The 118,212-nt window shown below is 55.4% G+C and overlaps 4 protein-coding genes across 14 annotated transcripts; 1 reads left to right on the forward strand and 3 right to left on the reverse strand.

The window, feature by feature from the left end:
- Positions 1–3,554: 3,554 nt before the first annotated feature.
- SPTBN5 (spectrin beta, non-erythrocytic 5) lies at positions 3,555–48,853 on the forward strand. Its single transcript, XM_078079145.1, has 68 exons — positions 3,555–3,665; positions 3,930–4,097; positions 6,761–6,877; positions 8,966–9,123; positions 9,739–9,967; positions 10,800–11,437; positions 12,696–12,834; positions 12,957–13,189; positions 13,430–13,583; positions 13,676–13,876; positions 13,956–14,162; positions 14,590–14,790; positions 15,346–15,498; positions 17,767–17,897; positions 18,121–18,360; positions 18,666–18,965; positions 19,951–20,191; positions 20,346–20,485; positions 20,667–20,766; positions 21,502–21,672; positions 22,188–22,343; positions 22,785–22,999; positions 23,402–23,579; positions 23,801–24,001; positions 24,222–24,338; positions 25,332–25,489; positions 25,885–26,020; positions 26,259–26,404; positions 27,163–27,277; positions 27,384–27,494; positions 27,710–27,889; positions 28,723–28,929; positions 29,110–29,259; positions 29,412–29,516; positions 29,916–30,083; positions 30,586–30,735; positions 30,857–31,048; positions 31,268–31,363; positions 32,826–32,941; positions 33,026–33,140; positions 33,922–34,035; positions 34,198–34,319; positions 34,575–34,737; positions 34,943–35,131; positions 35,387–35,464; positions 36,098–36,270; positions 37,930–38,020; positions 38,167–38,313; positions 38,919–39,056; positions 39,136–39,392; positions 39,576–39,762; positions 39,983–40,195; positions 40,670–40,866; positions 40,990–41,188; positions 41,474–41,668; positions 42,546–42,701; positions 42,930–43,147; positions 43,315–43,504; positions 43,723–43,899; positions 44,073–44,177; positions 44,524–44,757; positions 45,634–45,720; positions 45,811–45,902; positions 46,053–46,138; positions 46,979–47,026; positions 47,276–47,369; positions 47,591–47,742; positions 48,361–48,853. The coding sequence occupies exons 1-68, from the start codon at positions 3,555–3,557 to the stop codon at positions 48,426–48,428; spliced, it is 11,214 nt and encodes a 3,737-aa protein (XP_077935271.1). The 3' UTR covers positions 48,429–48,853.
- PLA2G4B (phospholipase A2 group IVB) lies at positions 46,952–59,466 on the reverse strand. 4 transcript variants are annotated; one of them, XM_036084657.2, is made up of 20 exons: positions 59,332–59,466; positions 56,816–56,888; positions 56,381–56,517; positions 56,125–56,256; positions 55,726–55,766; positions 55,491–55,533; positions 55,183–55,237; positions 54,713–54,843; positions 54,371–54,454; positions 54,057–54,094; positions 53,097–53,232; positions 52,376–52,512; positions 51,933–52,155; positions 51,689–51,806; positions 51,261–51,398; positions 50,962–51,066; positions 50,625–50,804; positions 50,107–50,273; positions 49,425–49,611; positions 46,952–49,349 (listed from the first exon to the last, which is right to left on the reverse strand). In XM_036084657.2, exons 1-20 carry the CDS (start codon positions 59,392–59,394, stop codon positions 49,135–49,137), a joined length of 2,403 nt encoding a protein of 800 aa, XP_035940550.2. In that variant the 5' UTR covers positions 59,395–59,466; the 3' UTR covers positions 46,952–49,134. The 4 variants fall into 4 exon arrangements, 3 of the variants coding, with proteins under 3 accessions (XP_035940550.2, XP_035940551.2, XP_077935619.1); XM_036084658.2 differs by lacking the exon at positions 59,332–59,466 and adding an exon at positions 58,360–58,509; XM_078079493.1 differs by lacking the exon at positions 49,425–49,611 and having other exon boundaries at positions 49,194–49,384.
- Positions 59,398–66,093, reverse strand: JMJD7 (jumonji domain containing 7). Of its 3 annotated transcripts, XM_078079494.1 has the most exons (9): positions 65,987–66,070; positions 64,679–65,358; positions 62,010–62,163; positions 61,682–61,935; positions 61,256–61,312; positions 60,663–60,758; positions 60,393–60,469; positions 60,005–60,164; positions 59,398–59,909 (listed from the first exon to the last, which is right to left on the reverse strand). In XM_078079494.1, the coding sequence occupies exons 2-9, from the start codon at positions 64,725–64,727 to the stop codon at positions 59,821–59,823; spliced, it is 936 nt and encodes a 311-aa protein (XP_077935620.1). In that variant the 5' UTR covers positions 64,728–65,358; positions 65,987–66,070; the 3' UTR covers positions 59,398–59,820. The 3 variants fall into 3 exon arrangements, with proteins under 3 accessions (XP_077935620.1, XP_035940552.1, XP_035940554.1); XM_036084659.2 differs by lacking the exon at positions 64,679–65,358 and having other exon boundaries at positions 65,987–66,093; XM_036084661.2 differs by lacking the exons at positions 61,256–61,312; positions 64,679–65,358 and having other exon boundaries at positions 65,987–66,093.
- A 126-nt stretch (positions 66,094–66,219) lies between these two features.
- MAPKBP1 (mitogen-activated protein kinase binding protein 1) lies at positions 66,220–117,616 on the reverse strand. 6 transcript variants are annotated; one of them, XM_078079511.1, is made up of 33 exons: positions 116,731–117,479; positions 94,257–94,343; positions 93,607–93,702; positions 93,393–93,484; positions 82,944–83,006; positions 82,677–82,734; positions 81,778–81,948; positions 81,242–81,379; positions 80,783–80,965; positions 80,538–80,555; positions 80,051–80,211; positions 79,053–79,242; positions 78,321–78,467; positions 77,919–78,094; positions 77,044–77,135; positions 76,643–76,768; positions 76,205–76,275; positions 75,939–76,060; positions 75,578–75,653; positions 75,354–75,465; positions 75,113–75,176; positions 74,728–74,862; positions 74,383–74,519; positions 74,121–74,176; positions 72,541–72,777; positions 71,943–72,109; positions 71,554–71,699; positions 71,253–71,450; positions 70,999–71,083; positions 70,424–70,707; positions 69,612–70,208; positions 69,099–69,184; positions 66,220–68,643 (listed from the first exon to the last, which is right to left on the reverse strand). In XM_078079511.1, exons 7-33 carry the CDS (start codon positions 81,937–81,939, stop codon positions 68,416–68,418), a joined length of 4,194 nt encoding a protein of 1,397 aa, XP_077935637.1. In that variant the 5' UTR covers positions 81,940–81,948; positions 82,677–82,734; positions 82,944–83,006; positions 93,393–93,484; positions 93,607–93,702; positions 94,257–94,343; positions 116,731–117,479; the 3' UTR covers positions 66,220–68,415. The 6 variants fall into 6 exon arrangements, with proteins under 6 accessions (XP_077935637.1, XP_035940479.1, XP_035940481.1 ...); XM_036084586.2 differs by lacking the exons at positions 93,607–93,702; positions 94,257–94,343 and adding an exon at positions 117,499–117,616 and having other exon boundaries at positions 116,731–116,953; XM_036084588.2 differs by lacking the exon at positions 93,607–93,702.
- Between the last annotated feature and the right edge of the window lie 596 nt (positions 117,617–118,212).

The following is a 118,212-nucleotide window of genomic DNA, read 5'->3' on the forward strand; positions in this document are numbered from 1 at the left end:
AAGCAGGGATCCAACGGAAATGAGGCAGAGGAGTTAGGGGGGAGGGTGTGCCCCTCTGTACGCCACCCCTGTGACCCCCAACTCTCCCTATGTCCTCTAGGCTGGGAGACTCCCAAAGTGGGGCTTCTTGAGCTGGAAAGCAGCTCCATCAGCTGGGGGCAGAAGCCGGGTCTGGGAGCAGGCCCCAGCTGAGGATGACTGGAGACCAGGACGGAACCATGGAAGGAGACCCTTCCATGGACGCTGGGAAGGGCATCGCTGAGCACCCTCAAAGGAGTTGGGTGCCTGCTGCCTCGTCCTGTCCAGCTCGGAGGCAAGCCCCTGTGCCTGAAGGTGCAGGAGTGCTAGGGTGGGCGCCCCCTGGCCGGCTGGCATTGCTCCTGCCTCTTGTCACACAGCCCTATGGCGGACATCTGGGTTTTTCCCACTGTCACTCATCTACCCTTGTGGTGATCCAGACCCGAAATTTCCTTTGCAGAGCACTCCCTACTTCCCCACCCTCCATCTGAGCCACAAGGTTTGGGTGGGATAGACACCTCTCCGGGGTGGGTCATGATTGGCTTCAGCCAATGAGAGTATTTCATCCCCCTGGTCACAAAAATTGGTTCAGGAATGGACATGTGGCTCAGTTCAAGCCTATGAGAGCCAAGCCCCTCAGACTTTTCTTCCAACTCTTGAGAGAAATGTTCTCTCTTCTCTGAACCATGCAGTGTAGAGCAGTGAGCCCATTGGTACAATATGAATGGTATTGAGAGGAGTGTCCAGAGCTACTGGGGGCAGAGGAGTGAGGTTAGGCTGGCAGCAACCACCCTCTGGAGCATGAAGGTGAAGGAAGCATCGAGAAAGGCAGAGGGAGTCCAGGCCTATGGTGCCATTGTTTGAAACTGCTGGATCAAACCTCACCTAAAGTCCTCCTCCTGCCAAACATTTCAGTCCTCTGGGCCAATACATTCCTTTTATGTTGTTTAAATCTGTTTGACTTGAGATCTTAGTTACTCACCACATAAATAATCCAAAACTAGGTACTGACTAACAAGGGATTCTCCTTTCAGCAGGGGCTGCAATCAGTGGCAGCAAGAGGAGCCAGGCCTTGCTGCGTGTGCAATGGCTTTAGCTGCATCTGCTAAGGAGAGCTAAGGAGAAAGAAAAGCAGGCTCAGATGGTTAAGCAGCTGCCTTCGGCTCAGGTCATGATCTCAGGGTCCTGGGATCAAGCCCCACATCGGGGTCCTGGCTCAGTGGGGAGCCTGCTTCTCCCTCTCCCTCTGCTTCTCCCCTGCTAATGCTCTTGCTCTCTCTCTGTATCTCTGTGTCTCAAATGAAGACATAAAATCTTTTTTTTTAATGAATAAATAAAATCTTAAAAGAAAAAAAAAAAAACAGTTCCCCAGCCCCACTCAACAACCTAATACAACAACCTCTGCTGAGGTCTGTGTGCAAAGCATCATGCAGCTCCAGCCTGTCCATTGGTGGTCACATCATACAAGATGCCCTGGGCCAAGGCTCTTAATAGGAGGAGAAACAAGCTGAGAGAGAGGGGCTAGGTGGCAGGGAACCTGCTAGAAGGAGCAGGATTTTTAACTGGGGCTGATAGGATAGGAAAATGTGGACAATGAGGAACAGAAGGGACATTCTAAGCTGAAAGAACAGCTGAAGCCCCGATGCAGGCAGAAAAGCTCTGGTCCATTGGAGGCAATGGGGTCTTCATAGGCACGAGCAGAGCTGTGCTCTGGGGGGTAAACTGGGGGGCTGTGCCTAGACTGATGTGCAGGCAAGATGTCGAGTCAGGGAACGGTGATGGGGCCGTGCGGGGGCAGTGCAAGTAGACAGGGTGGGATGGTAGACCGTGGGGTTCTGAGGAGCACGGAGCAGCTGCCCCTGAGGACTGGCTCCATCTGGGGCTGTGAGTGAGGAAGAAGCCCGGGCTCACTCCAACACCGGGAAGCCAGCCAGTGGCGGGAGGGACCTCACAGGGAGAGGGCAACAGGGGATGAAGCTCCTCTCAGATGCAGGGGAGCTGCCCCCAGCCCGAGAGCACCATGCCCCTCACTCCCAGCCACAGGCCCGGGGTTCCAGAGTGCTTTGTCCTGCGCAGCTCTGGAGGGCAGGCTGTGGCTGCGCTCCTCTCTCACCAGCCTTGGCTGCCAGGGACACCTGCCCGAGAAGTGCCGCATCTCCTCTCAGAGTCTCTGGGGCTGCTGGATGAAACCACAGACACCCACCCCGGACCAGTGACTATGACCCCGAGGTTAGCCAGAACATTTTGTGAAGCCACCCGAATTAGAACTCTCTCTGGCATGCAGTTCAAGATTGCTCAGGGAGGGAGAGAGAGTTGCCTGCGGGCTCCCTCCACAGCCCCTGCCCTGAGCCCTGAGACCCAGACAGCTCTGTGGAAGCATGGGTGCTGGGGGCCTCACCATGAAGCCCCCAAAAGTGAACACTGTGTCCCTGGCTTTGGAGGAGACTCTGTCATTCCCACGGCCTTTGCAGCTCCTAGTTACCCTCTCCCAGGGAAAGCCCCCTTCAGAAAGTGGCCCCTGGGCATGAGGGAGCACCCACCATTCAGCCCTGGGCCAAGTCAGGGCCTGGAAAGCTGAGCCTGGGGTCCAAGGACTCCCCTCCATCTATGGTGGCATTCCCCTGGACAGGATGAGAGGGCTGGCATGCTCCCTCCCATCTCCACCCCTGTGGGTGCTCACAAAGAGGCCCTGCAGCAGTGCCAAAGGGCAGTCCCAGACTGGGAAGTGGGGGCAGAAGCTTCTGAGCAGGGGCTCTGCCATGTGGGTACCTGGACTGCAGCACCCCAATGGCACTCCCACCCAGCTCGGGGAGCTCCCACGGGCCTCTGTGCCTTGACAGCCAGGACCCCCACCTGACACTGGGAGCATGGGAGGTGGGGGAAGGATGAAGGAGGAGATCCTGGGGCCATAGGCTAGAACATTCCTGAGCCACCCCCTCCCTGTCTGGACCACGCCCTTCGGCAGGTGGGAGGACAATGCCCGCTGTGTGCCGTCACCCCTGCCCCGTGGCTCAAGAGGAGGGCCGTGGTGTGGCCCCGGCTCCAGCCTTGGCCTCTCCTGTGGTTCTCTCCCTCCCCACGCAGCCCCTACTATCTGCCATTTCCATCCGTCCAGTAGGGTCTCCTTCCCGGCACAGACATCGCTGAGGTGAGTCCTGTTTTCCTCCCACCTGCCCTTTTCATCCTAAGAAGCAGCAGCTAGTCGCCCGTGGTCTGAGGAATCTGGAAAGTGGGGTGGGGCAAAGGGCTCGGAGGCATTTAAGTGTAGGGCACCAGCCGGGAGCCCCAGAACCTTACCTGGCTAGGCCCTAAGCCACAAGCGCCCCCTCCAAATGTGGGGACCATTCACACTCCTTCCCCAATCTCCATGCCCCTCAACATCTCCAGCTTAGAGAAATACCCAGTGGCCCCTCATCCCTGCAGGCCTGCTGGCTGGTCGGCCCCACGGTCCCCAGCAGCTCCTTGGGGCCACAGGGCACCTGCAGCAGGAGGCCAGCCCCAGAGCCCCAGGGCAGCTCCCCGAGTCCTGTCCCACCATGGACTCTGCGTACGAGACGAGCCACATTCGCAAGCTGCAGGTACAGCACATGAGGATGCAGGAGAAGACTTTCACCAACTGGATCAACAACGTCTTCCAGCATGGCCGGGTGAGTGTAGTGGGGCGTGCCCCGCAGCCTGCCTCTACTGGCCCCCTCGCTCCCTGGCCAGTGGACTCTGGGGGCCAGCTGTGAGGTCATCTGGCTGAGACTTTTCACAGACCCCAGAGCCCAGCTGAAGCTGTTTCTGTTGACCCTAAAGCCCCACTGAGGGCCGTGCTCCTTCCTTAAGGAAGCTGCTCTGGCCTGCCCCTCCCCGGTGCTGGGAGACAGGAGAGGGGGGCTGACCCTGTGCCCTTTCCCCACCCCTCCCAGGTGGGCATCAAGCTCCAGAACCTGTACACGGAGCTGGCTGATGGCAGCCACCTACTTCGGCTGCTGGAGCTCATCTCGGGGGAGGCCCTGCCACCCCCCAGCCGGGGTCGCCTGCGGGCGCACTTCCTGGAGAACAGCAGCCACGCTCTGGCTTTCCTCAGGGCCAAGGTGGGTGCTGGGGAGACGGCTTCTGGACAAGGAGCTGGGGCAGGGGCGGCGGGCATCGGCTGGGCTCCTAGATCATCTTTCCTGGGCTGGCCGGGGCAGAGCAGAGGCTCTGGAGCCCGAATCCAGGCATAGCTGCTGGGATACAGAGGTCCAGAAGCTCAAGCCCTTCCTTGTGCAGCGCTCCCAGCTTAGAGGGCCCCGGACCGGCCCGGCCGGAGCAGGGACATCCGTGTGGTGGGACTGAAGTGCACTGCTGCCCGCCATGAGAGAACTGTGGGATTCTAAGCCGAAAGATTCCCTGTACTCTGAACTCTCTCCTTCCCTAACTAAGGAAATAACTTACCAGGCAAGACCCACGGTCAGTGGGCCAGCCGAGCCCAGATGCGGGGCTGTGGGGGGCAGGCTGAGAGGAGGACACCGGAGAAGAGCCCCGGACACTGAGCCAGGTGGTGGAGGGAAGAGGTGCAGGTCTGCTTTGGAGCAGCTGGACCCGTTAGCTGGCAGGGGCTGAGCAAGCAGGATGGAGCCACGGTCTCCCGAAAGAAAGAGACTGGCCAAAGAAATAGCCATTAAAAGGAGGCAAAAGCTCCAGGGCCATGGAAGGACCCTCATGGCCAGCGTCAAGGGGCCTAGGCAGGGGTCGTTTATACTGGGAGCCAGGACTGGGGAAGCCCGCAGGTCCGGAAGCCACAAGGAAGCTGTTCCTGGAGCCTGCAGGTCACTGAGCTGGAACTGGCTGGGCTGAACTTGGGTGTGTGTGCCTGTCACTTACGTCCTGGGTTGGAGGTCACAGCCCCCCGGGAGCCTGGCTTGCCTGAGTTAGAAGCCAAAGCTAGGCATGGGGCCACTGCAGTCCCCAAGCCCAGGGCGGAGCAGAAAGCTCACAGCCACAGAATGCCAGGCCCTTTTTTGGTCCCGGGGACAATAGCCTGTGAGCCAGCCACCACCCCTCCAGGTACTTGGGAAGAGTGGGCGCCCCGTGGCCCTTGTCAGAGGCTCTGCAGATCCCCGCGAGCCCAGCATGTCACTGATACATAGTCTATGAAGGTGACAGCCTTGTCTCCACTCTACATACTGTTGCCCCAACACAGGGTTACCGAGCAGCAGAATGTGGGATGCACTCATTTCTGAGACCGTGTCATTTGCTGGGCACTCCATGCCAGACTCTGGGGACCACAGGCAGCAAGCCCAGACCTGGCTGCCAGGGGCCTGCAGTTTCAGGGAAGACAGTGGATTTGAACCCAGATCAGTGTGTGCTGGTAAATGTTTAACACCCCACTCTCAGCGCAGGGGGCATAAAAGCCCTCCTTTGTAGCATTTGCTCATTTCCCTGGGATTGCGGCCTCCACCACAGCTAACTGCAAGCTACCAGTGTGATATCACTAAGCACAAAGCGGGAAGATCAGCCTTCACAAGCTGGTATGAGCAGACTCCAAGGCCCCCACAGGCCAGCTAGCTGCTCCAGCTCAGGTGTGCCAGGAGGAGAAGTCTGAGCATGGGGCGGGCCCCACTGCAATACCCAGGGATGCAGCCCTGCCCACCAGGCTGGTGGTTGGCTGAAGCTGGCTTCCCGCCGGTCTTATGGAAAGTCGCCCCTCTTCTTTCTCCATTCAGTGCATACTTATCCATTACCCACTATATGCCAGCCTCTCTACTAGGGAGGCATCAGAGAACAAAACCAAGATCCCCACCCAAGCAGGGTAAGGGGGTCGAGCATGTGTGTTTGCGCAGGAGGAATAGTCCCTGGGCTTCTATTTCAAATAAGGTGGCTATTGAAAACACCATTGAAAAAGTGGTATTTGAGTAAAGACTTAGAAGAAGAGAGGGAAGTAGCCATGTGGCTATTGGGGACGGTATTTTCAGACAGTACAAAGGCCCCAAGGCCTGTGCCTAGAATCCCAAGGAACAGCCAGAATCCCACAGGCCTTGGAGCGCTGTGATCCAGGAGAGGAAGACGGGGCCAGAGGGTGAAGGGGCCCAGGTCCCGTGCGGCTTTGATGTTTATTCTGTTCCTTTCTCCCCTCATTCATTCCTCCTCCCTGTCCATGTAGGCAAGATCTAGGGCAGCGGGTGTTCAACTTGAGTGCACAGGAAAACCACCTGAGGTCTTTGTCCAAATGCAAGTCCTGGGCCCTGGCCCAGGAGAGTCTGATTGGGTAAAAAGGCAGCTTGGGAATCTGCCTTTTTACCAGGAGATGGACCACTGATGAAGAGCGCTGAGACTGAAGTGGGAGCCAAGGACCCAAGCCCTCCCTGAAGATCCCCACATGCCCTGAGAGGTGGAGGCAGACAGTTTCTGTTGTCTCTTGAGCTCATATATTGACTATGATGACCCCTCATTTCCAACCCCCATGGCTGAACCACTGATCTTGGCCTCTGTTTACCTGTAGCCCACATACAGGGAGATCCCCCACCCCAGTGGTCCAGCCCAGTTCACCAGGCTTGGGTTTTGCCCAGGAGGACTTGAGTCCAAAGCTGCAACCATTTAGAAAGTCTTCACCTGCCTGGCATTGTGCCCTGCCTGTTCCTCCCTTGGGGACCTCCTGGGACAGGATGGATTCCAGGACCCTCCCATCTGGCAGCAGGCCCCCTGGATTTTGGGTACTCTGAGTCGTCTCTGGTACACGGGCTTCATGGTTGAGCCCCACCAATTGTGCCCACAGGTGCCAATACCCCTCATTGGGCCAGAGAACATCGTGGACGGAGACCAGACACTCATCCTGGGACTCATCTGGGTCATCATTCTGCGTTTCCAGATTTCCCACATCTCACTGGACAGGGTATGTCCCAGCCCCCAACCACCCAGCCCAGCCCAGCCCAGCCCAGCCCTGGCCTCACCCCCGGCCCCTGGAGACAGAGCAGCTCCACCTGACTATTTAGGAACCCCACAACAGACCCTGGCATCCACACAATGAATACCCACTCTTCAACCACGGGCAAAGAATTGAGAATGTCAGAGAGATTGTAATATGCTAAAATGACAACTAGATTCACGGATTTCAGTCCTGATCTGGGACAAGCCATTCACAAGTGAGGGGTTCAGGTGACTGCCCAGTGCCTGCCTTTCACCCCGATTGGTTGTTCCCTACGTGGCACTGAAACCCTCTAACTTCTATTATACCTCTAATGTGCTATTGGGAGAAATTAGACATGTGGAGGGAGTCCCAGCCCCAGAATTTTCCAAATCCCCAGTATCCTCAACACCGAAGAGATGGTCCTCCATCCTCCTCTTGTTCTACCTCGTTTTCCCACAACTGAATGGGAAAGAGTAAAAACATAAAGTCCTTATATTTATCAATTTTCATAGTTTTATGGTTTCCAAAACCTCACCTAAAACTCAATTCCAAAAGGTTATAAAAGCCAACCTAGAGAAAGAGACCCTAATGAAAAGAAGCCATAGATCTGGCTCAAATCCAGGAGGACCCTTGAAACCCATCATGTGACTGTGAGCCCCAGGACAGCAGGAGCGTTGCCTGGATATGTCCCCAGAGTCTCGCACCTATGCGATGAATGAAGAGATGGGTGAATTTCTAACTGGCCTCAAGCCCTTCCGTGTGGCTACACTCCCTTCCTCGGTCCCCTAAGCCAGTTCCAGGTGCCCTGGCTGCCCTTTCCCTTGGGAGCAGCAGGTGAGTCATCCCCTGACTGGTCACCCTGCGCCCTGACCGGCTCAGGCTCTGCTCCCTGCCAAACAGACGTAACCAGAGTAGGCTGCCCCCACTCCCTCCCATGCTCACCCTCAGACTCTCTCCTGGGTCCTGTCTGCCAGCCAAGCCCAACTGCTTAGGGCATGAGCTCTGGGCCTCGAGGCTTCCCCCCTGCACTGCTGCCCACCCAAGCTCCCGGGCCCAAAGGGCGAAGGAGGAGAGGCAGCCTGCTCTGCTCTGACATTTTGAGTTTATAACCAGGAATTAGTGGAGGGGTGGAGCAAATGAGAGGAAGCACAAGTTGGGGAGGAAGGAGGAGAGGGGCCTTTGGGGGGTGAGGGTGAGGGAGGGAGTGGGTGGAAGGAGAGTCCCAGTGAGGGCAGGACAGGGACCGGGAATGGAGGCTGGGGGAGGGGAGTAGAAGAGGGGGAAAGAGAAGCACTGAGGGAAAGAGAGATAGCAGGGCAGGTTGCAGGCAGGTGGAATCAAGAGTACCGGAATAAAGGAAACTGTCAGGAAGAGAAACATTGAGGGAGGGAGGGGATTGAATCCAAACAAAGATGTCCTTGCCCGGCCTGACGAAGCAGCACAGGCTCTGCCCTCAGCCGCCCTGTGAGGCACCCAGGCGGCAGACAGGGGGCTCACCCGTCAGAGGCGGGCTGTCAGCCACTCCCCGGCAGGCAAGCCCTGCCCTGTTGGGGGAGGGATGCTGGGCAGCCTCCTCATGGCCCCTCTGCACCTCCTTGTGTCAGCCCTAGAATGGAAATAGTAATGGTGCCCCGCTCCTGGGGCCGCGAGAGGCTGGAGGGCCACGGCCCTGTGCCCGGCTGGCAGACAGCCCCCCGGGGACCAGGAGCCCGTCTAACAAATCCCAGCCTCAATTCCTCATTCCTCAATGTCCCGCCCATGAGAAGGGCTGGAGAAACGGGAGCTCCCGCTGTTGTGGTCACCAGCTGTGACTCAAAGCCGGCTGCTCACATGCGACAGCTTTCAGGCGTCCCACTTCTTTGGAAGGACGATCTTTCTCCCTCAGCCCCAGTCCCTGCCCACCACAAATGAAATCAGTCAAATCAGGTGCTCTGAAGAGAGAGCGATCTGCATCTGCCTCCAGGTCAGGGGAGAAGGATCACAACCCAGCCCAGCCTGCCTCTCCCACGGCCTGCGGGTCCTGCTGCCTTCCCAGCCGTCCCTTCATGGTGACCCGCTGTCCCACCCTGCCAGGAGGAGTTTGGGGCCAGCGCAGCCCTGCTGTCTGCCAAGGAAGCTCTGCTGGTCTGGTGCCAACGGAAAACAGCCGGCTACCCCAATGTCAACATCACCGACTTCTCCCGCAGCTGGAGTGACGGGCTCGGCTTCGGTGCCCTCATCCATGCACACAGGTGCGCCAGACGGAGAGCGGACCCGGTGCCCTCCCAGCCCCTCAGCCTCCCTCCTGTGGGGCTCCACCACCCAGCCGAACACCGAGAATGGGCTTGGGTCCTGAACCCGCCCATCTCCCACATCCCTCTGGCCCCTGCACCTGGGGCTCGGAAGTAGAGCAGGCTGATAGCCGAGGCCCTCCCCCCTTCCCTAGGAAATCCCATGGAATTGGCCCGAGGCCCTCCCCCTTCCCTAGGAAATCCCATGGAATTGGCCCGAGGCCCTCCCCCTTCCCTAGGAAATCCCGTGGAATTGGCCCACGTTTGCCTTGACCCCTGCCTTTCTCCACTTTCTGTGTCCCTGACTCTATTCTCTCTCTCTATCCTCTTCCTGGCAAGTACCCACCCCTTTGGAGTTTCTCCCCCTACCCAGAAGCCTGGCCCCCCGAAGGAAATTAACCCTCCCCTCTCTATCGGAGCCCCATTCCTTCATTAGTGGCTCAGATTACCGACAGGGGAAACTAATGTGTGGTAAGGTGTGAACTGCCAACGGGAGCTGGTTGGCCTTTTTACCAAGGCCTTGAGACCCAAGCAGCAAGCGGCTCTGGTGAAGAGCTGGGCTTGCTCTCTGTCCAGGCCAGACCTGCTTGACTACTGCTCCCTGCATCCCGAGCACCCACTGCACAACCTTGACCTGGCTTTCCGCGTGGCTGAGCAGGAGCTGGGCATTGCTCAGCTGCTGGACCCCGAGGACGTGGCGGCCCCCCAGCCTGACGAGCGCTCCATCATGACCTATATCTCCCTCTACTACCATCACTTCTCCCGCCTGCACCAGGAGCAGACGGTCCAGAGGAGACTTGCTAAGGTTGGTGACAAAGCGAAGGTGGCATCGAGGAGAGGTGGTGGGAGCATGGGCTCCGGAGTCAGACACACCTGGGTTTGAAGCCTGCCTCTGCCACTTCCCAGCTGTGCGGCCTTGACCATGTCCCCTAACTTTTCTGTGCTTCCTCTGTCAAATGGAGCCGATAATGCCTGGGGTAGCAGAAGGCTACCATGAGTTTTTGGGAATGTTGGGCTCAGTGCCTAGCTCGGGGCCTGGCACACAGGAAGAGCCAAGTGAGCTCCATCCCCTCTAGTCCCTCCCCCTCCCCCCTGCTCTTAGGCTGTTGAGCTCCTAATGGGACTGAAAGGCTCAGAGAGCCGGACTTTGTAAGGAGAGGCACAGAAGCAGCTCTGCTGGGCTCAGTCCCTGTTTTGGGGAGGCTCTCTTCCTCTCTGGGCACACTGGCAGATGCGGAGGCCTGGGAAGCTGTTCTTAGGGTTGGCGTCTCAGCTGGGCATGGGGGAGACGATCAAGGCCAAGGGCTCTGAGCTGCTTTAGGGATGTGGGGGCCTCAGGGAAGGGAAAGACAGCTCAGAAAAATAGTACCCCCTAGACGTGAGACCAAATGGGGTAAAATAAGATGGAGGAAGGCAGGATGGGTGCCCCACATTCCTGGGTCTAAGTGTGCAATGCAGGCCAACCCGCTTCTCTGGGGGCTGGGAGGACCCCCACTTTAGTGCAACCTCAGCTGGGGGGAAGGAGCTACCACCCACCCAGGGAACCCTGGCAGTCACTCAGCAGCCAAAAGGGGAGTGCCTCCATTCCAGGGCCTGCTCCGGGGTGCTGCCCCGTTCCCTTCCCTTGCCGCCTCCAGATCCTGAGTCAGCTGCAGGAGACAGAGGAGCTGCGGACCCAGTACGAGCAGCTGGTGGCCGACCTGCTGTGCTGGATCGCGGAGAAGCAGGTGCAGCTGGAGGCGCGGGATTTCCCAGACTCCCTGGCCGCCACGCGCCAGCTGCTGGTGGCCTTTGCCTGCTTCCGCACCCAGGAGAAGCCGCTGCGGCTGCAGCAGCGAGGGGCCACAGAGGCCCTGCTCTTCCGGCTGCAGACTGCGCTTCGGGCCCAGAACCGCAAGCCCTTTCTGCCTCCCGAGGGCCTGGGCCCTGCAGAGCTGTCCCAGCGCTGGGCAGGCCTGGAGCGGGCAGAGGCCTCCCGGAGCCAGGCCCTGCTGCAGAGGATCCTACAGCTAGAGCGGCTGGAAGCCCTGGTCCGGCGCTTCCAGTGCAAGGCAGCCCTCAGGGAGAGCTTTCTGACAGACACAGAGTGCATGCTGGGCCAGGTCGCAGCCGCAGCCCCGCCAGCCAGCCTGGCCACAGTGGAGGCGGCTGCCCAGAAGCTGGGCATGCTGGAGGCCAGCATCCTGCCCCAAGAGGGGCGCTTCCAGGCCCTGGCCGAGATCGCAGACATCCTCCAGCAGGAGCAGCACCATGGCTGGGCAGATGTGGCCTGCAGGTGAGCCCGGGGCACGGAAACCAGCCTCAAAACAGGCTAAGGCCCCCCTATCATACCCTTATCTTTCCGTGTGCCCATTCCTGGCCATAGAGGTGTGATCTATAGGTTCAGGGATCCCTTGAAAAGATCTAACTCCCCCTGATACCTGAACTTCCAGCATCCGTAATTGACCCCTTTTGGTAAAGCACGGCCCTTTCTAGATACCTCTTACTAATTCATTCACTAAACAAACATTTATGGAGTGTCTATTATATCCCAAGCACTCTGCTGGGTGCTGGGGATTTAGTAGTGAAGAGGACGAACAATAATCCCTCCCCTCACAGAGCTTACACATAACGAAGGAAAACAAAGTACATATAATGGTATGTGAGATCGTGATAAAAAATAGTAATAAAGTATAGGGGATTACTAAGTGCCAAGATGGGGGAGGGAGTTAGATTGGGTGGTCAGAGGAGGTTCACTTTTGAGCAAAGACCAGAAAGGAGTTGAGGGGCCAGCCGTACAGATATGGGGACAGACTCTCCCAGGGACAGGGAGTGGCTAGTGCAGTGCCCCAAGGTGGGCACATGCCTGGCATGTGTGGAAAATAGCACGGAGGCCAGTGTTAACCGAGGGAACCAGCAGTAGCTGAGGTCAGGGGAGGACAGGGGCAAAGGGTGGAGGCAGGCAGCATGCTGGGATCTGTAGGGCACAGTAAAGACAAGATTGACTCAGAGGCAGATGGGGAATGAGTTGTGGGAGAGCTCGAGCAGAGGGGTGGCACAATCTAACTCCTCTTCTCCAATGATCACTCTGGAGGCCACGTCGGGGACAGACAGAAGGGGCAGAAGCAGAGAGACCACGTATGAGGCTATGCAATAATCTAGGCCAGAGAGAAGTAATGGAGGTGAAGACAAATGGTGGGATTCTGGATATATTTTGAATCCAAGAGGATTTACAGACAGATCAGATGCGGGGTGTGAGAAAGTGAGTTCTCCAGATTTTAGCGCAGGCACCTAGAAGGTTGGAGTTGCTATCTATCATCTGAGATGGGGACTGGAAAAAAGGCTTGGGGGCCCTGTAGACCTGAACCTTCCAGGCCCTCCTTCTGCCTTCTCTGTGTCGAAGAAGCAAGAACACGATGCCCCAACCACCCCAGGCTGGGATGCTCCAAGTCCCCAGCCACCAGGCTCAGGCTCCTCCCTGACCACCAAGGCCCCCACTGGCTTAGACCCCACCGCAGCCCAGTAAAGACCACCCCTATTCTCATGTCCTCTAGGCAACTGGAGATCACTGGGCGCTGGGAGCGACTCCTTGAGCGTCTCCAAGGGCAGAAGCAGCGGATGGCAGACCTGCAGGCTGGGCTGAGCTTGCTGCAGGAGGTAGAGAGTGCCTCCAGCCAGCTCAAGGAGCTCCAGGTGGGCCCCGCACCAGCAGACAGCGCCCCCCCCAGGCCAGCACAGCAGGTGCACCAGCACGGGTACTTGGGGCCCCAGCGCTCTGGGGCTGCAGCGATCACTTGTCCCCCCCCCCCGGCCAGGTGCTGGCCAGCTCCACAGCCTGGGGGCAGCAGTTGGCAGAGACAGTGCAGCTGCTGCAGAAGCAGGACCTGCTGGAGGCCCAGGTCTCGGCCCACGGAGCCCATGTGCGCCACCTTGCCCTCCAGACCGTGGAGCTGGACTTGTCCCCGGGCACTAGTGTGGAGGTGCTGCAGGCCAAGGCCCAGGCGCTGGCCCAGCTCCACTGGAGCCTGGTGTCCCTCGTCAGGGCGCGGTAAGAGCTCAGCCCCCTCTTCTACCTTCTCCAGGATTTTCGTGTAACCCAGTGTACCTCCTGCCCAGGTTAAAAATACTGCTGACTTGGCAACTTCCTCCACGTTGACCCTCACCCCCCAGTCTTCTGGGCCCCCTGTTGAGTCATCCAGATCAAGAAAACTCCTGTCTCAGGGGAAGTGTCTGAGCCTGGTGGGGAGGCCGCCCCCCAATCCCTTCGGGGCCCCTTGCCGTCCCTCAGGCGGGCCTTGCTGGAGCAGAGACTGCAGGAGGCAGAGTTCCTGCACAACTGTGCGGAGGAGGAAGCCTGGCTGAGGGAGCGGCGGCAGCTGGTGCAGGAGGAGGCCGTGGGCCGGGACCTCAGCCAGATCAGAGCGGGCCTGCGGAAACACAAGGTACCTGCCGCCCGCTGCCCTGCCAGTCCCCACCTTGCTGCCACCCTTTCTTCCCTTCCCTTCGCCCAGCTCCCGACTCTGCACCCCGCCAGGCCCTGGAAGCCGAGCTGCGCCACCACCAGGCCGTGTGCGCTGATCTCGTGCGGAGGGGATGCGACCTGGGTGCCCGCGGGCCCCCCACGCGGCCGGATCCCCGCGAGAGGGCCGAGGCGCTGCAGGGCGCGTGGCAGCGGCTCCGGGCCCGGGCGGCCCGACGGGGGGCGCGGCTGCAGGCGGCTCTGCTCGTCCAGCAGGTAGCGGCGCGGCGGGGCGGCGGGCGGCCGGGCAGGCGCGCGGGGTCGCCCGGTGCTCAGCCTGCCCTCCTCCCCGCAGTACCTGGCCGACGCGGCGGACGCGGCCTCGTGGCTGCGAGAGCAGCGGTCGGCGCTGGCGAGCGCTCCGTGCGGCCGGGACCCGGAGGCCGCCGAGGCCCTGCTGCTGCGCCACGGGCGGCTGGAGCGCGCGCTGCACGCGTTCGGGGCCGAGCTGCGGCAGCTGGACGAGCAGGCGCGGGCGGCCGCAGCCCAGGTGTCGCTCACGGTGCGTGCGGCCCGGCAGGGCCCCAGAACTACGGGCCTCCCGCTCCCAGTGCACGCGTGGTCTCAGCGCTGCCCCTGTGTCCCGTGACCGCTCGGAAGGTGGAGGTGGGAGGGCTTTTGTGGCCGCTGACCTGGGAATCCTGGCTTTCCGCTGGGCTGGGGGAGGGGGCACCCATCCTCAGCAACATCCCGCCTCCCGCCCAGCCCAGTGCGGGGCATCCTGTCTGCCCACGCCTATGGAGGTCATCCAGTATAGTCTGGCTTTGCTCGTTTCGCCCGCCAGTTTCCAGGCATTCACCAGGCATTCCTTCTGGAATGCCCTCTTCTCTTTTACCAGCCCAGGGACAACCGCTGGCCCCGCCCTGCCCAGCCTTCTGTGCTTAGGGGAGCCCGCAGTGGACATGCTGCCCTCTGTCCTGTCACTACAGGTGGTGTCCGCCCTGAGCTCTCCAAAGGAAGGCCTGAGGCACCTGGGGACCTGGAGTGAGGTCTCCTGCCACTCCGCCCCCCCGGGCACCCAGAAGATGGCCCTCTCGGCTGAGCCTGACGCTAACTTTGACCCTAACACCATACTGCAGACACAGGACTGCCTGAGCCAGGACTATGAGGGCCTGCGGGCCTTGGCAAAGGTACCACTCTTGTTCAAGAAGACGGTCAGGGAGCACCGGCTCTGTACAGGACCCTGAGCTGTGAGCCCAGGGACTGAGCACTTACTGGACGTGCACGCCGGCCGCAAGGAGTTTACGTCATGGCAGGGAGGATGGCTGTGGGTGTGCTGGGAGCCCAGGTCAGGCTGGGAGCTGGGGAGGGCATCTCTGAGGAAAGGACACTTTGGCTGAGACTGGAACAAGGAGGGGCTAAGAGCAGGTAAAGCCGGGCGGGGCGGGGGGGCAGGGGAGACGGGGAGACCATGCCCTAGGCAGGACCTATGCCAAGGCAGGAAGGAGGCCCTGGAGGAGTAAAGGCCAGAGTGCCTGGAGCCCCGAAGTGAAGCTGGGAGGGGTAGGCTGCAGGGGGAGAGCCTGGAGGGCTAGGCAGAGCCAGTTCCCACAGAAGTATGGCTGCACCTGAGAGCCAAGGGCCAGATCAAAAGAGCACATTCTGCCCGGAGGGGTGACGGGACCGCTCTGAGGGCCTATGGGGAAGCTGACCTCACCCCCACCCCTGGGCCGGCCTCTCCTCAGCACCACAGGGAACGGCTGGAGGGGGCAGTAGCCCTGTGTGGCTTCCATGGCTTCTGTGGGGAGCTGCGGTCCTGGCTGGAGAACCAGACAGCCCTGCTCCGAACGCTGCAGCCCCAGGCCCACAACTTGGAGGTCACACAGCTCACATATGAGGTACCGCCCCCGTGGGGCCGAGGTGGGGGTCTCAGCTGCTCGGCCCCGCTGCCCCTCCTTCTCCCCCATCCTTCTCCCTCCCTGCCTCTCCGGTATTTGCGCCCGTGCCTGACCTGGCCATGTTCACTCTAGTCCTGTCTGGGAAGGAGGAGCAGGGCGTCTGGCCTTGAATTTTTTTTTTTATTGAGGTATAACTGATATATGACGTGATATCAGTTTCAGGTATGCAACATGAGGATAGGATATTTGTATGTATTGTGAAACGATCACCACAGTAAGTCTAGTTAACATCAACATATAACATATTATTAACATAATGACCCAATACACGTGTACGTTTTACAATAAGTCTAGTTAACATCCATCACCACACATAGTTACAGAATTTTTTTCTTGGGATGAGAACTGGGGGGCTCTTTCAACTTTCAAATATGCAACACAGTATGATTAACTGTAGTTCCCATGCTATATATTCCATCCCCATGACTTATTTATTTTATAGCTAGGAGTTGGTGCTTTTTGACCCCCATTACCCATTGCACCCACCCCCAATTCCCTACTCTGACAGCTACCAATCTGTCCTCTGTATCTTGTTTTGTTTTGTGTTTTTAAGTCCCCCATTGAAGTAAGATCATACAGTGTTTATCCCTATCTGACTTATTTCACGTAGCGTAATGCCCTCATGGTCCATCCCGTTGTCCCAAATGGCAAGATTTCATTCTTTTTTATAGTATGAAAGAAATATTTAATTCTCTTGGATATGGTAGGTATATATACCACATTTTCTTTTTCCATCCATCAGTGGACATTTGGGTTGCTTCCATATCTTGGTTATTGTCAATAATGCTGCTAAAAACATGGGTGTGCAGATTATCTTTTCAAGTTAGTGTTTTCATTTTCTTTGGCTAAACACCTAGAAGTGGAATTGCTGGACCACGTGGTAGTTTTATTTTGCATTTTTTGAGGAACGTCCGTATTCTTTTCCATAGTTGCTGCACCACTTGACATTCCCACCAACGGTGCACAATGGTTGCCTTTTCTCCAAGTTCTCGCCAACACTTTTTTCTAGTCTTTTTGAGAACAGCCATTCTAATAGGTGTGAGGTGATCTCTGGTTGTGGTTTCCATTTGCATCTTCCTGAAGATTAGTGATGTTGAACACCTTTGAATGTGTCTGTTGGTCATCTGTATGTCTTCTTTGGAAAAATGTGTATTCAGGTCCTCTGCCTATTTTTCAATCAGATTATTTGCTTTTGGTGTTGAGCATTTTGAATCTATTGTTGTTTCTGGTATAAGGTAGGGGTCCAGTTCCATATTTTGCATGTGGCTGTCCAGTTTTCCCAGCACTGTTGAAGAGACTGTCCTTTCCTCATTGTATATCCTTGGCTCCTTTGTCATAAATTAATTGACCGTATGTACATGGTTTATTTCTGGGCTCTCTATTCTGTCCCACTGATCTATGTCTGTTTTTATGCCAAGACCACACTGTTTTGATTACTATAAGTAATTACTATAGCTCATTATAGTAAACTATATAGTTTGAAATCAGGGAGTGTGATGCCTCTGACTTTGTTCTCAAGACTGCCATTCCTGTTCAGAGTCTTTTGTGTTTCCATACAAATTTTAGGATTGTTCTATTTCTGTGAAAAATGCTATTGGAATTCTGATGGGATTATATTGAATTTGTAGGCTGCTTTGAGTAGTTTGGACATTTTAATAATATTAATTCTTCCAATCCATGAGCATGCTATATCTTCCCATTTATTTATGGGTTTTTTCCCAGTTTCTTTCATCAGTGTCTTATAGTTTTCAGTGTATAGGTTTTTCATCTCTTTTGTTAAATTTATTCCTAGGTATTTTATTCTTTTTAATGCAATTGTAAATGAGATTTTTTTTTAATTTCTCTTTCTGATAGTTCATTATTAGTGTACAGAAATGCAAAATATTCCCATAGATTGATTTTGTGCCCTGCAACTTTGCTGAATTCATTTATTTGTTGTAACAATTTGTTGGTGGGGTCTTTAGGGTTTCTGTATATAATACCCTGTCATCTGCAAATAGTGACAGTTTTACTTCTTTCTAATTTGGATACCTGGCTTTGAACTTTTAAAGGATCCTCCCAGCCCTTTAAGGACAGAGATCCCAGTCCTTCGAGAGGGATCCAACTCAAACACCTATGCAGCAGAGCGTGTCTGAGGTCATTTGTAGTCTTGAGGGCAGTATGGGAAGAGAAGAAGCTCCCTCAAGGCCTGGGTCTTCCTTTCCTCAGAACTTCCTCACTGCTCTGGCTGTGGGAAGGGGCTGGTGGGCTGAGGTCAGCAGCAATGCGGAGCAGCTGAAGCAGAGATATCCTGAAGATACCCCCAAAATCCAGCAACAGCAGGAGGAACTGAGCCAGAGGTAAGAATGAGGGAGTGCAGGATGGGCTGAATGCAGTTCCCAGGCCTGCATGCCTGCTTACCCACCTCCGCAGATGCCAAGAGCAAACACTGGGCATGTCAGAGACAGGAGAGGGTGTGGGGACGGCCAGCCTGGTAGCAGCTATTTTGTGAGGCCCTGGCCAAGGCCCTAGGATGGATGGGGATGTCCCTGTGCTGGAGACATCCCTGCTCCCTCCGCTCAGGTGGGGGCAGCTGGAAGCCCTGAAGAAAGAGAAGGAAACGCAGCTGGTACGCATCACAGGTGTGTGCAGTTTTCTGCACGAGTGTGGATCCACACAGGTCCAACTGCAAGACCTGATACTCCAGCTGGAAACCCTAGAGCTGGGGCAGTCAGAGGACAGCCACCACGCCCTGCAACTGGCCCAGCAGAAGATGCTAACGCTGGAGAGCAGCGTCCAGTACCTGCAAAGGGCGGCCATGAAGTACAGCCTGGGTTTGGCACGGTGATGGGGCCCTGGGAGGCAGGGGAGGACTGAGCAGGGTTGTGGAATGAGGTTGGGCCAGAAGTTGGAGGATGGGCAGGATGTGCTGTCTGAAGGGCAGGGGCGCAGGTGGGGGAAGAGCATGAGGAAATGCTCCGAGGAAAGGGCGAGCCACACAGGCTTGCTGCCCCTAGGGGAGGGGGAGATGGGAGTGCGGAATCGCCACCCCTTCCCCTGGGGAATCCAAGCCTGGACCCCAGGCCCCGGGGCAGCGCACTGACGAGGCGGTGGACCCCATCTCCCAGAGCGGAGGAGTCGGACCCCACAGAGAGCCGGTCCCTGCAAGAACAGGTGGAGCCGCTGCAGGGGCTGCTGGAGCGGGGACAGCAGCATGTGGCCCGACAGGCCAGGGCCCAGGCCGAAGCGCGGGCGCGGCGGAGCTTCCTGCGGGAGAGTCAGCATCTGCTGCTGTGGGCGGAAGGTGTCTGGGCTCAGCTGCGCAGCGAGGCGAAGGCAGCGGATGTGGCCTCGGATGTGGCCTCGGCCCAGCGGCTGCTGATGGAGCACAGAGACCTGCTGGAGGAGATCCAGCTGCAGCAGGAGAGGTCAGGATGGGAGGGCAGACAGGGCGGGCTTCGGGCTGGCTAAGGCCTGTGGGGACAGGCCACCAGAGAGGGAGAGGCAGGAAGCAGAGTGTCACCCAGGATAGTAGCCCAGGCTAGTGTCCAGCAGGTTTTAAGGAGGGGGATGTAACCAAGAACTGGTCAGGCATCCTGCATACTTCAGGGAGGGGGGGTTGGGATGCAGGGCAGAATCTGAGCTTCCTGGAAGGTTCTGTCCAGTGCAGGCTTGGCCATATTCCATCCAGGTGAGCCTGATGGATTGCTTTCAGTCAGGGCAGCCTAGCCTCCCAAGGCATTCCAGATAATGCAGACCCCACAGGCTCCTGGAGTCAGATGGCTCCTCCTCAGGATGGCTGGACCTCTCATCCTGCAGGGATGACGGCACAGGTCTGTCAGGCAGGCAGGGTCACCACGCGCAGTCCACAGGCTGTGCCCACGTAGGGGAGCCCGAAGGTAACCAAGTGGGCACTCAATCCATCCCATCCTCTGCTTCCGGACTCTCCTAATGATTCAGGGCTGCCTCACCTCAGAGGAAGTGGAGCCTTTTCTAACCCACACAAAGGTGTCACCTGTCCCCAAGCTGTGTGCCCGTGTGCTCAACTGGCTGAGAGGCACCCTTTCTAATGCTCATGAGCATGCGGTGGCACGGATGCGGTTTGAGGGACCCTTCTCCTTGCCTGGGCATAGCCAGTAGAATGGTGGCCTGGAACAAGGGTGTGACAGGACAGGGAGCAGGGCCGCTACTGAGACCTAAGGAGTGTGCTAGGCCCGGTACGTTCTGCACATCACCGGTGCGCCCGGGCGCAGCTGCTCCAGGGGACAGGTGAACCACTGGGGCTACCATCCTCAGACTCCCCCGCCAGTTCCCCCTCTATCGGAGCTCTGAAATGAATGATCAAGGGAGAGGGGCAGAAGGGGGAGGAGGGGAGCCGACGGGGTTTGACCTTCTGCCTGTCATCCTGGACAGGCTGCAGCAGCTGGAGGCCCAGGGCCAGGCCATCTCCGCCTTGGACTCCCCAGACTCCCAAGAGGTGGCCCGTGCCCTGAGGCTCCTGAGCCAGCGAGGCGGGGGCCTGCAGGCTGCCTGGGAGCGGCAACAGCAGCGGCTGCAGCAGGGACTGGAGCTGCAGAGATTTGGCAGAGACGTAGATGGTTTTGCTGCCACCTGTGCCAGCCACGAGGCCTTCCTGCAGCAGGACAAGCTTGGGGTAGGCGCCAGGGATACGGGGCTGCAGGGCTTCCCCATCACTGGGGGGAGCTTTGAAGTCGGGGGGGGGGGCCTGGTGGCCCTGGGGCCAGCGGTGGACAAGATGGTGCTGACCCCATCGTCCCAAGCATGACCCCGGGTCTCTGCACCCCCAGGACGATGTAGGGGAGGCCCAGAGCCTGCTGCAGCAGCACCAGGAGTTTGGGTGGCTCCTGGGTGTCCTTGGCCGTCGAGCAGAGGCTCTGCGGGCACGTGGCGAGAAGCTGGCCCCGAGCCAACACCCTGCTGCGCACAAGTGAGTCAAGGCCCGTGTGCACAGCACCTGCCACCTTTCTTTCCCGGCCTGCAAGGCCTGCGGCCTGGAGGCTGGGAGGGGGTGTGGGGGGCAGGGCGCAGCGGGGCACACCCTGGGCTGCGGTGGGCCTTGGGTGGAGTGGAGCCCCCCCCAGCCCTCCCCCTCTCCATCTGGCCTCCAGGGTCCGAGAGCGGCTGCAGAGCATCCAGGTACAGTGGACCAGGGTCCAGGAGAGGAGTGAGCAGAGGAGGAGGCAGCTGCTGGCTTCCCTCCGGCTCCAGGTGAGGCCGGCCCCGGTGCCCGAGGTCCCCCCCAGAGGAGTGCCTAGGAGGCCGCGGCTGCGCTAACCCTTGTGCGCCGTGCAGAGCCTTCTACAGTTTGCAAAGCACTTTCCCACGTGTTCTGTCACTGACCCTCATGGCCCCTCTTGTGAGACCCGCATTATGGCTCTGATTTTTCCAGATGAGGAGAACAGGCTGAGGCCACACTGTTCGGAGGCGGCACTGGACCCAAAGTCCTGATAAACCCCCTTGCCCTCCCTCGTCTGCCGACTCCCCTTGCCCATCATTTCTGGCCACAGTCTAGGCCCATGCGTGCGCCACGGGCACCCGCTGCAGACCTCGGCTCTGTCACATATTTTTTCAGCCCCCACAGGGGCTCAGAGCTGGGTCAGTCTACAGGCCTCCTGCAGCATAAGCCTATTAGGAGAGAAATGGCCGTACATGATCTGAGGTGGGCTGAGTAGTGGGAACTGCCCGAGTGCTCTTGTTCTCTGGGCCCAGGGCACCATGGGGCCCAGGCCATCCCTCCCCGGGCCGCCTCCTACCGTGAGGGGAAACCTTTCCCTCCCCGTCTCAGCTTCCCTGCCCCCACTTGCGAGCAGTAACCCAGGCCCCACCTGGCACGCTGGGTCCTGCGCTTTCCCGTGGAGGTCCGTGAGACCCCTCTCTCTAGAGGTTCATGCAACAGCCCTCACCCCTGGTCATGAGACCCATTCTCTCCTGGTTCTTGGGCAGAAATGGAAGCAGGATGTGGCGGAGCTGGTGCTGTGGATAGAGGAGAAGGGGCTGAGGGCAGCGGATGAGCCTTCCCGAGAGCCCAGCAACATCCTGCAGCAACTCAAGCGGCACGAAGCAGCTGAGCGCGAGCTGCTGGCCACCTACGGGCACGTGGAGGGCCTGCGGCAGGTGGGGGCGCCGGACAGGGGTGCAGGGCCTTTTCCTCTTCAAATACCGAGCCCAGATGGATGGCCTGTTTCCATGGAGCAAATTCACCGAAGGAAGGCTCATTCTCAGTTACTGCGGAATTAGGATCCCCCAGATTCCTCCCCCACTCAGCTGGGTACCCCTCTGTCTTGGTGCCCAAACCAGCCCAGAACGCCTCCATCGTCTCTCCCCCCCACGCCACCCCAGCTCTCCGGGCAGCTCCGGTGCTGCCACCTCCACCTGAACCAAGACTTCCCTACCGATCCGACACGCGCTCACCCTGCTCGACTGGGAGCATCGGCGGAAAGCCCGCCCGCCTCTGCCCACAGATTTGGGGCTGCGGGAAATGCCTGAGCCCTTGCAGCCTGGAGAATGCAACCTGTAGCCAACTACCCGCCCCTGCCCCCGCCGCCTCTGCCACCTGGGTCCCGCCTGCCGTGGCCCCTCATGGTACCAGCAACTCAACAAAATTCCCTCGGCCTCTGTGTCCGCTCCAGGTGGGGAGACAGCTGTTGAGCGACAGGCCCCGAGCCCGGGAAGACGTGCAGGCCAGCCTCCAGTGCCTGAGTAGCACGTGGGAAGAGCTGAAGCACAAGCTGGCCGAGCAGGGGGACCGGCTCCGGCAGGCTAGACAGCTTCTGGGGCTGCTGCAGGTCTGCCGAAGAGGGGCAGGGCGCAGGAGGGAGACTGAGGCTGCGCTGGGCCAGGCTGGGGGTGGGGGGAACGAGCAGGACAGGAAGGGGTGGGGAGGAGTCTGGGGTATTCTGCTAACTCTGGAGTAGCCCTGGGAAGTCCTGCAGTCTTTAGAGGCCTCTAGCTTCTGGCAGGGGGAGCCCGGTTTTGCCAGTTAGTCCCCTGCGTGCCCAGGGTGTAGTCAGCACAACCGGAATCCCTGTGGAGGAAGAAGCATGAGGGGACGGGAGTGTTCATGAGGCTCCGGGTGCGGGGGCAGGGGGGAGGTGGACGACGGGGGGTCCGGGGTCCCGAGCAGGTCCTCGGTGAATCTGGTAAGCTGCAGGCGGTGTGGTCTCGGAGTCCAAGGACTTGCGAGCCTATGCCACAGAGCCCAGCGCAGAGCCCTGCACTCTCCCCAGGCTGCCGAGGAGAAGATGGAGCAGCTGGACGGGGCCCTGCAGAGCGCAGAAGCCGGGCAGGACCTGGGCTCGAGCCGGGGCCTCCAGAGGTGGCATGGCCAACTGGGAAGCGAGAGCCAGGCCCTGGCCGGCAAGATGGCTGTCCTTGTGTCCCAGGCCCGCCAGGGGCTCACTTCCCAGACCATCGTGGAGAAGACCCAAAAGTGCCTACAGAGGTACCCACCGGCTTGCTCCATCTTCACCCCACTCTGTGCCACCCCCCACCATGTGAACATGAGGACGGTTTCACCCCGTGAGCCCAGCAGTGGCATCTACAGGACTTGAGGTTGTCCAAATCTCCTTCCCTTACAAGGAGGGTCATTCCTGCGTTAGGAAGGCCAGAGACCCCAACTTGGCATCCTCAGTACCCCACAGTCTGAAGTCAAGCAGGTCATCTGGGCGAAGGGTTGGGCCCTGGGCCCTCTCCAGCTGCCTCCCTGTTGTCAGATGAGGCTTTCGCCCATCCTCTGCTTTGTTCCTCGTGGGTCCCTGGCTGGGTTGTGGAAAGCCCTGAGGGCCTTGTCTGCCCCCCTCCACCGCCATTCCCACCATCCGCCATCTCTTCTGCCTCCCCCCAGGTTCGAGTGCCTGCAGGGACATCTGGCCGCCCGGCGCCTACAGCTGCAGGCCTCAGTGGAGCTGTATCAGTTCTACCAAGTGAGCAACCTGGAGCTCACTTGGGTGGCTGAGCACATGCCCAGTGCCGGCTCCGCCCCATGCGCCAGCGGTGCCCAGAGCCTTCGCCGCAAGCACGAGGTAGCGGCCCCCTTTTCCTTCCAGGATCCTTGACCTCCCATTCCTAGACCTTAGAATATCACCAGTCAGGGTGTCCCGATTTCCAAGTCTCTGCCCCCAGTTATTCCCTGCCCAGGAGTTTTGCCCCAGTGGAGCCCGGAGCCACATCCACGGCTCTGTTCCAGGCCCCCTGTGACTAAGGGAACCCGGAGGTGACGGCCTGTCATCCTGTTCTATGGCAGGAGCTCCGGGCAGAGGTGAAAGCCCACCAGGGACAGGTGCAGCAGGTTCTGGGCTCCGGACGGAGCCTTGCAGCCTCGGGGCACCCCCAAGCACCCCGCATCCTGGAGCAGTGCCAGAAGCTGGAGGGCCGCTGGGCAGAGCTGGAGCGGACGTGTGAGGCGCAGGCCCGGTGGCTGCAGCAGGCTGTCGCTCTCCAGCAGGTAGGAGTGGGGAGCACCCGGGACACGCTGTGAGTCTACGGGAGCTGGCCTCTCAGGGGGCGCGTCAGTTGTGAGAACCCTGGCCCGGGAGCTGGCTAGTCCCCAGTAGGCACAGAATCCTCTGCGCTCGGGCTGTTGGAGAGCCTAGCATGATGTCCCCGAGGGGTGGTGGAAGGTCCCATCTGACATCATCAGGGTGAGGTGGCCTCATTCCTGGCAGTGTTTGCTGGCTGCGTCGGAGCTGGAGGACTGGGTGAAGGAGAAGCAGGCCCTGGTGAGCAGTCAGGACTGTGGTGAAGACGAGGCAGCCACCATCAGGCTCATTGGGAAGCACCAGGTACCATGTCCTGGGCAGCCTCCACACGGTCTGCACCGGGGTGATGATGAGCCACGGAGAGGGCTGTCACGCTCGCAGAGGGCACATCCTCCTTCCCAGAGGCACAGAGCCCTGCTGTTTCTCCCTGAAGATATGGCCAGCTCCTTTCCTGCCAGCCCACCAAGTCCGGCAAGGCCCCCTGCCCATCCCCAGTGCTCCCCTTCTTCAGAGACAGCCCTTTGAAGAATTCCTGCCCCCCTTCTTGGACCAGTTTACACTGACCAGTTTACACCTCTGCAGCCTTGGGATTTCTCTGCTTTCTTCCTCTCTTGCCCCAGCACCTTCTCCCCTCTTGGGGTCACCTGTTCTAACCCTCCCCACATCTTCCACAGGGTTCTTCCTCCCACACTTTGAATGTCACCCTTTGAGTTAACCAAATGCCCTCCTGAAACCTACCTCCCCCCACAAGCATCCCCCTGGTTAAAGGGAGGGAGGCCTGGAGCACCCTCCTCCTTCCTGGACTCGGACTCTCAGGACCCCACAGCCCTGGACCCCACAGCAGCCCTGGTTCCGGCTGGCACTGAAGCGTCCTCTTGCCTGGGCATGGGTTTCTCAGCCGTTCCTACAGGGCGTGCCTAGAGCCATGCCCTTGTGGCACTTCGGTGTCCCAGACATCCTGGGCAGCTCACTTGGCCCCGGCTGTCGCGGTCTACTGTATTGTTGGGATCTAGTGCAGTGCCTCCCGTGCCCTCCCCCCTTGGCCTCACTTACACTCCCTTACTAAATAATGAGCCCTCTGAGGGCACCCCTATGTCCTCACTTTTATGGAACAGTAAGAACTCCATCAGTATCGGGGAGGTGGGAGATGGGTGCATGGCTGGAGAGATGGGTTGGGGATGAATGGTGGGTAGATGAGTGGATGGATGGGTCTGAGGATCTGTGGCTGAATGGATGGGTGGGTAGATGAAGGAGCCACCCAGTGTGCGCCCGGCCTGGGTGCATGTGTTCTGGCAGCTCCTACAGCAGGAACTGCCTCTCTATCGGGGCTCCCTGGAGAAGCTTGACCAGAGGGCGCAAAAGCTCGCTGGCCCCGGGGCCGCTGAGCCGCTGGCCGTGATCCGGGAGAGGCTCCGGGAGCAGCTGCAAGCACTGCGGGAGTGGGCAGCCACACGGTAAGGGCCACTGCACCCACTCTGGGTACGGGGGGCCTAGCCACGGTTGACTGTGCCCATACTATGACCCTGAGTTGGAAGGAAACCATGGCCCCAGGCCCACAGAGATGTGTCAGAGGAGTCCTTGCTGGGTGTCACTCACCTCCTTCCATCAAGTCCGCAACCAGGCCCGCTGGGCAGGAGCTCAGCCCCCTGCCCCCAGCTCCCAGCTCTCGTTTCTTCCCTGCATATGCACCCGCTGCCCTGCACTGGCCCTCTCGGCTTTACTTCTCCCCGAATCCAGAGCCACAGGCTTGCACAGAGACCACGAATAAGCTCCTTCAGGTTCCCCCCTTCCGCTGGGCCAGCTGTCCCCAGGGGAGCGTGCAGGTGGGAACCACGGGCTGTCCCCCCAGGGGCCGGGAGCTGGAGGGGACTCTTCAGCTGCATGAGTTCATGGGGGAGGCTGAGGAGCTGCAGAGCTGGCTGGCTAGCCAGAAGCTGGAGGCCGGGCCAGCGGAGAGCCTCGGAGAAGACCATGCGCACATCCTGGTGAGAAGGGCTGGGGCTGGGCGGACACCCTCCGGTGCAAGGCTGGGGGCAGCGGGCTGGCCTGCAGGGCTGTGGAGAAGGGGGCCATGGGAGTCAGGAGCGCTGGCCGAGGACAGGCCTTCTGAGGAGGTGTGCAGGCACGTGGCTGTCCCACCTGTCATTGCCCAGACGGTCAGGAGGCGCCTGCAGCCTCACCAGCGGGGGGCCGCTCCGTCACCCACTCCCCTCTTCTCCTCAGCACCTCCGCACCAAGTTCGCAAGGTTCCAGCACCACGTGGAGCTGGGCGGCCGGTGGGTGGCAGCCTGCCTGCCACTGGTAGAGAGCCTGCTGGAGCTCGGGCACAGGGCCGCCCCCGATGCCCGGCAGAGGCAACAGGACCTGCAGTGAGTGCCCAGTGGGCTAGGCTGGGGGTGCAGGTTTGGGGGAGCGAGCGGTGCAGACAGCTCCTGGGGTGTTAAGAGAGGGTAGGCTGCTCTGAGGGCCACGCTGGCTCTGCCTGCCCGCGAGGATTCTAGAGAGGGCGCGGGTCCCAGGGAGGCTGAGCCAGGCCCTGGTGACCGCGGCCTGGAAGGGAGGCAGAGCTGGGTTTGCAGGTCAGGGAGTCCTGCCCGGACCCCCGGGGACACTTTTCCAAACCCCTGGCTCCCAGGACTTGGGGAAGGAACTGCCTAGCTGCCACCTGGCTGGCGTGGGTCCCTCCCGGCCCCAACCCCAGCCTGCGGGCTCTGAGGCCAGGTCTGACTTGTCCATGACCCCTGGCATGGAGCCTGGCCTGGTGGAAGCCCTAGAAGCTCCGTGAGAGTTGGCTGAGTACATGAGGAATGGAGAAAAGATGTGACTTCTGCCCTTGAACATTCATAATCTGATTGACAATTGAGACGAATACACAAGATGGAAGATGGACCACAAAGCATAGAAATCAGGGTCTGAGCATGATAGCGGCGAAGGACTGAATTCATGGTGAAGCTGGAAAGGCTCCAGGCAGGCCCTGAGGCAGGAAAGGGGGTTCAGAAGGGGAGCTTTGGGCCAGTCCTGGATGCAGCCCAGAGAGGGGGAGGGCTGACAAGACTAGCCAAGGGTGGAATGGGCTGCAGGGCCAATGGCTCACCTCCCATTGGTCTTCCACATTCCCCGGGGACAGGGCTGCCTGGTCGGAGCTGTGGGAGCTGACCCAGGCCCAAGGCCACCTGCTCCAAGACGCCGAGGTCACCCTCAGAGTACACAGAGATCTGTTGGAAGCCCTCATGCAGGTCCAGGTACGAGCCCAAGGGGAGGAAGGGGGTTCTTTCTAGAAGTGGATCCACCCCAGGCTCAGTGCCCGACCCTCTATTTCTGACGGCCTTGGCCATCTCCTCTCCTCAGGAGAAAGCCACAGGCCTCCCCAGTGAGGTGGCCCCAGACCTGCGTGGGCTGGAGGCCCAGCTGAGGAGACACGAGGAGCTGGAGCATGAGCTCGTGGGCACTGGGCGGCAGGTGAGCCGGTCTGGCTGCCTCTCCCACCCGGGCCCCTACAGGCCCCCTCAGGCCTGTCCATCTCTTCCTCTGGGTTTCCCATCCTCCCGCAGGGCCTCCAGCTGGGCCTACTGTGCGTGGCAGGGCATGGCTCGAGGGGGTTCTGTGGGATGGGCAGGCCCTTCAGCCTCTAGGAGGACGTGACCCTTCCCTCCCTATACTCCACCTGCCCCCAGCTGCAGGAACTGCTAGAGGCCGCGAGCGCAGTACAGAAGCTGGGGCCGGGGCCCCAGGCCCACGCCGTGCGGCAGAGGCAGCAGACTCTGGTGCGGGCCTGGGAGGCCCTGAAGCTATGCTCTGCGCGGCGCAGGACCCAGCTGGAGCGGGCGTGCCTCCTGGCCCGTTTCCACCGAGCGGTGGGGGCTCCTTCCTCTCGGGCGGTGTGCGTGTGCGTGCGCGTGCGCGTGCGTGTGCGCGTTACCATGTGTGTGGTGTACTACTGAGGCCCTCCTGCTCTGGAGGGAAACCCAGTGCGGACATGAGTTAGAAGACTGTGGGTACGTCTGGCTGGCTGTCTGGCTGTCTGTCTGGCCGGTCCGAGCACTGAGCACGGGGCCTTGAGCTGAGGGATCCTCCTCGGCTACTTTCTAGTAGCATGAGCGCGAGCAAGGCACGGAGCCTTAGTTGCCGCCCTCTGTTTGTGAGTACCTCCTTCATACACACTGTGCTACTGACCTTGCTCACCTCTGTAATGAGGTGTTTGGACAAGGATCCGAGGCCCCTCCAGCTCGAACACTGTGAACACAAATCAGAAGACAGTTTGTAAGTATTAAAGTAGAAATCCCGAGGACAAGGTGAGCAGTGAGGTGTCATGGTGTCCGGGAAGCCTTCGTGAGGCAAACAAGGCCTTGGCCCTTGAAGAGCAGGTGAGCTGGGAAGACTTGGAAGGGAGGAGAAGGAGCTTCTAAGCAGGACGGGCACCAAAAGCAAAGGGTGAGGAGTCTCTGTGAGGGTGATGAGGAGGTGGCAAATGTGGACATTTCGTGGACCTGGAAGGATTAGGTTGGATGACTTCAGAGGAACCCGGTGACAAAAGGCCCTGTGAGCCTCAGCGGAGGCTCTGACCTGGGACAGCTACTCGGCTGTGCGAGTGGACGTGGGCAGGCTGTAGTCTGGCCTCAGAACCCCGTTCTCTGCCGCCCAGCCCAGCCCTCACCCAGCTCTCTCCCTCCGTCTCCTGGGGACCCAGGTGCAGGACTACACCTCCTGGGTGGCTGCCGTGTGGCAGGAGCTGCAGGAAGAGGAGAACTCCCAGGAGCCCGGCAGTGGCCTTCTAACGCTGCTCAGCGCCCACCGGCAGCTTCGGGCAGAGCTGGAGGCCCGGGAGGAGCTGCACCAGAGGGCCTCCCAGCTGGGCCAGCAGGCGCTTCTGGCTGTAGGGACACCCAGCAAGGAGGTGGGCCCCCTTGTCCGGTGCCCCCCCCCCAGCCTGCCCTGACCTCGTCTGAGCCCGATCACCCCACGCCCTGCCCCGCTGTGCCCTGCTGGCCTCTCGTCAGGGGCTTCCCTCAGGATCGGCTTCCATCTTGTCCGTGCGGCTCTCCCCAGTGCGGGCTCCCCACATGCCCGTCCCCAGGTCCAGGAAGGCCTGCGAGCCCTGCAGGATGAGCGGGAGCAGGTGTTCCAGGCCTGGAAGCAGAAGGAAGAGAAGCTGCAGGCCATGCACCGGGAGCAGCTCTTCCTCAGAAAGTGTGGCCACCTGGACCAGATCCTCACAGCCCAGGAGGCAGGTCCCCCTCGCCCCACAACTCATGCTTCCCGTGCTCCCCCTTCTTTATCCCTGATGGGAGGCCCACATGGCTGCAAATGGGGGTGGGGAGGCCCAGCTGTCTGGACAGTCCCTGATGGCCTCTTTGACTTCTCCGTGGGCTGATCCAGGTCTCCCTGAAAACCAGTGCCCTGGGGAACTCAGTGGAAGAGGTAGAGCACTTGATCCGCAAACACAAGATTTTCCAGAAAGTTCTGACTGCCCAAGATGAGAAGGTAAGAGGCTCAGAGAGAACTGGGCATGCTCAGAAATCGGGGGTGGGGGGGAGAGGGCGGAGTCTAGAAACTTTGGAGAGTTTTGAATGGGGGACATAGAGTGCTTGGTGACCCACAGGTAATGTTGATGTACAGGGACAGCCTATGGGAATAGGGGTGCCTGGTTGGGGCTGACTGAGCAGAGGGAGATGTATGGTTCAAGAAGAGAGCCACACTGTGGGGATACCAGAGCCATTTGGCTCCACATGACATGGTCACAGGGGAGCTGTGAGTTTGGTTCTGGCTTGCTGGGAGGACCAGCCAGCCCTGGGCCATGGCGGGCTGAGGGAAGGGCTTCCCGTTGGGCCAGCCTCCCAGTGTGGGAGAACAGTAGACTGAGCCCCCAACCCTCCCCCGCAGGAGGCAGCTCTGTGTGAGCAGGCGAAGACACTTGGGGGCCCCAACGTGCAGGATCGGCTCCACACAGTGCTAGAGCATCGGGCTCGAGTGAAGGAGCTGGCAGAGAGCCGGGGACAAGCCTTGCATGCCTCTCTGCTGATGACTGGCTTCACCAGGGCCGTGACCCAGGTCAGAGGGCCACCCCCAACCCTGTGCCTTCCTCTTGGGCAACATTTTATAGTGCACAGATGACCTTCACCTTCACAGGCTCCTTCAGGCCTCACCACATCCCTGTGATGAGGACACTGAAGTCTGGAAGGTTCAATGGCTTTCCCAGAGGCCTTGCTGGGACCCAGAACATTTGATTCAAAGACACTGTGAGCAGAGACCTTGTTGCTTCCTGAGCCTGTGAAGGCTAGGCCAGAGAGAGGCAGGGAGGCAGAGGGAGGGAGCCAAGTATCTGGGCCTGGGAGCAGGCCAGCCTCCCCTCCAGAGGCCCTGCCCAGCCCTTCCCTGGGGCCGGGGGCCGGCTGGGCTAGAAGCACTGGATTGCATCTGCCCGGCACTGCCTCGCCCAGCCCTGGGGGCCAGCAGTCCACTCCCTGGGCGCAGCTGACAGTGAGCGTGTGGGACATCTCTGTGGACTGAAGCAGCACCGGCATCATGGGATTCATGTCCCCACCCCCACCAGGCCCAGGACTGGATCGAGGAGCGAGTCCAGCAGCTGAAAGAGCCAATCCCTCCTGTGGACCTGAAAGATAAGTTGAGGCTCTTGGGAAAACACCAGGCCTTCGAGGCTGAGGTCCAGGCCCACGAGAAGTTCATAACCTCTGTCACCAAGGTAAAGCCAGGCCCTCGGCCCCAGTCCTACCCCAAAGTGTGGGCTCTCAGGTGGCCAAGGGGAAAGGTCTCAGGCAGGGCGTGGGGCGACAGGCAAGATCTCCGGGTGTCCGGTCTCCCAGGACGGCGAGGCTCTCCTGGCCCAGAGCCACCCTCGGGCAGGAGAGGTCTCCCGGAGGCTGCAGGTGCTGCAGGAACACTGGCGGAAGCTGAGGCAGGCGGTGGCTCTCCGGGGCCAGGGCCTGGAGGACAGATGGAACTTCCTGGAGTTTCTGCAGAGAGCTGACTTCGCAGAGGCCTGGATCCAGGAGAGGGTGAGAGGCAGCCGGGCGGGGGCAGAGCTGGGGTGGGCCTGCCGGGCTGAGAGATGGGGGCAAGGACGGGCCTGCAGCTCCCCAGCTCCCTGACAGGCGGGAGCCCCCGCAGGAAGTTCCCAAAGCCGCCCCCTGCCCCAGCACCACTCCGGGGGCTGGGTGCCCTGGTGCTGGGCCTCAGAGCACTGCCCCCAGACCCTCACCCCTCGGCCTCCGCAGGAGGCGCTGGTGAACCTGGGCGACCTGGGCCAGGACCTTGAGCACTGTGTGCAGCTCCGCAGGCGGCTCCGCAAGCTCCCCGGAGTCTGGGCCCGGGTAAGGGGGCCCTGTGGGGGAGAGGTCAGTCACCGTGTCCCCACGGGGGACATACCACTCGAGTAGTGACCCAGCATGGGTCAGGGGAGGGCTCCAGCCACAGCTCCATGCTTACTATCTGCATGTGCTCAGGCAGGCCCCCTCATCTCGCCAAGCCGTAGTTTCTCCATCTTTAAAATGGGGATAACGCCTGCCTCTTAGGTAAGGGAGCAAGGACATGAGGTGGTGGCTACACGAGTCTATACCTGTGATAAAACTGCAGAGAACTGTACGCCCCACACACAGATGCACGCATGCAGAAACAGACACACTCCGAATAAAGCCTGTAGTCGGGTTCGTAGTTATAATGTCCATTTCCTGGTTTCCACTTTGTGCCCCAGTTATAGAAGATTTTACCTCAGGGAGACCTGGGGGGAGGGTACGTGGGGCTTCTCCATACTACTTTTGCAATTTCCTGTGTATCTGTAATTATTTCAAAATTTTAAAAAAGAATGCACGTCTGCCTGGCTGGAGTGGATAATCCAGCGGTAAACTGCAACTACCCATAAGCCCCGTTCAGCCTCTCGGCTCCTCCTCACCACACGCACCCCCCAAATCTCTTTCTCTTATGTGCTCTAGACGAAAGAAATAGGACAAATGTAGTCATAGCCAGGTGTTAGAGACCAAACACGCTCCCGTCCCCCCTCCGGCGTCAGCACGTACGGTTTGTACGAGGCCGCGGTGCTCGCCCCCAGCTCCCCCTTGCTAGTGGAGTTCACAGCCTCGGTGCCAGGCGCTGCGGTAGGAGGAGCGCCAGAGAGGCTCACGGAGCGGGGCTCGGATCCCAGCCCGGCCACGCATCAGCCATGGTGGCCTCTGACTCTGCTCTGGCGTCTGTACGAGGAGAGAAACCCCCTTCCCTGCCCAGCTCGTACGAGACCCTTCCTCGGAAGCACTTTGGGAATTTTAAGCGGCTCCACCAGTACAAGCTGCTCTTGCTGGGGGCAGGACCCCTGCGCTCCCTCCCACTGCCGGGGACCCCCGCCCCATGGACCCGTAAGCCCCTCTCACTAAGCAGCCCCAGCCCAGGACTCGTAGGGGTGCAGACACTCCGACACCAGGAGACCCAAGCTAACCATTTCATTCCACCATTTGCTTTGCTTTTATCAATTCTTATTCTCAATTCTTACTCTTGCTTTCTTACCAACTGCTTTCCTGAGCAATTTAACTTTAAAGCTTCTGTTAATCATCGCCTGCCGGGTTCTGACCGAGGAACGTGTTTCCTAGGCTCAGACACGCGGGGGCTGCAGGCCGCTAGGGCATCTAGCTCACTGCGCCCAGCCGGGGGTGCGGCTGCCTCTGTTCCCCCAACGCCCTGCCCCTCACCTCTCTTGGGCCCGGGCAGACCCCCCACGTGCTGTGACTGCTCGGGGTGGGTGATGCCGCTGCCCTCACTGTCCCCCCCCGCTCCCCCCCCCTGCAGGACACAGTGAATGACACCCACATCAGGGGCGTCAATGACTTGTCCCTGAAGCTCGAGAACCTGGACCCTGAGCAAGTCAGGACCATCCACCAGCGGCGACAGCAGCTGAATAGCAGGCCAGTCCCAGAGTGGAAGGCAGTGGGGCCAGGAGAGGGGGCTGGAGGGCCACCTCCGACTCAGCCTTACACCTTCCTTGGCAGATGGGAGAGCTTCCATGGCAACCTACTCTGGTACCAGCTGCAGCTGGAAGGGGCCCTGGAGATACATACGTTGTCCCGAGATCTGGATGACCTCGCGGGGCGGATAAGGGAGAAGGTAAGCAGCAAGACCTAGCAGCCAGGCGGTGCGCTCACCCAGAGTTTCCTGTGTGTCCCGCCCCGGCCCCCCTCGCCTCTTCAGCTGGCGTCCTGGCGGTAGATGCTGCTGGGGTCCTTCAGGGCTGGGGAGAGGGGTCTGCCAGGGGCTCTCGGGATATCAACTCTGGGCCCCAGAAGACCCCATTACAGGCTTGGTGGCTGGCCCACCTGGCTTCTAGAAACACTGCGGGTCAAGAGGCCAGAGCACAGGTCCCCCTCACACTCTTCCCTCTGACGTCCCTGAGCAAGCCCAGAGCGTGCAGGAGCGTCTCCCCGGAGCGCGTCAGCAACCACAGAGAAACATGGGCTACACGCTGGCGGAGGGGGGCAGTGAAGAAGTTGTCTGCCCCCCCAGGAAGTCCCGTGCGACACAGATGGTGCTCTGTTCTGGGCGTGCAAGGGGCTCTTGCCTCACTCTTCTTACTCCTCTGCTCCCCGCCTGAGCCAGCCAGGCCTGGCTGTCTGTCCATGCTCAGTTTCCCCCCAAAGGAATGAGAGACCGATGAGACACGGTGTGTGGAGGCAGCACAGAGATGACTGGGTCGGAGGGAAATCCATCCCCTGGTCTCTCCTGGGAATCGTCCTCCTTCACTGAAGGAAGGGGCCTGGGGCCAGCGGAGGGCGTGGGGAAGGGGGTCAGGTGGGGTACTTGCTTCTCACACAGAAACCCCGTGGCCGGTGACCCCTCAGTGAGGGGGCAGTGGGGCCGAAGGCAAAGCCAGTAACGTATTCCTTCCCAGGCCGCCCTGGTCCAGGCCCCGGACTATGGGAAAGATCTGGAGAGCGTGCAGAGGCTGATCTGGAAACACAAGGAGTTGGAGCAAGAAATGGGCCTCCTCCAGGCCCGGGTGGAGGTGTGTCCTCCTCTGTGGGACGCGGCTCAGGCACACAGGGCAGGAGGGCTTTGAGACCCCGGGAGCCGGTAGACTGCGGTCAGCAGTACACCCGGAGACTGGGGGCCTCCTGCAGCCAGGGCTCCCCTGACTACAGCCCCTGAGCCTGGCTTTCCCCCACAGTCCCTAGAGCAGGCGGTGGGCCGCGTCTGCCAGAGAAGCCCTAGGACAGCCCACAGCCTCAGCCGCAAGCAGCGGGAGGTGATGGACAGTTGGTGGCAGCTCTGGAGGGGGGCCCAGAAGCGGTACGAACCCCTGGGCCTCTTTCCTCACAGACTTAGTCCCCGTAGCTTCTCTGTCTCTCCCCTTCCCCTAGACCCTCGTCTCCCCTGAGAGCCTTTATCCGTCCTTCAAATAACCATTGGCATTGTCCCCCTATGAATTCCCAGCCCATGGGCCCTTCTCTGGCTAAGGGGATTCGGGGATGGAGAGCACTGGTGTGGGTGTGAGGGAAAGAGGGGCTCAGAGGCCCCAGGGCTAGCTGATGAACCTGTGGGCAGGGGGGAGTCACTGGATGCCTTACACGAAGCTCAGAAACTGCAGGCCAAGCTGCGGCACTTGGCGGTCTGGGCCCGGGGGCTGCGGGTGGAGATGGAGGGCCGAAGCACCCCGCGCAGCCCGGCCGAGGCCCAGCACAGGCTGGAGGAGCACCAGGAGCTCAAGGTGAGGGCCGGGACCCTGGGACCTCACCTCGTCTCTGCCCTGTCCCGACCGGTGATCCCACCTTTCTCTTGGGTCCTTTCTCCCTCACCTGCCTCTGCCTTTCTCCTCTTGCATCCCACCCACTCCGCTGTGCTCCCGCCTCGCGCCTCCTCTCTCGCACGGAGGGAGCCCCAGACTCGGGGATCTGAGGCCAGTCTTGCGACAGGCCGAGCTGGACTCCCGGACAGACAGCATCGGCCTGGCCCGAAGCACTGGGCAGCGACTGCTTGCCGCCGGCCGCCCATCTACCCCCGACCTCCGCCAGGCCCTGGCTGATTTAGACCGGGAGCTGAGCAGCCTGGAGGGGGCTTGGCAGGAGCACCAGCTCCAGCTGCAGCAGGCCTTGGAGCTCCAGGTAGGCAGCCTCCATCCTGCCCCCACCTAACCCCACCGTCCCCTGGTTGGAGCCAAGCCCAGAGAGGCCGCTATTCCGGGGGTTTGCCCACCGCCCGGCGCTCAGCTCACCCGCAGCAAGCCTGCCGGCTGTGCGATCGTTCTTTTGCGCCAGGGTCTTGGTCCCTGATTTCTCCTCGGGGCACCAACAGGGTCACTCCACCTCCAGCAACAGGACCCTCTGCTCACTTCCTTTTGCCTTTTCCTTTCTTGACAGCTGGTTCTGAGTTCTATGGAGCAGATGGAAAGCTGGCTCTGCAGCCAGGAGGCCTGCCCCGCTAGCGGGGGTCCGGGGGTAGGTGCCGACACGGGTTTTACCAAAGCAGCGACCAGTGCTGCCTGAGCTCCCCAGGCCAAGGGGGGGGCCCCCCCACCCTCTACCACATGAGTCATCGAAGTCTTCACCCGTCCATGTTTGCAGTCCTTGTGCACCGGGGGCTCGGCCCCACAGGGAATGTCCTGGGAGCTTAGAGGGTAAGCGCAGGCCCTTTGACCCACTCTTGCCTCCTTCCCACAACTTCTCACCTCTGCCCTCTTCACTTCCCTCCACTGAGGTTTGTTCTTCCAGCCACTGTCTGAACCCCTGTGGCAGGCAAGCCTGACTCAGGGGAGACCTCAGAAAACTCGGGGGCTAGCTTGTCCTGTGCTGACACGGTCTTACCGGAGTGCAGAGGAGGGGGTCTTCCTGTTAGGTGTAAAAGCTCCAACTGCCCTGAAGAATCTGACACTGACCCTTATCCCCAGTACCTTCCCTGGCTGAGGATCACTACCCTAAAGCCAAACGCAGCCTTGAGAAATCAAGGGGACAGGTTTGGGCAGAGCACTCACCATGTGGGTGAGCGTTGGGTGACGTGGCCGTCGGTGAGCAGGCAGCTTGGGACGGGAGGGGCAGCCCTGTGGACAGGAGCGGCTTCCCTGCTCCTGCCAGGACTCTTTGGCCACCGTGGAGACCCTCCTGCAGAAGCACAAGGTGCTGGAGCGGGGCCTGGAGGCTCAGGCTGAAAAGATCAGTGCGCTGGAGGCCGCGGCCCGCAGCCTGCACCGGGGTGGGCACCCCGAGGCCCAGGGTGCCCTGAGTCGGTGCCAGGCCATGCTCCTGAGGTATGTCTGGCTCTGGGCCATGGGCGGGAGGGCCAAGTTCACCAGCCTTTTCCAGGGGCTGAGGTGAATGCCAAGGCCCCAGCACTCCTGCCCAGCCCAGCATGTGGCCACCCGGGGAGATAAAAGGGAGTTTTACCAAGAAGCGTGTCCCGGGAAACTGAAGGAGGGGCGACCTCATGGAAGCACAGTGGCTAAGTGTCCTTGGCCTCCAGGGCCACGGTGTCCTGAGTTCCTGTGCTGCCCCCTCATGGTGGGACTAAGGGGAAATGCCTCACAGAGTCTCGGGTCTATGGGGGCGGGGGATGGGTAACAATGCCTGCCTCTTAGGGTAGTGGGGAGGATTGAGAAGGTACCCTGATGTCTCAGCATGGTGCCCGCCACTCAGGCAGGTTGGCACATTTCTCACGCTCGTTTAAATGAACCTGGCACGGCTTACGAGACGCCAGGCTCTGCGTTTTTTCCTCATAAAAGCCCATCTGGTTCAGCCACCTCATCCAGCTTCTCAGACTTTTAGAGCAAGGCAGAGTTGGCCAAAAGCCGGATCTCAGACTGGCGGGTGTCTCTGTCTTTCCCAGAGAGCCCACTGGGGTCCGCAGTGCTTGTCAGTCCGCGTGCAGACACTCCGGCAAGGGTAGGGCTGGGCCGTTCACTCCTACTCCTTGCACGTGGGACCCCACGTGGCTACCAGGAGGTCTTTGATTGACAGATGACAGATGTTGGTTTGCTGGTCTCTGTCAGCACCCTCCTCTCGTGACCCCCAATCACCTTAGGTGGTTTCTGGCAGGCCTGACTGCCCCCCGGGACAGTGCCACCCTGACCCCTCCCTTTGGGCTTCCGGCATCCTCTGCGGGGGGAGGGGTACACATTTCATCAAGCCTCGCACCATCTCCAGCCCCCACACCCTTTGGTAGCCCCAGCGGAGGGAGACAAGAGTTTCCACTCAACACCGGCGTGGAGACTATACGGATGCGGGCAGAGTTAGACATCTGTTCCTATTTATTTTTTAGATCACGTGCCTAATTACTCCTTCTGTGTCTACGGCAATGAATATGATACATTGGTACAGAGAGCGGTACACGCATATATAAATCAGTAGACACACACACAAATACATAACATTTGGGTGGGGACCCGCTCAAAGTTCTTCCTAATAGCAGTGCAGGATCCAGACGGTGGTTTGGACACTGTACTAGTTGGCTAGGGCGGCCCCGACCAAACCCCACAGACGGGCGGCTTCAACGCCGGAGACGTATGTCCTCTCCATGCTGGAGGCCGGAAGTCCTCCATCCAGACATTGGCCGGGTGGTCTGTCCTGAGGCCCCTCTCCTTGGCTTGCAGACAGCCATCCTCCTCTCGCTTCACAGGGTTGTCCCTGTGTGTGTGACACCTGACGTAGCGGGTTAGGGGGCGCCCTGAGGAGCTCATTTTAACTTAATTCTTTAAAACCCTGTCTTCAAATACGGTCACACTGTGACATACTGGGAATGAGGACTTAGTGAAGAGGGGGAGTAGAGGGTCTCTCCATTTCAAAGGGAACCCCAGATTCCAGGCATCCTGGTCCAGGAGAAGGGCCATGGGGAGGGCATGCGCACACAGCCCTGGAGCAGCTCCAGGTCCGGGGAGGGGACCTGAGGGCCCATGACACCCTCCTTCTGGCAGGAAAGAGGCCCTGGTAGAGCGAGCCGGCACCCGTCGCCGCCAGCTGGAGGAGCTCCGGCAGCTGCAGACTTTCCTGCAGGATTCCTCTGAGGTTCCCCTTGGGTTGGGGGGTGGGTAGTGGTTGTGGTGGGGAAGGAGCTGCTCCGGGGAGAGGCCCCCCTTCCTTGGGGCAGCCCAGAGGTTTGGGGGAAGGGGAGAGCCCAAGGCAGCAGAGCCTGGTCCTCCGCGTATGTGCAGGTGGCCACGTGGCTGAGGGAGAAGAAGTCGGTGGCTCTGGAAGAGGGCTGGAGGGACCCCGCTGTGCTGCAGGCCCACTTGTGGAAGCAGCAGAGTCTCCAGGCCGAGCTAGACGCAAGTGTCCACCACCAACAAAGGCTGCAGATGGTGAGGCCCTGAGGGCCGTGGGAAGGGCCTGCAGGCCAGAGAGCAGGGGGAGAGCCCGCAGAGCCCTGGCGAGGGCTCTCATCCAGAGTCACAGATGGCCGACATTCATCGAGTGCTTTCTGTAGACAGGCATCATGCTGAGCACCCAAGGGTAGCGACAAACAGTAGCTTTCCTACAGCACCCTCTCCAAAACATAGGGCCTTTTCAAGAATCCTAAAGATCATGTTTTGACGGGATAGTTTTTAAAGCCGTCTAGGAGAGACATTAGGGGACGGCGAAGGCCACAGTGAGCGGTCCTGTGGGTAAAGGAGCCAAAGTGTAGCATCTTTTAAATTTACCCTCTCCCACCTACGAAGGGCAGGTCCTGGCCCCAGGCTGGCTCCGTCTAGTATAAAGTGTCCTGCTAAAAATGTTTGATGTTTTATCTCATTTAAACAAAATAACCATTGTTCTCTCCATTCTATGGATAAGGAAAATGAGCTCTGAGAGGTTCAAGAATTTGCCCCGGGACACACAGCGAGCACACAGGCTGGGGGTGGAGCCAGCACAGGCCCCCTGGCACCAGCAGTCCTAAGTCCCTGCGGTGTGCCCCGTGTGGCTGTAGGAGGGCCAGAGGCTGCTGCAGGAGGGCCACCCGGCCTCAGAGAGCGTCCGGGAGCGGCTGCGGGAGCTGGGAGAGCTCTGGGACGAGCTGTGGGCCAAGAACCGGAGGGAGGCAGCTGCTCTGCGAGAGGCTTGCAAGGTGGGCTCTGTGCGCCACGGAGCAGCTGGAGGGGGCGCTGGGCCTCTCCCCCTTGTGCCCACCTCCCATTCTGCCCCAGGCCCTGCATCTCCGGCAGAGCGTGGAGGAACTAGAGAGCTGGCTGGAGCCTGTGGAGGTCGAGCTGAGCGCCCCCATCGGGGACCCGGACCAGTCTGGGCTGGACGGGCTCCTGGGGGCACTGGGGGAGCTGGAGGCCGCCGTGGACGGGCAGGCCAGGCGGGCATGGTGGCTGCTGGACCAGGCCCGGGTCCTTACAGGGGAAGGCCGCTGCCTCGCCCAAGACGTGGAAGACCAGGCCCAGCAGCTGCTTCGGAGGTAGAGCTGCCCCTGTGCATCCCGCCCGCCCCCTTCCTCCCTGCCCTCCAGCTTGTCTCCTCCGGGCTGTCCCCTACCCCCACGGTGGGGGGCACTGAGTGGGCGAGCGCTGGGTCACCGTCTGGCCCCAACACTGATGGCCGTGGTCCCTGCCTGCCCCGTCCCCACCCTCCACCGTTGCAGGTTTGAGAGCCTGCAGGAGCCCCTGCAGGAGCGCAGAGCTGCCCTGGAGGCCCGGAACCTGCTCTTGCAGTTCTTCAGGGATGTTGACGAAGAGATGGCGTGGGTGCAGGAGAAGCTGCCTCTGGCTACCGCCCAGGACTGCGGGCAGAGCCTGAGCACCGTGCGACACCTGCAAGAGAAGCACCAGGTGTGGGCTCGCCCCTGCACCCCGAACCTCAGATCGAGCACAAGCCTCAGTCAGCCAGTGGTGCTGGGAGCTCTGCGCCTCTGGGGGGCTTGGGGGGCACCCTGGGTTCTTCGTTGCCCATAAGGACAGGGAACTCTTTGGGGGCAAATCCGTGGGATCCTGTAAGGCTTCCTGCACGACACTGGGGTCCCCTGAGGAAAGTCTTCCTCCGACTCCGCAGAACCTGGAGAGTGAGCTGAGTAGCCACGAGGCTCTGACCCAGGCCGTGGTGGCCGCGGGACGCAAGCTGGCGCAGGCCGGGCCCTTGGCAGCTGGTGCCGTGGCCGCCCGGGTGCAGCAGCTGGAGAGCGCCGTGGGCTGCCTGCGGGCAGAGGCCGCGCGGAGGCGGCTGCAGCTACAGCAGGCTCAGGAGGCCCAGCAGTTCCTGACGGAGGTGAGGGGCTGAGGCGGAGCGCGGAGGGGCAGGGGCTGGGCGCGAGGAAACCCAGAGTGTGAGCGGGGCCTAGGCTCTCTGTGCGTCTCCTGTTCCCTCCAGTAAGTGGCCTTCTGCCCCCCCCCCCCGCCCCCCGCCCTGAGCTCTTCCTTCTGCATGGCACCCAGAGCGCGGGCCCCTCCCTGGGTTCGGTGTTATTTTGTTGTGTTGTTTCTTCTAAACTGGTGGTTCTCCGTCATTGCTTTTCATCAGAATGACCTGGAACCTTTAAGAAATGCAGATACTCCCATTCCATTCCAGACCAGATCAGAATCTTTAGGGGTGAGGGCCAGGCACAGGGAGCGTCAGAACTCTCGGCGCTTCCAGGGTGCAGCCAGGGTGCGAATCGCGGCTCCAAACCTCGAGGCCGTGCACTCCAGGCTGGGAGCCCTAGAGGCCCTCACCCAGGGAGGACTCTCCTCTCTGCCACCCCAGCTCCTGGAGGCAGAGTCCTGGCTGGAAGAACGGGGCTGTGCCCTGGACGTCAAGGATGTGGGCCAGAGTGCCGAGGCCACGCGCGCCTCTCTGCGGCGGCTGGAGGCCACCAGGAGAGACCTAGAGGCGTTCAGCACGCGAATTGAGAGGCTGCAGCAGACGGCGGCCCTCCTGGAGAGCAGGCAGAACCCGGAAAGGTGGGTGGGAGCCAGGCGCACGCAGGGAGGCGCAGGGAGGGCTCTCCCTTCCGAGGCACGCGAGGCCGCTCCGGCCTAGAGAAGAAGGGCTTCAGCGGGGTGTCCTCCTTGCCACGGCACCAGGGCGCTGGGCCGGATGCGGGCGCTGAGGGAGGCCCATTCAGGGCTGCTGCAGAGGGCAGAAGGCAGGGGGCAAGGCCTGCGGGAACAGCTGCAGTGCCACCAGTTGGAACGGGAGGCCCTGCTCCTCGAAACCTGGCTGGCCAGCAGGGTGGCCACGGCTGAGTCCCAGGACCTCGGGCGGGACCTGGAGGCCGTCAAGGTGAGTCTCTCCCGAGCGAACCTGTGGCAGAGTGGATGGAGGCTGACCCAGGGCAAGGGAGGTGTGTGCCTTTGGGCAAGAGGGAGGCGAGGGCGTGAGCTGAAGGGAAGAAGGTGGGCTCTGGGCGGATCCCCATGGTCCTAGAGCCAGAGCCGGGCGACGTCCGCTCCCGCCTCATCCAGTATGGATGAGGGGACTGTCAGATGCTGCCAGGCCCTTCGCGAGCTGCAAGAGCTGCTGGACACCACCTCCGGAGTGACCCTCCCTGGCCCTCTATCCCCGCAGGTGCTGGAAGAGAAGTTTGATGCTTTCAGAAAGGAAGTTCAGAGCCTGGGGCAGGCCAAGGTGCAGGCCCTGAGGGAGCTGGCGGCCTCCCTGGAACGGACGGCCCCCAGGTGCTCCCCCCAGATTCAGGCGCAGAGGAGTCGCATCGAGGCCGCTTGGGAGAGGCTGGACGGGGCAATAAAAGCTCGCAGCCAGGTAAGTGCGCCCAGGCCAGGCCAGGGGCAGCCACGGGGCAGGAGCACCCGTGCCTTCTGCCTGGGTCAGGGACGAGCAGGCCCACCAGGGTGAGCGTGCGAGTGAGTATGAGCACGGGTGGGTATGCGTGTGCGGACGGAGGTGGCTGCCTCTGCTTCCCAGCACTAAGCAGATGGGGACTCTCGAAATCTTGCACCTCTACCCCACCCCAGCCCTCTCCACCAGTTTGCTTTCCTGCCGGCAGTTCACACCTGGGAGAAACAGAAGGCAGGTCTGGCCAGCTTCCAAACCCCTCGAAACCTCCCCTAAATACAGGCCTCAGGTTTGAAGATACACACTGTGTTGATCTCTCCTCAACCACGCGTACTTAACTGGCTCCTTCACTGCGCCCCCTCCCTCTTCAAAGCTCCATGCCCTGCGTGGGTGGGCTCCATGTTGCTCCCCGACCTGTGTTCTCAGCCGTAGCTGCTGGTTTCTATAAAAGCAGGCTGCTCCCCAAGCCCCCAACAGCCTGGGCAGCCTCCTGAGCTGGCCCTCCCGTCCTAGCCAGTCTTTCCAGAAACCAAACTCCTCCCTCACGTGGACCCATCCCCCGCTGCCTCAGAGCCTCCATTTCTGCCTTTCTCGTGATTTGTACACCAAAGGCCCTCTTGTCACAGAAGGCCCTCTGAGGCCTTACCCCCTCATCAGTAACATCACACACTCATTGAGCACCTGCCACATCTAGGACATTCTCTGTACCTGGTGGTCATGAACGAGTCACTGAGCCCCGTGGTCTTCGTTATTTAAAAGGAGGTGGTCCACGAGGCCATGTCTCCAGGGAGAAAGGACCCTAAGAATGAGCTCAGCCCAGAGCAGGCCCTCCCCCCTCTCCCAGAGCCTGGCCACAGCCCGGGAGGTCCGTGGCTTTGAGCAGACAGTGGCCGAGCTCCAGGGCTGGATGCAGGAGAAGGCCACCCTGATGGTGAGAGACATCTGTGACCACAGCTCGTCCTCAGTGCAGACCTTGCAGCAACAGCACAGGTGCCTGGAGGTGAGGGTGCCCCCCAGTCTCCCTGCAGGTCGGGGGTAGGGCTCCCCAGAGGGGAGAAGGGAAGGCCCTCCTAGCCTGGGAGTGCTTGCCCAGGTTGCGGAACAGAGTGGAGTTGGCTTGGGAAATTCTGGGAAACAGGAGCCCCCCAGAGAGGACCGGGTGCTCCCGGAATGAGGGGCGTGCATCAGGTTGTGGGGCGTGAGGCCTGATCGGGTATTCTGGTGGCAGCGGGACCTGGCAGCTGTGGAGAAGGAGGTGGCCCGGGTGCGGATGGAGGCCTGCCGACTGGGCCAGCTACACCCCGTGGCCCGGGAGGGCCTGTGCCAGCAGCTGGCCAGGGTGGAGGAGGCCTGGGCCACCCTGGATGAGAAGGCCCGGGAGCGGGGCCGGCAGCTGGAGCACGCGGCCCGGGGCCAGGCCTTCCTCGGCCGCTGTCGGGAACTGCTGTAGGTGGCATCCCGCCCTGGTATTGGCTCAGCTCTGCCCCCGCGGGGTGGGGAGGTCACCGCAGCTCTTCGGGGAGCCGGACTCCCCTTCCCCGGGCACACCTCATGCCCTGCCTCCCGAGGCCGCTCTCCCAGCCCTGACGGCAGCTTCATCTCCCTACCCCCAGAGCATGGGCTCAGGAGAAGCAAGCTCTGGTTTCTTCTGGGGAGCTGGCCGGGGACATGGTGGGGGCCGAGCGGCTCCTGGTGCAGCACGCGGAGCTGGGGCAAGAAATCAGGGAGCACTGCCTTCGAGCACAGGACGTACGGCAGGAAGGGCAGCAGTTGGTAGACAGCGGCCACTTCATGTCCCCGGAGGTACGAGCACAAAGGGGATGGAGCCCAGCTTCCCAAGGCCTTGGAGCCCCTAGCAGAAAGCGAACCCCTCAGGAGAAGGCCCGCAAGGAGCAGAGAGAAGCAGAGAAGGGAGGGGGAGGGTCTGGGCCTTGCCCGGACCCCTCCGCTGGGCACTCCAGCCCCGTCCTGCCTCGGTGCTTCTGCTCGAGCGTCTGACGCATAGCACCCCTTCCCACCAGGTGACAGGGTGTCTGCAGGAGCTAGAAGGGCGGCTGCAGGCACTCACAGAGGCCTGCGCCCTACGCCAGGAGCGCTGCGAGGAGAACTGGGGCCTGCAGCAGCTGCGGCAGGAGCTGGACCGGGCCGAGGCCTGGCTGGCCTCCCGGGAGGCTCTACTCCTCGACCCCAGCTGTGGGGTGAGCCCAGCCCCCCCCACCACGAGCCAGCCACACTGACTGGCAGCCGCAGCCAAGGGCGGGCCCTGCGGTCCCTGGGCTCCCTGACCCGCTAAATCGGGTTGTGGACCCGGGAGCGGGGGGGCTCTCGGCACCCCTTGGAGCTGGGCCTCACCCCCCTGGCTTTTCCCCAGCACACTGCGTCCGATGTGGAGGTGCTGCTCTGCAGACACCAGGACTTCGAGAAGTTGCTGGCAGCCCAGGAAGAGAAGTTTGCCCGACTGCAGAGGAAGGCAGGGGTGAGGGGAGGCTGGGCGAGGGTGTGCCAGCAGCAGGGGGCCTGAGGGCTGGGGTGGGAGCAGTCTGAGCGTGCAGCCGCCGCAGGGCACTGAGCCCACAGCCGACCCGTCAGGAAAACCCTGTTCTTTGCCTGGCCAGCGGCAGGGCCCCGGCACCCTCCCCGCATCCAGGTAGGCTGGAGCCCCACTGTGGACTGGGATGACGGGGAAGTCTCTTAAGCAAGCTGAAGCGGGAAGAGATGAAGACCCATGAGAAGACAGGGATGCTCTCAAGGGGGAAGGCATTTGGGGAGGAGAGGCTGGGGCATGGAGCCCTGACCTGGCTCACCTTACTCCCCTCTCCAAGGTGGAACAGAAGCTGCCGCGGCAGGGGCCAGGGCTGAACCCCAGGAGTGCTGGCCATGCGCTCATCGCCCTCCAGCAGAGGCCCCTTGGAAGCTGGGGGCCCGGAGTACAGCTGGCTGAGACAAGGGACCCGCAGCCAGGTGTCCCCGTCAGGCCGCACATACCCCCTGCCACCATTGTCTCTCTGGAGCCTGCAGCCCGGCAGCAGGAGCCCAGTGGGGCCGGGGCCGCGGGGGTGAGGCCCAGACCCTGGACCCAGCACTGAGCCCCGGGGGGTGGGCACTGGGCAGAGGAGCCGAGAGTCCTCAGGAATGAAGTGGTCAGAGAGGGGTGGATTCCTAGCCCACCTTTCAGAGGGGGCCTGTCCTCTGTTGCTGGATGTTTCCTGGGCCCCATCTTGCCCCTTCAGGATGCAAAGGGTGCCCCCACCGCGGAGGGGTTTTTGGAGCTCCGGCAGCAGCTCCCGCCTGCAGGGAGGCAGGGAGGCATGAGGAGGCTCCTTCTCCAGGCTGCTCTCCCCCACAGAACCAGAGGGCTCAGAGGGGTCGTCAGGGCCTGGCATCCTGACGTGATGGTGGATAACCCCCTCCCCCCCATTCTTAAGACCATTTCATTCTTTTTTCTTTATTATTTAAGTAATCTCTACACCCAGCGTGGGGCTCAAACTCAACCCCGAGGTCGGGGGTGTCCCTCACCCTACCGACTGAGCCAGCCCGGCGCCCCAGGACAGTTTCATTCTTAAGCTGCCTCACAGCTGCTGCCCCCAGCCGCGCTCGAGCGGAAGCACCGAGGCAGGGCGGGGCCGGGGTGCCCAGCGGAGGGGTCCTGGCAAGGCCCAGGCCCTCCCCCGCCCTTCTCTGCCTCTCCCTCTGCTCCTTGCCGGCCTTCTCCTGAGGGGTTCGCTTTCTGCTAGGGGCTCAAGGCCTTGGGAAGCTGCGCTCCATCCCATCTCTTCCTCCTCTTGCTGGTTTCCCGGCACATCCTTCCCTGGCTCCCTCTTCCCCGTGGACTTGGCCTGGGAGCCTCTGGAGACACACGGGCGATTGCGAGGATGGGCTGCAGCCTCCCCTCCACGCCCAGCTGGTGCAGCCTCCCTGCCTTCTCTCCACAGCCCTGCTCGAGCCCCTGGGATGGCTGCCACGGGACCCTGGGGAGCAGCTCCCTGAGCCTCCCCTGGGACAAGAGGAGGGCAGCAGAGGTACTGGGCAGTGGAATGTGGGGGAGGCAGAGGACAGGCCCACGGGGAAGAGCGGACATGGCACTGGTGACCCCTGTCATCTCTTCTCAGGATATGGCCCCAGCGGCCACCCTTGACCTCGGAGGAGCGCAGTGTGAGAGGCCGGGGAAGCAGCATGGCAGGAAACATGCTTTCTCCTTAAGGTGAGGGCCAGGTGGGCAGGGAGACAATGGCCCCAGAACATGACCTGACCCAGCCGGCATGGCCTCCCAAGAGCAGCAGGGGGCTGGAGGCACAGGGGCCCACGGGTGTGGGAAGCCAAGAGTTTTGACCGCCGGCTCTGTGGGTGGCAGGCTGAGCGGCGGGGTGGAGACCCTGCGTGCAGCACCTTCGGAAGGGCAGGCTGAGAGCTGGCAGCGAGCCCTGAGCAGCGCGACCGGTAAGCACCAGGGCCACCTGGGGAGGTGTACTGAGTCCCTGGCCCCCAACTGTTGTTTCACGCATCCTCAGAAGTGCCACATCTAGTACCTCTCTAGCCTGAGAGGTAAGTGGGACTTAGTGTCTTCTCAGTTTAAGGCCCAGAAAGGGTAACCCACTTGCCAAAGATCACAGCGCTAATTAGTACCAGAGGGAGGGCCGGGCTTGCCCCCCTGGCTGCCCCCTGGCCCTGTTCTGCCCCCTTTGGAATCTGCCTGACTTCCCTGCACGCTCCTAGGCTTTGTTCTGTGACCCTGGGACCTTCTCTAACCTTCCACTCCTCAAAAAGCTCTGAATGCACTGCCCTTGGGGTATCTTGTGGACAGTGGCCAAACCCAGTTATATCAGGAAGGATGCCTGGAGAGCACCCCTGCCCCAGAAGTCTGTCGTCAGTGTGGTCAGATAGGCTCTACCCAGAGACAGTGATATTCAGGTCATGTCCTCAGGCTGCTGCGAGCCCCGGGTGGGAGTCCCTTCCTGTTCCTCCCAGTCTCTCGGGGTTCCTGGCTCCCTTCCTCACACTGTCTCTCGTCCCCTGGGAGCTGAGTCTGTCCAGAATCCCAAGGGGATCTTGAGTGTCTTCAGGATCTTCTCCAGACTAAGCCTCTCAGCCCGTCTGCATTCAGCCTTCTAGGAGGCAGGGGTGTGCTGGGGGACCTGCCCGCGTGCTGGGCCCGCACTGTGCACCACGTGGGCAAGGCTTGGTGCGCACCACGGCCTCCTGGAGCGGGCACATCAGTCTGTTTGGGCCGCTTTTAACAAAACTATCCCAGACTGTGTCGGTAACATTTATTTCTTACAGTTCTAGAGACTGGGGAGTCCATCAAGGCGCCACCAGATTGGGGGTCTGGTAAGAGTCTTCTGGGTTGTGAGTGGTGCCCTCTCACTGTGTCCTCACTTGGTGGAAGGGGCCAGGTTGTTCTCTGGGGTTTTTGTAAGGGCTCCACCCTCATCACCTAATCACCTCCCAGTGCCGTCCCCTTGGTATTAGGATTTCCACAGAGGGATTTGGGGGTAGACAGGAACATGCAGGGAGGCTGCCGGCTGCAGAGGGCCTACCACCGGGGCCAGCGCTGACCACTGTTCTTTTGCTCTGCAGCCCACAGTCTGAGCCTGGAGCTCCCAGCCAGACCCATGGGCTTCCCAGCTGCACACGCTGCTGAGAGAGTGCCCAGCACCGCCGGCCCGCTCAGGTAGGGCCCGTGGCTCTGTGGGCAGGTGGGAGTCCTGAGCCCCGTAACTGGCACAGCTGCTGCCCTCTCAAGCCCGAGATCTGGAGACTCAGCCCTAAGCTGCTAGGGTATGGACTAACCCCCGTATTTGAGACCCTCAGCAACAGAAAATCCTAGCACTCACCCCATCGGGTACAAAGCTCTGCTCAGAGTCCAGGCCCTGAGGTTCCCTCTCCCCACAGATTCCACGGCTGTCCCCCGACTTCCTCACTGAGGGAGACGCCCGTGAGTGCCGACGGCCAGCCACAACCCTTGGGGTTCCTACAGGCTGCGGGCCCTGCCCCGGCACCTGCCCACGGCTCCCACTGCCTTTCCTGCCCCAGCCAGGCCCCAGGTAAGGACGGCCCGGGCGCCCACACAGCGATCACTCCTCGGCCTCCTCTTCCAGTCCAAGACAGAAGACGGGGCCGGCCTGCCCTCGGTCGCCTCTCCTGCTCTCCCCTGCCCCGACGGGAAAGGGGAGCCTTACTGTCCTAGAGCAGGCCAGCAGTCAGGCTGTCACCCGCCCACACCGACTCTCGCAGAGACAGACACCCCGGGTCAGGCCCGAGGAGCACCCGGGAGGGCGGCCATGGCTGTGGTCTCTGGCAGCTATGCAAGCCCGCTCCCGCAGGGCCCATGGGCTCCATTTGAGAATTCAGATAACATGGTGCTGAATGAATAGGCCTTGTCCTGGATGGTGGCTTCTAAGGCTCCCAGGGCCCCCATTTTTTCCGCTGTGACACTAGCCCATGCCCAGGGCAGGGCCCAAGCATCAGGGGGCCAGAGCAGAGGGGGAGTTCTGAGCAACAGAGAACCCATTCTCTCCCATCCACCCTCCACACACTACGGTCCGTCCTGCAGCTGCCTGTCAGCTCTCGGTATCTACATCCCCCAGCAAGTTAGAAGGAGGTGGAATGTTCTAAGGGAGGCCAGGCCCTAAGTTCACTCTGCCTCCCTGTTCCCCCAACAGGTCTGGACCCTGAAGCAAACCCTGAGGTGGCAGCAAACCTCAGGGCTACAAACAAGGACAACCTCTAGGGGACCAGCACGGGACTCTGCTACCAGGACCAAAGTCTGGAATGGACGGTTCCTTGTTAAGAGGCAGCCCTCACCAAGATCACAGCTTGCTGTAGTAGGCCATGCGCGCTTGTCCCCATGGCTGCTCTGATCGCAGGTGTGGCCACCCCTACTGTGGGATAGGAAGCGTGGGGGGGACAGGGGTGCTGGCTGTCACCGCCTGTGAGTCTGTACCCTGCACAGGGCGAGGGCTCCAGCAGGGTAGACGGGACCTGCTCGCTAGCTCTGCAGGGGGCCTGGGGAGGGCTTCTTCAACCCAGTCCTTGCTCTGTGTAACCGGGAGCCCGGCATGACCTGTCCTTTCTTGGCAGCAAGGACAGATCATCTGGTCCCACCTCACATTTATATGAGCCTCTGTGATACATAAACCGCTCTATTTCACTCGGTACAGTTACTCCAGGTAGCAACGGGGAAGGGCACATGGCAAATACTGCTCTGGGCTCAAGCCCTTGTCCCCCAGGCCTACCTCGGCGACCCCAGAGCCCCCTGAATGTTCTCCTTGCTTTTAAGATGCTCAAGGTCCCCGCACGTGGATGTGGCGAGGGTGCTGGGGGCTGCGGGGCCCTCCAGGCCCCAGGGGCTCCGGAACACGTGGGGAGGAAACTCGCCCTGTTCGGCTGGAGCTTCTGGGGGTGAGTGTGGCGGGCGGCAGGGGAGCCCCACGCCCTCACTGGGGCCGGTGCCGCCCGCGCCTCCGCTGCACGGCGCCCCGCAGCGCCTCCAGCAGCCGCTCCCGGTTGTTGCAGATGTTGTAATGGGTCAGGCGGAGCAGCTTGTCCGCGTCCTCCGGGCTGTAGGTCAGCTTCGAGTAGTGGTAGGGCGAGTCGGAGGAAGACAGGTTCACCTCCCCGGCCGCCTTCTCCTCAGGGGGGCGCGGGATGCCTGGGGGAGAGTGTGGAGCTGAGGCTGGGGGTCCCCTGTGGAGAGGCATGGAGCGGGGAGGACAAGGGCGCTCACCAGGGGCCGAGTACTCGCGGAAGGAGCCATCCACCAGAGGGAAGTGCAGCACAGCCGGGGCGTCGGGGCAGGCTGGGTCCAGAAACAAGTGGCACTCGCGAGGCTGGCGCTGCTCCTCAGGGCTGGGGGAGATGGGCGGGAAAGGGATGCCCTGCGCCTGGCACAGCTGGCCCAGGAGCTGCAGCGGCTGCGTGGCAGGGGGAGGGCGGCTGAGACACGGGGGACTCAGTGCCCAGATGCCAAATCCGACCCAGGCAGCCCCACAGGGCCAGGCCAGACGTGGGAAAGTGCTCGAACCCTGACAGCCTCTCTGCTGCAGCTCCTTTGAGCTCTGCAGCGAGGGGCTGCTAACAACTCCCAGGTTCTGTAGGAAACTTCACTGGAACAACACAAAAACTCACAGCACAGGGTTCCAGAGGTCTAGGACCAAATGGGGGTGGCAGGGACCCCAAATATAAAATATACTTAAAAACATCTCTCTGTCACTGTAACTTCCCCTGGTGGTAAAGTCACAGGATCCACAATTCATAGGATGCCATTCCCATGGTGTCCCTGTCTCAGCCTCTCAGGGAAGCTGGACCAGACCCTGGACTCTAAGGTAGATGTCCCTGGAGGCAAGAGCCAGGATGTCAGGCCAGGCCTGGGGTCACCACTGCCTCTCTAGCCTGCCCCCCCAGCCCACCTGAAAGGCTTCTCCGAGGTTGTAATCCAGCGACAGGATGAGGTCCACATCCCGTGTAGGCCGCAGGAGGGGCGGGAAGCTGGTGTTGATAAGGTAGCCAACATCCAGCAGACAAAGGTGGGGCTCTGCAGGGGTCAGCTGGTTGGGGAGCCCATCCAGTTTGGTGGCTGGAAAGGTCAGGGGGATGGGGTGAAAAAGCAGCTATCATTGGTGCCGAGGCCTCCAGACCCCTCTAGCCTAATGCTAGCTCCTTCTAGTGGTAGAAGCCAACCCTGCCCTCTGCTCCCTGACCTCTCCTGCCAAAGTAGCCCTGCCACCTCCCAAGACCCCACAGATGGGCGCTGATCCACACTATAAGGAGAGGAAAAAGGGCTGCCGGTCTAGGCAGCCCAGTGAACTAAGCTCAAAGGAGCTTGGGGCCTGGGGGTTGGAGGGTGTGGGTGTCTGGACCAGGGACCCAGGGCTCAGGTGGCCACGGGCAGACCTTGGAGAACTGGGACCAGGGAGAGAAAAGATACCTTTCCAGGTGGAAAAGTAAGGATGATGGAAATAGTCCTTGTGGAAATGGAGGCCTCGCAGGAAATTGTGGGTGGCCTGGGCCAGTGGGCGCCATGTCAGAAGGTCAGTGAAAAACTCAGCAATCCTGCCGGCCCCTGTGGGAGTCTCTTCTATCTTCAGAAGAGGGACCTGCTCCTTGTCTGCAGTCAAGAAAGGAGAAAGTGGAGCATCTTTTAGGAAAGGGGGACCCCTGAACTTTTACCCTAGCTTCTGTGGACTCCCAAAGGCCACCGCACCATCCCCCAGGGTCCCTAGTGGCTGTCTCTCCAGCTCCTTCCAAGGAGCCCAGGAACCTACCCAGGTTGGCCCGATCCTGTGCCCAGCGGTCCCAGAACTGGCTGGGCTCTGAGGCCCAGTATAAGCTGTCCTGGAGGTTGGCTGCATACAGGTTGCTCCAGATACCTGAGAAGGGGACATGAGCGGAACAGAGGTGACCAGAGGGGGAGAGTTTCCCACCCCATCACAACCTGACCCTTCCCCACAGCCCATCCTAGACCAGGAAACGTCCCCGTGACTGAGCAGAGAGGTGGAGTTCCCCAGGCCCATTCTCCCCACTACCCCTGCTTCCATAACCTTCCAGCCCCCCCACCCCTCACCTTCAAGGAAGCAGATTCGGGACTCAGGAAGCCGCTTGGTCAGGCGCCCCATGAAGAACTCGGAGCCAAAGAGCTCAGAGGGGATGAAGGCGCCATACTTGGGAAAGCCAACCTCATAGGGGGAGAACTCGCACCACTCTGTGAGGAGACGACACAGCTTCATGGTGGGATTCAGACCCCCAGCACCCTCAAACACCACAGGCATCACATCAGGGCAGCCTGGCGACCTGGAGGCTTAGGCTGGGTGCAGGCACCCTGAGCGTGGACCTAACCCCCTCCCGAAGCCTGAGTGGGAGGATGACAGTCTCTGGAAAGCATGGGACCTGGCCCCGAAGGGGTGGGTGTAACACCCATCTCCTACACACAGGCCCAGCTCTCCCTCACCCTGCCAGCACGAGAGCGCAGCTCTCAGCTCCAGGGCTACTCACCTCCAAATTCAAAGGTGGTCAGGTTCTTTTCCTTGGTGTTAAGGGCACAGTAGATGGGCAGAGGGTTCTGGCCATGACTCAGGGCCTCCCGCTGGGCTGAGAGTGTGTGGTCATGGGGCTGGTGGGCGGAGAGGATTTGAACCTAAAGCTGTGGCTTTCTGGTGCCTGAGGCTTTGCCAGACCCCTGCTGCCCAGGGCGGCTCCCCACCTTCAGACCATGCCCTGGCCACACCGCTCCCCGCACCTCATCGTGCAGCAGTGCCTCGCTGATGAGGGCCCACAGGTCGGTGAAGCAGGTCGGGTGGCCCTGGCGGGCACGCTCAGCCAGCTCCTGCCAGAACCGCTGGAGCTGGCTGGGGGCCAGCACGCCCAACTTGCTCTTGGTCACCTGTGTCTTCAGTGTCGCGGTGGGCCCTGCCAGGTCCTTCTGAGACCATTCTGGGTCCTCGTAGAGGTTGGCCAAAGCCCTGGGAAAAGCCGAAGCCCAGGGGGTCACTGTATACCGTGGGCTCTCTATCCTAGGACAACAGTCTAGCAGGCACCTTCCAGTGGTCCCATTGAGCGGGTTTCCCGCTGGCACATCCTTTCTCCCAGCTCTCCCAACTGGGTCAGAGGCACCCAGGGGGTCTACAAGAGCCTTACCACTGCCACCCCCAGACTCCTGCGCTCAACCTGCAGCCAGCTCACCAGGTGGAGCCCGAGGCCCCTGTGATGTAGGAGATGCAATCCAAGAGACCCAGCTCCCTCAGTCCAGCCAGCTGCCCGTAGAGGGAAACCATCGCCCGGATCCCACCGCCGGTGGCCATAACAGCTACCACGGGGATCTGGAAGACAGAAGAGCCAGGCCAGTCAAGAGCTGATCAGGGCTCTTGGAACCAGTGCCCGCTGAGGAGGATCTAATCAGAAGTAGCCTCTCAAGGGTTGGGCTTGTCTGGTTTTAAGAACTCTAGGAAAAATGGCCAAGTACAAGGCCTCATCTCCTCACCCCTAGCCCGAGGAGTCTCATAATCACTTTCTGGAAGCCCCACGGCCACCTCAAAAGTCTCCCACACAGCCACCCCTTTCCCTCTTGGAAAGAGATGCCCCAGGCCGGCGGGCAGCCCTCAGCCTGCACATCTCACTGATCAGAGTCAGATTGGACCCAAGTCCCAAAACCTGGACCAGGCCAAGAATCAAGAAACAAGGAGAAGGAAAGCTAGCCCGGGGCGGCCGGGGGGGCAGTTACAAGCTCCAGGTGCCTCGTGCAGTGCTCTGCATCTGATGGCATCGGGCGCCCGAAAACATCACGTGAGAGGGGAGCAGAGCAGGGCCAGGCAGATAGGAGGTGGCCGCGCTCTGCTCTGGTGAAGAAACAGTCATTCAGCTCTGGGCCCGAGCAAGCCTATGCCATGCAGCCCGGCCCACAGACCTCGTCCTCCTGCAGGTCATCCTCCAGCTGCAGGGCCTGCTTCAGGGCTCTGGCCACCACCTGTTTCCTCCTGCTCAGGAAGGCCTGCTCCTCCGCACAGGGGCCACAGCCCAGCCGCACCGCCAGCTCCCTCGGTCTGGGGGGGAGAAGCAAGGGACCATGAGGCAGCTCCCGGCCTCATCACAGAGAAGGAAGCTGGGTCTGGCTCCCCTGAGAAACCCACTGCCAACTCTCCAGAGTCTCCCCACCCCTCACCCCTGCCCGGACTGAAGCGTCAGGCGTGGATGTGAGGGGGAGGAGGTGAACCTGGACCCTTGCGGGAACACAGGGAATACAACAAAGTGGATTCACAGGACCAGAAATGCTGGTGCCTTAAAAGGCCCCTTTGGGGGCGCCTGGGTGGCTCAGTTGTTAAGCGTCTGCCTTCGGCTCAGGTCATGATCCCAGGGTCCTGGGATCGAGCCCCACATCAGGCTCCCTGCTCGGCGGGAGGCCTGCTTCTCCCTCTCTCACTCCCCCTGCTTGTGTTCCCTCTCTCGCTATGTCTCTGTCAAATAAATAAAATCTTTAAAAATAAATAAATAAATAAATAGGCCCCTCTGGGGTCCCAGGTTGCACATAGGCCCCTGGGTGGGTCCCACCACCACAGATCTACTTCCCCACTCTGAGCTTTGCTCCCTCCCCCACCCAAAAATAACTCCAGAAGAGACAAGAAACAGTGCTCCCACCTCTTCGTGGTGAGAAGTTAGTTTCGCAGACATGTGAAGAAGGGCCAGGGTGGGTAACTCCTCTTGTCTCAGGGAGATTACCTAAGGTGCACCCACAATGGCTGCCACCCAAAAGGATCGAGATTCCTCTCCTCTGGTAGTTCCCTTGCCCTCTCTCTGCCTTAATCTCAAGCTCAGGTGGCAACCTGCTTCCTCCCCCGCCACCCCCCCTTCTCCCAGGCCCAGCTCTCACCCTTCTTCTTTTCTCAGCTCCACCCTCATCAGGGGTTCCTGGAAACCATGAACACCAGTCACAAAAGTCAGCCACCATGTTCCTCTCATGCCGGCCCAAGCCACACCCTGTGATGTCCCCCGTGCTCCCTTGGGCCTCTGGCCATCTCCACAGGGGCAAGGCCTGAGGCTCGAAGGCAGGGCTGCTCAGAAGACCCCCTCTCCCCAGAGCCTGGCCCAAAGACTGCAGCTCCTACCAAAGCAGGCCAGTCCTGCAAGGCCTAGGGCCCAGCCCGGCCCATGCTTCTGGCATTCTTCCTCTGGGTGATCAAGTACCTGGGACGTAGGGAAGACAAGCCTCACCACTTGGCCAGAGGGCAAGGCCCTTAGGGGCACCTTCAGTTGCTCTTGAGGGGCATCCTGCAGGGAGGATGAAAGAAGACCTCAGAAGACCCTCCGGCAAGGACCTCGCCCATTGCCCCGGGGAGTGACAAAGCGGCAGGAAGAGGGCTAGGAGGCCAACGTGGACCCCATCCTCTTCCCAGGATGCCTGATTCTGCCAGAGTGATGGGGCGAGGGGCTCAGCATGAGCAGAGGGACCAGCTAGGAGGAAGTGGGGAGGGAAGGAGGGAGAAAGACCCTGCAGGCCCCGCCTCATATGACGGAGCAGCACACTACCTGCAGAAGAATACCCAGTTCCTGCTCCCAGCAGGCCGGGCAATGGAAGCAGAAGGGGTCAGCACCCACGGAGGCCTCATGTTGACCCTCACAGGACCCAGGAACCACAAGCTGAACTTTGCCCTCTGACTCTGGAAACAGGAACCAGAGCAGAGAGGCTGCGAATAAGGTCTTGGCCCACAGAGGCCCAAGGCGGTCTCGCATAAGGGGCCTGAGGGGTACTTCCCTCCCACCGCGAGGGAAGACTGGCAAAGGCCCAGGCTGGGAGATGGAGCCCTGACCACAGCCACTCTGAGGACTAAGGGGACACGCTCAAGTCCTGGGGAGCCCCAGCATGGATTTGCCCCTAACCTCGACTGCTGCCTAGGAGAGCTGAGGGCAGCTAATAGAAGGTCCCATCCAGGGTCCCTATTGAAAGGGGAAGACCAGGGCGGAGGGCTAGGGGCTATCCCAGTAGGTTGGGGACTTACGCTTCTGGTCCCCTGCCTCCTCCAGTCGAACATGCAAGCAGGAGAGCTCCCGGGCCTGAGTCATTAAGAAAGCCCCTCAGACTCGCACCCCTCCCCTGTTAGAGGCCCCCACCCTCCCAGTACCCTGGTTTTGGTCCTCAGCACTTTACTACATTGGCCCTGAGTCACCAAATATTTGCTTGAGGTTGTATCCTCTTGAAGAACTGAAATCCCAGGGCCCCCCAACTCAGTTCTACCCCTGAATCCCCAACAGGGGCCCACGCTTCAGGCCCAGGAAAAAGGGCATGAGGGAGGGGTTCTGGACTCACCACCAGGATGCCATTGCTGACAAGCTGCTCAGCACAGTCTGTCCTGAAAAAGCCACCAGTGACCCTCATCGCAAGTCCAGCTTTCCAGGCTCTCACCCCTCAAGGAGGGAAGGCCACCCCCCACCCCAATCACTGGGTGTCTCCCAGGGGAGGGTGTCAGCTCTGGGTGTGCTGGGCTCTGTCCTTCCCCGAGAAACACTCCCACCCAGGAATCACCCCATCGCCCCTGACTCACAATCTCTGCAGCCGAAATTCAACTTCTAGCCGCTCCTCACCCTGGAGAAATAAAGCAGCAAGTTAGAACAGGTGAGGAGTGGGTGTGTGGATTTCAACGCAGACGCCAGCAGGGGCTCCTGGGGCCCCAAAGGTGGGGAGAGCCAATGTCCATCTCCAGGTTTCTCTGTCCACCTTCTCTGGGTGGCTCCTAGAAAGCTGTTCTTGGCTTAAGGGCCAAGAAAGAGGGTCGGGGATGGGACTGTTCCTCAGTGACAGCAGCTCCTGGCTGCCTGTGGCCTCTGCAATGCTGGGGAAGCCTGGACCAGCCACTAGAGAAGAGGGCCATGTGCCCAGCTCCCCTCCAAAGCACCTCCCCTCCCGGAGCTAAGGCCCACCGCTACCCTGGGCACAGCCTTGCCTGAGGGTTCAGTGAGAAGCTCTCTCGGCGGAAGTCCCCAGCCTGCAAAGTCCCCAAGTCAAATAGCACTGACAACATGGAGTCATCGCTAGTCAGAAGATCCTGGTCAAAGACTTGCAGCTGCAAGACATTCTGGAACGGAAGGGAGTGAGGAGTTGCGGGAAGGAGGAGTGGAGTAGGAAGGTAAGTGGGGCCAGGGCACGGAACAAGGGCTGGCAGGGACGGTGGGCAGGGCAGGGGCTGACACCTGGCCCACCTTGAGCTGGCTGTGGATTCGGAAGCGAAAGCTCTGATTCCAGACGGGGTTTCTGCTGTTCTTGACCGTGCGTGTCTGGAGCCTGTGGCTAGAGGCTGTGGGCAGCCACAGCCTCACATAGCAGTCAGAGGGGGTCACTGCGGGAAGGAGGAACCGGAGCCTGCTGATGGCCAACAGCCCGACCCAGCCCAGCTGCCCAGAGTCCATGACTTTCCATCCCAGGCAGCCCTGGGAGGCCTAGAGACCCATGGAATGGGGCTAGGTCAGGAGGCAGGAGGAGAAGCTGGGGCGCTACCTGACATTCCCCCCAGCACCTCCTCTTGGCACCCTCTCTAGGACCCCCTGCACGCCCAGCCCTAGAGTCTCTTCCCACTGACCCTGTCCCACTCTGAGCCCAGCTACAACGCCACTGTCCTCCCTGGGCCCAGCACTCACCTAGGTCCTTCGAGGGCAGGCCATGGGCCTGCAGGACACGAATGGTGAGCAGGCAGGTCCCAGGAACCTTTGCCTGCAGAGGACGGAGAGGACAGGCTTGCTGCAGGCTGCTGAGCCCAAAGGAGACAAGGCAAGCCCAAAGAGGCCAGGGTGACCCATCCAGGACTAATCCTGAACCAAAGGGACCGGCCCTGCCCCGCACCCCATCAGAGTCCTGAATGGGAAGGCGGCTACGGGAGCTCCGGACGATGCCTGCCAACACTTACCCAGCACTCCAGGCCGGCGTTGGTCCAAGGGCTTTATATGTACGTTAATTTCTTTAATCACACAACCACCCTATGTGTAGGGACTACTTATTATAACCCATCCCACAAGGAAACAGAAGCAGAGAAAGGCTAGTCACTTGCCGGAGGTCCAGGGCCAGGACTGGACCAGGCTGGCTCTCAATCCCACGCTTATCTGCTTCCAGTTCCGACTAGAGGGTCTTTCAGTCTTTCCACCCCACATCCCCAGCTAACCCTTGCTAAGCAGCCTGGAGGCTGGCCTTGGGTGGCAGGAGGCCTGGGGGCATATACGGCTACAGAGAGAGGGGAAGGAAGCACGGTAAGGGGTAAAAGCACGGTAAGACCCAGCCTGGGCTTGGGCCCCTTGGTGGGGCTGCTCCCCTGGTTAGGCAGCTTAAATGGAGGCCTGATCCAGTTAAGCAAACCCTCTATTTGGAGAAGCAGGAGTGGAGAGTACAGACTTGGTTTTCAGACAGCCTCCCCACCCCTGGCCAGGAATCATTTCTGGAAATGGGCCCTCTGCCTGAGTAGGAACAGCAGTTAGCAGCTCACACCACCCACAGGTTTTCAAGTCCTCCAGGTGCTACAAGGTCGGGCTAAAGAGGGTCCCCAGGTGGGTCCATCCAAACCCACGAACATGGATCTGGGGATATAAACCATGACAAATGTGCCAGAGAAGCCTGTACCAACTATTCCTTTTGGCCTTCAGCCCTGCCTCAGAAGGGTCCTGATGGCTGGAGTCCAGGGGCAGGGCTGGGGAAATTCATCTGGCGGTGTCCGCCCTGGGGCCCCCGCACTCCAAGCAATTGAGTCGGGACCACTGGAGCAGCTACTTCCTGGGAGCCTGAGTTCTCAGGGCCCGATCCATGGGGCCCATCTCCAGGGCAGGACACCCTGGTCTGATGCGGGCAAACTCCCCTCTCTACACCTGGAGGCACCCACGGCTCCCCTTGAGAAACAGCAATAACTGGGGGCGGGGGGGCACCTGGGTGACTCAGTTGGTTAAGCATCCAACTCTTGATGTCGGCTCAGGTGAGATCCAGCCGCGGGGCCCCACATGTCAGGCCCCACGTGTCAGGCTCCGTGCTCAGTGGGGAGTCGGCTTGAGATTCTCTCCTTCTGTTGCCCCTCCCCCCGCCCCACAAGCATACTCTCTCTCAAAGCAACAAGTCTTTATAAAATAAAAAAAGAAATAGCATTAACCAGGCCCCAGGAGGACCAAGCGTCAGAGTGGGGGCCCAGCTCCCTAGCAGGTCTTACCAGAGCCATGAGGCTGTCCGTCCTCAGGAGCCACAGATGGCAGGCAGTGGATGCAGGACCGAGGACTGTTGGCTATTTAACCCAGAGCCGGTGATGTACCACCAGCTGGCCCCAAGCTCCTCCCTGGTCCCTCCCAACCGCCTCCACTCCACCCAAGCCTCACACCCACTCCAGGACAAGCTACCTGCCGAGGAAACGAGGAACCTTAAACCTATATGGAGACTCAGACACCCCTGGGACGGGGGCTTACCACCCATGAAGACCCATTCCCTCCAGCCATCACCATCAGCACCTACCCCACCCAGCCCTGCTCTCATGCCTGGACCTAGAAGGGCCACTGACATCTAGAAAGCAGGGAGTGGGCCCAGGGCAGCAGCAAGTGGAAGAGCCTCGTCCCCTGTCACAGGGTCTTTCACAACCTCCGGTGCCAGTAGGACAGGAATGCCCAGTCCTGACTGAAGCGCTTGGCCAATCTGAGGGGAGTGCCCCAGGCCCGTCACAACCTGGCAGGGGTGTGGTTCGTTCCACGAAACAGCCCTCCCAAGCGGTGTGCGCGGCTGCCTCCACCCTCGGAGCCGGGTGGCCGGAATGATGAGGCCTCGGGGTGGCATTTGGGGAACGGGGCTCCTCCAGCTCTGGGTGGGTGCAGGGAGGGAGGGAGTCTGAGTGCAGAGACCCCTGTGGAGGTGGGCGGCAGGGTTTTCTGTCCCCTCCTACCTGTCCTTGTTGCAGGAGAAGCAGGGGTGACCCTGGGGGCCCAGACCCCACCAGCTGCCCGGGAGCTGGAGGACAGCCCACAAGGCCGGAGCAAAGCTCGCCACAGCTTTACAGGCCGAGTCGGTGCGGTCGGCTTGCCCTGGGAGAGGCTGCGACGGCTGTCACAGATAGAGGGGTCTTGGCAGCAGAGAGCTCCTCGGGCTCAGGTCTGGACCCAGCCCTCAGCCACAATCAGAGTAACCCTGAAATGTTTACCTGAACCTTCCAGCCCTCACCAGACCACAGAAGGCAACTTCGAGAGGGAGTCTCAGCACACATGAATCACAGTCATCTTTTATTGCGCATTTCCCTCCGTGCCAGCCCTTCTGGTCCTTAAGGCTCTCTGTCCGGGGCTAACAACACGCCGTGGGGTAGGAAACACCAGCTTCTCTGGTTTCCAGGCAGGACACCAGCGCTCCAAGGTGCTAAGCTGTCCAAGGCCACGGTGGCAGTGAGAGGCGGCGCCGCACCCGAAGCCCCACGCCTCCTCCGGACAGGCTGCTGCCTCGCCTGTGTGGAAACTCCCTGGGAGCCCACACCCAGACCTGTCTGGCACCTCCTGGGCCTCCAGATCACCTCCCCAAATTCTCCAACGCTGATCCCAAGCCGAGCTGGGCCGGCAGCCAGTACACTCTGGAAGTGACCTGGCCAGGGAGGGCACGACCTTTCCCACCAGGTGTCGTGGCAATGTTCACCAGGGCTCCATCAGTCGAGGCCCGAGGCCTTAGTAAGGGAGTCAAGCAGCTGGAAGTAACTGTACTTAAGGTCATACTCCATGTCATACCAGTAGTTCACTGTGGGGAAAATGGAGACCTGAGCATGAAGGTCCCCCTCCTAACCTACTGCCTCCCCAACCCATCCCCCAGCTGCCCTGTGGGCAGCTCCTCACCAGCAATGCAGCCATGGGACTGCTGGACATGGTGGAACCACAGGGCTGGCAGGTAGAGCATCTCACCGGCCTGCACAGTGCAGCAAAGGGCCCGGGCCTGACTGTAACTGGGGTACCGGGCCAGATCTGGAGCCAGTGGGTCCAGTGGGATCCAGGGTACCTGGGGACACAATGGATGCCAGGGAGCAGGCCCAAAGCCCCCAGGCCCTCCAGCTCTGTGCCTTCCAGAGGGAAACACCACAAGACCTGCCCTGTTCAGCACTGGGAGGATCCAGACTTAGGGATCTTTCAGAGCCAGGTGCCATCTCCCCAACTCTACTGTGCCTGCTCCTCAGAGACCAGGTTCTGACCCTTCCCTCTCCCCAGGGCCCAGAAACAAGGCAGACACCTTCTCCGTGGCCTCTTCATCCACCATCTCAAAGGAGCCCTCTTCAGTTAGCTGGTAGGTTGCTGGTGTGTACAGCTCTGAAACCAGAGAAAGGTGTGGGGACACTCAAATGGCCCACGGCTTCTCAGTTCCTCCCACTTGTTCCCTGAGTGCAATGGAAACACTGCGTCCACACCTCAGGCCTGGTGCACCAGGCCGCCCAGGGCCCTCGCTGCCCTCCCTCTACCTTGGGCCACCTGCTCTCCAGCCCCTGCAGGCTGAGTCCCATACCATAGGGGATGAAGGGCCGGTCGCTGGGTGGGTGTAGCAGGAAGCGTTTCTCCCCTGAGACCACACAGTAGAGGTTCTCATAGTGGTCCTTATGTACTGCCAATACAAAGAAGGCCTAGGGTTATGAGGGGCAGGGCACAGGAGGGGACAAATGATCACATTCAGGACCCTGCACCCAAGACTGATGTGACAGACGGCATAACAGAAGAGCACAAAGCAGGCCCAAGGGGATGCTGAGGAGCTGGGCAAGCATTTGGCATTTCAGATCTCTGCTCACCAGGGACTTGGTGCTCACCTGGGCTCATGTCTACCTAGAGGGGAATTCAAGCAAACAGGATTCTCCTGAGTTCACCCCTGACCTAGCTGGCCTTTGGAGAGCTTTCTAGAGACCCAGAAGACACAGTGCCCTCCACCCCCAGTGCCATGGGACCTTCCCCAACCTGAGCTATCGGGAGGCCCTCTGTCGTGTCCAAACCCAAGAACCCCAGAAGAAATCTTAGAGAATAGTCAGTCTAACTTCCATCCAGACCCAACCTTCCACTCTTGGCCTCCTCTTCCCTCCTCCCCCACCTCTGTATTCCTTTGACACCTACAAGATGTCACTGCAGACGCCTCCCCCAGCCAGAAGTTCACAGCATCAGGCATCTTTCCTGTAGGTCAGAGGTAAGAGAGCAAGTCGGGGGGGGCCATCCTCAAATGCCAGGCTGGGAATAACCACCATAGAGTGATGCTGGACCAAAGCCTAGGGGGGACCAGAGGCTCACAGGGAGCAAACAGGGAGAAAGGGCAAAAGAGGGTGAGCTCCAGAAGGGGCCTCCTCCCCTGGGGGAGAAAGGAGGATAGCAATGTTCAGTAGTTCAATTCAAAGTCATGGCCTGGAGACTTGAAGGTTTAGTGCATAGCTCCTAACCCTGAGGGGCCAAGAGTATGGGCCAAGTCATCAACAAAGGGAGAAGCAGCAAGCAGAGCTGACTCCTTCCTTCCCATTTCTTCCCTGCCCGGCCGATACCTTCACTCACCCAGTGCCTCGGAGGCCCAGGGCACATGGGACTCTAGATCAGGCAGCAGCTGGGGCAGCTCGGTGGGCAGGCTGGAGCACTGCTTCTGCACGTAGAGGACTCCTGGGTGCTGGGCCTGGCCCTCTAGCACATCCAGCACGAAGCTCAGGGGCAGGCGGCGCTCAGCAGGCATCACAAAGCGGTTCCCTCGTACAGCATCCGCATAACCATCTGGTGTCACGGCCACGCTCACCTCTGTGGAGCCCACTGTGGCTCTGGAGGAAAGGACTTTCAGCCCATACCCAGGTACCACAAAGTACCACCCAACACCCCCCAGGGGAGCCCCCACCTGAGATAGGGGAGGGACCACTTCCGCAGAGCTGGCCAGTGCTGCAGGGCGTTACGGATGATGCAGGGCCTATTGGGGCAGACCCAGTCTCGGTAGAAGTGGAGTGGAGTGGGGGGCTCGTCCAGGTAGGGCACAGCAAGAGGCACACAGAGCTCTGAGAGAAAGAGGGGGTGGGGGGACTGAAGCCAACAGCACCCAGTTGTGCCCCAGTGCCTATAGAAGAGATGCCCTCCTTGGTCAGGACATACCGTTACCACTGGTAATGCCCACTGATGACCAAGGGACCCTGGACAACCAGGAATTGAAGAATGAGGGAAATTTAAGGGACAAAGAGTGGAGCACCCACAAACACACCAAGCTGGGCCATAAGAGTCCACAGAGCCAGGGGATGCTGCTCAGCCCCAAACCCAAACCCTCCCTGAGACCATGTCCGGCCCTGTACAGTGAACCCTCAGCTTTCCCACTCTGCAGTGCCCAACCTCCCGGCAGCCATTAGGGAAGACAGCCATTTGGGAAGGCAGCCATTTAGGCAGGGCAGGGAACTCCAGAATGAGTAGAGCTGAGGCCCCAAGGCCACAGGCTGGTGTGGGCGAGTCAAGACTCTGGAAAGCACCCTCCAACAGTGATACTCACTGAGCACCTAGAATGTACTCAGTACTTGATTTGGCCCATGTGGAGGTATCAAGTGATGATCCTACTGTCATCTCAAGAAGATTACAGCCTAACTGGGCAGACAGGCTGCCACACAAAACCCTAAGAGGAAAAGTAAGGGCTGAACTATGTTTTTGATCTTACTGAAGAGCATCACCACCCCCAGACACCCAGCGCTACCACGTGCATTTATGCAGGTTGTGCGGTATGCCGCCTGCGCAGATGTCTACAGTGGCCCTGTGTCACCTCTCACAAATCTACTCTTTTTGGCTCTTCCTTCTCCTTCACTCAGGTCACCTACTGATGGTCCCAAAATTCTATTGATTCTACCTCCTCGGTCTCTCAAACCACCCCCTCCTTTCCTCTGCTAGTATCTACATTCAGACTACCTCCTCAGGTCTTCAAATGTCACTTCAATGAGGCTTCCTTCCCTGGTGATGCGTTTAAATTGGAACCTGTCCACAACAACCCTACACCCCTTCCCTTTTTTTTCCTTCTCTCTCCCTTTCGTTCATCACCACGTAACACACTATGTATCTCATTTAGCAAAACTGTTCATTGGTCTCTCTTGCTAGAATAGAATGTAAGCTCCATAAGGGCAGGGACGCAAGCCTTGTTCACTGGTGTATCCCCAGGGCCTAGAATGGTCCCTAACACACAGCAGGTGCTCAGAAATGGTTGAAAAGTCTCCAACATCTCCTGGCTGGCTGGTTGCTGCAGTCAACTAACTGGTTTCCTTGGCTTAATTCCATTCCTTCTCAAAGCATCCCTCACCCTGGCCCCAATCATCTTCCTAAAATACAATCTCATCTTGTCATACCCCTAGTTAAAAAAAAAAAAATCCTTTGATGGTTTATAAATTATAGTCCACCCTGGCATGCATTCAAGTCAATACATGATCAGGCCCAACCTACTTTTCCAGTCTGGTTTCCTCCTGTCTGGTGCCGGCCCCTTACCACACTCTCAGGTAGAGCCAAACTTTATTCCTGCTGCTCACTCAGACTGGAATGCCTCTCTCCCGGCTTCTAGAAAGGGTACACAGGGCTTGGCTTTTTAGTTTCATCCGTGAGATCTAGCCTGAATGTCTTGGCCCCAGTCAGCAACCACTGCACTAATTTTCATCTCTGAGGTCATGCCCTATCTCTCATGTCAGTCTCCACACCAGTCACCTTTGCTTTGCAGTTGGAAAGTAATGTCTTTAGATCAAAAATTGGAACTGAGTGGGAAGACCCTGGCGGGCCCAAGAAAACCGAAAAGGAAAGACCTGGCCCATGTGCTTGCTTCGCTGTCCAGAGAGGTACAGTGGAACCTGCCAAGCAGACAAGGGAGCAAGGGGGTGGAACCTGGCAAAGGGCCTTCCCAGTCAGGCCAGCCCACCAACGCAGTGACGTTGGGAAGGTGATTTGGGGGGCTCTGTAAATCTCCCTACTGTTCTCACTGGGATGCTTAAAATATGTGGACACTACCATTTGTTTTTCACCTTTTGCATTTTCTGCAATTATTTCAGTTTTACTACCTCCAGTTAAAAGACTTCCTGTAGAGAACGGCTATTGCTCCCTCCTGAGGCTTCAATGTGAGAGAATTTCAGAAGGAATCCAGACAATTCCTCTGGCCTGACAATTCTTCTGCTAAAAATTTAAGCAACAAAAATACTCGCACGTGTGCAGAAAGACTGCTCCAGGCACGCTGGCCTTTTCATTGTTCCGTGAACACACCAGGCACACTCCCACCTCAGGGCATCGGCCCCAGTGCCCTCTACCTGCAAGGCTCTTCTCTCAGATGTCTGAGTGGCTCACTCCCTTCCCCTCCTTCTTCAAGCCTGTGCTCAAATGCTGCTTTATCAAGGCAGCCTACCTACCCTATCTTACTTAAACTTGGAACCTGCCCTCCCACTCCATACCTGGCCTGAGACCTCTTATTCTGCTTTACTTTCTTTCCCACAACATCTATCTTCTAATCCATTTCTTCTACTGTATAATGAACTCATTTAGTGTGTCCAGGATTAATTGTCTTCTCACCTGGAAGGTAAGGTCCATGAAGGCAGACATTTGTTTTATTCAGTGACATATCCTAAACACACTGATTAGAGCCGCACACATTGAGGTGCTTAATATTGAGGTGCTCAAAATATTCACTGCAGCATTAGCAAAACGAAAGACTACAAATGACCTAAATGCCTATCAATAGTAGGCTGATTCAGTAAATTACCACACTAGTACACAGGAGTGAAAAAGACTGAGGAAGAGGGATATGGGGCGATCTTCAGGATACATAGTGCAGAAAAGTGTGTTTAGCAGCCTACCACTTGTATACAGAAGGAGCTATATAGGCACGCGTGTGTATGTGTTATGTGTGTAGATATAAATTGAGTATTTCTGGAAGGATGCAAACTGGAGCCTAGAATGGGAGGAATGCTTACTTCACATTATAAATCCGTTTTTGTTTTTTTAAGCCACTGCACGTGTTGCTAATTAATGGTAAAACAGAAATGGGAGGGAGGGAATCAAAGAGAGAGAAAACTAAAAAACCAAGCAGGGGAGGAGCGCCTGGGTGGCTCAGTCGTTGGGCGTCTGCCTTCGGCTCAGGTCGTGATCCCAGGGTCCTAGGATCGAGCCCCGCATCAGGCTCCCTGCTCCGTGGGAAGCCTGCTTCTCCCTCTCCCGCTCCCCCTGCTTGTGTTCTCTCTCTCGCTGTGTCTCTGTCAAATAAATGAATGAAATCTTTAAAAAAAAAAAAAAAACAAAAACAAAACAAGCAGGGGAAGAGCCAGGAATTAAAACAAGCAGGGGAAGAGCCAGGAATTACTTCTACAGCTGCCTACAATTCTCCCAAAGCTCTGCACCAGCTCAGGGAAGTCTGTTCCTGAATAAAGCGTTCCAAGCAAAGGATTCAGAAAGGGAGCATCCGACCATCTTAAGACTTAGCGACAGGAAAGGCTGGGAAGGGCAACAGACTGCCCCATTATTCAGGACGGGCTGACTGTGGGAAACACACCACGGGGAAGACCGGCCCGGGCCCTGGGAGTAAAGCGAAGAGTCACCCCAGAAAGCCACGAGGACACGGGAGCAGAGGAGCAGGGGACCCAGCACGGAGGTGGGGCAGAAGAGTGATCGGAGAGGGGCCAGCAACGAATCAGGTGCACGAGCTTCTGCGCTCCTTGGGGACACGAACTAGAGGGAACCGTGGTGTCTGTCGGCGGCCCAGGAGGGTCAGGGCGCACCCGACTCGGGGCGCCGGTTCCCCGCACGCCCAAGGTCCCGCCCCCGTCCTGAGGCTGCCCGGCGGTCGACGCGAGGCCGCCGCAGGCTCCGCGCGAACCCACTCACCCCTTGCGGCGGCCGGGAATTCTCGTAACTCCCTCCGCACGGCGTCCATAGCCGCCTCCGCCATGACGCCGCCGCCGCTGCGAGACCACGCGTCCGCCCTTGAAGACTCCGCCCCGAGACCCCGCCCCCGCCGGGCCCCGCCCCCGCCCCCGGCGCGCCGGGATTCGGCTAACCCGACCACCGGTGAGAAGCCGCGCCTTCTCCCGCCGGCCCCACTCGCTGGCATCCTAGAGTTAACAAATGATTGTATTTATTGACGAGTTCATACATCAATACAAACGGACGAGTTAAAAACAGCCCCTGCCCCGTGAGACCTGGGGAAGAGGGAAGCGCCACGGCCTGGACAAAGTATAAAAGTTATAAATAAGGGGGGGGGTCAAAACTGGGTCAGGGCAAATCTGGTCGGGGGTCGGCAATTGCCGGTGGCCTCAGACATGCAGAAGGGGACGGGCGCCGGCCGACCACAAGACCCCCTCTCCCACCCCACGCTCGGCTGGGGATAGGGAAAGGGCGGCCACCTTCTTACAAACCTTAGCGGGAGTGCAGCTCCCTCCTCTGAGGGGCTGGCTGGCTGAGGATCGAGAGGAACCCAGGCCAGAGGGCCAGGCCTGAGCCTGTTTGGTCTGGGCTGTGGCTAGTGTCCCGGGACGGGGAATGGAGTAGACTTCTAACCCTCACAAAGGGCAGCTGCAGCCCTGCCGGGGTCCACCCTCGGCTGCAGTTCTTTGCAGTTTGGCCATGCAGGTGGTGGTAGTACAGAAGAGTGGGGGTGAAATAGGCTTCATCTGTTCTGGTGTATTCCAGCTGATGCAAACAAGAGCTGAGCACTCTACGCAAACCAATTTCTAAGTTTCTGCCTATAGAACCAGTAGGACCCCATGGCCTGTCCGTGGGACAATTGGTTTTTCTGACCTGAATCTTCAGGAAAGCTACCCTGACTTACCTGAGGCAGAGGGAAGCAGTAGGGCCCAGAGACACATGTTCTTCACCCCAACTCAACAACTGCTTCACTACTTGGTCCTACTCTACCTGCCCCGTGCCCTATATCCTTCCCCTCACTCCTAACAGCTGTCCTTCTAATTCTAATCTATCCCCTCCCCTCTACCACTTACCTGTCCCACCTACCACCTTTCCAGTGTGTCTCTTGGCCCCTTCTGCAGTCCCACGTGCCTCCCCCTCCCCTCAACTCCCAGCATCCAGAGCATCCTGGGTGCCCAGCACTGCCTTTGAGGAGGTTCCTTCTACCCAAACCAGAAACCTACGTGCCATCTCGTATTGGCTAGGTTGTGGACACCAAGAATCCAGAATTCGGGTTAGTGTGTTCCAGTCCTTTTCGTGCCCCTTGATAGTTCCACATGAGCCAGGGTGGCAAAGCAGGAGTAGCACATGAAGGGAAACCAGGCACACATCAGCCAGCCAAGTACTCTAGCAATGAACACTCAACTGTGTGTGTGTGTGTGTGTGTGTGTGTGTGTGTGTGTGTGTACTTCATCTGTGGCCAAGGTCCTTAGAAGGTGGGCTGGCGCCCTGTAAACCATGAGGGAAGTTCTAACACCAGCATCACTCAGGATGCAAGGAGAAGGTGGCCTCTGGGTCTAGCAGCCTGCTGGGGATCAAGGTTGGGAAGACAGGGAAGACCAAGGGGCTGGGAAAAGGAGGCCAGGGCTTTATGTTTGCCCAGCAGAGGGCTTTACTGTCCTGCAGCAACATCCCACAGCTGTCTCCACAAGTTCTGGCCAGGAGAGAAAGGGGGCACCGGGAGAGAGATAATGCTAGGGCTCTCTTGGAGAGGGGATGGGAGTGGAATGTGGGGGGCTCGGGCCTTGATACCAACTCAAGCCTCCTGATGGCTGGGAACGCCCTGGAGGGCTAGAGGGCTTTGCCTTTGGGAACTGCCAGGAATTGGGGAAAACAGATAACCCCTGCTCTGGCAGCCAGGGGAGTGCAGCTGGTGTGGGAGGGGAAGTGGAGGTAGAGGTGAAGCTCCGCTGTTGGCTGAAGGGCACTGATACCACATGGCCTCTCACTTCCACCCCACCGAATACCCTGTGTGTGCTCCACCCCAGGGAGCTGATCCCTGCAGTAATTTCAAATGGCTTCTAAGAAGAGAGGGCCAGCCCTTCCCAATTTCCCCCAGATGGGGCAGGCTGCCCTCCTGCTCCTACAGCACCAAGATGACAAGGATCCAAGACCTACCCTGCATGAGCCACTGAAGGGGCTGTGGAGGCAGGAGCTCCAAGAAAGTGAGGCAACAGTCAGGGAAATAAATTAATAAATACAGGGGCCCCATGAGGAAGCTGGAAAAGGTGCTTCCCCTCTGAGCACTGACCCCTGCTAGCCACTCCAAGCATCCCCACAGGTTTTGGAGAGTGGAGCAGGGGCTACAGTTTGGAATAGGGGGAGCATTCACTTGGGACAGGATTCCGGAACTAGAGTCTTCGTTCCATGCGCCGCTCCACCGCCCGAAGCAGCAGCTCTGAGTATTGCTCTAGCAGGGCCTGTGTTTGCTCAGCCCCCACGGCCCCAGGGCTCCCGCCCGGGCTGCACAGCACTGCCCCAGCCAGGGCCTCGAGCTCCTGCCGCACTGAAGAGAAGGTGTTTCTGAGGAGCTGGGCGATGCGACTCTGCTCCGCTGAGGGCGTCTTGCAGCCAGCCACCTGCAGCGAGAGCCGGGAAGTGAGTCGGAGGAAGAGTGGAGGAACCTCCTGTCAGTGGATCTGCGAAGGGGAGGGACCCCACCTGGGTCTAGCCTGCCCCCAGAGAAGGCCCTCCTGGACCGTCCCCATGTCTAGGGTGGCCAAATAGTTTTTGAATATGACAAGGGCTACTATTAATAATTACACTGGGACAACAGGCATAAACTGGGATGGTCCTAGGACAAACCAGGTCCTAGGCAAACTAGGACATATGGTCGCTCCACCCCTACCCCTCCAGTCTGAGGAAGTCTCCAGAGATGACCAGTAGGTGCTCGGTTCAAGAGGCCTGGCCTCTAACTCCCTCACCTACTCTGCCCCAGATGTTCTTGCTTGCTCCACCCACCCGTCAGTGGAAGAGCCTTATGGCTGTTCTGGATACTCAGCCGTCTCCCCCACGGTGGGTGCCCAACACGTACCAAGTGGTAGAGCCGCACAGCCTGGCGCACACTGCCCTGGAGCTCTGCCACAAGCTGTTCGCACTCCTCCAGGCTCACTGCTGGTTCTGGGAGGGACACATACAACTCAGGAAGGCCCAGCAAAGCTGCCCTTTCAGGCCTCCCCACCCAGGGGCCCCTGAGAGCAGGAGAGGCCTACCCGCAGGGTCACACCCCCTTTGCTTGCCCTCTCCTTGCCTTCTTCCTTCCCAACACCACCCCCAACACCACACAGAAAACAAGGTCCTGAGGGGAGGGCCAGCTCCAGCCCAAGAAGCCAGAGGCAGTGAGGGGGTAAGTGGGTCACAAGGAGATTGTGAAGATTGGCAGGAGTGTCTCACCATCAGGGGTGTGACTTATGGACCAAGACGGGAACAGACAGGACGAAAACGCCAGAGGCTGGATGCACAGAAATGGGATGGAGCCAGAGTGCAGACAACAGACACAGGAGAAAGAGGATGGGGCAGGAGATGAGAGCTGGGGAGCTGTGCACACCTGAGTCCTGGCTCAGGGCTGCCCCTGGCCTGATGCATTCCATGGGGCTGGGAGTCTTCTCGGGGGACAGGGGCTGCAAGTTCTCAGGGCCTCGGAGGAGGCTGCTGACCGGCAGTTGCTGGGCACAGGGGCTGCTGGGCCCAGGCTGAGCCTGGCACTCTGTCCTAGGCTTGGGAGGGGCACCCTCCCCCAAACAGGCCCGCCTCTCAGATGTACTGTGAGCCTTTCCTAGGCCCACTGGGGAGCCAGGCTGTTCTGCCTCACCAGGGGCCCTGCCCTTGGTAACAGGTGAGAATGTGGCCAGGGTAGGACGATCGGGCAGTGGCTTTGGGATGTCCAGGACCAGGTGAGCCCGGCTGGGCAGGGCTAGCTTGCTGAGCGGTGAGACCCGAATGGGAGCAGGAGCCTGAGGTTCGGCCGCCAGGCCCAAATTCTCCCCAACAGAGATGCTGCGGGAAATCTTGGCCATGGAACTGGTGGTGGGGTTCTGGTAGGACTGAGGCCGAGACAGACGGCGATCAGCGTGTGGCAGGGAGCGCAGGCCCTCCTGGGCCTCCATCTCCCGTAAGAGCAATGGGCCTGGTGGAGGGGCCTCATCTGCCGAGAAGACAGAGAGACACAGGTCAGGTGGTGAGGAAGGCTTCCCAGGCACTAGCTCCCTAGAAGTTGCGGTGCCCTGCCCATACCCACTAAGGGACACCCAGTGGCAAGCACTGTGACACGTCAGGGCTAAATCAGGCCCTCCTTCCTCTAGCATGCGCATGCCCTCCATACTCCCCGCACCCTGGAGTTGAGCCCACCAGGCTCCTCACCCTGCGGCACCAGACTCTGCACAGACTGGGCTTTCTGGAGTCCACCTAAGGTGCTGGCTGCAGCCACTCTCTTGGGAGCCCAGCTGCTGTCAGGGTTGAGACGGCGTCGTGGCAAAAGCACAGGGACTGCCTGCTGGAGGCCAGCATTGCCAGGGGAGCGCTCTGCCTCCGGGGGTGCTCCTGGAGGACTGGCACCACTGCCTCTCGGCTGCTCACCCGAAGCCGGCCGCGTCTGGACTGGTCTCGATGTCAGCGCCAGGCTTGAGGAAGATGGAGACAGTTCCCTACAGGGAGGAAATGTGGAAGAAGGCCCAGAGAAGGCTTAGGAGTCCTCCCTGCCAAGACGGGGAGAAGCTCTCACAGAACCAGAAGCTCTGGGCGAGAAGGGCAGGCACAAAGCCAGCAGGCCGGTTGTCCCAAAACTTGGGAGTGCAGAACGCTGTTCGGCATGGGAAGACGGCAACCTTGGAGAGAGGAGGATGGCCTGCCGCCTCAAGGGCCCTTTGGGGAGCGCTGGGAAGTCAAGTGAGCCACAGCTCCTTGTAGGAGAGTGAGAGCTGCTGTGGGGGAGGTACCTGAGCGGGGGGGTCTGCACTTGCAACAGGAATCGTGAAGAGATGCTCTGAGACTCTGTCCTCTCTGGTACCCGGACTGGGCCCCCTACCAAGGTGACAGAAATCATGAATCGAAGCCAGCCCTCGCCCCAGATTCTGCCCCCCCTCCGAAGGTAACCCCAGGGCATGGCCTGCCCTTGGACCCTCCCTCTCAGCCAGGCAAGGAGGGAAGAAGGGCAGACTACAGTGACCACATACTGGCCCTCTCACCACACCTGGAGCAGCCCCATTGGCCAGAGTCTCAAAGTGCTGTTTTAGAAACTGCTCCTGGTCTGGGGTATGGGGACTGCCTTCCTGCAGCCCATAGGCACCAGTGCCTCCCTCTTCTTCCTCCTCTTCCTCATCACCCTCGGCTGGCTCTTCAAGGTCTGAGGAAATGCCATCCACACTCAGGGGCTCCGTGCTCTCAGAGTCTGGATGTGGGGAGGGGAGAGAAGCATCATGCTGCACCCACCCATCGCCAGAGCCTCCACTCCCACCTCAGTCCACTGACCTCCCTCAAAGCCGCAGCCTCACCTTCGTTGGGGTGCTCAGGGCTGGAAAGGCGGCTGCTACTATAATCCACAGAGCACGCACTGTCAGGACTGTGCTTCTCGGAGCCCCTGCTGCCTGGATACACTCTTCCCAGGGCCCCTCGGGCTGGAGCCTGCACCTGGAACTCACTTCCAGGAAGGCCAGCAGGGGAAAGAAGAGGCAGTTAGTAGGGGTGAGCAGCCCTACCACGACACCTGGCTTCCTTCTCCCCGACCTGTGAGTGGGACTGGGGATGAAGCAGGGACAAAGTGGCGGGCAAGCCCTGAGGAATCTGGGCCAGCCCTCCCCTAACTAAAGAACACTCAGGGAAGGGAAGCCTGGGAAAGGAAGACTGCATGGCCCCTGAGGTCTGGTGAGGGAAGGACCCTTGCCTGGTATCCAGGATGGGGCTGTCACTCGGCTCCGGGTAGACAATACCATCTTCGATGGGTGCAGGCTCCAGATCTTGGGCAAAGACCCCTTCCTCTTGGGACAACAATCGAATAATGTGGGGACAGGAACAGGGTTGGGAAGCCTGAGGCCGAGGGGGCTTTTCGTTCTGGGAACACACAAAGGGGCGTTACTGAGGTTGTTGATGTGAGAGAGGGTCTGGGAAAAGAGGTGGAGGTAGGCAAGGATCTGGTGTGCATCAGTTCTGGGGGAAGCTGAATATTCCAACTCTGAGGAGAACTCCAGTTAAGGTTCTTGAGTTTCTGGAATAATGATATTCTGTCACACTCCGGGCTGCCAATCTCCAGCCACCACTTAATACCATGAGCCCTTTAAGAAACCTGGCCCAGGACAAAGGGTACCACCCCAATCAGCAGACCATACAGCTTAGCCCAGCTTGAACCTTTGCAATCCAGGTTACCCATGTGCCACAGGGGCAGAGCAAGCACAGCTGGCCAAGTCCTCAGGCCCCAGCTGTCGGCACACGGCTGGCTACGGCTGCTTGGAGATCTCTAGGTTGCTGGGAGAAAGCTGGCTCACCTGGCTAGCATGTGAGGTCTCAGGGGCCTGCTGACCATGCTTCCCAGGGCAAGATGGGGTCATGGCCAGCAAGTCTTGGCTAGCACCTCGAGGGCCTGGGACCAGTGTCTCTAGCTGCCGCAGGTCCAGCATGGAGCGGACACTCAGCTCCACACCTGGCTGGGCCCAGCGGCCCCTTCTTCTGGGTCCTTGGTTGGCTGCAGGGGCTGGGGCCAGGAACTCCACCGTCTCCTGTGCCTGGTGTGAGGCAGGGGTTGGGGAGGGGGTCACAACCACTACACAACAGTATTAGCAAACACTCACATAGCACTTACTGTGTGCCATCCACTTTACATACAGGTGTTCACTCACTCAATCCCCACAACAACCTTATGAAGTAGGCATTATTATTATCCCCATTTTTACATATGGGAAAACTGAAGCACAGTGGGCTTAAGTAACTTACCTAGCCCCACGGACAGTAAGTGGCCTGCCTGCAGGTTACAACTCAAGTAGTCTGGCTCCTGAGTTCACGCTCTTAGCTTCACTCTACATCTTGTCTTAGACCTTCTAGTCTCAGCCTTCTAGTCTCAGCCTGGGCACCTTGGAGCTGGTGATCTCTAAAAAGTCCCTTACTCTGAGGTTAGCCCCAAGTCCATTCAGAGCACCAAGGACAAATAGTCCAGCCTTGAGCCCCTGGGCTGGTCAGAAGGCACGAGAGGCACCACACCACCATCATTCCATGGAGCTGCCACTGACAATGAAGGTAATGCCACTTCAAGTCTTGATGTGGCACGAGCGAGGGCGGGGCTGCTGTCGGGCTTGCTCAGAAAGCCTTGACCCTGCTTCTGGCTGCCCTGAAGTAGCCGCCCAGTTACCGGTCCTCTCACGGCCCCGTCCCTCTAAATAACTGCTCTGGAAGTTCTGACCTTACCTCCTAACCCGGAGTCTTTAGAACTACAGTTTCTCCAGATGCCTACTCTTTGAACCTTTGATGTTCTTGAACTTCAGTTCTTTTTTTTTTCTTAAATTTTATTTGTTATTGTTTATTTATTTGAGAGAGAGCTTGCACACAGGCACATGGACACAAGGGGGGTGCAGTGGGGGAGGGAGAGGGACAAGCGAACTCTCCTCTGAGCATGGAGCCCTAAGTGGGGCCCAACGCCGGGGCCCTCAGGGCTCGATCCCACGACACTGGGATCATGACCTAAGCTGAAACCAAGAGTCGGACACTTAACCGACTGAGCCACCCAGGCACACCTTGAACTTCAGCTCTGTTTGGCTCAGACACCCCTTGTCTACTCCCCACCTCAACCTGTTCTTTGTTCACACTTACCCCCAGGCCCCCAGGCAGCTGAACTAGTGGAGCGCTTCTTCTAGTGGTGACTAGACCTTGCAGGCCACCCCACCTGGCCTGCAGGAGGGAGACCCCTGGGCTTCATCATCCCTAACCTGGGACCAGCCAAGCTGTTCAAACTCTCCCACAAGGCCCTGCCTTGGACACAAGGGGTGCAGCACGTGGGCAGGCCCAGAGAGCCCTGCTTCCACCTTCCTCCACTCCTTGTAACCTCGGAAGGCCATTTTTAATGATGGTGACTCACCCGACTCATCTCCCAGTGGGACAGGCTTCGGGGCAGGCCTGGGCCGGGCACTGAGGCTAGACAAGAGACAGGCAGTCAGAGACAGTGTCTCCTGCCCACCCACCCAGCTCCCTGACCCCGCACCAGCCCATACCCTTGTGTGGCCATAGAGATGCTCTGGCTTCCTCGGCTCACCCTGTTCTCACCCCCTGTCCCAGAAAGGGCATATCTAGCCACTGTGCCAACTGGTGCCTGTCTGGCCCTGCTCCAGACTTCCACACACCTGGCTCCTTCTTGGTACCCTTGGCAAGGATGGGCAGAGCTGGAAGTTCTTCCTCTTCAGTGCCCTCATCTTCTCCCTCCTTGTCACTGTCTGATGACAGAGCTGGTCCAGGAGACAGCATCGATGGGGCCTCGTGCCTGAGTCCAAGACAAGGAAGGTCATGGGAAGAGGAGATTCAATGCAGGAAGAGGCCAAACTTCATGGGTCTTCAGGTAAGAAACAGGTGTTGGGGGATCCAGGAGGTATAGGTGAATGGCAGGTGCAGAGCAAAAAGGAGGAGCACTGAGACAGCGAGCAGTCTGGATGCCCACCTACCGCTAGCCCGTATCCAGACTCTTTTCTCACCGGTTGGGTCCTGCAGCCCTCTGGGGAGAAGACGATCCTTGCTGCTTGCCCCCTCGCTGACGCTGGCGCAGCTCAGCCAGACGCTGCCTCATGCTGATAGTCATCTCAGAGCTCAGGCGCCATACAAATATACAGCTGGGTACAGCCACAGAGTTGGGTGAGGGAGAGGTAACGTAGGACTCTGGGGTGGAACCCCACTAGTTCCCCTTCTCCATGGGCTGGCAAGAAGACCAGAGCCACCCTCTAGTGACACGTCAGGCCCTAGAAATACCCCTGCTTAGCCCTATTTCCCAGAGATATCACTGATGTGAAGAGAGAGGAGGGGGCAGGGTGTGTGTGTCACAGAGGAAAAATCTGTGTCTCAGGGAAGCTGGCTTCTGCTCACCTGTCCCCTGACACTGAGATGAGATGTTTGCAGTCATTACTAAACTTCATGCCAGTGACAATCTCTGCGAGGAAGAAAGAATACAACCTATGAACCACCCTGAAGTCCCAACCAAGCTTCTGTCCCAACAGTGGAGGTGGATGTTGGTCGGAAGGGAGGGGCAGGCAGCTCTGCTAGGTCCCAAGAAACTAAAGGAAGAAAGAGCAAAGTTCCAGCAGTAGAGTACTGGGGCAACACTCACCTGAGTGGCCAAACATGGTGGCCACGCACTCGCCTGAGGAGAAGTCAAAAATGGAGAGGTTCTTGTCAGAACAGCTGGTGGCTATGTAGATCCCTGAGGGGTCTGTCTGCACCTGAGGAGTGGACACATAGCTGGCAGAGGACAAGGGAAGCACCAGTCCCTTTCCACCTAGTACCCCAGTGCTCCCTTTCTCTGGCCCAGGGCCCATCCTCCTGGGCCCTTACCTTAATCAGAGTGCCATCCTCACCCTGTGACCCTTTAAACAGCTTCTTCTGCTTCCCACTGCTGATGTTAAAGATCCTGTGAAGAAACATGCTCTTGTTCACGTGAGGAGGAGGCCGTGATCAAGCACAGCTGGGTGGCAGAGACCCCAGCGTTCAGTCCCAACCCTGTTCTCTCTGGGAGCCACTCCCCAACACCAAAGGGGCTACCGCCTCTTGGGTACGGCAAAGTGCTCATTCTATAGGCTCAAGGGGGGCCACAAAGTCCTGGACAAAAAGACAGAAGTGGGGAGAGAGCTGCCAAGAGCTGACCCCCTCGGGCTTGAAGGAATGTGGTCATACGGTTTGAGAAGGGGATGCCCACCGAATATTTCGGTCCTGGCAGCCGATAGCCGTGTACTTCCAGCTGGGCTCCACATCCATGTCATAGAGGGTCGTCTTCCGTACCACATGGTGTGTCCGTGTAAACTGGACTCCATCTCCAGACTGCAGGGGTAGAGTATGTGGCTCCACCAGGCCCAGAAAACCCCGCTTTCACCTCCCTTCACCTCTTACAACCTCAGCTGGGGGAACGGTAGAAACCCACACCCCCCAACCCCTGCCCCATTCAGGGAAGCCCCATACCCTCACCTTCTGTGCAGTGCGGAAGTAAATGCTCTTGTCTGCTCCACAGCTGATCATGCGGACTTGCCCATCGCTGGCTATGGAAGAGGGGGGCCTAGCTATTCCCACTGCTCTCACCACAAGTGGCCAGTCCCTCCTCTACTACCCCACTACTGAGCTCTCTACGTGACCCAGACAACCAATTAAATCAGGTCGCTTCCCTCCAAACCTAAGCTTGCCATTCTCTCTATCCTCAGCCAACCTGGTTGGCTCAGGGTCCCCTAGACAGAGAGTCTACATTCTACCTGCCTTCCCATCTGGCCCCAGGCCTCCCAGCTGCTGTCCAACACACCCCTGTGACTGGCACACCCTTCTCATGGAGGCAGGAGGCTGGTGGCAGTCGGGGTGGGGGTGGAGGATGTTGCTGGTAGATGGCAAGATGTGTCTCAATTGCCCTGCCCCCACCTGCAAACTTGACGGCAGTGATGGAGGATGAGTGCTCGTCCAACGTCTGCTGCAGGCTGTACTCCCGGCCAGCATCTAACACATGGATGAGCCGGTCCCGGCTCGCTGATGCCAGCAGCTTCAGACCTGGCGTTCAAAGAACTCCATCAGCCCATGAGTGCCCAGAGCAGGCCCCCATCTGGGCCCGGCAAAAGGCCCGCAGGAACCGAGTCCCATAACCCTAAGCCAAGTGAACCACAGAGCAGGAATGGAGCTGTCCTCCGCTAAACCTGCGAAGACACCAAATGCTTCAAATGGCGTTCGGTCCCACACCCCAGGGAGCCAGGATAGATGCAAGTGGCACTAGCAGGACTGGGGGAGCCCTGGGCCACTCCGGGCCAGATACCAGGCATCCTTCTTACCCGTGTCCGGCTTAGAGTACTCCAAGCAGAGAATCTCTGAGTCATGGGCCTCCACCTTCAGCATCTCACTCAGGGACTGCAGCTCGTGCACCCTGCAAAGATGAGGAGAGGGAGGACGTCACTGCCAGGCTATGGGAGGAGAGACTCACCCTCCGTTCTCTGCTATATCTTCCCCCCGGGCCTGTTTTTAAAATTAAATTTTTATTTATTTTTGAACTTTTAGGCTTAGAGAAAAGTGGCGATGAGTACAGGGATTTTCCATGTTAACACTTCAAATACCAGAAATCGGGAAATTTACGTTGGTACTATACTACTAATTCAAGATTTTAGTTTAATTCCACCAGTTTTTCCACAATATCTTTTTTCTGGATCCAGGATCCTATCAAGAGTCCAAATTGCACTTAGTTGTTATTACTCCTTAGTCTCCTGTAGTTGATGACAGTTCTTCAGTCTTTCCTTATCTTTCATGACCTTGATGCTTTTGAGGAGTACTGAGCACTCTCCAATACTCTTTAGAAGAGTATTGATTACTCTGTCCTCTGTACCTCAGTTTGAGTCTGCCTGCCTTTTTCCCATGACTGGACTGAGTTAATCCATTTTTGGCAAGAATACCACAGAAACCATGCTATGTGGCTTCTTAGTGCATCATATTACAGGCTTCACGATGCTGATATGAGGCTGTTAAGCTTAATCACTTGGTTAGGATGGTTTCTGCTGGGTTTCTTCATTGTAAGGTTATTATCTTTCCCCTTGTATATAGACATCTTGTTCCCCAATCTTTTTGAGCCCATTTTCTCAAGCTCTGTCCTTCGGGACCTAACTCCCCCAGCCTGCGCTGTGGGAGGCAGTCGGTACCACCCCAGGCCTGGCATTACCTAAGCGTGCCTACACGGTCCCCAGAAGCTAGATGCTGTCCGTTGGGGCTGATACACACAGAGCGGATGCCCACACGGGGATCCATCAGGGACCCATCGGCTTTGTCTCCTCCGGGCAGCTCTGTGTCCAGCAGGGCCTGAGTGTTCCCATCCACATAGATGATCTTAATGAGGTCCTAATGGAGCAGGTCAGGAGAGGAGGTGGATAAGGCAGGCCTGACCCAGTACAGCTGCAAGGGGAGAGGAATGCTGGACAAGATAAACCCCTGGCTCAAGGAGCCCGGCCAAATCAGAGCTGAAAGATCAAAATCTGGGGACCCGGTTCCTGAGAGGGAGGCGTGAAGGCTGGGGGGGAGGGGAGGACTAAGCATGGAGGGGGTGCCCTATGACCTCAGGGCTCACATTGCTGAGGATGTTTCGGTGCAGTGTGGAGCCATGCACCCCGGAGCTCTCCGTGTTCCACAGGCGGATGGTATTGTCTGAGGAACAGGTGATAAAGGAACTTGGGGGCAGGCAGGCCTGGTTACTGTCCTTCACTTCAGGGTAGACCTGAGGGGCAGAGGGAACAAAGTCAGATCTCTAGTTAGGGGGCAGTCCTTTCCCTGCCCAAGGAGATAGAAGGGAATGAGATTAAAGAGAGATTGCTGGCCGGGACTTAGCCCAGAGTTTGTCACATAGTAAGCAAGCCATAACTATTAGATACTCTCTATAATCGCTATGGGCAAACACCTTAACCAAGCTCCTATTATGTTCCAGGCATTCTTCCATGTCTCCCACTTATATCGTTTCATTTAATTCTTAGGACAACTAGATAAATCAGGTGCATCAATTTACAGTTCAGGAAACTGAGGTTGAGTCAAGTTCAGTAACTTGTCCAAGATCACCCAGCCCAGGATGAGGCAAAGCTAAGGACAGACAGGGGCACAACGGAAGAAGCCTGAGATATATAAGCTCTAAATTCAAGCTCAATCCTCGGGACCCATCTGAAGATATGTGGATACACAGGGATGCTGCTGGAGAAACAAGAAGGCAGCAGGAATATAACTTTATACTCAGGGATTCCCACTTCCCGCCTCACAAGGGTACCCCAGCAAACCTGGCCAGTCCAAGGCCAGCCCAGCCCAGCCCACATACCTCCACACTCCAGACGCAGGAGGAATGATACAGAGCCGAGTACACCTTGCCCACTTTCTTGGGGTCCCTCACATCCCAAACATAAATGCTGTGGTCGTTGTATACACAAGACAGCCACTGATTCGTAGGATCAAAGGTCAAGGCAATGGTGTCTGGATACTTGGCATTGGCCCCTCCAGAGAAGAGGCGACTGTGGGGAAGAGGACAGGGTAAAAAGTGAGTGGAGAGCTGATAAAATGAAGGATTAAAAAGAATGAAAACAGAAGCCAAACCACAAAGGAAGAAGCAGAACGAGCATGGGGAACCCTCTCCAGACCTGCAGGGGGTAGCTGCTTGAGAAAGGAAAAAGCAGCGTCTGACAGCTGTCAGCCGGAGCTGACCCAGCACCGGTTGTCAGACCATCAAGTTCTCATGAGGAACACAACCAATGTCACGGTACGCCACAGTCAGACAAGGGAACTCTGTGGCCGTGACAGAGGGAAACAAAAACAAGACCCCTCTATAACCGTGTCTGAGAGCACAGATGAACGCACAGCACTGTGCCAACCACAAACGTGACCAAACGTTTCCAGTCCCATCTGTGGTGACTGACCACTGCTTCTTTACCAATTACAGCGTTAGCCCCATACCTTCCCTTCCACCTTGTAGATAAAAATTATGAAGATGTCCCACTGGGCAACTACCCCTACTTCCTGACAGCATCTAACCAGAGCAAAACTTCAATCCCTTGAACCATCCCTAAAATCATCCACTACAAGCCCAAATCTTACACTAAGCCCTGCCTAACCCCCCTCCTGAGACACTCCCTGCTTTCCCATGGTGTGCGGTCTCCTTGGTGGCAACCAGTACTGATAAACCCAAATCTGTAGCTCTACAGAGGTGTTTCCTGGCCTTCATTGGGGCAGATACACTCTTCACTTTGTTCCCTGAAGCACAGCCAGGGAAGGCTGGGTGCAGAGGGAGGCTCTGGGTGGAGGCAGGGGGCCCAAAGAGCTCACCTGGCCTCAGTGACACTGGCAATGTCTGTCCCCAGGGCGTGGGGCCTGGGCAGTGTGCTGAGGAAGTGCAGGTTAGAGGGGTTGAAGAGGCGCACGGTGCCATCGGCACAGCCACAGAAGATGTAGTCTTGGCTCACAGAGATGCAGTGGGCCACAGTGGTCTGCAGGCAGAGGGGCTTGGGTCAGCAAGGGTCCCCTGCCCAACCCCTCCTCAACAGTCGCCTGCCAAGAGGAGATCCCAGCCAAGGCAGAGGCGAGGGGAAAGCTGCCCAGCTGCTCTGGCCTGAGCCCCTCAGCTGTTATCTGGAGATGCCCCTCCCTCCAGCAGCAGGTGGCCAGAGGGCCCACAGCCACGTGCAATTGGGGGATGGGAGCCGGGGACCCTTCTAAGGCACAAGAGGTTTTGACCAAGAGGACAAAGTAGGAAAAGCCCAGCAGAGAGAAAGAAACAGCATGAGAAAGACAGGAGGGTCTAGGCACCACTTACTGTGAAGCTGTCTGTATTCTGAGCACAAGAGGGAAGCAGGGGAAAGAAAGGTGGAAAGAGAAAGCAGAGAGGAGGGAGTTACACAGATCTCCGTGGGCTGGAACGAGGCCAAGCTGTGGCTCCCCAGGCTCCTCTCTCCTGCACGCATGAGGGCCTAGCCCCTGCCACAGAGCCAGAGGCAGCAGATCTCCCCTGAGCTGACACATGGGCGGCCAGCCCCTACCCATGGGGACAGAGGTGCTTACTCTCAGCTCCACCCACTTATCCAGAAGCCTCCTGTCGCTGAACTCGCACAGCAGCCCTGAGGACGTGATGCAGAAGGTGCTGTCGGCCTTCTTCCCTCGGCCACAGGCCACGTCAGTGAACAGGTTGTTGCGCAGCTCTCCCAGCAGCCCTGAGCGGCCCAGCAGAGGCACAGTGGCGTTCACCTGTGGAGATGCACCGCTCCTGTCACCCATCCCCCACCCCCCCACCCCCCCACCCCGGAGCCTGCCCCTGCAAACGAGGCCCTACGGGGAGGGAGGAGAAGCAGCAAGGCCCCCCTCGCTCTCTGAGACTCCTCCTCGGCCCAGACAGCATCCGGATCACCCGGAACTTCTGTACGGCTGCTGAGTGAGCAAAGGGGGGCCCAAGTGGAACGGGGTCTCCTAGGGAGGGCTGAGCAGGCTCTGACCCCGGGGCCACTTCCAGCCGCAGCCGCTCACCTTTGAGGTCTTACTGTCATCGAGGTACCAGAATTTGATGTGCCGATTGCCTGCAGTGACGAAGTAGCTGCAATCTTCAGAGAAGGACACCGCTGTCACCCGACTGGACACCTTATTGGAGGCCACCACAATGTTTTTCTGGAGGGAAAGCCAAAGGAAGAATCAAAATTCTGCCCCTTGGGGCTAGGAAGAAAGAGGCTCAGAGGATGGAGGAGGGGTTGGATAGGACTTGTACTTTAACAAATGTTCCTTTCCAAGATTTTTTGGTCAGAAAAAGAAGGGAGAGAGAAGAATTTCTTTCTAGAGGAGTCGAAGAGATTCATTTCCGCTGGAGGCCCTCAAAGGCATAAAGCTAGCCCCTTTCTACCAACACATGTAGCTACACAGTTACTTTTTTCTGCTTCAGGCTATCTTCTAGCATGAGACTGAGATCAGCAGAGTGGAGGGAAGGGGCTCAGATCAGCAGTCTCCGGGCTCCCCAACTGGCCCGTGAACCCCCCATGAGGCTGTCAGGCCAGCCCACCCAGTCCACTCACCTTCCAGGCCCAGACGTTGACGATCATGTCATGCTGGTAGCCCACGGAGACAATGTACTTGGCGCTTGGGGAGAAGGCCACGCAAGCCACACCGTACTTATGCTCCTGCAGCTCTGCCACCTGGCTATGCTCAGCCACGTCCCACACGCGCACGGCAGGCATGTGCCCACTCTGCAGGGAAGCAAGAACTGGAAGTGCGGGCAGAGGCATACAGCCTCCCCGAGCCTTTCAGAGTGGGGGCCCTTACCTCCCCAGCTACTACATACAATCTCTCTAATGACCCTTGGCCAAGAGTCAGGAGCAGAGTGCTATACGGGGCAAAGGTTAAAAACAAAAACAAACAAACAAAAATATCTCAGGACGACAATGATTATCCGGGAGAAAATGGCCCCAGATTTTGTTCAGTATGTCTGTGTCACTCCTTGAGTGAGTCTGATGGGCCTCCAGGGTTGAGAACCACGACCACTCAGGCCTATTTCTGCCCCTCCGCCTCCATCAGCCTGAGAAGACAGAGGCGTTCCTCATGTGCCCAGCAGGGGGCCTCCGGGGACCAGGAACATTTTAAGGCAGTGGTTTTTCACAGCCTGCCTCCCAGCCAGCAGAATGAGCATGTGGGAACCTTTAAGAAATGCCAGTTTCGGAGTCCCATCTCACACCTACAGAATCAGAAACCCTGGGGGCGGGCCTGACAATGTGTACTTCACCAAGCAATCCAGGTGATTCTGGTGCTCACGGAAGCTTAAGAACCACTATTTTCAGGTAGAGCAAAAACTAGGATTTAGCATCTGTCCAGGGAACCAAAGTGGCAGCAGCCCTAAGGAGGCCTAAGATTGTAGCCCTCTGCTGAGGCCAGGCCTCCCACCCTCCTCGGAGGACTGCAGCTCACTTTCCTCACTCACCTCTCCAGTGACCAAGTACTTGCCATCAGGGGAGAAGGCGAGGGCCGTGATGGTTTTCCTGCAGGACGAGGCAGGCTCAGAGGGGCACTGACAGCCTGGCCTAAGCCCAGCTCCCTCAGAGTCCCCTCAAAAGGCAAGATCAGCAGACACCAACCTACATGTGGCCCAACCAGGCCCCAGTCTGCAGAGCCACAAAGCCCCCAGACAGTGCCTTTCTCCCAGCTCCCAGGAAAAGGAGGTGCTCCCTCAGTGCCCAGACCCATTTACCTGGAACTGTTGAGGATGTGGTGCTGTTTGTGTTTCCGGGGATTGAACAGCACGACCACACACCTGGGGAGACAAGTAAGACAACAGACTTAGCACCAAACCACGGCTCCCCCACAAGCACCCAGGCCACCTGGGAATTCCGATCACTCAGCACAGGGACCTGCACAGAGCAAGTTCAGAGGGGCTCTGCTTGCCACCGAGGGCAACTGACTGCTTTCTGGCAACCTACTCTTCTTGCTTCCCTTCCCCACCCACCAGGGCCTATCTCTGCAGCCCCTTGAGGACGAAGGCTCCCTGAAAGCCTATCCCACCAGGTCCCTAAGCACCAGCACCATCTCTGGTCATACCCACAAAGGGCAGCGAGGACGCAGGCCTCCCCACAGCCCTTGCACAGAGCCCAGGAAGGGGTGCAGGAGGGAAGAGTCCATGTGATTTGAGCAAAGCAGGCCACAGGTGTACAGCCAGTTCACAGGTTGGAGCCACATGTCTGACAAGCATTTGTGCTCCAAGGAGGAGTGAGGCCTCTCATGTGTATGCCCACGTGCGTACCTGGCAGGAGCCGACCCCACACCCTCTATGTGTCAGATGAGAAGTGGGTAGGAGGCAGGAGGCCTGAACTGCAGGAAGGCTCAGTAAGACTAGGAGGACGGGCAGAGAGAGCCCAAGAGGGCCTGGGGAGGCCTGTTCAGTGCCTTGGAACTCCTGGGCCCCGCCCTGAGAGTCCCTGGCCCCAGAGAGCCCGAGAAGGGCCCTCCAGACTGCCAGAAGACAGTCAGAGACTCCGCCCGCCTGCCTGCTGTGCAGAGAAGGGTGGGAGGACCCTCTCCAACCAGGCAGCGAGGGTGGACAGGATCAGGTTTAGATTGACTTTCCAGAGGCAGTTCCAGTGAGGAGGCCAGGTGGTAGGAGTCAAGGCAGGCAGCCCAAAGCTGTAGCCAGGCAGTGTTCTCCCTTAGTCTCCGTGGCTGTCAGCAGGCCTGGGCCCGTGGCCCCTTCTGCCTCACTTCATTAGTACTGACAGGAGCAAGCGTGGGACCTGCTACGCCAGGTCAGGGGATGGGGACGGAATGAGCAGAGGGTGACAGCCCCCAGACCAGCCTTGTTTAATGGGAAACCCACTGCCGGCTAGAAGCTTGAAGCAAAGGCAAGTACAGCTGCTGGTGAGCGCTTAGCATATTGGGCTCCAAAAACCCTTTCAATATACACATTCCGCAGGTAATCTCTGGGGACCCAGGGATCTCTGAGGTACACTAGGTACGCCCAGAACGGCCAGGCTGGGCAACAAACAGCCTTGGAATTCCTGAGTCACAGCTCCTCCTCTAACCCCTCCCCAAATCCGTCCTCAGTTTCCTTTCTCCTTCTCTATCTGCTCATCTTTCTTTGTTCCCCTTTCTCATCTCCTTTCTCTCCTGACACCAGCTTCTAGTCTCCTGCTTCCCTTACACATATGACAAAAGTCAGATGGCCTTGGAAACCCTGTGCCCCATCACTCTCCCTCCCCATTCCCGAACACACACACACACACACACACACACACACACACCCATGCGCACTTGCCCAGCTTCTGTTAGGGGCAGTCCAGGATACAGGGAGCCTAATTCCTCCAGATAGACTCATAGAACCTTAAAGCTGGAAGGAAGGAGGGAAGGAATTAAAATGCACCGTGCTAGGTGACTTTAAAATCACCTAGTTCAACCCTCCAGAATTTTGAGATGAGGAAGCCTAGGCTCAGAAAGGTCCCACAAAGAGCAGAGCCAGGCCTCCCAGGCCTCCTGACTTCCGGTGTGCTTTACATCAAACACACATGCATGTCTGATCTGATCGGAACACTCCCACAAGATCAGTCCTGGGGGGCTTCCAAAACCAAACTCCTTCAAGTACCCATGAAGGCCTGGGTGGTATGACCCCTGCCCACCCTCCAGCTTCACCCTGAACCATGCTCCAACCACATTCTTTCACTCTCTTTAACCTGCCATGCTCCTTTCCAGGAACTGTTTCCCTTATCTAGAACATTCTTCTCTCCCTTTTCCAACTAGTTAATCTTTAGTCCCCTTTCAGATCTCAGGTCAAATGGCCTCAGTATATGCTCTCACAGCAAGCACAGCATATCAATCTTTTGTAACATTTATCACAGCTGTAATTTTACATTTATTTTTGATGTGCCTTTCGCGAGAACAGGAACGGGGTCTGGTTCTGCTGACTGCTTTGTCTCCTGTGCCTAGCAGAGGCTGGCCCACTGCAGTTGTTCAAGAACCATTTTAATGGGAGAGTGCCTTCCCTGGTCCACTAGCTTGGTCCTGTGGGGCATCAGTAGGCCCAGCTCTCCCTACTCCATGCCCCACCTGTCTTCTATAGAAGGAGGGACTGAGGACATCTGGATCCTCAGAGGCAGTGTTGGGGCGGTAGGGATGCTGTGGGCTTCGGAGGCAGAGACCAGGGTTTGAGGCTTGTTCTGCTATGGACAGCTCTGTGACCCTGGGTAGGGCACAAGCATGTTGACTTACCTATAATAAAGGATGAACACTCAGATCTAGCTCCTAGGGCTTCTGTGAAGATTAAATGATTTTTTCTGACACACAGTAGGAGCCAAACAAATGGCAAATCTTAATATTACTACTCCTTAAGCATGGAAAGGAAGCTGCAAGGGGGCTCCTGGCAGTGGGGAACGAGGTGCTAAGGGACTGTGTCAGGTTTTTCCTCTGAAAGAATGGAGGAAAGTCCTGTTAGGACCTCAGTAATGGTAAAAACTTCAAAGGAGGCTTTATTTTTTGTTCTGGGGAGGCAGCCAGGAAAGGAGAGCTACATTAAGCTTGAGAAAAGAAAATATCTGCATCTTCATTCACTGAAGGGATGACAAGCTTGGAAGGGAGAAAGGAAGGGATGGGGGGAACGCGGAGTGAGAAACCACCTCAAGTGTCTAGGACAGTAGCACAGGGGCACGGAAGGAAAATTGAAGTGCCATCTCCTGGCTAAGGTAGAAAGCACCCCACAAGAGTTTCAGTGAACTCGAAACATGAAGGCTTCCAGTTCCTTTAATAACCGGTCCTCTGCTCTTCATACAGTGGGGCTCAGTAATAAGAGTTACCATTTGTCACTTTCTAGGTATAGGTAGCAGGCACTGTGCCAAGCAGCCTAGATGTCTGGTTTTAGCTAATCCTTCCAGCACCTTGTGACCCTTAGTACAATTATCCCCACTTTACAGATGGAGACCCGAGATCAGAGCAGTGAGGTAACTGGCTCAAGGCCACTCAGCTAAAGCCAAAGAGAGTCGGGGTTCCAGAAGCAGTGCTCTAAGGGCTGCGGAGTGGAGTAAGTTGAGGAAAGAAGAGAAAAGTGAAGTTGGAGATGAGAGACGTGAAACACAACTGACCTAACATGCAGGGTGCTTGACCGGGAGCCTATGAGAAGAGGGAAAGATGACTGGGGCACTTTGAGGGGAAAAGGATTTGGGCTACAGGATTTCTGGAAATCAGAACAGGACAGATGAAAACTATAGCAGTTACAGTTCCAAGTTCATAGTTTTAGATATTTAGATTTTAATACTTTTTTCAGTGTGTGAAAAAGCATACACACACACACACACACACACACACACACACACACACACACACACACACACCAGTCTGCCACCATGTTTTCTAACTGATGTTTTCTAACTTTCTTGTTATCTGGGCCGATCTGCTGAGGAGGCCCGTCTCTGCAGGCTCATCTCTCTAGCAGTGACTTCCAGGGTGAGTGGTTACAGGTTACCTAGTTTCTGATCAACTACACAAAAACCATGGCAAAGGGCTTCGGCTGAAAGCTGCTCTGACTCAAGCTGACCCCACACATACTCCAGCCGGCCACATTCCAAATCCAGGAAAAGTAGGTGATGAGGGCTCTATGATACGCTTTTGAGTTTTCCTTTAAGCCCATCATCCCAAAGCAGCCTCATGACTTTCAAAGAGCAATGCATCAGACTGCTTAAAACACTCAGTCTTGCTGGACCACAGCATCTTGTTTCCTCCTCCTGGTAAGTGCAGTTCCATGGTGGGAGGAGGAAGGAGAGCAGTGTGTGTGTGTGTGTGTGTAAAACTACAGTGTAGAGAGGGAGATGACTAGCTGTGAGGCAATCCTTCCCTTCTCCGACACCCCCCCCATATACACACACCCCCAGCGTAGCCTGGAAAATTCTCATGTGCGGCATGGAGGAGTTACGCAAAGGAGAGAAACGTGCAAAGGAGGGAAACACACACAGAGACAGACCTCTAAGCTGAAATTTTTACTTTTAGTTATTCAAATATGGAAACCTCCCCACACAGAGGAAGAGGAGGAAAGAAACCAACCCCTGGTCACAGCTCCACTTGTGGGGACAATAATGCAGATGCCGAGGTGAGGGCAGAACTTGGCACAGACATCCAAGGTTCTCCCTGTGCCCCGCTAGCTGAGGTCCTCCCAAGAGAAGAGAGCTCAGCGACACTGATGCGGGAGCCATGTCAGTCTTCTGTGACCCTGAGCAAGCTCCCCAGTCTACCGGGGAGCAGAGGGCAGGGTGCAGTCCGCATGTCCTTGGCCCTCCGCCTTGGCCGCCCGGGCCCTTGACGTCACCCAGGACAACAGGCAGTCATCTGCACGTGTGTCCTTGCAGTACTGCTGGCTGCAATCCACAACAAGGGCTAGGCTGGCCCAACCGGCTGAGTCCCGTAATTCAGAACCCCAGGGTGCGGGTGCAGGGAGACAGTGAGTTCTCGGTCCCCCGGGGCCTCAGCCGGGGAGTCACGTGGTGGAACGCCAGTACCAGGTGCTGGGCCCACTGCCCAGGAGCTCCTCTGAACCAGGAAGGGCCAAGCCCTCAACACACCCCTTTCCCAGACAGGTCCAGGCCTGTTGCCATCACCAAGAGCCCGGCATTCTCACAGGATCTGCCTCCTACCACTCTCCATCCTCCAGAAGGCAGGAACAAAAGAAGCGTGGGAAGAGCAATGAACACAGCAGCACATACAGGAAGCAGGACACAGAAGGTTCAAGCGGAGACCCTGTGCCTTGGATGCTCTTTCTTTCAGACCAGGTAAAAACAGAAGGTGACTCACACAGGGACAAGAGGTCCTTCAAGCCTTGCTCAAATGTCACTCTCTAGCACGATTTAACATCACAACCCCATACCGTACCCCCATTCCCTATTCCCTTTCACTGTTTATTGCTTATACTTTCTCCAAAGCACACATTTTATATTCTATAGAATTCACTTTTGGACAGGGAGGAGATCTGTCTTCACCACTAGATTGCCAGCTCTGTGCAGGTGGTATTTTTATCTGTTTTGTTTACATCCCCAGAGCCTAGAAGATAGGCACTCAATAAATATTTGTGAATGAGTGAATAAATTATTAAGTCACTAGCCACCAGATCTCAAAGCCAAGGAACCTCCCAATCAGCAGAACTGAGAACTACTAGGGCCCTAGGGCAGGTGCGCGGTTCTCCCCTACCTTAGGCTTTTAGGACTCACAGACACTTAAGGGCAGTGTGATGATGGAAGGAACGAGAAAACTGGGGCCAGGCAGACCTGTGTGCTAGCATACTGTGTGATCTTGGGCACATTCCTTAACTTCTCTGAATCTGTTTCCTCATCTGTAGAACAGGAAGAACAAAATCTACCTCACAGAATTGCTGTGGGGACTGAAGAAGACAGTGTGCAGTGTAAGCAGCATGGTGCTCCTGGCCATCTTCTTGAAGGGTACTCTGCTCCACCACTAACAAGGAAAGCGAGATCCAGGGGGTCAGCAGTTACAACAGGAGCCCCAACTGTGGCATCCCATACATGACTTGTTGGACACTAATGACTCATTAGGATCCTAACCCAGGTGTGGAATTATAAACCATCCCTCTGGATTCACTCCCAAAAGGGAATGAAATATAGCTTTAATTATTCTAAGAGAGAATGAGTCAAGGATGTTTCCTAAGGCATCCTCGGTTGTGGTCCTCTTTAAATGCCTGCAATCCAGGACCTTCCAAATAAGTAATCCTCTTAGGCCAGGTCACAGGACCCACTGGCATCTCTGTTTCTGGGGCATTTTACAAATCCCTCCTCAAAAACATGAGAGAAGACAGAGAATAACATGGGTACCAGTGGAGAGCTAGCAGTGCACTTCTCTCTGCCCAGACGACTCTACACACATTCCCTTCTGGGACAAGACGTGAATCTCTGTGCACTGCAAGACTTATGAGCCCTGTCAAAATGCAACGCCTGGGCCCCCGTCCTCCCACTCATTATGCTCTAGCCACCACGACAACCATTTAGCCCCCTCAAACAAGTGAACCCAATCCTCCCCTCCCTGGCACCTTTGCACTTGAGGCTTCCTCCACCTGGACCACTTTGGAGTCCAGATCCTCAAGAGTTCCTTCCTCTTGGTCATTCAGACATCAGCTGAATGTGACCTCCCCCTGCGTCTTAACGACCCAATCCTAAAGTAGCCCCCGCCCCGGCCCCGGCCCCGCCACACGCCCCGCCAGCTATTCACTTACTCTCCTTTCTGTCACTTGGTTTTACTTTCTTCAGAACACTTACCATCTCTGACACTATCTTGCTCATTTATGGGCTGGCATGCTGATTGTCTGCTTGCCCTTCTTGAACCTAAACCCCACCAAAAATGGTCACCCTTTCTGTCCTGCTCACTGCTATATACCTTGTGCCCAGAACAGTGCCTGGTCCAGAGCAGGTTTTCAACAAATACCTGCTGAACAAATGAATGAAGGCATCTATGACCAAACCATCTGAGGAAGAACTAACGGGGCTCGGTTTCAGGTGTGAAACCTGCAGAGCAACCAGAAGACAGGCCCTGAGGGGACCGACACTTGCAAGGACCCCTGCACATGACTCCCATCCACCAGGGCACAAAGCAGGCATCTTCTCCCAGGCCCACCCGGTGTCCACAGTCCCACACGCCCCCTGGCAAACTGGCACACAGGGCTTGCCCACAGACCGTAAGGAGCTAATTCTGTGCTCCCTTAGCTCAGCTGTCACTAGAACATAGTTCAGGTTGGGAGACTGTGGTTTCACACCTTGTCCAGTGCTTTGGAGCTGGGGGACCTCAGCATAACTTCCAGTATGGGCTGAGTAAATGGGAGGGCCTTCTCAGGAAATCTGAGTCTGCCTTCCTCCTCCCTAGTTAACAGCAACCAAGAGGTCTCCTCGGGGCTGCTGGATAGGGCACCTCCCACTCCAGTAGCTGCTTTGCCCAGAGCATTCACCCAGGCCAGGCCCACACTTCGGCACCGGGGATCAAGAGAGACTCACTCTCAGAACGGACTGGCCCCACCGCGGCAATGGGGGCTGTGCTGGGCTCTACAGCACCTGAGCCCTCTACCAAGCCAACCAGCAAAGGGGCCCAAGTCAATTATGGATGTTCAACTAAACTGAGCCCCTCGAAGACGCTATCTGGGGACCACCTAGCCTCCTGGAGCAGGGGGGCTCAAAGTGTGACAGGTGAGGGGTAGGGTTTTCTGTGGACAGAACAGCAAAAGGGGAACTCTGGAGCCACTAAAACTGAGGGGTCTCTACCCAGAGACTTCACCCACCTCTGCTTGACACAATCCCCCTCTACCCCACCCTCTTGGAGCTGTTTCATTTCCTTTCAGAAAACTTTGTTTTGGTTTGATATTTGCCTCTAGGCCTCCGGGAGACTTTTCTGAGCTTTGTTTTTCTTCTTGTTTCTAGGATACCTGAGCCGCTCTGAGAGCAACAAGCATAGTAGGAACTAGAGAGTGGGGGTGGGGTTAGGATCACCAGATAGGGAAAGAAGAAGAGAAGGAGGGAGGGAAAGAGCCTACTTGGCTCACATAGACTTTGGTGGCCCCCAGACACTCCAGAGGCACAACAGGGACCTCTAGAACAGAGCAAAACGAAAATACTCAGAAAAAGGGGCCATTTGCAAAGAGAGAACTTGAAGTCCTAGGAAATCAAAAGGTCAGGGAGTAGATCATGTCACCGCCCAGGGCTCGCCCGAGCCAAGCACACTGAGGAAACCTACTAGATATCACAGAAGGGAAGCTTCCATACACCATCTGGAAGGCTAATGACTCCCAGACACATGTGCCAGGCTGGGTCCTGCCCACACACAGAAGCACACATCCTTGAAGCACCAGGCCTGGGGTCAGGGGCGTGGGGGGAAGAGGTGGGGAGCATGGTTCTACAATCCCTAGGGCAGGCACACTAGGCTCAGCACATACCAGGCAGCAGCCCAGGCCCGTCCTGCCCATCTCACATCCAGCCCCAGCCCCACCTCCAACAAGAAGGAACCTGGCTTTCCCAGGCAGAGGCAGGCACGAGAGGAATTCCCCTGAGGCCGGCTGCACAGGGTATCCAGCAACAGAGGTCATTCATCAACTTGGCTTCTGGAGGGGAAGAAGGCGGCCAGCTCAGCTTCTGCAGAGTAAGGCTGGTGCAGCTCTTACAGCACCCCCACCACAGACATCAGATGCCAAAGGGCCGCTCAGGAAAGGCACCGGCCCCAGAACCCAGGGGCAGAAGTTTCCCTGGTATAGACTGAGATGCTCATAAACTGGGCTCTTCTCATTTGTATGCCAGGTAGACAGCAACACGAGAAGCAGCTTTCAAAAATCAGCAGAAAGTCAGGTCTTCCCCCACTCCACACCATTTTAAGATTAAGAGCTTTGCAGTCAGACTACTTGGGTTAAAATTCCAATACAGACACTTACTAGCTGTGTGACCTGGAGCAATCTGCTTAACCTCTCTTTTTTTTAGTTTCCTTCTCTAAATGGGATAATAATAGTACCAACCTCACAGGGTTGCTCTTTGCAAAGTGCTTAGCAAAGGGCCTGGCACAGAATAAGTTGTTGACAAAGGCAGATTTTTGATGGGATGATCAAACTAAGAAAATCATATACTGGTACAAAAACTCCAAGAGTTGCTGTGGAACTCACACTGGGAAAGTGGGCACTCCCTAGCTGACGGTGGGGAAGAAAGGTAGAGGGGCGGGGGCCTTCCCATTCCTGTGCTCCCGTGCCCAGCAGCAAAGTACACAGGTTGACAGAGAGAACCAGAAGCAGCAAGGGCGCCAAGCCTCCCAAAGAAACACTTTTGTAAAAGCCTAAAGAAGCTATGGCTGGGGGTTTCTCATCTGCAGGAGGAGAGGAGCGAAAAGGCAGCAAGGGACAGAGGAACCCCAGCCCCAGATCCCTACTTTTCTTCCATGGCACTGAAATCTCTCCAAGTGATAACAGTAGGCAAATGTTCAGAGCGGTGTTTTTCTTTTTCTTTTTTCTTTCTTTTTTTTTTTTTTAAAGATTTTATTTATTTATTTATTTGAGGGAGAGAGAGAGAGAGAGAGCACGAGCGGGGGGAGGGGCAGAGGGAAAGGGAAAAGCAGACACTCCGCTGAGCAAGGAGCCTGATGTGGGACTCGATCCTGGGACCCTGGGATCATGACCTGAGCCAAAGGCAGACCCTTAACCGACTGAGCCACCCAGGCGCCTGGTATTTTTCATAAAAATAGCCAAAAAGTGGAAACAACCCAAAAGCCCATCAACTGATGACTAGATGAAGTGTGGGACATCCATACAATAGAATGTCATTCGTCCATAAAAAGAAACAAAGTACTGATACCTGCCATGACATGTATGAACATTAAAAACATTATGCTCAGTGAAAAAAGCCAGTCACAGGGGCGCCTGGGTGGCTCAGTCGTTAAGCGTCTGCCTTCCGCTCAGGTCATGATCCCAGGGTCCTGGGACGGAGCCCCGCATCGGGCTCCCTGCTCGGCAGGAGGCCTGCTTCTCCCTCTCTCTCTGTCCCTGCTCATGTTCCCTCTCTAGCTGTCTCTCTCTCTCTCTGTCAAATAAATAAAAAAAAAAAAGAAAAAGAAAAAAGCCAGTCACAGAAGGCCAAATATTCTACTTATATGGAATGATTCCACTTATATGAACTGTCCAGAGCAGGTAAATCTACAGAGACAGAAAGTGGATTAGTGGTTGCCTGGGGCTGGGGGTCTTGAGGGTGAAATAGGGAATAACTGTTAATGGGTATGGGGTTTCTTCCTTGGGTGATGAAAATGTTTGAAAATTGACTATGGTGATGGCTGCACAACTTTGTGGATATGCTAAAAAACACTGAGTTGTACATTTTAAATGGGCAAATTTGTGGTACATGAGTTACATCTCAATAAAGCTGTTTTTTAGTGACTAGAAGGTAGATATTAAAGATGGTGTTGGGAACTGTGTGTAATATAAAGTGTGAATCAGTATGTACGGGTGGATGGCCAAAAGAACAGGACAAGACGGCAAGTACAGCATTCAACAAAGAGCCTTGACCTGGCCCTGTATCTCCTTTACAAAAATGGTACCAAAACATTCACCTGGCTATATCTCCCAGAAGAAACCAAAAAATCCCTGCCCACCCTAACTGGTTTAGCATGGTTATAAACTCCCATGCAATAAGCCTTCTTCCAATGTACTTACCCTGCTGGGTAGGCAACTAAACCCGATCGGGGATCACAGGCAAGTCCTCTGCCTCCAGACACTGTTATTCCAAGCACCTTCTCCAATGTCACCTGTTAGAGGGAGACAGAGAAGTGACATATGGACAGAGCAGGGTCGGGAAGGAGGTGCTGAAGGTACCCACGACCATCTAGCAAATGCTGACTACTTTCTTCAGGAGAATAGGGCTACTGACTTCTCCAGGGTCTGTCCTGGCCACAGGTCCCTTGGTCACATGGGGAAAAGCCAGCGTGCATTGCAGGCTTTTAACAGGGCTCAATCTGTGGGGACCCTGGGAAAGAAAATGAAGAGTTAAAGCTGGGCTCATGGCCACAGAGGAACAAGCACTCCCCCAATCCAGGAAGGCTCCGTTTACAAGATAAAGCCTTGGGTCCCCAGACTGGCCTCTTGGGTCTCTGAGAGTCAGGGAAAGTCACTGATCTTCGTGCCTTGGCAGGTATGAAAGAAAGGCTACTGTGATCTACCAAGAGTCAGAGGAATGTTAGGTATTAATTAGGTGACTCATAAGATCTCTGATCTTTGCCTCCCATCACGTTCCTCCCCTCCATCAGAGAACTCTACCCACCCCAAACATCTGCCAGTTCATACAGACTATGAGCCCAGGAGACAGAAACATGGCTTAATGCTGTGTTTTGCCAAGCACAGATGCTCAGAGTACTCTAATTATTATTATTAAGCCCCACCCCCCACAGAGATGAAAGGGAAACATGTGTAAAGTGCTCAGAGATTCTGAGGACATGGCCACATGCAACATTCACCATCACTCTCACCAACAATAGTGTTACCCAACACTGGACGCAGCCCTACGGCGCACACTGAACTAACCTCAAATTAGTTCACTGGCCTTTCTGCTAGATGATCCCATGGGAGATTCAGAATGCCCTGGAACCTCTTCTCACTCCACCTCACCGTCTGCAACAGAACATCTTGCTTGTCACTCCAGGTCCACCCTCTAGTACTGTCTGGACTCCCTGCACTGGTCCTCCTCAGAGATGTCCTTGGTCTCTCTGTTGGCTCAGAGAGAGAGGCATCTGAACGCAGAAAGGTCATGTAAATAGGCTAGACTGCACCCTACTAAGAGTCTCGGAGGCCCTAGGAGGGTGGTGTGAACCAGAAACACTTCAGGAGTATTCATGTCTGTAGTAGGGTGGTCTACTCCTAGTCCAGGCCAGTTTCTGGAGAGGGGAAACCCAGATGGGGCACCTGGGTGGCTCAGTCAGTTAAGCGTCTGCCTTCGGCTCAGGTCATGATTCCAGGGTCCTGGGATCGAGTCCCACATTGGGCTCCTTGCTCAGCGGGGAGCCTGCTTCTCCCTGTGCCTGACGCTCTCCCTGCTTGTGCGCTCATGTTCTCTCTCTCTGACAAATAAATAAAATCTTTAAAAAAAAAATTTTTTTTTAATAGGGAGAGGAAACCCAGAATCAATTAGGGTGGTTAGGATCTCTCCTCCTCTCTTACTGTCCCAGCTGGAGAATTCAAAGTCCCTCTAGAGGGCTGGTTTAAATTTTTTTTTTTTTTTTAAGATTTTATTTATTTATTTGACAGAGAGAAGAGAGAGACAGCATAATCGGGGGAGTGGCAGGGAGAGGCAGAGGGAGAAGCAGGCTCCCCACAGAGCAGGGGGACGGCGATGCGGGACTTGATCCCAGGACCCTGGGATCATGACCTAAGCCAAAGACAGTCGCTTAACCAACTGAGCCACCCAGGCGCCCTTAAATTCTTATCTCCAAGGACCATTTTAGCTTGAATTAGGTTGGAAAGAAATGCCCTTTGATGGCCAAAGACCAAAATAAATCCCCTGGGACATGATAGTTAAAACCTATTCCCCAGGAAGGCCCCCAAGAGTCTTCCGTGCTTCCTGGGGATGTGGACCAGCAATTCCAGCATGTGTCTACTCACTGACAGAGGCAGTTTAGTCCCACAGCCAACCCACAGCCACCTGGCAAGCACCAGACTTGCCAGGAACCCTGGGCCTACCTGAGGCACTAAGCCTAGTGTGGGATAAACTAACTGTAGCCTGTGTTCTTGATAGTTTGCCTTAACTTATGCCTCCTTCCTCACTTTTTCTTAGCTGCATGATGCCCTGGCACCCAGTCACCTTGTTGAAAGGCCTGAGCACCAGGCACACTGACTGGAGAGCACAAAATACCCCTGGGGAAGTCCGGGGGATGCTCAGTCTGGTGCACCCCTCCCCATCCTGGCACTGTGCCCCAGCGATCCCAGAGGGAGGGTACTCAGGAGCATTCCTGCTGTACCAACTGCCTACTGCAGACAGGAGAGAGAGGGACCCAAGGCCAGCATTACCCACACAGATGGGGAAGGTCAGAGATCAAGTGCAGTGAGCTAAAAAACTGCTCAAATCCTATTCCCTTCCGGAGAATCATTGCAGGCAAATCCTTTGCATTCAAATTTGTATCAATCCCTCGTTTATGCTTCAGCTTTGTTCCCAAAGAATTAGACCAGTCTGTTCCGTTCTCAGCTTTCCTTCCCTCTGGCAGGAATTTGGGTAGGTGTTTTGTGGACAGAGGATGCAGTTCCATAAAAGACTCATTCTGAAACTAGCTTGGACTTTTCAACAGCAAGCTAAAGCAGGAAGGAGATGTCAGTTACTCATACCTTTAAGGCCAGTGTTCACCAAACATTTTTGACCATGACCCATGGTAAGAGAGATAGTTTATGAGTTTGTATCATGAGCTGGTACATACATACATGTACATGTGTGCATGTGCCTAAAACTGAAATAAAAGTTTCACAAAACAATACTTCTCTTATTCCATGTGATATACTCTATTTTCTATCACATTCTATTTCATTAAAAAATGATTCTGGGCATGGCCCACTTTGTTGATTTCATGACCTACAAATGGGCTGGAAACTCCAGTTTGAGAAACTGCTACAGACCATCTATTCCTGCTGGGCCTGGGTTCCAGGCTCTGATCTCTGGCAACTTTTGTGTTCCTCAGGCCCTTTCCTCCTAGGACTCTTGGCAGTGGGATGGACATCCGGGCTAGGAAACCCCATGGGCAGAAGTTTGCCTGGGCTCAAAACTTGGCTTATTTTCAAAGGATTTATGGTTTTTGGCTTTTTCTGACTTTCTGAACAACTATCCAAAGACAAAAAAAGGCAGTTTCCTTTGGCTCTGTGGAGTGGGAGGAGCAGGGGAAAAACATTCAGGGGCATCAGCTGGTTTTTATTTTATGTTCTAACTCAAACCAGCTTCCTGTTTGCAGGGAGGTTTTGGGCTGAACTCCACTTTCAAAGGATCTGAGAGAGTCCAAAGCTCCTGCAAGGCCTCCAACATCTAGGCTTATTTTGAAAGGGCCCAGCATGATGGAGATTATAAATGGACTCTCTCCCTGTCATAACCTCCATATCTTCTCCTTCCAAAAAGGTGATGCAGCTTCCATCTACCGTAGAAAATGGAGACAGACCTGAATGTCCCTTGCAAACACACCATCGACTAAATACCCAAGTTCAAGCAGTGGTGTGCCACGGCCAGCTTCCACGGGCTCAGGACAGCTGACTGTGCCCTTCCTTTCCCACCTCCTCACTCAGTGCCAGCACCCTGGTAGCTTGAGATCACCACAGTGGGAGTACTTACACCATGGAAATCAGCAAATGCTACAAATCAGGGCTCTTTTTTCTGTCCCCTGAGAGAGGCTGTAAACACTCAGCAATACACTACTAAGTTCAGGCCACTGTTATCTCTCACTTGGACTATAATTCCCATGTGTTCTCTCTCTTCTCAACATGACAGGCCACAGTGATTTTTTTTTAAGGTTTTTTTAAATTTTATTTTATTTATTTGACAGAGAGAGAGAGAGTACACGCAGTGGGGAGCCACAGGGAGAGGGAGAAGCAGACTCCCTACTGAGCAGGGAGCCCAACGTGGGGCTTGATCCCAGGACCCTGGAATCATGACCTGAGCCGAAGGCAGATGCTTAACTGACTGAGCCACCCGGGCGCCCCCACAGTGATTTTTTTTTTTTTAATATGTATGAGATCATGTCATTACTCAGCTCAAAACCCTCCACGGGCTTCCCATCCTTAAGTTCAAATTCAAATACTTTACCCTATTTACAAGGTCCTAAATCATCTGGCCTCTGGCTCCTTCTCTGACCTCATTTCCTACACTCTCCACCTCTTCCTCTACCTCAGTCACCCTGGCTGCCTCAAGCACCTCAAGCAGATTCTAGCTTCAGGTCCTGCATATGCTATTCCTTCAGTTAAAATGCTTTTCCCTCAGCTATTCACATAGCTAATTCACTCAGGTCTTTGCTCAAAGGTCTCCCCCTCAGAGCAGGCTTTCCAGACTAACTTTACTGTTATCATTCCGTACCTAACTTATCCTATTTTATCTTTCTTCATAGCACTTAGATTCAGGTAGCAACCCAACACTGATTGTATTTCCATCCACATACTTACTGTCTGTCTTACTGCCCAGATGAGGATGAGCACAAAGGGAGCTTAATGGTACAGGTAACATTTTGTTTCTTAAGCTGATGGTGGACACACAGTTGTTCATTCTATTATTCCCTATGTCTTTACTAGATGTCCTAAATATTGCACATTCAATGTTAAAAAGAGAGAAAAGATATGGTCCCAGACGTGGCATGGGGCTCAGGACCTCATGAACAACATCCTTCTATAATTCACACCCTTGATTCTCTCTTCATCCTTAAACAATGGCTTTTTGATACTCACTGACCCAACAATGTTGGGGGAAAGGGTACAAAGAATTCAAGAATATGAGTTTTTGTTTGATTAGGTTTCTCACTTAAGTGCTTCTAAGACTACACATTTTTATGATGCTCTGACACGCTGGTTCCAGTGGAAGCTTTCGAGAATCATTATCCCTTCTCCTGACTGCTAAGCATGGCAGCAGGTAATGAGAGAGAGTCCCCTAAGCCTGGGTCCCTGAGTAACTTTGATGAACAGAGCCCCTCTGCTGACCCACACTGAATATGAGCATGAGCAAGAAATAAACTATCTGTTAAGTCAGGGAGATTTTGAGGTGATTTTGTTACCACAGCATGACATAACCTGGCAATTTTCATACTTCTTGGTCTCTTACACTCTTGGTTTCTTTACACTCTTAGAAATTATCAAGGACCCCAAAGAGATTTTATTTGTATCAGTGTATTAGAAATTACAATGGAAATAGTTTAAAATATTTCTTAATTCATTTAAAAATAACAATAAATCCATACATGTTAATATTTTTATTAAAAATAACTCTATCGGGCGCCTGGGTGGCTCAGTTGGTTAAGCGACTGCCTTCAGCTCAGGTCATGATCCTGGAGTCCCGGGATCGAGTCCCGCATCGGGCTCCCTGCTTGGCAGGGAGTCTGCTTCTCCCTCTGATCCTCCCCCCTCTCATGCTCTCTGTCTCTCATTCTCTCTCTCTCTCAAATAAATAAAATCTTTAAAAATAAAAAAATAAAAAAATTAAAAAATAAAAAAAAATAACTCTATCTTCCGAAACAAAAAAAAATTCAGTGAGAAGAATGGCACTATTTAACATTTTTACAAATCTCTTTAATGTCTGGCTTAATAGTAAACAGCTGGATTCTCCTATCTGCATCTGCATTCAATCTGTTTTGATATGCTATTCTGGTTGAAGATGAAGAAAATCTGGCCTCATTTGGATATGTAACTGGAAAAGGGGGGATCTCATAGATCCCCTAAAGGCGACGCTAAGGATTCCAAGCCCATACTTAGAGAACCAAAGACCTAGTCTGTCCTGAATACTATAGCATTTCTCCACATAAGGAAGCAAGCCCACTGGTGTGCGAGTTCTGGCCTCAAGCATCGTTGAGGAAACTGAGGCAGGGAAGAGGTCCTATGAGAAAACAGCTGTCCTCCAAGTCTGGGATGGGGCCCAAGGTACTGAAAGGAAAGTCAGTTATAAACCCTCACAGCCCGAATGCCAGTGAAACTTAGCCAAAAAGACAAGCAGTCCAGGTAATTGATTATGTCCAGTGACTTGGGACACAACTCCTACAGGCAGCTGGTACCCTGATACAGCCATACAGTCTTAGAACGTCGCTTCATGCACAAGCGAAAACAAAAAAGAGAGCACCCACATCGTACTCTACAGTGATCTCCTCCACATCCAAAACACAGGCTAGAAGCAGAGAAAATACTCAAGGTGTGACCCAGCCTTTGCTTTGGCAGGTGGAGAGTGTTGAGATGGAGGAAAGCCTACACCAGCCTGAGAGAGGGTGTCATCTGTCCCCAGAAGCAAGGCTGCCGGAGGGCAGAATTACTACAGACATATTGCGAAGGGGGGCTTGAACAGCCATCACTCCCAGCATGCACTATGCAGGGCAGTATTGTACCCTCCTGAGAGAAAGAAGGAAAGCAAAACCATCCCTCACCTTAATGAGATAAAGGGGTAACATCATAATAGCCTATTCCCAAGAGAGAAGGAAAGACTAAAGCCAACTATTTAAGTGCTCTTCTGGCTCTCATTAGAGTAGATGGAAAAAACAGGTGGCTAAGGGGCAATAGACAGGACAACTCACTCATACTAGGTAGAATAATATTTTCCAAACGTGCAGATTGCAGCTTATTAATGGGACCTGAAATTGACTGATTTAGTGGGTAGTGAATAAATACAATAGAACACAAAACAGATCTCACGGCATATAGTAAGGGTTAAGTATTGATCATGAAACTTTTGTTTAGGGGAGTGTGTATTGGGTCACAATATAAAATGTATTTCTTAATGTGGGTCATTCTCAAAGAAGTTTGAAAATCACCAAGATATTATGGGAGATCCTAAGATGAAGAATACACAGACTCTACCCTCTATTCTCAAAATCCATCAGGGAAAATTAATGGTATATTACAAAGCAATCCAATATGTCATAAGGGTCATAAGAAAGATATAAAGTGCTCAAAGGGGAGGAAGAGAAATGATTTCTGAACAGGATCAGGAAAGGAAAACTAAGGAAGCTTCCTTGGAGGGCAAGATGGTATTTGACCTGGGCCTTGCCGTGAGGATAGGATCTTAACAGGTGGAAATACAGAGAGAAGGAATTCTCAGTAGAAGAAGCTGCATGAACAAAAGTTTGGCAGAAGGGGGCGCCTGGGTGGCTCAGTTGGTTGGGCGACTGTCTTCGGCTCAAGTCATGATCCTGGAGTACCGGGATCGAGTCCCGCATCCGGCTCCCTGCTTGGCTGGGAGTCTGCTTCTCCCTCTGACCCCCCTCCCTCTCATTCTCTCTGTCTCTCATTCTCTCTCTCTCAAATTAATTAATTAATTAAATAAAATAAAAAGTTCGGCAGAAGGAAATAACAGAGCAGGTGAGCAATTGTGAATGCAGACAGTGTTAAGAGAGCAAGTCAGGAGAGGTAGACTTGCAACCAGACTAGGAGGAGACTTGAATGCCAAACTAAGTGGGGTCATCTGTAGACTCTGGGAAGCCACTGAAGGATTTCAAGCTGGAGACGCAATCAAAGCTATGTTTTGGTAATGATGTATGTGAGAAAAACAACACAAGCAGGGAGCCCAATTAGGAAGCGGTTACAATAGTTCAGGTGCAAAGTAATGAGGATCTAGACCAGCATGAAGATAGTGAGAGCAGAAAAGACATCATGGATTCAAAAGTAGTAAAGCAAATAGAATCGGCAGGACTGGGCACCTGACAACTATGGAGGAAGAAGACAGAAGACTCAAATTTTGAACCTCAGAGATAGGGAACATGAAAAGAAATGGTGCCAGGATCAGAAAGCAGACCTGGGTCTGGACAAAGGAGGAAGGATGGGAGCCAGTGATGTCTGTTTTAGACGTGCTAAATCCAAGACACTTCAGGGATATTTAGTAGGAACCACAGAACATTCACTTTAGCAACATAAACATGGAATTAAATGCTTGGGAAAGAGGTCAGGGCTAGAAATAGGTATCTGAGAATTATTCGCATGGAGGTGAAAACCACCACTGAAAGTACAAGAGAAGACAGGAAGGGAGAGAGAGGCTGAGGACAGAACCATGGGGAATACCTATTTTTAGAGTATAGAGAAGATGTGATGCCAGGCAATTAGAAAGACAGGAGGAGACCCAGGAAGCCAGGGAAGGGGAGAGCTCCCAGAAAGGAGGGGGAGTTGATGTAAGTGCCAAAAAGAAGTGAAGGTGTCAAGAAAAGGACTCTCCAGAGTCCAGAGCCATCTGCAACACGGGCGGCACCGCACAAGGTTCCAAGCAGTCCCAGACCCCGAAACACGCGATCCCAGGAAGCCTGGGCAGGGCCGTCTAAGCGTTTCTGGTCTCTCTATCTGGTCCCGAGATCTGATCAGTCCACAAGCTAGAGTAGAGGCACCAGTCAATGAAGATCCAGTCTGTGGAGGCAAGACAATGGCTCTGCTAGAGAAGGGCTTCTTGTTGGAGTCTGTGATATAACTGGTTCGGATTTGCCCTTCCTTTCTTGTGAGGGGCCACGACAGGGAGTCTGCAAAGGCAAGTCAGCAGCTGCTCCCTTGAGGAAGAGAAGTAAGGGGCCAGAGCCACAAAAGGCCGGGGTCACCTAGGATTGAGCTGACCTCAAAGTGGTAAAGAAACCCCAGCAACTGGGAGGAAGCCGATCTCTGTTTTTGTTGCCACCAGTTTCTTTCTTCCCCCTTCTCCCTTTCCCTACTTCTCAATCCCACTAACACAAGTTATAAATACCTGAGTTATAAGTCATTCCAGCCAAACCATGGGCTTGCTATTTCTATAAACAAGCATGTCACAGACCTGTCTATAGCAGAGCACTATCCGCCTTCCCCTCCCTTCCTGCAGGTTAAGAATAACTATGCTTGTCTCTTACCCACGCACTGCACTCTAATCTCACAGAGCAGATTCTCCACCAGATTCGGAGAATTGCTGCTTATGAAAAAGCCACAGAGAAAGCCCAAGGCCAGGAGGCTTTGTGCAGAGACTTAGCCAGCTGGGCAGAGACCCAGTGACTGGCCTGGGGAGGGGGAAGGGAGAGGCGGGTATCATGCCCAAGCTCACTCCTGCTCCTTCAGAGTCCAAAGGGCCATCTGGTCAGAGGCAGGAAGGGACACAATGGCCACTCCAAGACTGCAGGACAGATCTTGCCTCTCCACTCTGCTCCTGGTCTCTATCCTGTCTGGCTGATTTATAGTTCTACTCTCTATACCATGAAGGCTCCCAGAAACAAATAACTTCCAATATGACAGAAAAACTGGGCTCCCCAGCTTAGAGTTCAGCATTAGTTGGAGCTGAGCCAATTCTCCGGTGCTGGGATTAAAATAGCCTCAGCTTCTAGGAAGGTAAATCTGCCACGGCTTGGGAGGAGGTGACCTTAGAGATCCTCCAGCCATAAAACCCTGGAGACTAGAGAACAAAGGTTCTCAATCCTGGCCTACCAACAGAATTACTCCGACGGCTTAACAAGTTTCAGGTATCAGTCCCTACCCTATCTACCGCCCTTGCCTCCACAAGAGTCTCAATCAACAGATACGGAGTGGGGTTCAAGAGTCTGCATATTAAAGCTCTCCAGGTGGCTCTAATGATTAATCAGGTAGGGAACTACGAAATTAAAGCATTTTGTCCTTTTATTTCCAAATTTCAGCCCCTCCTGGGACTAAGGAGAAAACAACGCTCCAAATGTTCTTATAAGAATATCCAGACCCGGGGCGCCTGGGTGGCTCAGTCGTTTAAGCGGCTGCCTTCGGCTCAGGTCATGATCCCAGGGTCCTGGGATTGAGCCCTGCATCCAGCTCCTTGCTCAACGGGGAGCCTGCTTCTCCCTCTCCCTCTGCCTGCCATTCTGCCTACTTGTGCTCTCTCTCTATCTCTCTCTGTCAAATAAATAAATAAAATCTTAAAAAAAAAAAAAAGAATATCCAGACCCATGGGGTGCGAAAGGTCTCGTGCAGAGACAGGATCTATAGCTCTAAGAACTACCATTCACTGAATGTGTACTCTGCCAAGAATGCGCTAAGCAATTTACAAGATTATCTCATTTAATACCCTTGACCAACTTTTTTTTTTTTTTTAAATAAGCTCTATGCCCAATGTGGGGCTTGAACTCACGACCCCAAGATCAAGAGTCGCATGCTCCACAGTCAGGTGCCCCATACCCTTGACAACTTTATGAAGTATTATCATGGTATTATCTCCATTTTACAGATGAAGGAATCAGGTAAGTAGTGAGTGGAAGAACCAGGATTTAAACCTAGGTCTGTCTGCCTGGTTCCAGAAACTCTGGTGACGTGAGGAGGGAGTTTGGGTTCTCCAAAACCATCAGAAAGGTGCAGTTTGTAAAAGAGGACCTGGGGAAGTCCCCATGCCTTCGTGGAAGCATCAGGGACAGGTCTGAGAACCAAGGTAGAAGGCAGAGGGCACAGATGAAGTAGAAGGGCAATAGGGTCCTCTCCTGCTAGTTTTAACATTTTTTTTTTAAATTAGCAGGTGTTATCAGTACTTGAAATGGGTCTAAAAAATGGGCTCTGGCCTCTCCTCACTGAATGGTTGCAGAGAAAAAGAAATAGAGGGTCTTCTAATGCCAGAGTGTCCCCCCTGGTCAGAGCCTGCTCATGTCCAGCCAGCACTAGAACCTACAGTCAACATGGAGAGCTGACACCCATTTCCAAGGCAAATGACATTGTAGTGTCCAAAGCAGCAGAATCTGATTTCGTGTACAGATGGAGGAAGAGGTGAGGGCAGCATCAGACCTCAGACCAGAGTTCTGGAAATCAGAGGCCTCTAGCTAAAGGACTCGATTATGATGCCACCGTCAGCATGCACCCAAGTCCACAGAGCAGCTTTGACAACACAGTGCCTGATACAGAGCAGGCACTTCTACTCTCTCTTTCTCTTCCAGTTCCCAGAAAGGCCAGAATAGGAGGTACCTCAATTTAAGCAACGAGAGTAAGAGGAAAAAAAAATTTTTTCCCCTCTAGCATCAGTCCTCCCTACAGCAAGACCAGAACCACAAACAATGCTTTACAAGCAAAAGTCTGATCATGAAAAACAGTCTGAATCCTCCTCATTCACCAGCTCTACATGCCTGAGTTTTCTTAATCTCTTGGTTTCCAAACTTTGTAACCAGGGACAATACTAACTGTTCCTTATCTGAACTAAGTGTGCGATGTGAATGTGTGATCTGGGACAAAAAGGAAAGTGGGGAGGGAACTCCTGGTACCCCTGTAATCATGCCAGCTTGGGCTATGAGGTTCCCCTGGGAAGAAAGGTTTCTTCAACATGTTATTCTCTATAAAATGCTCACTTCCTTTCCATTCTGAATGCCAACACCCTGGACTAGGCCTTCAGCACCACATCCCTGTATATAGCAATGACTTTCTAATCAATTTCTTTACTACAGACCATGTCCTCCCCTCCCTCAACCTGTCAGAATAATCTTGCCGTAGCACAGCTTTGATCACGTCCCTCCCCTGCTCAAAAACTTTCAATGGCTCCTCACTGCCAACGAAATAAATTATGAATGTCTTAGCCTAGCAACTACAGCTCTCTGTCAAGTGATCCTACCTTTCCTCTAATGCTGTTTCCTACTACTCACCTATATGAATCATGTGCACTTGTCAATCTGGGTTATTCATTATTCTGGAAAGGCGCTTTGGGGCTTTAGTTTTTATTCTTCTTCTACCAAGAATCCCTTCCCTTCCACCATCCGCTCCTGAAATCCTTCCCTTCCTTTCAAGGACCAGCTCAAATATCACATCCCCTGTGATTCTTCGCGTGATCACCATGGCCAGGAATGATTCGTCCCTCATTGGTACTCTTACACCTGCACTTATTTGCATCATTCACATGGCATGTGCTACTTAGTACCTCGTACAGAAGTACTTCATGGCTCTGTCGTTTCTCTCCTACTAGTCTCCTGAAAGGCAGAGGCTGTATCTACAACTCCATGCTTATAGCACAAGGCACAGTGTTTAATAAATATTTGAGTCCATGTTTTAGTATTTTAAAAAATACTTGTGAATACTCTGGTTCATCTTACCCAGTAAGTTCTTTAACCCCCAGAGAATTCTCCATCTACCATAGCCAGTCCTAGAAGTTGGAGCAGGAACAGGATTTCGATGCCTTTCCAGTGGGGAAGGCCTGAATGGAATAATCCATGTGCTTTAAATGATTACAAACAAAACCATTTCATCCTTGACTTCAGTAAATATATGTACAGCATGGCCCTTCACAAATCTAAATTATAATTAAAGACTAAGTCTAAAAAGATCAGAGATAACATTTATTTATTTATTTATTCATTCATTTAAAGTAGGCTCCACGCCCAGCATGGAGCCCAAGGCAGGGTTTGAACTCATGACCCTCAGATCAGGACCTGAGCTGAGATCAAGAGTCCGATGCTTAACTGACTGAGCATCCCCAGGCACCCCTCAGAGGTAACGTTTTAAATAAAAGTGACAATACTGTTATTTAAAAAGAGCTTTACCTGTCCTTTATAATCAGAAATGGATGTAGCTATAAGTAGCTATTCTGGATGTTAAAATTATGAATAACTTGTTTCCTTCTTTATGTTTCTCTATATTACTTGTGTAAAAAATCTTTTCAGAAAGCACATGTACTTCAGAAAGTACTAAAAAATGTTTTGTTTACCAAAGCTAACCAAGAATATATTTCTGAAGATGCAAAAAATGAATTATCTCAAATTCAACAAGTTAATGATGAATTTGTGAGAAAACATTTTTATGTCCCATTATTACTAAAAAAAAAAACCCAAGTTTATTATTTCACTTATATTTTTCAACATTTGTGCATAACTTTGTGCTTGAATGAGTATACAGTTTTTTAAATTTAAACATTTTAGATTTAAATATGAAATATGCATGTTTAAATTGAGACCTTTATCTTTATTAGTTTTTTTCTACTTACAAAAATAATACAGACTCATTATAAAAATTTCCAACATTACAGAAATATAGAAATGTAGACAGTGAATGTCCGCCATAATCTACTAGCCCTCCCTGAGGTAACCAATATTAACAACGGTTTGGTACTTATAGCCTCACTTTTTTTTCTATGCGTATACTAACATACAGGTTTTAACAAAAATATAAATAATCATTAACATAAAAAACAGTTATACAGTTTGCTTTTTGTCACTTAATATATCTTGTATACCGTTTCACGTCAGTAAATATAGATTGACCTCATTCTTTTCAGCAAGTACAAGGTATTTCATTTAATGGATTTATCCCAATCCCCTATTGATGGCTACCTGGACTACTCCAAAGATTTCACTATTGTGAATAACACCAAAAAAAAAAAAAAAATTCAGTTATATACACTTTTGTGTGGTGTGAATGTTTGCATAGAATAGATCCCAGAATTATAACTTCTAGATCAAAAGATATGAATATATTAATGCTTCTTCTATTGATATCACCAAATTGTCCAAATTAGAAACTTAAAACAATGGGTTATAAAATTAACACGTTTTCACTCTGCCTTTAAATTCGCAGTCTGAAAGGAAGCTCTAGGGCTAATTCATTTCCCAAATTAGTTCTCAATACAAATGAACTGGCCCCCAAAGAAGAAAAGTTATCTCTAGAGGAGCTATCACTGTTAAAAAGCATGTGCATCACTCCTGTGATTTCTAATCAGACACAGTAAATTAGGACTCCTGGTTCACTGGTTTGACTTTTTGAGTTCCCAAAAAACATACTCACGGCCCTGAAAAAATAAATTACACAGTAGTTAGTATAAAAAAAATATTTGCTAAGCCTTCCTCTTGCTCAGTATTGTTGATACAAGTTACAATATAGGCAAGAAAAATGTACTGAAGATAGGTCACAATAAAAAGCTGCACAGGGAGAATGATTAAATGTTGGAACAGAAGAGGCTGAACCTGCAAAAAAGGACTTCTCACAAATGGAAACTTGAAGGGATAAAATCTTGCCAGCAAATGAGAAAAAAATTCCTGAATATTTTAGAAATCTATGGACCCTGATAACATTAGCAGCCCCTTAACAGCTATAAACTTATTTAGACCTTACAGTGTGCTTTCACATCCATGAGATCTCCTGTAATCCTCACAACAGCCCAAGGAGGAAGCCCTCAGTATTCTAATTTTACAAATGAGAGAGAAGCCAGCTCTCTCTCTGTCTCTCTCTCTCTCTCTCTCTCTCACACACACACACACACACACACACACACACACACACCTGACTCTTCAATGTATAGCCCAAGGAACTGCAGCATGGACTACACTTGGGAGCTTTGTTGAACTGCAGAGTTCCAGGGTAGACCTGACTCCGAATCTGCATTTTAACAAAACCACTCACTGCCTCTTGCCCCTACACACTAATCTGCCTGCACATTCACTCTTAGAAACCCTGTTCACTAGCCAGTTCTGGGTTTGCTATGAGGGCAAGTCTCTAAGACAGTTGCTGGGGCGGGGGGGGGGGGGGAAGAATGTGGGGCCTCACAAGAGAGATCAAAGCAGCCTGGGGAAGGAAGGACATCATAAGGAGAAAGGACATGTTTAGTCTGCAACAGGTTACTATGTCATATGAAAACAATCATGGATACGTGCATTTTCCCAAATAGAAGCTGACCAATGAGCATCAGGGTAACGAACAGAGGGAGGCCTCCAGCCTGCCTGCTGCATGTTTAGTTCTGACAAGCAGCTGCTTGCTTTTCTCCAACGCAGCAGTTGAGAGGTGGCGAGGGTCAGAGTTTCTGAGCATGCTCTGAGCTCCTCCCCCGCGATCACAAACTGCCTGTGGGCTGCTCTCCACCCAGTCCACCTGACTTGGGGCTTCCTCTCCTCAGACTAACCAGGGCAGCTGCAGGAAAGCATGTATTAAGATCCCATGCTTTTGCACCCATAATGTTATCATCATTGCCTATGTGACGAAAGAAATCAAAATAATACAAATCTGAGGTCAGGGGAGGCAAGATACTTGCTCGAAGAACTTAGCAACCTTGGAGCCTGCCCAACCAACCAGAGTCAGGTGGGCAAATGACCTCATTTTTGCTCTTTTTCATGGTCACTGAACTCCAACTGTCATCATCCAGTTCGGCTCTGGCACGGGGCATTTTAGGCCCAGTTTTTTTCCACAGAAAATAGGCATTTTAACTCAGCAACTCTCCACAGCTTCAAAGACAAGGTCAGTTGTGAGTCGGGACAGGTACAGCAATAACAGAGAGGTGGAGTACAGAGATAAACAAGGAGAGGTTTGGGGCAGGGGAGAACTAGCAAGCAGTCAGGAGTGTGAGCTACACAATCAACTGCCAGCTAAGAGCAAACAGGTTCAAGGCCCATGAATCCCCCACACCAAAACAAGCAAAGCATCTACTGGTCTCCACTTCACTCCCCCACCTCACTCCAACCCGAGAGAGAAGCAGCAACTACTTGCGGCTTATGGTCATCTGACACCACAGAACTGCGCCCTGTCAACTTGACATTCACGGACCCACAGGACCACAAGTTGTACTGTTCCTAATGGTACCATAGGGCAAGAAGTGGAAATCTGGAGTTGGGGGTGGGAAGAACAGCAAGGATGTAGAGGGAAAGGAGGGTTACCGAATGATGGCTCTAAAATAGTCTGAGAAATGCATCAAATCAACTTGGATGGGGCAAGTTGGGGGAAAAGTATACTTTTCAAGGTACTGTGCTTTTCCAAGCTGAACGCAGGCTGCAACTCTTGACTATAGCAATACTAGGCATAAACTTCTGTGCTCAGTGTCACATTGTGCACAAGAAGACTCTCTGGGAAGAGTAAAGAATCAAGATTAAGTGTCGGCTTTGGAGTTAAGATGGCCAATAAGTTAAGGGAGTCTGAATCCCAGCTGCACCATCTACTGGCTATGTAACCACCAGCTACTCACCTGACCTCTTAGCATCCGTTTCCTCATCTACAAAATGGGGACAGTAACAGTATTGATAGAAGAGTGGTGTGAAATGTGAATGAGATAATATATATGGAATAGCACAGGACATAGCAAAAGCCAATAAATAAATGTTCATCATTATTAGCACTACAAATATTATTTCTAGTATGGTTTTAGGAGAGCAACATAAGGGCAGGAAGCACTGACAACAAAATCTGGAAAACGTGGTTCCAGTAAGCACACTGCCTGGAAATGCTGAATGGCACAAATCCATAATGGATGGGGGAAAAAAGAAACTTGAAAAGTAAAAGAACAAACAGTCAAGATCAAGTCCTTGGGGATTTAATTTTTTTTTTTTAAATAAAACCATATTAATCACCTAACACAAAAACCTCACTCATTTCCATCCTCACCCACCACGATGACACTGTTAGCATCACATCCTTCAGAAACTACCAACACTTTGGCAGTGTTCTATTTCTTGACTTTGGGTGATGATGATATGGGGGACCGTGTTGTAAGTACATACAATATTATATTATTATATTTCATAAGCTTTTCTGTGTCTGTTATATTTCATAATTTTTTTAAAGTTAGTTTTGTTTTTTAAGTGCCAGCACCTTTAATGAGGTCAGCTGAGCGTATGGGGAAATGACCAGAGGCACCACTAAAGGAATACAGATCTCAAAGCCTGATGAGAGGTATGATGGGAAGTTGGAAATTGTAGGGCGCTCAGCATGAATGAGAAGCAATGTTCAAATCCAGAAGAACCTAAGAAACTCCCTTCTCAGGATTCCTCCAAAAAAGAATCTGCTACACTGAAAAAAAAAAAAACAAGAAATCAGCCATGTGGTTTCACTAAGTGCTCCAAGATTTTCAAGTAAATTTAAATCTCGGCTATGAAAGAAGGGGCAGGGAGGAGAAAAGATCTTTAGCTTCATTCCAGTTTTAGGAAGAGAGATAAGGCATATAAACTTAGAAATCTAGTCTAAAAAAAAAAAAAAAAAGACTGTTTTATAGACTACAGAAGCAACAAAAAGCATTATAAACATTCTCTGTGCTAAAATGAGAGGGGGTGGAATTTACTCCCCTAGAAGTCTAAGAGGAGATACCCATCCTGCGATGTGAACTCATTCTTCTGTAAGTGCCCTTCAAAACCAGAGGAAAATGTTGTAGCCAATTAAGAAGCACTGTAGACTTGCTGATATAACTGCTGGGAGGGAGGAAACCAAGATGTGGAAAATGTGAACACTCAAAAATACCAACCCTAAAGATCCACACTGCCCCATCTGTCTGTCATACTCCCTTTATTTCTTGCCCTCCCCTACCCTTTCTTTTCATTTTAAGAGGTAACAGAAGTTAAGGTAAAAATCACAATGTGGATCTGATTCAGCAAACATCCAGCAGGTGGGCAGCTCTCATTGCACAAATCCACTGAGAACTGCTGTCAAAGGAAGCTGACAGAAAACCTGGCCTTGGCCAGCATTAAACAATGGAGCCTAGACAAGAGGCTTAGCTTGCAGCAGTAGGAATGTGATGTATAATACAACAAATCCTACTGAAAACACTGTAGCTTTTTTTCTAACCAACACTGCAGTCAGCCCATGAAGTAAAACCAATAGATACTCTGAGAACAGTGCAACAGACCACGTTCCCAGAGAAGCTTAGTTTGAATAAACATCGTCCCAAATTTCAAGCCCTGGACTGTTTTCCAAACAAAGGGGCAGTGATAACAGCCACAAGCCCAACTTCAGATGCAGGAGGTTGATGGAGAGGTTACAGAAGTCAGGATTAAAGGCTCACTTCTACCAATGTTTTCTCATTAGTCAAGGGATGAAAAACACGCAAGTGACAAATGGAAGAGGGAAGAGTAAAGGCAGAGAAATACCAATGGCCCCAAAGACATTCAAAATATGGACAGGAAATAAGACAGTGACTCAAACTGACCCAACGGGGGACACTTGCCTTAAATTACAAGCGGAGGGAGGGAAAAGAAACTTGGAAAGCAGCAGTGCTGTTAGACTCTGAAATGGGTGAGACCAAGTAGATGACCAAAGGCTTTGCAAGACAACTTAGAGCCTGAAGAGGCTGGGCTATTTTAGACAGGAAAGGAGGAGTTGCGCTGAGGAGAGAGGAATCCTCCCTCTCCAGTGAGAATCACTTTGAAGGCTGAGGGCAGCTGCAGGAACCGGAAGGAGAAATGAAGCAGAGATCAAAGGAACAAAACCAGGAGAACACCTCACACTTTTCACTGTACACCACCTGTTCTGAGGATCTCAACACACTTCATAAGCCTTACTTGAGGAATATATCATAGATAGAAAACTCAGTAACTTGCTCAAGGTCATTCACAAAAGGCAGGTGAGGGGCAGGGCTTCTGCCCACAGGGGCCCTCTACCCTTGGCCATCTACTTCTAGGTGGGGAACCCAGAGAGTGTGTATTAAACACTAAAAACTCTTGGTTCCTATGAGTGCCAAGGGAAGTGGGTAGTGGAATGGTGACATTAAAAACCGGCCAGGACTCAGAGATATTATCAAAGTTTCCTATTCCTGCCCACAGAGGAAATTCCTGCTGATCTGTCTTAGTAAGGCAATTATCAGTTCCTCATATCTGACCCTACAACAGGGCAGTTCTCTCAGATCTATCTCTGACATACCAGTTTACAGAGCAGTCAGTCTAAAAGACACAGTGGAGATAAAAACTACCCCAGGAGAAGAGTATACTTACTGGGCTAGTTTTCTACACTCTCAAGAAGCCTCAGTGAGGGGGCACCTGGGTGGCTTAGTCGGTTAAGCATTTGACTCTTGATTTCAGCTCGGGTCATGATCTCAGGGTCATGGGATTGAGCCCCACATTGGGCTGCACACTCAGTGAAGAGTCTGCTTGAGATTCTCTCTCTCTCCCTCTCCCTCTGCCCCTCCCCACATTCATGCTCTCTCTCCCTCTCTCCAATAAATATACAAATCTCTAAATAAAGTAAAATAATTTTAAAAAAAGAGAGAAGAAGCCTCAATGAGTACTTGGGTATGAAGCCAACAGATTTCAGGGTCCTAGCACTTAAGCCACAGGTTTGTAACCCAGCAGCGGGCTTCTGGTGGAACTTAATGTATACACTGCTCTGTGGGGAGCCTGCTTCTCCCTCTCCCTCTGCCTGCCACTCCTCCTGCTTGTGCTCGCTCGCTCTCTCCCTGTCAAATAAATAAAATCTTTAAAAAACAACTACCAGGGCACCTGGGTGGATCAGTCATTAAGCATCTGCCTTCGGCTCAGGTCATGATCCCAGGGTCCCGAGATCGGGCCCCACATTGGGCTCCCTGCTTCTCCCTCTCCCACTCCTCCTGCTTGTGTTCCCTCTCTCACTGTGTCTCTCTCTGTCAAATAAATAAATAAAATCTTTAAAAAAAAAAACAACTACCAAACTCTACAACCAGAGGGAAGCCTGGGTGGCTAGGCTGGGTAAGTGTCTGCCTTCGACTCAGGTCCTGGGATGGAGTCCCGCATCAGGCTCTTTGCTCAGCGAGGAGCCTGCTTCTCCCTCTGCCTGCCATTCCCCCTGCTTGTGCTCTCTCTCTCTCTGACAAATAAAATCTTTTTTTAAAAATTAAAATAATAATAATAAATAATAAAATAAATAAATAATATAAAATAATAAAAAAAAAAACTCTACCCCCAGAGCTTCTGATTCCATATAGCTAGGATGGGGCCCAGGAATGTGTATTTTTAAAAAGCTGCCGAAGTATTCTATCTCACTGCTGTCCTGACTTCTCTCCCAAGTCGAGAGCCATCAAGCTTAAGCCAATGATCCATACATAAATGCTTTGGAAATGAATATGCTTTCCCACTACCAAATAGGCAGATTAAAGAGTCTCAGTACTAATACCTGGACTCAAACACTGAGCAAAAGCTGCAATTAGATTATTGCCAGTTTTTTCTCTTCCATGAAAATCCCCTACACAAACTCTTCTTAGAGCCACATATTAAAAGGCTCAAAGCACCACCATACAACCAGACATGAGAAAACTTGGGGAAAAAATGAGAGAGAGAAAAAGAGAGAGAATGCATTAGATTTGTATCCATAAAAACTGAGAACTAGAAGAAAGCTACAAGTCATCTTACCCATTGTTTCCAGAAGAATAATACATAACCCAGATTGGACAAATGGCTATTAAGGAGGAGGAGGATTTCAAAACCTCTTCATTTACTTTTTCAAAATCTAACTCTCCAGCACAGGCAATCCTTTTGTATCCCTAACTTACATCGTGCCTGCTCGGCTTCATTCCATTTCTGTCCTTTGTTAAAATAGAAAAATGACCCAGCTCCCTCCACATAAAAATCTTCCAGAAACTTTAAGAAAAGAGGGGGAGGGCTAGCTATGCAGAGCACACACATGCTTAAGGAAAACACAGCCTCGGCTGAACGGCAGAACTAACAACTGCACAGAATTTGAAGTTGAAGGGTGTTTACAACTGATAACTTTGAGTTACACTTCATCAAGACTCAGATCTGGCAATAAAACCTCAAATTACTCTTTGCTAATTCTATCTCACTGCAGAGACTTCCCTCCCTTAGAGAAAGTTCAATACAAATCCTAGCTCTCAATTACCCATTTCTCAATCAAGATTCTCAATCCCCATTTCTACTTGGCTCTCATTCCAGCTTTTAACCATATGTCAACCGTATTTTTAACTAAGTCTCTCCTGAGTTAAAAAGTCTTTAATGAGCACTGCTTTCTGCATTTATGCACTTTCCCTTCTCACTTGTGCCCTTCACACCTAATGAGGCTGGCTACATCTCTACTTCTTTTTCAATATCTTATTATTCCTAATTTCAATTTTTCTTTAAAGACATCACCAAACTCCTCCTGATTATCTCCTATTCTTCTGGAATTCCAAGTTTATCCCCACTAATTCTGACATCATTAAAGTGTTTTCATTCATTTATTCACTTAGGATTTACTGCACACCTTACACTATACTAAACAGTGCGATGTAAAAGAAATAAAGAACGTGACCCCTCGCCTTAGGAAATGAAGACATACATAAAAGAACAATTAGAGATTGGTTCTAAGGTAGTGGGGCTACTCAGAGAAGTCCCTGAGACTCCAGTAAATATAGAGCTGGATGTAAAAGTAAGGGGAGAATTTGGTGAAAAGGCTACTTTAGACAGGGGGAACAGTATGACTCAAAGCAGCAGGCCATCTCAGGTAAGAGGTGCACAAAGGCCCTCTGTCACTTCCTTCTTTGCCACCCCCCCCCAATCCTCAAAGGCATATGTCTTTTGGTCTTCAAATTTTATTTCAGAGTTAGTTATCCGTGAATTACAAGCTTTCTGATTGTTACCATGATGACCCACAGCCACCACATATTAGAGCAGCTCACAAAGCTTTATACATCAGGTCCTATGTGGATTACTACAGGGCAGGCTTTTAGAATCATCTTAAGTCGAGACTTCAATAAGGAGTGTGGGGAGTCAGACATCTGTAGGGTCCCAGGCACACAAAGACAGCAATTACTTTTGGGTGCTAAAGATAGACACCACACTCTTGCTCTGTCGGACTACTCAAGGGTCATTCAACTTCAGCTTAGTATTTCCTTCATTCACAGCTCTAGGACAAACAAAGCCATTTAAAGCAGTCTGAAACACTGAATTTCTATTTGAAACAGGGATGTTTAATGGTGATGCCACTGGGATGCTCTTTTTCACTGTTTTCCTAGAGAGCTTTCCCTCTTCTCTTGCCTCAGGACTCACAGTTCAAGCATCCCTACCTCTGTGAAGTCTTTCCTAATTCCCCTAAGCTGACTTAGGTTCCCTTCCCTGTGCTGCCTTTAAGACCTTTATGCTTACTTCTAGGACAGCACTTAACATACCAAGTTGTAATTATTTGTTTATATATAATATGACTAGCCACAAGCTCTTTGATGGCAAGGATGTTTTATTCATCACTGATTCCATACATAACAGGCACACAATAAACATTTGTTGAGTCCATTAATGATGAGTGATATGGGAAGTTTTAAAGAATGGTGGACTGCACCTTCTGGATCCAGACCAAAATTATAGTAAGTATTAACACTGAAGAATAAACTCCCATTACACATTTCTACTACCTATAGCATTCGTGGTCAGAAAAAGAAGCCAAAACATATGAGACGATTGCTCTAGTGGTGGTGGTCACTGTCAAGTTACCAGCCAAGAATAAGAGAGCTTGCAGTACTAAGTGATCCAACACAGTAAATGAGTGAAAAGAGTCAAATCTAAGACAGTTTCTAAGTTCCAGGCTCATTCTCCTACCTCTGGAGAATATGAACAATGAACTCCTATTAGAGTCCTTAGAAAGGTCACCAACTCCACTGCCATGGAACCTTGTGGCCAATTTCAATTCAATATGATCTCTGCTGAAATACACAGGAAGGCTGTTCTCCTTCTGACCACATCCAAGTAAGGTTCTGCTAAAGGACAGAGATCTGAACCAAGTCCTCCCAGAATCCTTCCATGTTGCACATGAGCACTCTAAGTCATTACTCATTGGCTCTACTCATCCTCTGAAGAGATACAGCAAGGCAATAAAATGCTGCTGTCTCCAGTGTCTCTCCCTGTAGCAATCCTGGACTGCACAAGGCTACTGTGTTTATAGGCTGCTAATATGACACAAAAGTCGAATCTGATTCTGTGGGAACAAAACCCTAGATTCCTTCAGGGATTAAATAAATTTGGTCTGCTTTTGTATTCCCAAAGTTGTGGGGGCTCAACGAAGTTGAAGAAAGCATAAAGACCAACACCCAGACAAGTGAGGGGATGGAAAGGGACTGGCCTCTGAGGAACTTGTGCAGCAGGGTGGCACAGAGTGAGTAAGACAGGCAGTGTTCAAGGACAAACCAGGAGGACTGTTTTGCTAGCAGATACCTGGCTCCTTGCATGTTATCATTCCTAAGCATCTAAGAGGCTCCAGTTAAATTAATTTAGGCTTCTGGAAGAGACAAATTTGTTTTGACCCCAGGCAAAAGCATTTAGCAAGTCAATTCCTCAAACTAGGTATTCTTTCTGCTACTACTGTCTTGCATAACCTCAGCTGTGACACTAAAACCTGCAGCTATATTAGTCACAACTTAGCCCTTCACAGGGTATGTGGTCCCACTACCTCATCCAAAATGGGAAACTGAGTCATCACTTATGAACTGGCTTCCCCAAGCACAGTCTTAGTTTGTAGTGAAGCCACAACTGAATCCAGGTTGCCTTCCTCCTATTCTTTTTCACGGAGAAATCTCGGCATGCTCACTCCTGCTGCTCTTTTTCCTTTAACCTAAAATTAAATCATTGCTTCCCTGAGGCGCAGAGATGGGCACACTTGATCCTTTAGAGCCAACAAGAGCTTCTGGTTCTTCTCTTTCCCGAGAAAGAGGAAGGTGAAAGAAGAACACGGAACAGAAGAGAGGGACGGTGGGAAACGGGTGCCTCCCAATACTAGGACTCACCTTGGAGCTGAGGTCCTCTCGCCGGTTTCCTGCCTTACTCCTGCGTAATTTGATGGATGGGGATCGCAGCAGGTTCTTGATCCGGCTGGTAATAGTTGACCCTTCCACAGCCATCATGATGAGGAGCCCCGGGGGACAGTTCCTGGCCCAGTCTTGGAACTTGTCTCAAAAGCGGCACTGCCTTCCCACTCCACAGGTCCTTCCAGTATGCCCTCCCACTGACCTGAGATGGCAGAGGCCACCTTATCTTCTGCCTAGCCGTGTCTGCAGCTTTTATCTCTAGGCATTACCCTCTCCCTTCTCCTCATACCTGCCTTCAAGCCCTGCGCGGTTTCTTACGTCTGAAGGACAAACCCATGAAAAAGAGGGGGAAAAAAGCCAGAGCTGCAAAGAAATACCAGGCCCACGCCTGCCAGAGACGTTCAGCCAGAGGGATGGGATTGGCCCTGGTAGGGCTGTGGTTGGTCTGGTCCCCGTTAATTCCCAACTGTTCCCATGGCAACTGCAGTGTCTAAAGAAGGAGGCCGCCGAGGCCACCGAGGAGTCCCGCCCGGGGCTTGGACACCTGAGCTGGCGGCCGCAGGGACACTCGGCGCGGCGGGGCTCGCTGTGGCCCGGCAACCCGTTCTGCCACGGGAGCCTCCCTCCCCCACCCTCGACCCTCGGGAGCTCGCTCTCGGCCCTCCGCAGGGGCCCTGGACCCTTCTCTTTCACCTCCCTCAGCAGCCCCAGCAACTCGCCAGCGCCCCCGCTCGGGCCCAGCCTCACCAGCCCCAGGGCGCGGGGAGCACCCCGCTCACAGCGCCCTCAGGCATCGCGCTCGGCGATTTCGGCTCCGCAGCAGCAGCGGCAGCAGCAGCTATGGTGGCACGAGCGGCTCAAAACGCGAACTACCGCCTGGGCCAAGCTACGGGCTGGTGAGGCGGAGCCCAGGCGAGGGGGTGCGGTCTGTAACCAGGAGGGCGTTCTGAGAGTGGACCAGTAAGGCTTATGGGGGCGGAGCCAATGACAGGGCCTAGGAAGCAGAGATGGGACTCGAAAACTAAGGGTTCCGCACAGTGCAGTCGCGGGGAGCGCTCCTAAAGGAAAGTCAACAGAACATGGCTTCAGAATTGAGAGAACCAGCCTTTTATGGTATTATCAGGCCCGGTCCTCCGGAGAAGTGCACTTCCCAGAGCCCCAACAAGACGGTAACCACGCCCCCAGGGTGCAGCGGTTGGCATTTGATAGGCCCGAGGGACCTTAGCCAAAACTAACTCCTAGCTCACAATTACAAGGTTGAGGTAAAGCTATAAGGCTCTGCTCCCATCGACCCCAAGCGCTGGGATTTAAAGTGGTTTGAATCGTTTCTGCTCGCCGCCTCCCCGGCGCTTTGACCTACGTGAAATGACTCCCCTGAGTAACTCTTGAGATTGGTAACAAGTGTTTTGAACTGGGCAACCTGATTGGCTGTGATCGAAAAAGGGGCGGGAGATGATAGCC

This window comes from Halichoerus grypus, chromosome 8 (genome assembly GCF_964656455.1).
Source record: "Halichoerus grypus chromosome 8, mHalGry1.hap1.1, whole genome shotgun sequence".
In the NCBI taxonomy this organism is placed as follows: Eukaryota; Metazoa; Chordata; class Mammalia; order Carnivora; family Phocidae; genus Halichoerus; species Halichoerus grypus.

Excerpts from the sequence above, each read along its gene's own strand:
- SPTBN5 (XM_078079145.1), top strand. The coding sequence starts at position 3,555 with ATGGACTCTGCGTACGAGACGAGCCACATTCGCAAGCTGCAGGTACAG. Across the intron at positions 29,517-29,915 it reads TGACTGCCCAAGATGAGAAG|GAGGCAGCTCTGTGTGAGCA; the intron begins GTAAGAGGCTCA and ends CCTCCCCCGCAG. Across the intron at positions 47,370-47,590 it reads AGCACCGCCGGCCCGCTCAG|ATTCCACGGCTGTCCCCCGA; the intron begins GTAGGGCCCGTG and ends CTCTCCCCACAG.
- JMJD7 (XM_036084659.2), bottom strand. The coding sequence starts at position 66,050 with ATGGCGGAGGCGGCTATGGACGCCGTGCGGAGGGAGTTACGAGAATTC. Across the intron at positions 62,164-65,986 it reads ATTCCCGGCCGCCGCAAGGG|AGCTCTGTGTGCCTCTTGCT; the intron begins GTGAGTGGGTTC and ends TCTTTCTCTCAG. Across the intron at positions 60,759-61,255 it reads GGCGTCTGCAGTGACATCTT|TACATAAGGACCACTATGAG; the intron begins GTAGGTGTCAAA and ends TTGTATTGGCAG.
- PLA2G4B (XM_036084657.2), bottom strand. The coding sequence starts at position 59,394 with ATGTGTGCTGAGACTCCCTCTCGAAGTTGCCTTCTGTGGTCTGGTGAG. Across the intron at positions 55,767-56,124 it reads GCTTCTCACTGAACCCTCAG|GGTGAGGAGCGGCTAGAAGT; the intron begins GCAAGGCTGTGC and ends TTATTTCTCCAG. Across the intron at positions 52,156-52,375 it reads GGGGCCTCGGGCTCCACCTG|GGCTTTGGCCAACCTCTACG; the intron begins GTGAGCTGGCTG and ends GGCTTTTCCCAG.
- MAPKBP1 (XM_036084586.2), bottom strand. The coding sequence starts at position 116,847 with ATGATGGCTGTGGAAGGGTCAACTATTACCAGCCGGATCAAGAACCTG. Across the intron at positions 71,700-71,942 it reads AGCCCCATCCTGGATACCAG|TGAGTTCCAGGTGCAGGCTC; the intron begins GCAAGGGTCCTT and ends CCTTCCTGGAAG. Across the intron at positions 69,185-69,611 it reads AGCCCTGAGCCAGGACTCAG|AACCAGCAGTGAGCCTGGAG; the intron begins GTGTGCACAGCT and ends TGTCCCTCCCAG.